General features: G+C 39.3%; 2 protein-coding genes across 3 annotated transcripts; one reads left to right on the top strand and one right to left on the bottom strand.

Annotated features, from left to right (window-relative positions):
• The first annotated feature begins 35,072 nt into the window (after positions 1-35,072).
• Positions 35,073-107,517, top strand: LOC149234008 (uncharacterized). 2 transcript variants are annotated; one of them, XM_089371710.1, is made up of 4 exons: positions 35,073-35,392; positions 35,490-35,652; positions 37,791-38,626; positions 107,099-107,517. In XM_089371710.1, the coding sequence occupies exons 2-3, from the start codon at positions 35,566-35,568 to the stop codon at positions 38,421-38,423; spliced, it is 720 nt and encodes a 239-aa protein (XP_089227836.1). In that variant the 5' UTR covers positions 35,073-35,392; positions 35,490-35,565; the 3' UTR covers positions 38,424-38,626; positions 107,099-107,517. The 2 variants fall into 2 exon arrangements, with proteins under 2 accessions (XP_089227836.1, XP_089227835.1); XM_089371709.1 differs by having other exon boundaries at positions 35,077-35,392; positions 35,565-35,652.
• Positions 42,927-46,007, bottom strand: LOC149234009 (uncharacterized). Its single transcript, XM_089461083.1, has 2 exons — positions 43,670-46,007; positions 42,927-43,559 (listed from the first exon to the last, which is right to left on the bottom strand). The coding sequence occupies exons 1-2, from the start codon at positions 45,591-45,593 to the stop codon at positions 42,964-42,966; spliced, it is 2,520 nt and encodes an 839-aa protein (XP_089317209.1). The 5' UTR covers positions 45,594-46,007; the 3' UTR covers positions 42,927-42,963.
• Positions 107,518-144,179: the final 36,662 nt, after the last annotated feature.

The raw sequence follows: 144,179 nt of genomic DNA, 5'->3' as shown, positions 1-144,179 counted from the left end.
CACTGATGGTGCCTGTCGCAGTACTTGGAATCTTTCTTCTGCAGCATGGGTTATCTACAATCCTCACGGTGAGTTGGTGGATCTTCAAGGTGTTTGTCTAGGATGTACCACAAAAATGTCGCTGAATATAGCGTTGTCATTGAATTATTCGCTGAGGTTGTTTTCCTCAATATTCGCGCATTAATTGTGAACCCAGACTCCCAGCTTGTTGTTCTTCAACTCAACGGGCATTATTCTGTCATAAATCCTCAAATTTTAAGGTTGTATTTATGTGTTCGTTTACTGGAAAGGAATTTTGATTATATTACATATCGACACATTCCTAGAAGACTAAATACATTAACTGATGCATTTGCAAATCATGTATTAGATAAACGTTTGCGGCATTTATGAAAGTAAACCATTAAAGGCATAATAAGTCATATAGCAAAACAAAAAAACATTGGTATATATACATATATATGTATGTATACCAGCGTTTCACATCACAGTGCTCAAAAAATATGTGTTCGATTACATCACAAGACATCATGTCTTTCAAAAATGGTAGAAATTAAACCTAGGAGTCTAATCTACGTGGTGCTCTCTGTAGCACATGATTGCTCGGACCACACGTCTGAGAAGTCGATGGATCCTGCCTGACACCCCTGCTGTGTGTCGTTGGTACTATCGAGGGACATCCTCGAATCTCGCATAGTTAGGGATTCCCTCCGTCAATCCCTCCAGGTCTCAAGCAATCTCATCCTCTACGTCTCCACCAGGAGGAGGAATCTCAAACTCCCGCTCGCCTCTCCGAGCAATCGGGGACAAGCCTGCAGGCCTTTCTGGCCCAACATCTGCCAGATTGAAACATAGTGATTAGAACATATATAAAAAAAAAAATGATAAAAATTACAAAATCATTAAAATCAAAATTTGTTACCTCTGTGGTCCCAGTGTTCCCCAAGGGGAAGTACTAACTCCAGATCACCTCTGAAATCTAGCCCAGCGTATGCCCAGTCCTCGACAATGACAAGCTGGCGGTCCAACCACTGGAAAAATTTAGGTCTCCAGGACATATGTTGACCCCCGCCTCCTTTGGGCATCAGCAGTGCCCATCGAGTCATCCTCGGCTCCCACAGAGTCGACCATGCTACAACTGCTTCCTATCTTTGAAAGATAGGAAGGCACTCAAGGATAAATGATACCAGGATGGACCCATACCCGAACTGTTTTACATCCCCTCAATGGCACTTTGTTAATTGTCGTTTCATGTTATCAGCCACGACCTCGGCCCAGTTGAAGACAGTGGGATCCATGCAGTCGGTGGCCAGCTGCAGTTGGGTTTTGGTGGCCTCGTGAGGGGCCTGTGAGCCAGCCGCTCTAGTAATGGTCAAGAGAAGGACATGGAGAGACAAGTCTCTGACAGTAGAAATCTTGAGCTTTCCGCCCTTGTCTGACTTCTCTGCCTCTGGACACATCCTTCCCATCATCATGTCCATAGTTTCTCCAGTGATCCGAGTCCCGGTCATGCGGGGCCTTTCCCCCCTCCGAGACAAACCTGTCAAGAAATAGATATCTGCTACCTCTATCTCCAACTCTTGCCCTCAGATGATGAACTTAGCCTCATTCGGATTCCACGCTCCAATTAGATATTGGAGTAAATCCGGTTGTGCCCTTAGACTAGGCACCATAAAGAATTTTAGCAGACCACAGTTTTGGAGCACGTCCAGACAATCTTGGTCTCCCATGGCCAATTCATCATCGTCGGTATGCTCTCGTTCTTTCCACTCAATCACCATTTTTTCTTCCTGCACATACACAACAAGGATTATAAATACTTTGTTTGCATTTCAAATCCAAAGAAATGGCTTTAATTTTGAGAATTGTAAAGAATTGGTGCTCGGCACGCCTGTTTTGCAAATAAGTGCGTCAACCAAAATCACCTGTTGGGAAAAATCAGGATCTTCGCAACTTTTTTGTGTACAGTCACAAAGACCCCGTTTTCTCCCCGTGGAAGATTTCCGGTCGTCGTGGTCCTCAGTTGGCGACTCGCAACGACCGTCGCGCATATGCTGGCCCTAAAATCTTCCTTAAGGGCAGCTCAAACCACACAAAAAAAACAAATTATTTATGAAAAAGTGCAGGAAAACGATTAGAGCTTACCTCGACCAAACGACTTTGCTAACAGGCTGCTGATCTTTCTCCACTCAACCGTTGAAATTTCAAATGCACAAGGGTAAAATTTTATCTTTAAGGTAAAATGGTGAAAAGTAATTTGTTTCTACCAAATGACTCTTTTATAAACCTTTTTTGTCAAATTAGGGTTTGTAAATTAGCATTTTTTATTATTTCGCGTATTTTTATATCAAAGATGGATCTTATGCTTGTTTTTGTGCAGCAACAGGTTTCGTGAACCCTGGTGACTACTCTGCGAGTTGTATTTTATACTTTTTCAGACTCGGTAAAAACACGAAAAAGTCCCTCTTGGAGTCATCTTTAAGCTCTTTTCTGACTCTCGAAACATGAAAAGATCATTGAGCTCTTGTCGCTTTGAACTCGTTAAAGGCTGCGAAGCATCATCTACCCAGTATATGTTTACCCCTTTTTCGGGCTGGGATAGATTATTTACGAAAAAGGTATACGTTGATCTTTCATGGTCAATAGGTTCCCTTGGATATTATTTTCTACCTTTTTAGGTTCGAGGGACAAATTTACGAAAAGGGACCTTTGGAGTTTTCTTTTCTGTATCTTTTTCAAACTCTCCAAACATGAAAAAGACCCCGAGTTTCACCTATGTCGAACTCGTTAAACCCTGACAACATTGGACTTGTCACCATGACGAGATCAAGATTCTCCTTCCTAGGGCTCGTTAAAACCCACTAGGTCGGATTCATCTGAAGGATGAACTTACATTACAAGCATATGTTATCCCCTTCAAGCTTGTGTTTCAAAAAATAAATGGGGTACTTGCTAGAAATGGTGGGGGGGATATTTGGAAACATTTTGTTGATTGTATTAGTTATTACGGCAGCTTGTCGCTCTTGGACATCGACACTCTTTCTGCTTCGTGTCGGGTTGGGATATCCTCATTTTATCATTGGCCTTTCGGGTTTTGGGTTATTCATTTTGCCACATTCCATCTGATCCCTGCTGCATCATCATGACCTTTGATCCCTTGGTACCAAAATGCTGCCAAATTCTAGAGTCATGTCGCCAATATGTCCAAGAGCTTAATCCTTCTGCAGTTTGTAGCCTTACACACCTCCCTCAGATTCTCTGTCTCATTCACCATCATCTTGTTCCTTCATCTCACGTTGATGATGTGGGAAACATTATGGCCCTCCTTCGACTGGTCACTTCTTGTCGACTTTAGATCATTATCCGGGAAGTTGACCTAGAGACTCCCTTCAGGTACCTTGGAGCTTGCATGCCTCAATGGAAAGTTCTTCACGCTCGACAACAAGCTTGCATCATTGGTCTTCAATCAGGTGATTTCATAGGTGTTCAACTCCAGATCATTTTTTCACACTTTGTGAATTGTACTAGCAGTCCCTTGAGAACCACTAACATTACTGGTGGTCTCTCTCGCACTTGTTAATGGTTCACATCATTGGCCGATAATCAAGTGATTTTCTAGTGTGCTTGACTTCAACACATCTATTCACATATTAGAAATTGTACGATGGACAGGTTTGGATTCAAGACCTTGGGCTCAGATTACACAAGTCTAGGTTGCGTGGATTGATTTATACATGACTCTTTTGATTGGATGGTTGCAACCATACCTGAGTCGTTTTTTATGGTCTTTCTGATTGGATGGCTGCATCCATACCACAGATCATTTATGTTTATCTTCTGGATGGATGTGCCCATGCCTTATGCATATGTATTTCCTTTCACTATGTACTCATGTATCAGAGATATCAATTGTACTTGCGTCTACAGGTTCTTTGCGAGGACGTTCTGTTTCGGTTATGGATTCGTAAATCATTTCACCCCTACCACTCTCTTGGCCTTCATGCTTTAGGGGGCATCTAATACATAGTAATTTTTCACCGACTCTACATTCCCTGATCCCGGATACTACCAGTCCATGTTACTGACATCTGTGTTGTGTCATGTTGCCAACTATGTGTCATTACCTTCCTTGCAATCTCAGGAAGAGTGTCTCATTTCATTATCCCTGAAGAAGACCCTTTTTACCTAAGTTTTTGGGTCGACGCGAGTCAGAAGTTATCCTCCTCGCGAAGATTGACAAGTTAACACTAGCCCTAGCGAAGTCTTCACTCTGTCCCTGTGTTGCACCCGCGACGAGCCAGATTTGGCAAGTTTTTCAACAACTCGTCGAAACTTCTAGATGAAATTGCTTCATGGGCGGTCCTAGGGCTGGTTGTTGGGTCAGTTGAGCTCACCTTTCTCCTCTGGGATAGTTGTTCCACCTTTTGTGCAACCTCCCTAAGAGATAAGCTCCTCCTTCCTTCTCTTATGGGACCTCTCCCTCCTATAAATATCTCCTCCATGAATAACATCAGCTAGCTTGGATGTAATGGAATGATAGCTAGATGTAATTTGATAGTTTCAAGTTTCTAAGAGAGGAGTAGAGGTAGAGAGTGTTATTGGAGTGTGGAAGTAGCCTCATTTGTGTTGTGATTTGAGAGATGCTTGAGTAGAGTTGGCTTGAGAGCTTTCTAGTATCAACCCTTTTGGACAGAAAAGAGAGTCATATGTTCCCTTGGGAGACGGTTCACAAGTAAATGCTTACGGAGACATACCGACAGGACCCTTCAAGGAGGCTTACGACGTCAAGGCCTGGTTGTAAGTTTACTTTGATTTATATTAATACAAATCAATAGCTTGTTTCCTATATCATGCGTTAAATTATATGTCGATAGCTTGAGGTTCCTTGACTCTTCAAGTAGATTGTTTGGTTGTTTTCTATTTGCGTTTGTGGTGTTTCTCTACATGTTGTTTTCAGGTATGAACGACTAGAAGAACAAAGAGCTAGAGCAACACGATGAGGACTTCATCGAATGTCGGATTGAAGGTAGGTCTTCATAACACCAACTTTCTAAGGAAGTTTGCTTTGATATTATCTGTGCAGTGACTAGACCCACTCTAGGGCTCGAGGGGCTGCCTCTGTCCGTAGAGGGAACTTACCTGTGTCACAACCCTATGCTAAGTTTTTAAAAATCCCGAGTGCCCTCCTAAGGGAAAAGTGTGCAATTCCATAAGAATTTTTTGTTTGAGTTGGGAATTCTTACATAGGTATAAGCAATCTTTGTACCATAACGAATCATTTTTCCAGCTAAATGTATCAGATGTACTCGGATCTTGTTGTAGCTTTTGAATGAGTGCCCACACTTCTTCATCATTCTTCCATTCCTCCCTTGCTTCGTTTATCCAATCTGGTTGGATAATAGAAATGGCACACAACAATGCTTCCACACCCTCATCCTTTCTTGAGAGTGCATCTGCCACAACATTTTGCTTCCCTTTTTTGTAGATGATTTCAAAGTCATAACCCAACATCTTTGTGACCCATTTTATTACTCTTCATAGGATAATCTTTGTTCTAAAAAGTATTTAAGACTATTATGATCCGTTTTTACCTTGAAGTGTTTTCCCATTAGGTAGGGTCGACATTTCTTAAGTGCATGTAGTATTGCCAACATTTCCTTCTCATAAATAGCTTTGTGTAAATACTTTCCCTTGATTGGACGACTTTCGAAAGCAATGGGTCTTTCATCTTGCATTAAAACAACACCAATTCCATTTCTTGAAGCATCACATTCCACAATAAAGGTTTTTGTGAAGTTCAACGTAGCTAAGACCAGTGCTTGGCACATGGCCTCTTTAAGATATTCGAAGGCCTTTGTTGCTTATGGAGTCCATGAAAATGCATCTTTCTTCAATAATGTTGTTAGAGGTGCTGCTATTCTCCCATAATTCTTAACAAACTTGTGATAATACACTGTCAACCCGAGAAATCCTCGCAGATGCTTTATGGATGTGGGGATTTTCCATTCCTTAATGGCTTTAATTTTACTAGGGTCTACCTTAACACCTTCACGAGATACAATATGACCCAAATATTCCACCTCTTGTACCCCAAAGAAACATTTAGATCTTTTTGCATATAATTGTTTCTCCTCCAATAGTTTGAGCACCCTATCAACATGTTCAACATGATCCAAGATTTGTTGTAGATTAGTATATCATCAAAAAATACTAACACAAATTTTCTAAGGAAGGGTTTGAAAATGGAATTCATCAAACCTTGAAATGTAGAAGGTGCATTGGTAAGGCCAGAAGGCATGACCAAAAATTCATAATGACCCTCATGAGTTCTAAATGTTGTTTTCGGAATGTCTTCAATCTTCATTCTAATTTGATTATATCCTGAACGAATATCCAACTTGGTGAAGTAAATTGATCCATGCAATTCATCCAATAATTCATCAATGACCGGAATGGGAAATTTATCTTTAATAGTGAGCTTGTTGAGCTCCCTATAATCCGGACACATGCGCCATGATCCATCCTTATTGTGCACCAATACTACTGGAGCAAAGAAAGAACTTTGGCTAGGTTGAATTATACCAACCTCTAGCATTTCTGCAACCATACGTTCAATTTCACTCTTTTGGGCATAGGGTATCTGTACGGCCTGATGTTTGGAGGAACACTTCTAGGAATCAAATGAATAGCATGATCATGATCACGAATAGGTGGGAGACCTTTAGGAGTCTCAAATACCTTGGAATGATTGTCCAAGACTTTTTGGAGATCTGGAGAAATAGATGATTTCGATGTGGGAACCTCTAGCGAACATAATTGTGCAACTACACCTCGTTGTTCCTTCTTTAGAATCTTTGTCATACCGTTAGAGCTAATTATCTTTCCTAATTTCCCTGCAATACCCCTTAATTCAACTTCTTTTCCTTCCGCACAAAATTTCATGAAAAGTTCTTGAAAATTAAAAGCTATTGTACCCAAGGATTGTAGCCATTGGACTCCTAGTACAACACTAGCACCATCCATTGGAATGGAAAGCATTGGGCTATTCAATACATATTCTCCCATGGATAGCTTGATATTATGGCACTTTCCAGAGCAATTTATGGTTCCTCCACTTGCAACCATCACTTGACACTCTGGTGTTGGATATAGGAAGCAATTCAATTCGTTTGCTATCTTACAATGATAAAATTATGGGTACTTCCCGAATCAATCAACACTATTACCTTTTTCTTCTTGATATGCCCTTCTATTTTGATAGTTTGAGGAGCGGTAATTCCAACCAATGCATTACAAGATATGGTCAGATTCATTTCTTCTTTATCTAGGGTTTGTTCCTGGAGTATCTACTATTCTTTTGACATTTCTTGTTCCTTTTCTTCCTCCTCTTCACAATCTATGTAGAATAATTTCTTCTCAGCACACTTATGACCTTTAGTGTATTTGTTATCACAACTGTAACAAAGCCCTTTTGCTCTTTTTTCTTCCAATTGTTGTGGTGTTAACCTTGTAGGTTGTGGAAGGTTAGGGGCAACAACACTTCCATATTTATAGTTGTGAGTGGTAGGCTTCCTGGTTGCCATAATTTTGGTTTCTATTTTTCTTGCTAACCTGAATGCCTTCTCCAATGAATCAGGTTCCCAAAGGCGAACCTCATGTTGGATATTATCCTTTAAAGTCTCTATGAACACATCAATCCTATGCTCCTCTGGAATATATTTTACCCTTATGTTCAATTTTTGGAAGTCCTCAATGTGCTCCATCATTGAACCCTTTTGTTTGAGATTTATCAATTGGCTAAAAAAGGTGTTGATTTTTGTATCCTCATAATGCTATCATTTCTTCCATAAAAATTTCCCAAGTGACAATTTGTTTACGAGAGCAAAGCCATCGATACCATACAAATAGATTTGGTTCCAAATATAAAGTTGCAATACGTACCTTTTGTGTGTTTTGCATATTATGGAGATCAAAAAATTGCTCCATCTGTAGTATCCATGTTCCAGGATCCTTGCCATCAAACTTCCTCATGTTGATTTTTGGAACATGGTGGGTCTTCAATCCAACATTAGAGTCTATGAAATCACGATTAACATTTCTTTTGTTCTCATCATGATTTTCCTTTACTACCCTTTCACCATTAGTGACCATTGCTTGTAGCAACTTATTCAAATTTATCTTCAAATTTTCCATCTTATCGTCCATGCCATTCATCTTAGCATCCATTCCATTCATCTTAGCTTTCACGCCATCCATCTTAGGTTCCATCTTAACTTGCATGCCATTCATATTAGCTTCCACGCCATTCATCTTGGCTTCATTTACCTTTAGTGAGAGTGAAATTTGTTGTACTTGGCTCTGATACCAAATGTTAGGAAAACAACTCACAAAAAGATAGAAAATATAGATCAACGCCTTAGAATTCAATCTCTTCGAGGGGGCAACCTCCTTTACATTACACAAATGAACAATTCTTGAATGATACAAATGACTAAACCTCCCTTCTATATATAGGAGTCTAAGGGGTCATAATATAATCAAGTCGACATAACAGTAATAACATATGGGCACAAAAATAACAATAGTGGGTTTCTATGCGGCATACTAATAACAATACGGGGACAATAGGGGCACAATAATAACAATAAGGGATACAATGACAATAGTAATGGGGTAATCACTAGTATTATAGGGGCCTAACACTTACAGAGACCATATTATAACAAATTCTCCATAAAAGTTACGAAACAATAGAATGGGTTGCAGAAAGCGGGCAATGAGGAGGGAGAATATAAAGAACATACTTGGTGAAATTGACCATGTGACTGGGGAAACTAGCTGCACCAGTGAAACCAACCTATGAAGCCTTCCTCGCAGACGACCACGAGTTGTCCCGGAGCATTGTACCGACACTAACACTAACTGCTAAAACTAGAGGCCAAGCATATGAGAACAAGGAATGTTAGGCTCTTAAGACTTGTGAGGAATTATCTCTTTGGCATGTCACCTTCTGATTAACCATATCATCATTTTAAGTAATGACATGTGCATTGTCCCCTGCCCTTAATTCTAGGCATGCGAGGGTTGTGGGTAAGCCGCCCTTTGATCCTTACTTCATGCGAGTTACACATGGCACAAATTCCATTGCGATTAATTTGCAAGCTCACACCCCGATCCGGGGTAATCTTATATAAATTTATATAGAGATATGATGTAACTGTAAGTAAAAAAAAAAAGAAAAATTAGCTTTTATTATGAGGAAAAAAAATGAAATGAGTAAAAAAAATATAATTTACTTTTTACTACAAGGAAAAAATGTATTTTCTTCACATGACAAGAAATAGGATTATTGATAAGTAAAATATTTCAATGTCCATCATTAAATACCATAATTTTATAGATACTTTATATAGAGAAAAATTTCTTATATTTTCACTTTAGTGAGAAAGATTGAAAGACTTCTTATTCTATTAATAGTTGTTTTCTAATTCAATGTATGAGGGATATTTGTAAAATTTTCAATGTTTAATATGGATTTGATATGTAATATTAATTTAAAAAATATTAATAATAAAAATAATTAAATGTATACATATAGGAAAAAAATATGAGGGGGCATATTTTAACATTTTAATACAAAGAACATGAATTATAAATAAAATATTTCAATGTCAACTACATATATATTAGTATACCAGTTGCCTAGATCCACCAAGCACCTAGAGGGATCAAATATATTTTCACTCAAAAAGATGTTTGCATCTCAACATATTTGATCCCTCTTGACGCTTGGTAGATTCAGAGTTAAGACAAATCTAGGGTGCAGGTTGTAAAAAATTTTTGACTTAAGTTTTAAAATTTAATAATAAATTAAATTTTATAAACAAAGATTGAATTAGTTAAATTGTATTTTTGAATAATTTATTATAATAATATTTTATATTAAAAATTGAATGAGCTACACATTTTCGTCTTTTTAAAAACTAACTAAATTATTTTACCTTTAATTATTTTATAGTTGTGAGTATTGAAATATTGTATTAATTAAATTAGATTGAATATCAATGAACTATCTAAGCAATAGAAAATTATTTATCGTAATTTTACAGTCATAGTTTCAACCATACTAAACTTTGTATTTTATAAAAATGTGTTTGCATTCTTTTTAAGTAAGTCGTTTAACATGCAATTTCATACATAAAAGTTTGATATAAATTCACCAATACATAATCTATAATAAGCATTATTTCACAAAAATAAATATCATGATGATAATCATCTAACAAACATAAACATCAACTAAGATACACATTTGAATTCACTAACATCATCTAATTATATACACTTTTAGTAGCACAAAAATCTAATAATATATCGGGGCATCATCATCATGATCACATCTAACAACACATAAAGATTGTAACCTAACATCATCGCCACACACATCCTCAAATTAATATAAATCTCATGTCAAATAACTACTATCATGTACACATCTATCTGCAAGCACATTAAACGAGCATATCTAAATGACCTAAAACTATACACATCAACACCAACATTTAAATTGAGTACATAAACATGAACAAAAAGGATGCACCATATCTATAATAAGTGCAATCAAATATATGATGCAACAAACATAGTAGTGCTTGCAGCCTAGTCTGTAGTAGACGACAATGGATAGTCAACTATTGCCTGATCAAGTACGTCTGTCGAACTCAACTGAGGTGGAGGACAGCTAAGAGGTGCCTGGTCTGTAGGAGAAGGTGGCTGGTCCGCTCTATTAGGAGAAACATATGGCACATCCTCTAGCTCTGGAATCTCGACATCATTAGGCTACTGACGAGGAGGTGTACTACCAGAAGGATCACTGACACCTTGACGACCATGATCTGATGAGGTTACACCAATAGAAGCATCATTGTCACCATCCTCATCATCATGTCATGATCATCATCCTCATCATCACCCTCATCATCATCATGACCACCCTCATCTTCTGATGGATGTACTGCTGCATGATGCCCCACAACCCTCATCATTGCCAGTTCCCTACTAGCTTTGATGACATGTCGCATAAGAGACATCAAATCCCATGGACAGGTTTTGTAAAGATCCATGAACATCAAATTCGTGTTGATATCTCAAGGCCTCACAGGCCGGACTCCCTGCCAAACCAAAACTCTGACTAATCTATCACAGTAATCCATCTGACATCACATAGCAAGCCTCCACCCCCAGACGCTTATGCCCCCTTGAGGATGTGCCTCACCCTCACCCTCTTGGGCCACACCCATCTCCTCATCTCCTCCATCTGGTAATGCCTCATCATATGAGCCTATGTCTACAAAATATATAGTACACAAAAATAATTAGACAATTTTATTAAACAAATTAATAAAACATGTTAAAGAACGTGCTAGAATAAATTTTATTCTAATTCATTAAAATAAGAAAATGAAACTAGATTAATTTAAAGAAAACACTAATATTACCTCTATCATCTAGAGGCTCATCCGCTATGAATAATATGTTGGGACACCATCTCCAATCAATCCTCGCGTACAGATACCCCAACACGACAAACACATGGTCATCAACACTGAGCAATAGCTCCAGTGCCTCATCCAAAATCCTAGACAAAAACTCCGAGATGCCCCTCTTGGGCATCATCTGCCCCCACATGCGCATCTGAGCCTCAGTGATTGACCTAGGAGGGCGACAATTAAATGTAGGTCTCATCTTTGGAAACCTCTCAAAAAATAAACAAAAAAACTCGAAAGAAAAATGGAAGGTCTCCCTCCCCTGTCTCGACAATGCACGACATCTATCTAAAGTCGTGTAAAATTGCCTCAAAAAAATGGCAGACCATCTGATGCAATGTGGCCGCTGCATCAAAGAATAACATAATACAAAAGAGGGAAACTAACGCACTGCCAATCACCACAAGAATGTGAAAGGGTGATGACTAATAATGAGAGGCACCTAGCCTCCTCCGTAGCAAAAGAATAAATTCGTAGTTGTCTACCATGGACTTGAAAATATGATGGACAGACCACGTGAGGCTTGACATATCTCAGAGTGTATGCAAGTTGGCTTTCAACTGCAACATTGTTGGGTGTGTGTTATATTCTTTCCACGACTAGCCCCACCCGTGAAGATACCCCCCTATGTGGGGTCTAGGGCAACGCCCCGGGAAATTTGTTTTTGGACCCTATATTAGGTGGGCAGACCTACCTATGGTTTTGCAAATGGTTTTGGACATGGTGATTTTCTGCCCATGGTATCTTGTAGATCCAGTCAAGGGAACTACGATTATGTTCTAATCCAGGGTTAATGGATTGGGGTTTATGAATGCTTCGACATGTATATATATGTGATGTAACATTGAAAGGAATATAATGAAAAATCAATCTGATAGTCTTAGTTTTGGGATCTAGGGGAAAATATCTATGTATTTGGTTTATGTTTCTCATCATTGTATATCTTCTATATTTTAAGAATTCGTTTGCAAGTAATTTCTGTATATGGTTAAAACCTACAAACACCATGGGGGACATCAAGGAATTGGGGAAAATCCTCCCCTTTCCTGGATAGGCCAGTGATACAGTAAATGTCCTCCTCAGTGGACCTATACCACAACTTAGGACCGGCATGGAAAGCATGTTGTTGGACATTCCATCGGCGGATCAGATGTGCCAATAAGACAAAGTGCGCTTTTAGGGATGTACCCTCATCATCTAGTTGAGGAGGCCTACATTCCTCAAGAGTGCTCGGGTCACTGCAATAATAGGGCGAGAGTAAAAATCCATCTCCCTCTATCTCGCCTATCATGGTCAAATCATATTGTATGGGTCCTCCTGCTACTCCTGCCCCCTCTGTTGATGTCTCTGCTACATGATTGACATATAAAGTACATCACCCTCATACATAAAATACATTTTTATTATTATTAAATGAAACGTGTATTTATAACTATGGAAACATAACTTTCAATCTAAAAATAAATAAATACTGGTGCACTCAAAACACAGTCATGCACTGGCTCCGTGCGCTTTCAACTATAATCGCACCAGTAATGATGCACAAATAAGTATGACACATTGTGGGTGTTTCAGAAATTCAACTTTTCAAAGCGGTGCAACATACTTGTGCACCGGTGGACACATCTAACCTGTTGGCACCAGAACGTTCCATTTAGGTTATCGAACTCACAAAGCTATAGGAATATTTTAAAATATTTATTTGTGGTGTGTTTGGTAATTATACATGCACCGGGAGTGACGCACCGACACACAATATGTCACATATTTCCCAATGCGTTTATATTTACAAAATGAACTACTACAATGATGGTGTGTTATGTTCACGCACCAAACGTGTTGCACCCTGTAAATTACAGGGCGCACCACGACCGGTGTGAGTCGAACATATCGAGCGCACCATGCGTCAATTTTTTTTTTGAAAAGACAATGACAAATTCAACCTAATTTGCAATCCTAATCTGCTAAAAACTTAAATAAGAAAGAAACATAGAGATTACCCCGACATTTGGTCATCGAGGAGGCATTGTGGACACACAATGGAGAAAAACAAATATTCGCACCGTTTGAAAAAATTGGAAACTCAAATAGTGAGCACGTAACTGAAAGGTGGTGAGCAAGAGAAGCACCGATATCAGAGCGATTGCACATGGAAAGAGTGGCACTGGTGCTTCAAATGTCTCTTGCATTGTAGATTGTAAAAATGAAAATTACGGTTGGGAGATTTTTTTTAATTTGACCCTCCTCCGATGTGTTTCACAAAGCGCACTGGGGCGGGCTATATCCAAAAGAAATGTGTGTGTGTGTTGTTTTAATAATTTAAAATTTAAAATTTAAAATAATCATGGTGCTTTATTGAGACTCACCGGGGCTTTACCTCATTGGTAACGTGCCGATGCTATTGTTTTACAATAGCACGAATTATTTTTTAGAAATTAGAAATTGTCTATTGGTATGCTTTAGAAGATGCCCCGAGGCGTTGTTATACATTTACTACATCGAGATGTCATTATCTAATAGCATTGGTACATTTTACTATATGATGGAGTCTGATGCTAGTAAATTTTCAAGCGTTGGCGCGTTTGGGTATTTAACGCATCGTGGTTTTTTATTTTTCAAAAAAAAAATTGTGGTGCCCCATGTTATATGCAGTCTCGGTGCACTTATTGATAATAAAGCACCAGTGCGCTTGAATATTTTAGATGCACAATCAAAACATCCAATAAAACATCCACCTACCCTCCTCCATTACAAATGGATTTTTGGGCTATTTTTATAGTGGCCTCCACAAAAACCTCTGCTATAAGGTCTTTTCCTTGTAGTGTTGGAAGATGAGGATGATTGTTTTTTCAAATTTTATTAGATCTCTAACAGATTCTTGTTTTCATTAGCTACCCATACCTCTACATTTCTATGTGAGTATATTGATTGCTTAATAGAAGAGGGTTTGTGACTTCCACCTTGCAATGGAACAATGGCTCCAAGATTCTCTACACTTCAAGATCTAACCCCGAGTGATTTTTCTATGGTTGTCTCTATACTTAGGATTTTTATTTATTTGTTGTTTCTTCCCTTTCTTCTTTAGGGTGCTTCTTGCCTTCCCTCTTTGAACTCTTTTATTCTTCTTCCACATCTTTATCTTCTTCTTTTAACTATTAATGCACTTTTTTATGAGATAAGATACTTGATGTGAATTGTGATTTGTCTGTGATATGACTGATTTCTTCTGGTCTATCTGAATGGAGGTTTTTGTGGGTAGAACAATTTAAACATTTGTATTTCAGATCCATCACATAAATGAGTTGATTGTCGACGCATTTTGAACCAACTAATGTGGTTCATCATCTGGACGATTAGGTAGTACTGGAGGAAAGGGAATGTTGCCATTAGCTTCAATCTGCATAGTGAATTTAATAAATCTAGAAAGGCTACAAAGGTGATGCTTAAAGACTTCAAGCTTTTCCCGACCATGAGGCCAAATGACAAAGGTATCACCGACAAATATTTTCCAAAGCTCGGGGCGGAAAGGGGCAGAAGTAAGGGCTTTATTCTTAATTTCTTCCATGAAAAGATTTGCCACAATATGGGAGAGAGGGGAGCCAATAACAACTCCACAAGTTTTCTCATAAATCTCATCTTGAAAGCTAAAGAAAGTAGATTTTAAACAAATAATGACTAATTTTTTCATATTGGTTGTGATGGATTAGGTAGACAAATGTTTAAATTCTTTTACCCCATCTAAAAGAATATCTTCATTAACTAATAAGGGAGAGATTACCCGAGCTTCAAAATGAATGAGTGATCTAGGAGGGAATGTTGAGTTGGGGGTTGTGACTAATGGTGCTCTCTCTTTCATAAAATAAATTAGATCTTATTAGGAGAGACCTTCAAACTCCTTGGTTGGTGAATTTATAATTCCATTTCTATGTTGGCCTAGGGATTGAACTAAACTTCCATCATTTTAAATTGATATCGCTGATTTGGATAACATCTTCATGATAGGAATTTGAGGAGTTGCTTACTCTGATGTATTGAAAATAGCAACAAGAAATGATAAAAATAGAATCCAGAATATTCCAATTTTAATTTGTCCTTGAATTAAATTCGAATTTAGTCTCACCAGCTGCTTGGAAATAATTAATTAATTCATTATGGATTAATTAGTCGGAAAAATTCAAGTTAGAAGTCTTTCTGCATTCATGCAAGAGTTATCCCTGGAATTAAGGAGATTATCCCTTAATTAAGGAGATAAGATTGAGTTATATTTGAGTTGTAATTAGTTAGCTTAGTTTACTGAGTTAAGTCCAGTTAAATTAGTTCCAAATTGTTTGAGGAACTAATTGTGAGTTATCAATCAGTTGATGCATGCATGCACTCAACCAGTGTACTTCAGATAACTGAATATTCCCTCGTCAGTAACTCATGCATGTCTATTCTGAGAAAGACCCAGTTAAGCTAAATGTCAAGGACAATGTACTATCAGTTGCATGTGTTTTCCTATAAAGGAAACTCATGCATGCAGAAGGAATAAGGTTCCTTGAGGATTGCGCAGTTCTGACAGTGTGTTAGAGCAGTGTGTGAGAGAAGTGTTACACTAGGTGAAGGAGATCACCCCAAAGGTAACTGCGTAAGGAAATAGGAGCTTGGAGGGTAGAGGAGAAGGCTTGTGAGAAGCCAGGTTTCCCTGTGAGCATCCAGGAGGATTGTACTGAGAGCTGGATAGTTGTGAGAGTTAAGGCTTTGTATAATTCTGATGTATTTCCACCTTGTATGATGATACAGATAGTGGGGTTTTTAGTTGAGGCTTTCCCCTGAGTATTTTATGTGTTTCATGTGCATTGATTCTTCTTCTTCTCGTTATATGTGTTCAACTTGATTCTTGCTCTATCTTTAAGCTTCCGCAAATTGATAGTATAAGTAGGTTATAGTATTTTGCTTTGGTATATTACAGTATTAGGTTAATCTACAATCAGATTTTCTATATGGTCTCAGAGCGAGATTTGTAGAGAATTTGCAGAATTTCTACATGGTATTGGAGCAAAGTTTATCAGACCTGTGAACAGTATACAGAGAAGAGAATTCGAAGTTTGAATTTCGGGGTTGCAAGTGCAAATCGAATTCTTATCATACTTCAAGGTTGGCCAATGACGTTCTATGGCTTGAGACTCGAGTATGCCTTGGAAGGAAGCTCGAATTACATAGCATGGAAAGATTGAATGGAGGTTGTATTATATGACAACGGCTTGAAGGATTTCATTGATCAAGAAATCCCAAAGCCAGGCTCAACTAATGCACAAGAGTTGGTTGAATGGAAGAAGTGTGTGGCGAGGGCGAGACAGATCATCCTTGAGGGAGTTCGAGACCATATTATCTTGAGTCTCCATGGGAAGGATACTCCATATTCAATGTGGAAGACATTGAAGGACCTCTACCAGAACAGTAGCGACCAGAGGAAATTGGCGCTCAAGGATAAGCTTCGAAGAATCAAGATGGAGAACGACGATACTATTTCCACATATCTGAACAAGCTCACCACCTGTAGAGATGAGCTTGGAAGTGTGGGAATAACTATTGCCAATGATGATATGGTGAGCCTCACTCTCCTTGGCCTTCCAAAGAGTTGGAATAACTACCAGGACTCTGTGAATGGAAGGGAGAAACTGCCGGATTAGGAATGACTGTGGTCAGATCTCATGCAGGAGGAGATCAGGAGGAGCAAACAAGATGGTTCTTCATCCAAGGATGATGATGAAGAAAATATGGCCTTAGCAAGTAAGGCAAGGAAAGGGAAGGGGAAGGCATTCCATTCCAAATTGAATTCTTCTCATGGAGGGAAGAAGGTTGACAAGTCTAAAGTGAGATGCTTTAATTGTCACGAGATGGGTCATTATGCGACTAATTGCCCATTGAAGAAGTCCAAGAAGGGATCCTCAGAAGGATCGGAAGGTGAGGCATTAGCCTCTCAGTTCGAAATGGACTTCACCCTCATTGCATGCATGGTGTCATCGATGATGGATTGTGGTTGGTATCTTGACAGTGGAGCCTCATTCCACATGACCGGCGATAAAAGTTTATTCAGTACCTTGGAGGAGAAAGACCTCAAGATGTGCATAGAGATGGGTGACGACGAAAGGTTTAGTGTTTCAGGAGTGGGCACGGTTGCTTTTCAGAGGGAGCATGGAGCTTCTATCACCTTGACCGATGTGAAGTATGTGTCTGGACTAAAGAAGAACTTGGTATCAGTCGTGATGTTGGAGGACAAAGGCTACAATGTTGTCTTTAGTAAGGGAAAGGTTTTCCTTAGACACATCACCACGAGACAGGTGAAACAGATCGGTTCACGAGTTAAGAACTTGTATGCTCTTGAGGTTCAAGATGCATGCAAAGCCTTGAGGAGCAAGGCAAATGTTAGAGACTTGGTGGTTGAGAGGGAGAGTAAATTACCTCTCAACATGCAGCCCTAGAAGAAGTCTCAGATAATTGTGGAGGAGCCACAATTGGAGATGCTGAGAGGAGACCAAGTGGAGGCATCCACTCATGCAAAGACCTCCAGTAGGGGGAAATTTCGAGCCAAGTGGGCAGAGGGATCACATGCAGCCATACCTCCAGGTGTGAGGTGGGGCAATGTGAAGTGGTAGTCTCAAGAAGGCTAAAATTGGGCAGGGTCCATTGAGAGGTTTTATCTCATGGATCATACCTTGCTACGGGAGCCCAAAGTACATAGTAGCGGGAGGAATCAGTGGGATTGATGCAGTCAGAGATCAAAGTGACAAAGGCTAGAGTAGTCAAATACTGAAGAGCGCAAATAAGGATTGACAACAGTGCAGAAAGGTAGAGTTAGCCGAAGAGCAAAGTTTTCAGTTGAGAGAGGCAATAACAGTCAGAGACTTTGATGAAAGATACATCATACTGATTCAGGTTGGATGTTTTTTTGTTTCTGAAGTTGCTAGAGCAACAACACTTGAGAGAAGTGTTGCATGCAGAACATTCCAAAGGTTCAGGATCGGGATCAGGTTGAATTCCTTTCTTGTTGAGAGGGAGTGTTGAAAATAGCAACAAGAAATGATAAAAATAGAATCCAGAATATTTGAATTTTAATTTGTTCTTGAATTAAAATTGTGAATTAAATTCGAATTTAGTCTCACCAGCAGCTTGGAAATAATTAATTAATTCATTACGGATTAATTAGTTGGAGGAATTCAAGTTAGAAGTCTTTCTGCAGTCATGCAAGAGTTATCCCTTAAATTAAGGAGATTATCCCTTAACTAAGGAGATAAGATTGAGTTGTAATTAGTTAGCTCAGTTTACTGAGTTAAGTCCAGTTAAATTAGTTCCAAACTGTTTGAGGAACTAATTGTAAGTTATCAATCAGTTGATGCATGCATGCACTCAACTAGTGTACTCCAGATAATTGAAGATTCCCTCATCAGTAACTCATGCATGTCTATTATGAGAAAGACCCAGTTGAGCTAAATGTCAAGGAAAGTGTACTATCAATTGCATGTGTTTTCCTATAAAGGAAACTCATGCATGCAGAAGGAATAAGGTTCCTTGAGGATTGCACAGTTCTGATAGTGTGTTAGAGCAGTGTGTGAGAGAAGTGTTACACTGGGTGAAGGAGATCATCCCAGAGGTAATTGCGCAAGGAAATAGGAGCTTGGAGGGCAGAGGAGAAGGTTTGTGAGAAGCCAAGTTTGCCTGTGAGCATCCAGGAGGATTGTACTGAGAGTTGGCTAGCTGTGAGAGCTAAGGCTTTGTATAATTATGATGTATTTCCACCTTGTATGATAATACAGATAGTGGGGTTTTTAGCTGAGGCTTTCCCCTGAGTATTTTCTGTGTTTCATGTGCATTGATTCTTCTTCTTCTGGTTATATGTGTTCAACTCGATTCTTGCTCTATCTTTAAATTTTCGCAAATTGATAGTAGAAGTAGGTTATAATATTTTTCCTTGGTATATTGCATTATTGGGTTAATCTACAGTCAGATTTTCTATATGGTCTTAGAGCGAGTTTTGTAGAGAATTTGCAGAATTTCTACATGATGTAGAATGGATAAGGACCCGAAGATGATTCAACTAATTTTAACAATGTTGTAGTGGTTGGTTGTTTGGAGCTCATATTTTTTTAGAACACTTGCCATTATTCTTCATTTTTGGAGTAGGGTGGGAAGGAATTATATTTTTCTTGCAATATTCCACAGAGTGCCAATATCCATGAAAAGTTTTACATTTGAAGGGAAATTTCACATAATACAAAATCCAAATATGCTTCCAATTATCAAGAGTTAAATATATTACTTCTAGAAGTCCTTTCTCTATATCTACCTCCACAAATCTTGACATAAGTGAACATGCGATCCTTGGCCTCATATTTATCAATGTAACACCGCAAATAATTCCAATGCTTTCTAGTGAGTCTTCATCCCAACAATAAAGAGGAAGATGTCGAAGGAAAACTTAGAATGAGATCGTAGAAGGAACATCAAGTTTGGGATCGAAATATGGGATACATCTACTTAGGCACATTCCTCTGGTGTTGAAGAAGCACAATCCATTCCTAAATATGAGATCCCTACCTTCTTTGGCTCCAAGCAAGAAGGCATATAAACCCCTACCACAAAAGTAGCGAGTTATTTTACGCTTAATTAAAACCTACCAATTCCTATAAGCCTAGGTAGCCATTAACTTGGGAGAGGTCCAAATTCTTACAAGCTAGTAAATTAAAGTCCATTTAGACAAAGTGAAAGCCATATGCTTAGAAGAAGAGGACATAAGAGGAACCTTGGAAATATTGTTGACCTTATGTTGACAGTGCTGGACCCACCAACATTCAGGGGATCTCCCCGATGTGAAGTCCCAATTAGACCTCACACTGTTTGGTGTAGGAGTCCCATTCGGTATAAAGGCCCAATTGCTAAATTCTTAAATATTTGCCTTGGCTCTAACTGCTAACAAGAGAGAGGGATGCAATGGTATCTTCTAAAAGTAAGAAGGTGTGCCTGATGAGTGTTCAGTTGCAACTGTGCCAAGTTTATTCTACGGCAGAGGGGGAGAAACACGACCATTTAAGTGAGAGGTAATAGTACCACCCAAGAAGAGACACACATGAACTAGAAGGGTCCATTTAACATCCATTGAAATAGTCCACATCCGATGTGATGATTGTTACAACCAAAAAATAAAGAAAGGTTTGTCTAATATCCTACGAAATAGTCCACAAGGATGGGACAACAATAACGACCATTACAACACATTTTCAATAAGATAAGTACTAAAATAACCGAAATAATTCAACTATCTTAGCACATGTGAAAGAAAACATGAAATACAAACATCCACATAATAATATTACAAACATTCATAATCCATGCATGAAGAACGTGTTGGACTTGAAGGCTTTTGTTATTAAGTAAATGTTCCAAGACACATGTTTACAATGTACATAACTAGTTCCAGTTGTGGATAATTGGAGTCACTCCTTGCTCCTCAAAGAACTAACTCATCTCCTTAATGCCTTGCGGGAGGAACCAAGGTGAAAAGTCCTTTTCTCATATAGTGAGGGAATATATAACCAAGGGTGACTCTTTGACTACCCTCATGACTGTTTGACTTCCTATGACTTTTCAACTTGTAGAAATTCCCACTGTAGATTAAACTAATTATGCAATGTACTAAAGCAAAATACTTAATCTACTTCTACAATCAAACTTGCGGAAGCTTAATCGATTTTGAGCAAGATCAAATAGAACACATATAACAGAGAATGAGAAATCAATCACACATAAACATAGAAGAATAATCTGGGGAAAGCCTCAGCTAAAAACCCCGCTATCTGTATTATCATACAAGTGGAAATATCTCCGGATTACACAAAACTTTAGCTCACAAGCTATTCAGCTCTTAGTAAAATCCCTCAATGCTGCTCATAGACTGAATAGACACAACATATGCCTTCCCTCAGTCCTCCAAGCCTCCTATTTCCTTGCGCAGTTTCTCCTGGGTCCTCTGCCTGCCACCTATGTGAATTCACCTCTCACACAAATCACCAAACTCAAAAGTAACTGCACAATCTCCAAGGAATGAATTCCTTCTACATGCAAGAGATATCCTCAATGGAATATTCCCGCAACTGATAGTACACTGTCCCATCCTCTGATCTCAACTGGGTCTCTGACTGAGTTGACATGCATGAGTTATTTATGAGAGAATATTCAGTTATCTGAAGTACAGTAGTTACATGCATGCATGCATTAACTAACTGAACTCACAATCAATTCCACAAACTGTTGGAACTAATTTAACTGAGCTAACTAATTACAACTCAAACGACAACTCATCCTGATCTCCTTAATTAAGGGATAACTTCCTTAATCAAAGGGAAAATTGTTGCATGTCTTCACATAGACTTCATGTTTGATTTTCTCCAACTAATTAACTCAAGATGAATTAATTAATTATTTTTCAAACAGCTGCTAAGATCAAATTCGAATTTTAATTCTCAATTTTAGTTCAGGGACTAACTAAAATTGGAATGTATCCCGAAATGCTATTTATAACAATGCTATTTTTAGCACTTCTATATTTAGCATTTCTTGTTGCTATTTTCAACACTCCCTCTCAACAAGAAAGGGATTATCTGTCACCTCGATCCTGTCTCTGTGGAACTCGAATTTGCATTTTGACAATGCCTTAGTCAAAATATCTGCATCCTGCTCCTCGGTCGAAACATACAGCAACAACATGATCCTCTTCACCACACAGTCTCGAAGATGATGATACCGAATATCGATGTGCTTGGACCTGTCATGAAATATTGGATTCTCAGAGAGTTTGATACAACTCTGATTATCACAATAGATCACAGTTGGATCCATCCTCTGACCAAACAATCCAACTAGAATTTTCCGCATCCAAATGGCCTCACATGCTGCCTGACTGGCAGCCATGTATTCAGCCTCTGCTGAGCTAAGTGCAACTGACCTCTATTTCTTGTTGTACCAAGAAACTGCAGCTGAACCAAGGTTGAAAATTCCTCCTGAAGTGCTCTTCCGATCTGATGGACTCCTTGCCCAATCTGCATTTGTGAGGCCCTGAAGGTTCACTCCCTTTGTCCGTATGTACCATAATCCATACTAAGATGTGCCTCTGAGGTATCTCAGCACATGCTTCGTTGCCTTCCAAAATAGCTTAGTAGGCTGAACCATAGCTTGACTCAGCTAGTTCACCACAAAGCAAAAATTTGGTCGTGTGTTCACTAAATACATCAATGAACCCACAAGCTGTTGATAAACATTAGCAGCTACTACCTCACCTGAAGTAGCATCCTCCTTCCTCCAGTTACCTGCTAGATGAGTCTGCATGGGCTTGCACTTCTCCATGTGGAATCTCCTGAGTATCTCATTGGCATACTTGCCTTGAGACACAAACACTTCCCCATCCTTTTGCCACACTTCCATGCCTGGAAAGTAGTGCATAAGACCCATGTAATTCATCTCGAACTCTCTTGCAAGGTCCTCCTTGCAAGACTTGATCAAATGATCATCACTTGTCAATATCAGATCATCAACATAAAGAACAATGATCAATGGCTTACCTTCTACCATGATGTGGTAAAGGTTCGCATCTACTTCACTCTTTGTGAAGCCCAACCCAGTGAAATAGCTTTCGATCCTGGTGTACCAAGCACGAGGTGCTTGCTTCAGCGTGTACAAAGCTCTCTTGAGTCGGCACACATGCGACTCACGATTGAAGATCCCAAATCCTTCCGGCTGCTCTATGTATACCTCTTCCTCAATCTTTCCATTGAGGAACACAGTCTTCACATCCATCTAATGGATCTTCCATCCCATCTGAACTAATAGTGCCAACATCGATATGATAGATGAGTACCTTGCTACAGGAGCAAAAGTCTCATCATAGTCTATCCCCTCGACCTGTGAGAAACCATGGGCAACAAACCTTGCCTTATGTTTCTCCACACTACCATTAGCTGCTTGCTTTACCTTGTAAAGCCATCGGGAGCTCACCACTGACTTGTCCTTCGGTCTTGGGACAACATCCCAAACACTATTCCGAACTATGGAGTCATACTCCTCCACCATAGCATCAACCCAGACTGGTTGCTGCATTGTTTCCTCAAAGGAAGAAGGTTCGGTCTCTATACATTCCCCAACTAGGGCCATGTAACTAGTGTACCGCTCGGGTGATCTCCTCTATCTGCGCTGAGAGGATGGCTGTCCCACATTCTCTCTCGCATCCATCACCAATATGTTAGCTTCCCTTGAGAGTTTCCACCCATCTCTGGAAGACTTTGCATGAGTGGATGTCTACACTCCTGGATCCTCTACATGCGGCTGCTCCACATCAGTGTGAGGCTCCTCCTCCTTAGGAACCAAAAGTTCCTCCTTTGCATGCAACTTGAGCTCCCTCTCAAGGGAAACTCGCATGGCCTTCTGCTCGTCAAACTTCAGATCTCTGCGTACCACTGTCCTCTGACTGGTAGGCAAGAACACCCGATAGTTGTGGGGTGTATTAGTGTACCCCACAAGTATCCCCAACTCAGTTGTTGGCTCTAGCTTCTTCTGGGCATCTTTGGTCACATGGCAATAAACCAATGATCCAAAGATCCTGAAGTGACTCACATCTGGTCTCTTCCCGGAGAAGGCCTCCATTGGTGTCTTCATCCCCAGTATACGATGCGGGCTTCTATTCTGCAAGTATATTGTTGTATTGCATGCCTCAGCCCACAAATGAAGTGGTAGGCCTTGGTCATGCAGCATTGCCCGAGCTGCTCCCACAATTGTTCTGTTCTTCCTTTCGGCCACCCCATTCTGTTGTGGGTTATGGGGTGCCGTCAACTCCTGTTTAATTCCTTCTGTTGCACAGAAGTCCTTAAACTATTGGGAGACATACTCTCCACCATTGTTGCTTCGCAAGGCCCTTATTTTCTTTCCAGATTCTTTCTCAACCAAGGCTTTGAACTCACAAAACCTTGAGAAGGTTTGATCCTTCTTCTGCATGAATTAGATCCAACATCTATGAGAAAAATCATCAATAAAAATAACATAGTACCTTTGTTTAGCGGTGGAGGCTGTAGAGAATGGTCCACACACATCTGTATGAACTCGCTCCAGGATTGCTCCAGCTCTACTGTCTCGATCCTGAAAGGAAGATTTTGCATACTTACCCAAGGTATAACCTTTGCATGTATCGACTTGCTCCAGTTTGCCCTTGGGAAGTCCGGTAGAAATCTGCTGCATGATCTTCAAGGTCCCATGGTGCAAGTGGCCCAATCTTCTATGCCATAGCTCGCCAACATCTTGGCTTTGCACCAACTCTACTTCGGAACTCAATGCAGCACAGTCGTCTACCTCCAACTTATAGAGATTCGTTACTCGAATCCCAATCCTCTTGATCTGTCCAATGTCGATATGCCTCAGGAATGCCTTTCCTTTACTAAAGACTACATCATAGCCTTTGTCTTCCAGCATAGTGACGGACACAAGGTTCTTCTTCAGACCAAGAAAATACTTTACATCAGTTAGGGTGAGAGGAGCTCCATGCTCACTTTGAAACAAAACTGTACCTTCACCTGAAACACGATACTTTCCATCATCACCCATCTCTATGCGCATTTGGAGGTCCTTCTCCTCCAAGGTACTGAATAGACTCTTATCGCCGGTCATGTGGAATGAGGTTCCACTGTCCAGGTACCAGAAAAAACCCACCATCAATGAAGCCATGCATGCGATGAGGGTGAAATCCAATTCGAACTGTGAGGCTAGTGCCTCACCATCAGATCCTTTCGAGGATCCCTTCTTGGATTTCTTCTGTGGACAATTCGTAGCATAATGGCCCACCTCATGACAATGAAAGCATCGCACTTTTGATTTGTCAATCTTCTTCCCACCATGAGAAGAACTCGATTTGGAATGGGAAGCCTTCCCCTTCCCTTTCCTCGCCTTACTCGATAAGGTTAGATTTTCTTCATCATCTTGCTTTGATGAAGATCCATCTTTGGTGCTTCTCCTTATCTCCTCTGCATCAGATCCGACCAAAGTAGTTCCCAATCTGGCAGTTTCTGTCTTCCATTTACCGAGTCTTGGTAGCTATGCCATCTCTTAGGAAGACCGAGGAGAGCAAGACTCGCCATATCATCATCGGGTGTCGTGATTCCTACATTTCCAAGCTCATCCCTGTAGGTGGTGAGCTTGTTCAGATATGTAGAGATCGTGTCGCCCTTTTCACACTTGATTTTTCGAAGCTTGTCTTTCAGCGCCAACTTCCTCTGATCACTACTATTCTGATATAGATACTTCAATGTTTTCCACATTGAAAACGATGTCTCCTTCCCATGGAGACTCGAGACAATGTGGTATCGAACTCCCTCTAGAAGAATCTTCCTCGCTCTAGCCACACATTTCTTCCATTCCGCCAATTCTTGGGCATTAGAAGTTGCTGGTTTGGGGACTTCTTGATCAATGAAGTCCTTCAAACCATTGCCCTCTAATACTTCTTCCATGCGATCCTTCCAGGCTATATAATTCGAGCTACCATCGCGGGCATACTCGAGTCTCAAACCGTTGAACGCCAATGGTGAAATTTGAAATGTGATAAGAATTCGATTTCTATAATCAGGAACTTCAAACTTCGAACTTCTTCCTTATTTGTATGTTGTTCTTCGCTTTGATCACCTTTGCTCCGATACCATGTAGAAATTCCCAATGTAGATTAAACTGATTATGCAATGTACTAAAGAAAAATACTTAATCTACTTCTACAATCAAACTTGCGGAAGCTTAATCGATTTTGAGCAAGATCAAATAGAACACATATAACAGAGAATGAGAAATCAATCACACATAATACAAAAGAATACTCTCGGGAAAGCCTCCGCTAAAAACCCCACTATCTGTATTATCATACAAGTGGAAATATCTCCGGATTACACAAAGCTTTAGCTCACAAGCTATCCAGCTCTCAGTACAATCCCTCAATGTTGCTCATATACTGAATAGACACAACATATGCCTTGCCTCAGTCATCCAAGCCTCCTATTTCCTTGCGCAGTTTCTCCTGGGTCCTCTGGCTGCCACCTGTGTGAATTCACCTCTCACACAACTCACCAAACTCAGAAGTAACTGCGCAATCTCCAAGGAATGAATTCCTTCTGCATGCAAGAGATATCCTCAATGGAATATTCATGCAACTGATAGTACATTGTCCCATCCTCTGATCTCAATTGGGTCTCTGACTGAACTGACATGCATGAGTTATTTATGAGAGAATATTTAGTTATCTGAAGTACAGTAGTTACATGCATGCATGCATTAACTAACTGAACTCACAATCAGTTCCACAAACTGTTGGAACTAATCTAACTGGACTTAACTCAGTTAACTAAGCTAACTAATTACAACTCAAAGTACAACTCATCATGATCTCCTTAATTAAGGGATAACTTCCTCAATCAAAGGGAAAACTGTTGCATGTCTTCACATAGACTTCATGTTTGATTTTCTCCAACTAATTAACTCAAGATGAATTAATTAATTATTTTTCAAACAACTGCTAAGATCAAATTCGAATTTTAATTCTCAATTTTAGTTCAGGGACTAACTAAAATTGGAATGTATCCCGAAATGCTATTTATAGCAATGTTATTTTTAGCATTTCTTTATTTACCATTTCTTGTTGCTATTTGCAACACAACTTACATGACTCTTTACATTCCATGTGTGTCATTTGGACTTGCACTTTACACTACATTTTGAATACAATATACATGACCCACAATAGTGATGTGGCATCTAACCACTCATGACATGACAATGCTGATGTAGATTGCTTGATGATGTGGCAATGTCAAGTCACTGTTGCTGCTAAGTACTGTATGTCTTCTTGAGGATCATTTATCTTCACCTCTGCATGGCTTGGTGATGCATAATCTTCAATGATATCCAAACTTGGATGGTGGTCGCAAAATAGCGTCCCTTCGCTTTCTCTTGATTGATCAACTTGTCAGTTCAGGTACAAGAGAGTCTTTAGGCATGCTTCCCTCTTTCTTCTCCTTCTCCATCATCTTGCCATGACATGATAGGGTACATGTTCTTGTAGTTCACTCATGACGAGGTGACATTCAATCCGAAAATCCCTAGTCTAAGATGACGCATTCTGATCCACCGACTAAGAATAGAAAAAGTGACAGGTTGGGAAGAGGGATCAGTGACTGCGCAGTGCGCAGTTTGTTATGAAACCAGCTCACAAAAAGATAGAAAAGATAGATCAACACCTTAGAATCCGGCCTCTTCGAGGGGGCAACCTCCTTTACATTACACAAATGAATGATTCTTTGATGATTCAAATGACAAAACATCCTTTCTATATATAGGAATCTAAGGAGTCACAATATAACCCAGCCGACCTAACAATAATAATATAAAGGCACAAAAATAACAATAGAGGGATTCTATGGGGCACAATAATAACAATATGGGGACAATAGGGGCACAACAATATTAATAAGGGATATAACTACAATAGTAATGGGGTAATCACTAGTATTATAGGGACCTAACATGCCCCTCTCCTTCAAAAAGTGTTGTCCTCAACGCTTGAGTAGTTCTGGATGCTTCTGTATAAAATTCTCATCCTCCCATGTGGAATCTTCAGCGGATAAGTTCTTCCACTTGATGAGATACTCCGAAATTGATCGATTTCGTAGCTGTCGAGTTCTTGTTTCTGTGACTGCTTCCGGTTCCAATATAATTTTGCTTTCCATTTTTCTTGCTAACCTGAATGCCTTCTCTAGTGAATAAGGTTCCCAAAGCGAACATCATGTTGGATATTATCCTTTAAAGTCCCTATGAACACATCAATCCTATGCTCCTCTAGAATATTTTTTACCCTTATGTTCAATTTTTGGAACTCTTCAATGTGCTCCATTATTGGACCCTTTTGTTTGAGACTTATCAATTGGCTAAAAAAAGTGTTGCTTTTTGTATCCTCATAATGTGCTGTCAATTCTTCCGTAACAATTGCCCAAGTGATAATTTGTTTACGAGAGCAAAGCCATTGATACCATACAAACTGATTTGGTTCCAAATATAAAGTTGCAATACGTACCTTTTGTGTGTTTTGCACATTATTGAGATCGAAAAATTGCTCCATCTGTAATATCCATGTTGCGGGATCCTTGCCATCAAACTTCCTCATATCGATTTTTGGAATATGGTGAGTCTTCGATGCAACATTAGAGTCTATGAAATCGTGATTAACATTTCTTTTGTTCGCATCGTGAGTTTCCTTTATTACCCTTTCACCATTTGTAAGTATTTCTTGTAGAAAATTTGTCAAATTTGTCTTCAAATCTGCCATGTCTCTCTTCAAATCTATCTTCAAATTGTCCATCTTAGCTTCCACGCCATTCATCTTAGCTTCCACGCCCTTTATCTTAGATTCCACGCCATTTATCTTAGCTTCTGTTAGCTTTTGTGAGTGTGGCATTTGTTGCACTTGGTCTTGTATTTTTGATATATCATGTAACATTTCTTCCTCTTCTTCATGAGTCATGCTAGAGCTTTCAGGTTGCTTACTAGGTGTTTGCATTTTCTTTTCTCGAGGCATCAGTTACCGATAATAATGCTCCACTATGCCCTTTGAATTCCTTCAAAATAAATTTTCAAACCAAGCTTAAGCAAAAATTTAAAAAAATCAACACACCTTTTTTCACTTTGTAGGAGCTCAATATTGCCTCTGTTGTATCTTTGTAATTTCGGATCATCCAGTTCTGAAATTGCAACCTGCAGTAGCCCTATGTGTCCTCTTTCCAATGCCACTAGTCTGATCCAAATTGGATTCTCCAAGGAAGAGTTATGCCAAATCTCCCACAGTGACCTGATTATAGACTAGTTTAGTAGAGTGAACTTGTACGACATGCCACGTGTCCCTGTTTCGACCTTTGGCTTTGAAAAATATATACAAGAAACTATAGTTCGTCCTCTTTTTGTACCTTCTTACGAAACTTCAATCCGATGCTCAGAGAGAAAGTTATGACGATTTTCCCCAGGTCACCTATTTGGAATGTAATTCAGGAGTCTGCAAAAAGACCAACTTCCTCAGATCATATCTCTGCAAATATAGCGCGAAAAGATTTGAAATTCGGACCCAAGGTTCAGTGCGATTTCTTCTCAAATGGGTTTTTTTTCACTTCTGAAACGTCGCAGAAAAAAAGTTATAGCGAAAATGCCACGATGACCTATTTGGAGCAGCGAAACCCTAGAATCCAAAGCTTTGATACCAAATGTTATGAAACCAACTCACAAAAAGATAGAAAAGATAGATCAACGCCTTAGAATTTAGCCTCTTTGAGGGGGCAACCTCCTTTACATTACACAAATGAATGATTCTTTGATGATTCAAATGACAAAACATCCTTTCTATATATAGGAGTCTAAGGAGTCACAATATAACCCAACCAACCTAACAATAATAATATAAAGGCACAAAAATAACAATAGAGGGATTCTATGGGGCACAGTAATAACAATATGGGGACAATAGGGGCACAACAATATTAATAAGGGATATAACTACAATAGTAATGGGGTAATCACTAGTATTATAGGGACCTAACACAGTTCCAACAACCAGGGGAAAAGTTTGAGCTTTGAGACTGCGTAGTACGCAACTCAGGGAGGCTTGAAGGACAAGACTGTGTAGTTTTCAGAACCAGTGGGGTTAGGTTGAGGGAATGGACACTGGGAAAGCTGACTGCATAGTTTTGGGAGTCAAGGGAGGTTGGGCTTCTACACAGTTCAAGGACTCAGGGGATGAGCTTGAGGCTTGAGGATGCGAAGTGGCAGTTTAAGCTGGGCTGGAGGACAAGACTGCGTAATTCTGGAGCTCAAGGTCGGGACGTGGGCACATAAACTGTGCACTGCAACAATCCTGGGAGATAGGAACTATGCATTTTTGTAGTGATAAGCAACAAGGTCACATCTAGAGGGTTGAGACTGTGTAGTGCGCAACTTAGGAGAGGCCCGGAGAGGCTAGGCTGTTCGGTCGGGAAGTTTTTTCCGAAAATGGCTAAGTGTGGGACCAGTGATGAACCTTGACTGTGATCACACACTTAAGACTACTTTGACGACATGACAACATAAATAATTCGAACACATGAACAAAGCATTCCCTTCGTGCGATTGCATTACGGAAAGATCCATCAAGTGCGACACTTAAGATAGAATTTGGGATGACCGTGACAACACTTGTGCGATAGTGCTAAGAACTTTCCGAATGATTGTGACAGATGTTTACATAGTTAAACATTACGCGAGTAATCGACTTGTAAACATTACACGACAGCCAAAAAGACGACAGTTAACCCAACATGCAAAAGGGAACAAAACACTATAAGAAAGGTCATGAGATAAGCTCTAATGTTTGTGACAACAATGTACAAGACCAAGGAAGGCTTTGAAATTGAGTGTAAGCCAAAATTTTGGAGGGTGTTGCAGCAACTACAACACCTTATTAATGAACCAAGAAGGTTGTGATTTCAAGACTTTCCCTAGAGCAACAACTAACACACAAAAGGAAAAAACTTCAATCTTTGGATGGGATTGTGACCCCCTGCAATGTTATAATCCATTGTTGTGGTAGCAAAACCCCTAGAATGACAACCTTAGTGGTGCCAATGGAATTTTCCTTTTAATTCCAAGGAAATTGATATGTTTATTGTGCTGAGAGGCGCTCTCAAGCCCAATATGAAAGAGATGTTGTAATGTTATATACAAATTTTAACTCAGTGAAATTACATAAAAATAAAATAAAATAAAAGAATTATAACAAACAAATGCTTATAAATGTTGTTATAGTAGTTCAAGTAAAATTGAGGTCATACAGTTAATTTACCGTTGGTGGTTTTTGGGTTCCAAGTTTTGACAACCCATGGTTTTGCCAATAATATTCTTATGCAATATAGCCTATTTAAAGGCATGGAGACTCATTTGTAATTTGTCTTTGGGCCATGAATGATCATTCAAATAAAATGGTTTCAGTGACAAGAATATATATATATATATATATATATATATGATCCCTCTCACTGCTTGATAGATCTAGAATTAAGATGAATCTAAGCTAGTTATATATATCTCTTGAGGTGGAAACCTTTCCTCAAGTCTTGCATTCAGAAAAGAGGTTTGCACCTTGAAAGGTTTGACCCCCATCAACGCTTGATAGATCGAGAGTTAAGATGAATCCATGATGGTTATTTTAGAATCCATGGTTATGGTAACAAAAAACCTAGCATGAAAACCTTACTAATGACAATGGATTTTTTCTTTCAATTTCAATGAAATTAATGTATTTATTATTTTTAATAACACCTCTTTTACTATATCTAAAACAACTATAAATTTCATAATTTTTTTTTAATATAACAATAACATTGATACGATGATGATGATGATTAAACTCTACTAAGACGAATGAGGTCTATTAGACCGGAAAAAAATAAGAGATTAATTGATACTTTTAATATTTTATTTCTAGGATCAAAGAGAAGGGAAAGAAGTGACCAATGAGATCTATGAGACGAAGAAAGTAAGATTAATTAATATTTTTTAATATTTTATTTCTATGATCAAAGAGAAGGGAAAGAAACCTGCCTAAATCACTATAGTTTTGTTGACTAAACAAGTCAAGAAAGTTAATAGTGTGACATATGTTCTGGAAATGAGAATGAAAGACAAGTCAAGAAAAAATGCTTTTCATATTTTAAAAAATATAATTTATATATGTTAAAAAATATGATTTATATATTTTAAAAAATATAGTAAGCTAAATATATTATTTTAAAACTGCTTTTTCTCCGCTAAGAGCTTGTCTTCCTCTGACTTAAGGAAACAAGTTAATGGCCCAAGACCCAGAGAAGTTAATAGCCCAAGACCTAGAGAAGTTAACGAGCCAAGACCTATCCTCATTAGCAACTAAAGACGACTATCCTCATTGCTAGTTTGATAACTAAATTATTATAAATTTTCTCACCTATAAAAAATATTATTTTAAAATTAATCCTTTAAATATAATTTTTACAAACATAAATAACATTTCAATACAAATATTACATATAATAATTATATATTAAAAATACAAAAAAAATTACATATAATAATAATTATATTTCCCTTAATATATTATGATAATAATTTTGTATGTGTAAATATAATATAACATGCCATGATAATTGTTTTTTAATAATATTATTATATATTTCCAAATAATTTTTTTAAGAAGGATATATATATGATTGTAAATATAATATAACATGACTGCGGCTCTATTCCTTTGGTCTCGGCGGCTCTCTGCGGGACTGCGGCTCCATTGAATCGGCCCTTACAACTTTAACAAAACATATTCGTTTGTGTAATTTTTTCTGCGGGACTGCGGCTCTATTCCTTTGGTCTCTGCGGCTCTCTGCGGGACTGCGGCTCTCTGCGGCTCCATTGAATCGGCCCTTACAACTTTAACAAAACTCTCGGTGTAATAGCACTCGCACTCTCGGGACGACGCAGATCTCGCAGTTTTGGATCTTTGCGGCTCTCTGTTGGTTAAAGTATTTGGGTTAAAGGATCTCTGCGGATCTCTGTTGGTTAAAAGATCTATGCGGCTCTCTGCGGGACTGCGGCTCTATTCCTTTGGTGTCTGCGACTCTCTGTGGGACTGCGGCTCCATTGAATCGGCCCTTACAACTTTAACAAAACTCTCGGTGTAATAGCACTCGCACTCTCGGGACGACGCAGATCTCGCAGATCTCGCAGTTTTCTCGCAGATCTCGCAGTTTTCTCACAGTTTTTTTCGTATCTCTTCAGATCTGCGGTTTGGCTTTCGATCTGGTGCAGATCTGCGTAAAATATGGCTCCGAGCTTCGTAAAAATAACTGGTGGCTCATCCGCCTCTGGAGGGCAATCTCCTGCCCATATCGTGAGTGAAGCCCCAGCTCCCACTATCCAAGTGGTCCAAGACTCACTCGATGAAGCTTTGAAGTTCTCCGAAAGTGCCCTAATTTGCCGGTTCAATGGTTTTTGGCCGCGGCTGATAGCACTCCACAATTGGATCTCGGAGGTATGGAAGCCTATCATTTCTGATGAAATTAATATCTACCCCTGTGCTAGAGGTTTCTTTATAGTAGATTTTGAAAATCCTGAAAGCAGACAATGTATTCTAGATTCCGGCCCTTGGTTTTGGGAAAAATCAGGCCTATTCATGAAGCCATGGAACCCATCATTCGATCCCTCTACAGCAGTGATAACCTCAGCACCAGTTTGGGTGAGATTGCCAAGCCTACCCTTGCATCTCTGGAATCTCTCCTCGCTAAAAGCCATCGGAAATGCAATTGGGAAATTTTACTGCAGGTGCCCAGAAACAGAGGAATATGCCAGAACCACTTATGCACGCATCTGTGTGGAAATGGATTTCAACGCCGGATTTCCAGCTGAAATAAACCTAACAAGTAAAGACTATGTGTGGAACCAGAAGCTTGATTATGAAAGTGTCCTCTTCAGATGTCGATCGTGGTTTGAGACGGGGCATCTAGCCAAAAATTGCCCAAAAGCCTCTGAGAAAAATTTTGCTAGAAAAAACCACCACAGATCTACATGGTGGGAAGGAGCACAAAAAGAACACTACACTGTCATCAAAGAAGAATATTCTAGAGAAAACTCTGAGTCACAAGAAATCAAGGAAGAAGGAAACAACTCTCAAAGCAAGCAAGGAGAAAGCCCGCCCCAACAAATCAACAGTTATGAGGATTTGAATACCGCAGAAAATAAATCTTCATTTAACAGCAAAGCAGATCTCCTAAACCAAACTTCTCCGACTATAGATTGCGAAGCTAAGACACCAATGTCCCAAGAACCAGAAGAGATGAAGGAGATGCAAGACAAAGGAAGTTGGAAGACCGTAGAGAAAAGAAAGAAAGCTACAACACCAATCTCGCCAAGAAAGACGAGGAGCCAGACAAGTAAAAATTAAGAAAATTGTAGGTCCGATAGACCAATTTGGTCTCAGTGGACGTTAACCACCATCATCATCATCATCATCAACATGATTGTGAAAGATTTTTCAGCCAAAATCACAAAGAATATCATTTGTTGACGCGTTTCGAACCAACTAATGTGGTTCATCGTCACAACAAATTGACATAATATAACATGTCATAATAATTGTTTTTTAATAATATTATTATATATTTCCAATAATTTTTTTAACAAAGGAATATATATATATATAAGTTGTTGATTAGTATCCATTAATATAAACTAATTCTATCACTGACTTTCATGACTATAATATCATAAATAGATATTTCATGTTAAATATTTCAGTAGGAAATACCTCAAAGCTCAATACTTTTTTTTAAGCAGAGACGGCTCTGATTTCCTCTTTCTATTCCACGTCAATAGACACGTAAAAATTATTATCGTGAGCATATTCTCGCCATATATTAATATTCCTTTTTGTGTTTTGGCATATGATAGTTTTTAAGACCAGTCGTACCAGCAGAGTCGGCTACCTACATCTTCTCTTTTACACAGGATCTACTCTAAACTAAAAAGGAAATGGAAACTGGGCTCCATGAAACCAATGCCTCACCGACAGTGTATCTGTCCTTGAAAAGACGAATATATTAAAGACCCACTGCGGAAACAAATCAGTATATAGGGTCTCTGTTAGATCTTATGTGGCCAGCATTACATTAACAGCAAATGGGCGAGAAATTGGCGTTGTGGGAGCTCGATCCCTTGTTCTCAGCAGCCGAAGATGTCCAGCACTCTGCAGACAAGTAGGTCTCTTCACATTTTCATTCTTTCCATCAGCCAAAATATCAGAATTGCTTTATTCCCGAACAATGAATTCAAATTGGATAAATGGCGTTGAAGGACTTTTCAGGCTAATCTTGAAGATGTTTCTTTCTTGGCGGCTGAGTGATGTAAATTATTGCAATTCTAATGCAGAATGGACTCAGCCTATAGAGAGTGGATCCATGGCCATGGTAACCAGATTGGGGAACTTATTACAGCCTTTGAAACCACAAAATGGCAGGTTGGTTCAATCAATTTTTTTATTTTTATTTTTTCTTTATGTTAATGAAACTGGGGACAATTATATTGATCTTCTCAAGATGATTTCGTATTGCTTCTCAAATATGATAAAATGAACGACAATTACGCCAATTTGTACAGGTTAAAGTACATTAATTGTAGCAAGATATTATTGCCATTATTATTGAGAAATTTTTTCAAGAGATATTCTCCAGAGTGTGAGGGTTGTACCAGGCTTATATGGGTTCGATGATAAAAGTAACTATTTCACCAAAAACGTCTGTCTGCTCTAGGTGTTATCCCTTTTTCAGATATGCAGCTCTTGGTCTTATCCGTTCTTTCAAACATGCCATTCAGGTAGGCAGACCTCAGCGAGATTACAACCCTGGTAGAGGGCTTAGTATTCCATCCAACACAATAATTGAAGTAAGTAGAAATCAGTTTCGGAAAGGACTTTGGAAGCTGCTGGAAGAGAGTTCTGGAGTCTGTATAATTTAGTCAATTTTAGGGCTTATTTGCACAGATGAGTTGCCTGCCTTTTAATAACAGTAACTTAGCATGCAGATTAAATTAAACCAAGGAAAGAAACTTTAAGAAACAACTGAAATGTGAAGGATGCTGACAAACAGACTTGGCTTTAACCTTAACAGAGTTTATAATGGAATTCTGCACAAAATTGACAAATTCTGAATCATGTTATTCTGGGTCTTCGTAATTATAAATATGATTCCACACCAAAAGACCAAATGGAGGTATTTAGTGAATTTTTCACTGCCATAGACTTTGGCATGTGCTCCGATGCGTAACGAGCATTTTGGGCTCAGGCACGGCTCTACAAATAATCGAAGGTGGATCTTGGTACTTGTGAATATGGGTTGTATGGAGCTTATTTTAGTTTAGTCGCCTGTGCAAAATGACCCTTTGTTGACTGGACCTGAGTAGAAGATACCAACAGAAAGTTGTGCAAAATCATTAAAATATTATGAGGATCTTATCTTAACTTTTGTACCTGCTTGAAGTGATCTTGAGAGGCTGCGTTGGACTGGCCTCTGCCAAGAGTTATGTTCTAAAACGAATGTCACATATCTATATGTAAGTGAGATCCATGCATTTTCCTCTTAAATAGTTTGATAGCTTACTTAAAGGATGTTGAAGGTGTTACTGTAATTTAATTCATAAGAAATGTTTACCGGAACCACCCGGAGCCTGGAGATATAAGTATAGGCCAAGTTGATTACGATATTAATAATAGTTTATTTTGTTTAGGGCCATGGTACTTAACTTAGATTTCAATTGACATGTTATCGATTTCTCTGCATCCCTGCACAGCAACGTGTCAAGGAAATCTACAAACATAAATATACTAAAATTGGCTATACTGGGTTTAGTGCATCTCAGCCCTAAAAATAACTCTAGATGCATAAATAAAATTGCAGGTATTTAGATCATTTTATTTAAGTAGAGGGTGCTTGTTGGATTTTGCTGCAATAAACCAGCATGTGCAACAACCTTTAATAAAAAAGTTAATTAACAAATGAATTAATCACCTTAATCATAAGTTCGATAGCGTCATTACTTATTTTATACTAGTATGGGAAGATGTCAAATAATTCGCACAATAATAGTCAACGTATGCAAGTTATCATATGTTTATGGTTGTTTGTTTATCCTTGTACTGGCCTTTGTGTCCTCTAGGCTGGCAAGGGTCATGCCATGCAGGTCCTTACTGATCATACCTTGAAAGTTGAATCTGTTCCACGGGCCTGTATACCATGAGCCCTACAGGCTGGTGGGGCTCATACGTTATGGGCTTGAATAGATTATTCTTTTGGGTCCAAAGGGTGAGCGCAGGAGATCCAAAGGTGGGGTCTTATGTAGAGACAGACAAAAAGTACAGATTGATCATGATCCTTATATATAGACATGTGTTATAGATTTTAGATTATAGATAACCAATAAATTCATATATTTTTTTTAAATGCGTGTTCTTGATTTACCATATACCATTTTATTTTATGTGACCACCAACAAATATCTCATTCACCATAGAATAGAGAACAGTGGTTACAATTTCTTTTGTTTTAGCTTTATGCGGCCAGCAGATTGCAAGATCCTGAACTGTTCATATGGGTGATGCAGTTGGAGGAGTTTGAGAGGGCATTTACAAAGGAACGTCTTAAAGATTATAGATCAGGAGGAGCTCTTGCAAGATACCGCCCCTTTATCGAGGCTATTCGTCATCATATATCTTTAGTAGAAAGTAGTTTAAGAATTTCAGGAATTGAACAAGATTCCCATGGTCTCCATGTTATTAGCATGGGTGATGTGGACAGGGACGAGTTTGCTAATTTTTTACTTGGAAATAAAGTTATGGGAAGCAATGATAAGAATGGGTACATTTACCCAAGTGAGGAATGCCAAACTGAAGGAGGAAATGTTCATTCTTATGACAAGAACGGCCAGGGGCCTTTGACTCGTGAATACAGTGTGTCATTGAACAGGGACATTCAAGAAGGTGCACAAACATCAATGGCGGATGAACTTCGTCAAAGTCCAGTTTTTGGGTCACAACTGTATGATTTCGAAGGCAAAGCAAGTATCTCTGTTTCTAGTCCAGAATTGAAAAGTCCTGTAATCGATGATAGACTGCTTTTATCTGCAAATCGCTCCTTTTCATCAAAAAATTCCAAGAGAATGGACTTTGATCGCAGGAATGGAAATATTGAAAATGGTTTACTTGATTGGGAGGATGGAGTAATGCTGATAAAGTGAAAGAGCTGGGAAAATATTCCAACAAGTATCAAAGTTGGAATTCCTGGTTTATTTCCATTGGCCAACACCTTGGAGGGAAGCTGCAACATTCAAAAAGTGGAGTGAAGAGATACAAAGATGGAGAGTCAGATTTGATTGCAAATTTTCAAAATGAAACATTTACCGGCTCTCTCCGAAATGGATCTGCTTTTGACTTCGAAAAGGTTAGGCTTTGCTTTGAATACATTTGCTCCTCAAACCCTAGCGTTCTCAATGTTGAGTGAAATCATATAAAAAAATTGAATAACCTTTGTTGGAAAATATAGATTCAGTAGTATTTTACCTGGCCTTATATTTATATTCAGTAGTTGTAAATTCCTTTGTGGATTTTGACTTTAAAATTTAAAATTTAAACTATAGCTTCTCCTTATTACATCCGCGTAACCATTGTCAATCTCTGAGACTACATGTTGAGTGGTCTATATGAACATCAAATTTCAATATTACATGATCATAATTGTAGTTTAGGAATATCTTCCATGTTCTATTGTAATGCATATAGTTGCATTAAATTTTACTTGTACTGAATGATTGATGTAGTACATCCATTGCATGAATGTCGTTCACAAGAAGGGATTGATGTGGATATAACAAGGCATTGATTTTGCTAATGCTGAATGTGCGTTCTAAGAACCATTTCAACATTTATTATTTGCTCAATGCTTAAAATTCACAGTGATTATGCCTACAGAGGAATATTGGGTTACAACTTACTACGAATTTGTCTTTTTTTACCCAATGAAAAAATTCAAGTAATTTGATTAAAGTTAACAAAATTACAACAACAGATATTGAGGGGTATTCCAGACTGCCTATTGAAGCCAATTACAAAAAGACTTAAACAGTTTTCAGCACATGCTTGCATTGTTCGAGTATATACCAGCAAGAATAGAGCTTGCTTATCCACATACAGTTTCAAAACTTTTAGTTGCTTCTAGCACTAACTTGTGTTCTTTACATAGAAACTTCCTAAATATTTCCAACTCAAGTATTCCTCATCAACATATAGACAGTCTTTCCAAGAACATCCAGAAAATTGCAGTTTCAAGGACCATTGTTCCATAAACTATGAGAAAGTGAAGAAATTAATACCAGGGTTCATGAAAATAAGAAGAATATTGTCCTTGGGTGGATTCAACGATTTCCCAAGTGCTTGCTTGCAGCTCCAGTCCTTTGGAAGCATATCTGATTCTTTGTTTTTGTCCTTGTAGACATGAGCAAAAGAAAGATGAGTGAAGGCTAGTTGCATAATTTGTATGTCAAGAAATGATGGTTGTAGTGTAAAATTTTTCAAGGTGAAATCTCCTTTCATCCATTGAATGACCAGAAGTGAGTCTCCAAAAATTTGAATCTGTATAACTCCTCATTCCTGCAAGTACCAGTTTGAGAGCCAGAAGTTCATAGAAATTGTTTGTTGTGGGGTCAATTGCAGTTTTGAAGGTGATGGTATGGCATGGGAAAGATATATAATTCCGTTTGACCCACCTCTACTAGGAGGACCTTGTGTGGTTCCATCAAAACGCAGGGGATTTCTTTGTTTATGGGTTCTACTGTACCTTGTTTGTGAGGAAGAGAAATTGAAAATTGGGGGAAAGCATAGAGGATGTTGAGACTTTGAGTGGCATATTTAAGAGGAATTGTGTCCACACCCTCAAAAAGTTTGGCATTTCTGGCCAGCCCAATTCCCAAATCATAAGTGAGAGGGAGGGCTCTGTATGTCTTTGTGTTCTTATTTTGACACCATAGTCTCAAAGCTTCTTCAGTGCTGTCCCCTCCCCAAGTAGTATGAAGACATGCTAATCCTTCTCCCTTTTCAGATTTGTTTCGACTATGGAAAAGAAATGAGGAGATGATGGAAGTTGGATTCTATATTAGCTTCACAATGATGATATCTATCGGATCCTCTGAGGCTTCATTTTTGCAGAATGTTCCAAGTTAGGGCCTTGTTGTTGAGAAGGAGCCACTAAAGATTTTAAATTTTTCAGGACATTTGAGCTCCCAAATTAGCTTCCACCACTGGATTGGTGGGCTCTCATTGCCTTTTGAAGCAAAATCTTTGTAACCCCAAGAAGGGTTAAGTGACAAAATAAGCTTGTCTTCCTCTTCACTCAGTTTGATAAAGCACCTTCTAAAGCTGCCTGTATAGGCTTTCCAACTATATGCATATTTTTCATTCCCTCTAGGCGAGCCATTGTTGTTGTCCACTAGTTGCAAACTATGTTATCACATTCAGTGAATTTCAATCTTGAAATTCAAAACTTGCGAAATCTCAAACTGAATCGCACAAATTCTGCTTAGATTAAGATTTTAAATGAATAAATTGGCCCCATTTTTCAAATTTTGACCGAAAAAATCATCGAGATTTCAAAACAACTTAAGATAAGTCTGCATGGGTTTTGTCTCCTTTCGCGTGGTTTTCATCTCTTTTCACGTGCCACAAGAGTCTTGAATTGTCTCACCACACAATTGTAACCCTACTAGGCTAGCAATGGCTACAATTTTTTTGGCCCTCTATGAGTTGACTTTGAGTCTCCGCTTGATAGTGCATTTGCCTCACGACTCTCCTCTGCATGTTGACTCTACCAGATTAGTCAACAACGCGAGTGTGTTGAGAAATCTAGGGCATGAATAGTTAAAAGTTTTCTTTTCTTGATAATTGCTTGTGATGTACTTTTACTTCTTAGCTTATAGTTTTTTCTTCGTTATGTTATTATTGTGTTCTTTTCATTAAGACAATTACCAATATGCACAATAAAGGACAAGTGACACAGTATGTAGGCATGTCAGCCAGGGCCAAAACCTCTCACCTCTTGAGAGGAAAACCCGATCAAAATTCTTCTTCTAGATCTTCAATTGATGAATACCAAGACCTTGACAAAGACCCTTGACTCTAGTATCCTCCCAAGAACCTTGTCACTGACCTTGATGCTCTGCCTCTTCCCTTTCTCGACTTTCTTTTTGATCTCGAACTGCTCTCTGCTTCTTCTAGAGAAACTTAGTGTCTATCCTTCATACTTCTTCTTCTCGGCTTACTCTAGAGAAACTCGGTCTCTATAATCTTACTGGCTTCATCTTAGAGAATCCTCGGTCTCTAGTCTTGATCTCTAGCTCGGTTACTCATAACAAGTACCCCAAAAGAATCCTTTCTTCGCTAACCCTAGAAGAAACTCTCCTTCGCTGACCGTAGAAGAAGCTCTCCTTTGCTATGCCCAGAAGAATCTCTCCTTCGCTATGCCCTAAAGAATCCTTCTTATCCCTTCTTCGCACTTCTCTTCACCAAATGCTTGTTGAGTTTCTTGCTTTCAAGTGAGGCCGAATTTGGCTATTTATACACCTCATCACATGTTCCTTAGGCCGACATGATCACAAGTAGTTAGGCCGACTTCTTCTAGCAAGTTCTTCCATCGTTGTAGGCCGACTTGAAGAGGATAAGTGACAAGGTCTTGGAGGATACTTTACATAGACAAGATTGACCTTTTACAAAGTGTGTTGATTTGGGGTAGCATTGGATGTGCTCTAGCCATGAAAATTGGTGGAGAGGTGAGGGCACATGAGATCTCCAATACCCAGAAAGGGTTTGGGCAGATTCTAAACAGTTTGGGAGATATTAAAATAATTAATATTTTTAATGGAGTCCCTAAGTCTAAGCTTGGGGAAATTAAAATATTAATGTGAATTAATATAAAACTGTGTTAGAATGGTCCAAAAGACGTGGATCAAGCCAGATCTAATCTTAGCCGTCGATTAGGGATTTAATCTTGGCCATTGATTTGTCAACGAGAAAACTATATGAGGAGGCTTGAGGGTCACTTGGAGAATACACTAGAGTGATCAGTCATTCTATTCTCTAAAGCGGGGTTTGCTAAGAGAGATAGAATCAGTGATCAGTTGCTGCGAGGGGCAGTGAGTACATGGCAGAGAGGCAGGGATAGTGCCGAGAGACCAGTACAGAAGCAGATAGAGGCAGACGCAGAGCCAAAGGGAGCCACGCAGAGGTAGCAGAGATTGCGCAGAGCCAGAAGGGCCTGCGTCATTGATGCAAAGCCTGCAAGAGTGACGTAGAGAGCTAGAGAGGCTACATAGAGCCTCAGTAGGCTGATGCAGAGGGTTTCAGGCAGTGTTTTTAAAACCGGAACCGGTGACCGAACCGGTCCACCTAGCTAACCGGTTTACCGACCGGAACCGGTCTAACCGGGACTGGTTTGGTCTAAACGAACCGGTTTTTAAAAAATACATTAAATAATTAATTTTTAATGAAACAAAACTATTTTTAAGATGTAAAACCATGATTCCAAGCCAATAGAGACAAAATATGCAAAGTTTGCTCATTTATATACCATGCAAAGGTGAATATATCAAAATGGCACCGAGTGCAATACATATCATCGACAAAATAGCAAAATACATAAGAAATGAGGCTCTAAATGGCCTATAAAGTCCAAAAACAATGTTGCAAGCTATGAGGCCATTGGCCTACTACAAGTCTACAGTGTACACATGATCAATCATCAAGATCATCACCACTACTAGACACAGGATCATCATCAGGAGCTACATAGACATCATCTGGTTCAGAGTCTGAGGATGCCTCTGCCTCATCTGCAACATCAGTATCAATGCCACCAATGACAATAGAAGTGGACCTAGTGGAAGCACGAGTTTGTCGACCTGCACGACTAGTGCCTTCCATTGGTTCCTTGCCTTTCCTTGATGCCGCTACTGATCCTGGTTCTGATGCCGCCACATAATCTGCCTCATCCTCCGCTAAAGCCATGTCGATATCAAAATCAGCCTCAAACACAGGATCTTCAGTCTCCTCCACCCATTCTGATGTTGGATCAATATCGTCCAACACAATGGGATCTAGATCAGGTGATTTGCTCATCATTTGGTTCCTCCTCAGTCGAAGGTTGTATTGCACAAAAACAAGATCATTTAACTGTTTTTGTTCCAAACGGTTTCTCTTCTTCGTGTGTATGCGCTCAAAAACAGACCAATTGCGCTCACAACCTGAAGCACTGCAAGTTTGACTGAGGACTCTAATTGCAAACCTTTGCAATTGAGGACACTGGCCACCAAATGACTCCCACCAATGTGCTGCAAAGAAAAAGACAATAATTAGTAACTTAGTTTATAATTTGAATTGTAAAGAACGTAAACAATTTTAACTTGAAATGAAAAACAAAATGGAAATTGGAATTGCTTACCTGGTTGGTCCACATCTCTTGCCATCTTTGCCAAGTTTTTGCCAAAAGTACCACTTGCTTGATTGAAAATAGTAAGCTGTCTATGTATATCCAACTGGTCTACATGGTTAGGGACCATGCGCTCCAAGCAATCAATCAATCCAGCTCTGACCTCCCCATCATGCTGATCTCCTAGCCGATTTTTATAGTGATACCTTGGGTTCAAAAAATACCCGGCTGCATGTATAGGACGATGGAGTTGATTGTTCCATCTGTTATCAATGATCTCCCATATACGGCCATATTTAGCTAACCTGTCATTGTAAGCTGCCCGTATCTGCTCCTTTGCCTGATCCATAGCTTCATAAATGTAGCCCATGGCCAATCTTTCCCCATCCACCAACCTTAGCACTTTAACAAGGGGCTCGGTAATTTTCACAAGCTCTACAGACCTTTTCCAAAAATAAGTGTCTAACACTTTCTTTTTGGTGTCTTTTCCATCTGGTCTACGAGCCCACCGAGATTCAGACCATTCATCAGAGGAAAACATTTTCTGCAAGTTTCTATGTTGACCATTGAGACATTGCAACGTGAGGAAGTGAGTTGCAAATCTCGTAATTGCAGGCCTAACAAGCTCTTTGCCTCCAGTGTGTTTCCTCATTAGGCTCAATACCCATGAGTGGTTGTAAATGTATTTTGTAATGCACTTGGCATGCTCTACAGTGTTTTTTACCCACTCCACCTTGCCTATATCCTCAAGCATGAGGTCTATGCAATGTGCAGCACATGGAGTCCAAAATATGGTATTATATTTGGCCTCAAGCATCTTTCCAGCAAGAACATAGTTTGAGGCATTATCAGTGATGACCTGCACAACATGCTGCTCCCCAACTTCCTGAATAATGTTATCCAAAAGCTCAAATAGAAGGCTTGCATCCTTTACCCTATCAGATGCATCAACTGATTTCAAAAACATGGTTCCTTGAGGGCAAGAAACAAGGAAATTAATGATAGTGCGGTTCTTTCCATCGGTCCATCCATCTGACATAATGGAACAACCTGTTTTGACCCATGACTCTCTAAACTCAGTCAAATACTCATCAATGGAAGATATCTCTTTTTGCAAAAGAGCTCCCCTCAAGTCATGCATACTAGGGCCTTTGAAGCCCTTTCCTGCAGCTATAACAGACTCCCACATAGCTTGGTAATAAGGTGAGCGAGCAGCATTAAATGGGATATCTGAATCATACCACCATCTAGCAATGTATTGGTGAGAAGTTTCTTTGCATTGTTTTTTCCAATGCTGATCCAAAGTGGGTTGAGAACTTGGCTGGGAGGAAGTGGGATTAGATTTAGAAGAAGCAATGGTGGCAGAAGATGAGAAATAACTTTGGATGTTTGGTCTCTTTGGTCCTTTTGATGGTTGGCCAACTCCAACAGAAGGATGAACATAGTGAAAGGGGTCATTGGTGGAAGGGATAGAAGTGGAGTCTTGAATCTCATAATCATCATACCCACTCTCTTTCATGGCTTCTAATAATTCCCTCTTCCTTGCAATTTCATCTTGGATGGCCTTCTCCCTAGCCTTATCCTCATAAAATTTTTCAAGCTTGGCAATGTATTCTGCCCTAATAGGACCTAACAGTGCATTTGGTGCATCACATGGCTTTACTTGGCCTCTTACCCCAGCCAAGTGTTGTTTCAACCTAAGAATACCCCCACCTCCAATAGATTTATGGCATAATTTGCATATCATTTTTCCCTCAACTACATCACAATGAGCCCATGCACTGTCCTTTCCTTTTGGAGCCATGTTTGCTTGAAATAATAACAATTTGCAAATAAATCTGCCATTTAAAAAAAAAATTGCAGCTAAGGAACATGGAAAACCAATGATAAATTTAGAAAAAAAAATGCACATGCAAGCTACAAAATTTGATAGCATAGAGCTAGAGAGTTCATAGGCTTAGCATAGATGATAGATCATTGAAGTGAGAAGTTTATAGCACAAAAAAAATAATTCATGGACAGCAGACCCAAATGAGGAATTATCAAGTGCAAATCCTTACCTGGAAATGCAAAGTAGCTCCCTTAGCCTCCTCTTGATGATGGCAACTCCACTGACAGCTACACACTATCTCCAAAATAGCTCCAACTCCAACTCCAAGATGACTACTTCAGCAAAAACTCCACACTCTCCAAGCTCACAAACAAACTCACAAACACTCACAAACACTCCAAATCAGTTGTGTGAGACAAATGAGAGTGAGAGGGGTGTCTTATAGCAAGTGTGAGGGTGTTTTTGGAGGGAAAATCCCTTTCCCTCACCCCCAAAACCCCTAAACCGCCCTCAGTTCCAAAAAACCGTGCGCTTTTTTGCTTGACCGGCGGCCTGTCCATAAACCGGCCGGTTTAGGACGGAACCGGCCGGTTAGCAATAAACCGGCCGGTTTTTACCGGTTAGGTCAATTTTCCGGGCAAATGGGGCTTCTAACCGGGTTTTTTCACCGGTTCTGACCGGTGAGCCTCCCAACCGGCCGGTTAGGCCGGTAACCGGTTGGACCGGAACGGTTTTTAAAACTATGGTTTCAGGCTGACGCAGAGGGTTTCAAGCTGATGCAGAGGCCAACAGGACTGACGTTGAGCTTCAGATTGTGCTGGAGAGGGATTTCGTGGAGCAGGTTTTCCAAATACCTGTTTTCTAAGAGAGGTATTGCTGCCAGTTTTTTTTATCTCTGTCTGGTTAGCCAGTCTGGCACCCAGGGTACTCAGAAAATAACTGCTTGATAGTAAAACCCTGAGATAGCTGCACCGGTTTTCCCGCATTGGGTTTTTCCGGGGACATCAGTCCAAAAACAATGGTGTCACTTGTGTGCTTGTTTCTATTTCCTTTAGTTGATGATCTGTGACGTGTTGAGCTTGCATTTGTATTTATTTTCAGTATTTACATGGTAAATAACTTGTTAATTAACAAAACAAGTAGTTAGGAATAAATCAGTAAAGTGCATGAAGGGTTTATAACGTGTCAGACTTAGAAATTCCAACAAAGTGTAACATGACTTCATTACATGACAATGACTCTATCATTTTATTACTAGATGACAAATAATTCCTAAAGACTCACAATGGGAGTCTTGACTCAAAAATAAAATCTCTTGCTCATGAAACCCATGAAGCAAGTAATACAATAATTTTATTTTTCTTCTTTACATCTCATTACATACAATCATAATTGCATGTCATTATGAAGATTGAACCTAGTTACACTTATCAACACTCCCTCTTAACTAGGGAGGTATTCATAATAGTACTTGTTACATTGCAAGGCCTTGATTAACAACTCTATCTCTCCACAAGATCTTGTTGAGAAATCTATGACATTCAAGGTTAACAATTTCTCCGCTTGATAATTGCTTGTGATATGTTTTTACTTCTTAACTTATGATCCTTTTGTTATCTTATTAGTGTGTTCTCTTCATCAAGACAATTACCAAAATAAATAAAGACAAGTGACACAGTATATAGGCTTCTCCAGCCAGGGCCAAAACCTCTCACCTCTTGAGAGGAAAACCCGATAAAAAATTCTTCTTCTAGATCTTCAATTGATAAGTACCAAGACCATGACACAGACCCTTGACTATAGTATCGTCCCAAAAACCTTGTCACCCACCTTGATGCTCTACCTCTTCCTTCCTTTGCCTTTCTTCTTGATCTAGAACTGCTCCTTCTCGGCTCCTTCTAGAGAAACTCGGTCTCTATCCCTTACACTGCACCTTCACAACTTCCCTAGAGAATCTCGGTCTCTAGGTCTTCTATAGAGAAACTTGGTCTCTACTTTGATCACTTAGAAGAGTCTTTCTTTTGCTGCCCCAGAAGGGATTTCACTGCCCTAACTTCACACTGCCCAGAAGAAATTTTGCTGCCCAGACTTCGCACTGCCTAGAAGAAACTTCACCATACCCAGAAGATAGTCTCCCAGAAGAAACTTCGCACTTCTCTTTGCTGCTCCTCTTCTTGTCTTTCTTCTGCCTTCTCTTCATACTTTTCTAGTTGAGATTAGATCGAATGCTTGTCCAAATTGTGTGTGTCCAAATGAGGCCGTGTAGGGCTATTTATACCCTTCTTTAATTGACCGCTAGGCCGACTTGACAACTGGAGTTTAGGCCGAATTTATCTAGCAACTTCTTCATCGTTTATAGGCTGACTTGAAGAGGTTAGGTGACAAGTTCTTGGAGGATACTTTACATAGACAATATTGACCTTTTTACGAAGTGTAACATGAGTTCATTTACATGACCATGACTCTTTTATGACTAGATGAATAAACCTTAAAGACTCTCAATGGGAGTCTTGACTCAAAACCAAAATCCCTTGCTCATGAAACGCATGAAGCAAGTCAATATAATAATTTCATTTTTCTTGTTTACATCTCATTACATAAAATCATAACATGTCATTATGAAGACCGAACCTAGTTACACTTTTCAACACTCCCTTTAAACTAGGGAGGTATTCATAATGGTACCTTTGACTTTCTCAATAACTCATTTGTATAGCATCATACCAACCAACATTGTTATATAGCAAGGCCTTGACTAACAAATCTATCTCTCCACAAGATCAGAGCACAATGTTGGCGAGACCAATGATTTATAGACATACTCATCATTGTCTCTCTAGGAACATACCCCACCCGGGTTCACTTAGGATATGCTCCATAAGGACTATTCTTTTCTTGGACTCCCCAGTCCCAAAAGAATATCAGTCCTCCACGACTACTCTTTCATGGGATGCCCTATCTCATCCCCTAAGAGCATCAGATGCCAAATGATTACACAATCCTCCATTCTGTCTTCCCAGGTGAAGAACATAACAACATGTCTATCTCTCCTTTTCAAACTAGGAGGTTTTATTCCATTAAAGGAATGTACTCATTCCTATCATAGAGGAATGTACCTAAGCTTCCATCTTAGGAATTTCCAAGTTTCTTCCAAGTAAGAAACTTCTTCTCAGGCTCCCTCTTAACCAGGGACCTATCGCAGCTCTTCATGTGGAGATCTTAAAATACTCAGCAGCATGAAGAGCTCCTTTCTTCGATGTCATGAATTTCTTCTATGATAAGGAGTCTTCATCCTTTGGGGACTTATATATATAGGGCACATATCATTCATCACTTTTGTTTATGAGTTAGTCATGTCCTCAACTCATTAGAAAGTGATCTATCAGATTTTCCACCTGGCTTTGCTTAATGTCATTATGTTTTCATGCCATTTTTTCAGAAGGACATTACATCCTTTTATATGGTAGGGAGTCATTCACAGATCTTCCCTTAGATAAGCCCAACCAAATGTTAGTTCAAACATAATCAATCATTCCAAATCTTACCTTTGTGATGATCTTTTATCATGACATCTTCTTGTAAGTATCAACATCCTACATGCAGATTGACACATCTCCCCCAAATATCCATTGTTAAGGGCTCTATCTTTTTCCGATTTCCATCAAAGTTTTTACATTCTTTTGGGAGATCTTCTAGTCAAATCTTTCTTGGATGTAGAATGCCTTCTTCCTTCATTGCATATTATCACGATCTCCTCCTATCTTTTCTCACACACTTCATTCCCAGGAGCTTCCAATCATAATTCCTGTATTGTAATGAGCTTCCTCATGATTCATATGAGAACATATTATGTTGATTTCATCTAGTGTGACTTAAGCTTTGCTGCAATTTTTTGGAGGAGGAGATCCTTTCTTCTCTTGATCATATTTCTAGGATGGAAATAGTGATCCGAGTTAACTGCAACCATATGGCATGACCAGGGTTGCAAGGGAGCCCCCCCCTCCCCCTTCACGCCCCCGCTCCCAATTCGTGCTCCAGGTGGGAGCAACTCGGGAGTTAGTTAGGGGCTCACTCTCAACAAAAAAAAACTCTCCCTGGTTTTTCGGGAGCATTTAGTCTTTTTTGCAGTAATATTCCCAATGCAATTTTTTTCAAAGAAACAAATAAGTTTTGAGTGAGGCAGCCTAATGATCAAGCCTATGGCCCTAATATTGATATGCGATTCATGGTAATGTTAAATTCTTAAAGTAACATCCTTTTACTTAAATTTTTAACATTACCATGAAATGACTTAAGATGTTTGAGAGTGGTTCCGACCTCTTTGGATTTCATATGGAGAAAGTAGAATTTTAGATTTCATTCAAAGTCCAACAGACTTATCAGTTTTTCAGGATTTCAGGATTGGGGGGATTGCAATGTTTCCATTGGATTTTGTCATCTGTTTTAAGAATCGGCCGGCTCGAAACCGACTCAGTCGAGTTGGTCCGAGTCATGCCCTCACCGGGTCGACTTGGCCTTCGAACCGGTTTAGCCGGCTGGGTTATTACCGAGCGGTAATAACCGGCTGGCTCGGCCGAGTTCGAGCCTACTCAGCCGGCTCGATGGCAGTGGCCTGAAAAAGGAAAAAACAACGTTTTTTTTTAAACTTGCTTTTTGGGGACCCCAAACCCATTTCTAATTTGCCTATAGGTTATTTGGGGTCCATTCCCCTCTTCTAAACCCTATAAAACCCACCCAATCCTTCTCATTTCCTCACAACCATCTCATTGCATTTGACTGAGAATTTAAGTGAGAGTTTGTGAGGAGTTGTGGAGTTTGTTTTTGGAACAACAATGAAGAATCTTGGGCAAGCATTGTAGCAGGAGTGTGGAGCTTCTTGGGAAACCATTTGGAGCAGTATTGAGGAGTTAGTTTGTTGGAGCAACCTTGAGGAGGCAGTTTGTGCCTAGAGGTATTTTTTTTCACTTGTAAAAATCTGTTTTTGCTTATTAATTTTTATGTTCAATTCTGGAAATTGAAAAGAGTGTTTTTTGTGAAAAAATGAACATTGAAGCAATGCTATTTTTTTGTTTTCATTTTCAGATTTTTTGCTTTCATTTCCAAGTAAAAAAATGGCACCTAGAGTGAAAGATGCTGCTTGGGCATATGTTGAAATGGTTGATAGTCAAATGCATTGCAAATTTTGCCATAGAAAAATTAAGGAAGGTCCTGGGGGCATTAATAGGCTGAAACAACACTTGGTGGGGATTAGAGGCCAAATTACTCCATGTGAATTAGATGAAATTAGGGAGATTAGGAAGGAATTGTTAGCCAACTTTGAGAAGTTTAAAGAAGAAAAGGCTAGGCAAAAAGAGTTAGAGGCTGAAATTGGGAGGAAGAGGAGTATACAAAAAATGCTGGCTACCAACCCCCATTTTGATTTTGAGGGTTCTTCTTCTATCCCTTGTACTGATGCATCCAACCCCTTCCGATATGTTCCTCCCTCTTTGGAGTCTATTCAAGAAAAGGGTAAGGGTAAAATGAAAAAGAAGGGTGATATGAATATCAAAAGTTATTTCACTGTCACACCCTCCTCTCCATCAGATGCACATGGTCCTCAAGCTAGTAGAACTTTGCAGCCCACTTTAGATGACCATTGGAAGAAAGAATTGAGGGAGATTGCTTGTGATTATGAGCCTTTAATGCTTCCCGTTTACCATATTATGAGCCTATGTTTGATGCCATACATGCTGTTGGAAAAGGCTTCAAAGGCCCTACTATGCATGAGATAAGGGGGTATCGTTTGCAGAAGGAAATTGCCTCCATTAATGAGTATTTGAAAGATTTCAAGGACTCATGGGCAAGAACAGGATGTACCATCATGTCAGATGGATGGACTGATCAAAGGAACTGTACCATCATAAACTTTCTTATCTTCTGCCCACAGGGAACCATGTTTCTAAAATCAGTTGATGCATCTGATAAGGTAAAAGATGGACAATTGTTGTTTAAGCTATTGGATGAGGTCGTTGAGGACGTGGGGGTGGCTGATGTTGTTCAAGTCATCACAGATAATGCCTCTAACTATGTTCTTGCTGGTAAACTGTTAGAGGAAAAACACAGAACCATCTTTTGGACCCCATGTGCTGCACATTGCATAGACCTCATGCTTGAGGATATTGGCAAATTAGATTGGGTCAAAAACACTGTAGATCATGCCAAAAGCATAACAAAATTTATCTACAATCATTCATGGATTTTGAGGTTGATGAGGGAACACACAGGAGGCAAGGATATTATTAGGCCTACCATCACTAGATTTGCTACTCATTTTTTGACATTGCAATCTATGCTTTCACAACATAGAAACTTGCAAAAGATATTTTCCAGTGAAGAATGGAATCAAAGCCAGTGGTCTCACAAACAGGAAGGCAAAGAATTGAAAAAGAAAGTTAATGAAGAAATATTTTGGAGAAAGGCAACAGAGATTGTGAAGCTCGCTGAGCCACTGGTTAAGGTTTTGCAGTTGGTGGATGGGGAAAGACTGGCTATGGGCTTCATTTATGAGGCTATGGGTCAAGCAAAGGAGAAAATAAAGAGGGCATACAAGGATAAAGTGGCTAAGTATGGGCCCATTTGGGCAATCATTGATGAAAGATGGAACAATCAACTCCATCGCCCTATACATGCAGCTGGGTATTTTTTGAACCCACGGTATCATTATAAAGCTAAGGCGACAGGAGCTTTGAAAGGGGAGGTTAGAGATGGATTGATTGACTGCATTGATCGCATGATCCCATTGGAGTGTGATCAGCTGGAGATACATCGACAGGTCACAACCTTCAACAATGCCTCAGGTACCTTTGGGAAGAACCTAGCAAAGATTGCAAGGGAAGCAAATGAGCTAGGTAAACAAAAATTTCAATTTTCAAATTCTTATTACATATTTTGTTAAATCGTTTATAATTTGAAAGTTGGATATAATTTGTAATTTTGTTGAATTAACTCATTACACTCCTATGTTTTTTGCAGCACAATGGTGGGAGGCTTTTGGTAGCCATTGTTCTGAATTGTAGAAGTTTGTAATTCATATTTTGAGTCAAATTTGTAGTGCTACTGGGTATGAGCGCAATTGGTTTGTCTTTGAGACGATTCACACGAAGAAGAGAAACCGTTTGGATCAAAAACGGTTAAATGATCTAGTCTATGTCCAATACAACCTTCGGCTCAGACGTAACCAATTGCTGAACAAAAGACCTGATTCAGAGCCCATTGTGTTGGAAGTCATTGATCCAACATCAGATTGGGTAGTGGAGAGTCATCCAACAGAGTTTCATTCTGATGAGGATATTGATTATGATTATGAGACAATAGCATCACTCGAACATAATGTTCAGTTGAATGCAGATCCTAATCCACTTGTACTAGCCTCAGGGCCAACAAGTGCTCCAGTTGTAGGCGCTTCCTCAGCTCAGCCACGACATAAGTGCATATCTCGTCTATTGTAGCTTGCAGCTGATGCACAGCCTAGTAGTGCTACCACTTCTTGGCTCCTCTAGCAGTAGCCAATAGCATTGGTCACAATTTACTTTTGTTATAGAGGCCATTTCTAGCCTCCTTGGTTATGTGTTTTTGTTTTGGTCTCTATATCATCATCATGTATGTATTGGACAGTGCACTGGGTGCCGTTTTGATATAATGGATATATTCAAGAGCCTACTCTGATCATATGTTGTCTTCTATCTATATTCTAATGCCGTGTGTTTGGAAACATGAATGGAAATCTTTAAAATTATGTTTTCTTATAAAAAATAAATAAATATTTAATGTATTTTTTACAACGATTGAGTAATTGAAATCGAGCTCGCCGAGACAACACTGAGTCGGAGTCGACCCTCGGCCGAGTCGGAGTTTTAAAACATTGGTATTAGGGTATGGAACTCGTATTTAATCAAGAGTACCAATACCTCTATGTACCTTGATGTTAGTGACATTGGTTGTTGAACTCCTCTATCATGAGCCTCCTAAAAATATATGTGTCACTCAAACAAAATCTTGACTTGACATGCTATGCTTTTTCTATCTTATGTTAATGCTTAGACGGTGATATTAATGACAGATCCCTATATAGATCCAAAGGTAATGGCAAAGATACCTCTGGATATTAATGCTTAGAGGGTGATATTAATGACAAAGATTTTGATTTTCCAACAAGACTAAAAAATTAGACATTTCTCATGGCGGCAAGAGGCCCAAGCATTAGCAATAGATAATAGATTTACTTGTCTTTTCTATTTTCTAGTGGTTTTTATAACTATTGACTCTTTCATATTTATTATGATATTTTTTTTAAACAATATATGACAATTTAAATTTGAAGTTTGAAGTTGGCAATTATAACTCATTAGTAATGAATTATGAATATGATGCTTTGTGAAAGTTGAAAGTTGTTTCATTTCATTTCATTTTATAACATTTCATTTCATATTAGATATTATTTGTTGTAATGGTTACACTTAGCATACAAGTACAACTTTGGTGATCAATGATGATAAATGTTATATATTGAATTTTGAAAGCTTGAAACTTTAAGATTGATGAATCATGAGACTCAATATGTTGTATGTTACTATGTTACTAACTTGTGGACGTGGTTGATGAAGATTATAACTTCTAGATGATTGTCGTTATATGGTTCAATCTATGTTTTTTCTTTTGTTACCTTATATCTAATTCATCATTCTGCATGCTTTTGTTGACATATATGCATCAATATATATATTCTGCATGCTTTTGTTGACATATATGCATCAATATATATATATATATATATATATATATATGCTCCTGGAATCGCTCCCAAACCGGGAGCCTCTGAAAATGTCACTCCCGGTCCCGGTCCCAAGTAACCTTGGACATGACCTTTTCATAATAATCTATGTGAGCATACATACCTCGTCTTCCAGACTTCTTGTAGCACCTTCATTCGAAAGGACTTTGTCCTACAGACCTGCTTTCTTGGCATGTCATCATATCATCATCCTTTGAATTCCCTGGCATGTCATCATATCATCATCCTTTGAATTCCATTCCACGAGTTGGAATTTCTTGTTGAAAATCTTTTGCTTTCTTTATACATCGGTGAATCCTTTGATGAGAAGAGAAATTCGAGGATGTTTCATATCCTCATCTGGTAGATGTTTTCTTCTATGATGATCCCAGTCGATGATGACCTCTACTTCTATAAATATTAATGAGATTTCCTAAGAGCTTCCTATTCTTTGAAATCAATAGGATTTGTATCAGACATATTTTCTACTCCTCATGTCATGAGCTCTTTAGTTCTAATGCTTCTATGCTATTTTCTAATGTGATGCATCCTATCTTATTTAAACTGCTCCAAGACCATAATTTACAAGTGGAAAGTACCTTCTTGGGAAGATCATCTCAGTTATAGTAGAGAATTTTATTTCTTCATTCTTAAGCTACTTTGACTCAGGGTCTTTCACTTCTTCAGTAACGTGTCATCCTTCTCTATTCCTCTTGTCCTTACTACGATTAGGACAATCTCTTCTATAATGTCCGAGTTCATGACATTCATAGCATCTTATCTTATCCGTGTTCTTCTTTTTCTTTGGAGGACCAAACTTTCCAAACTTTCCCTTTCTTTTTGTCATTGTAGCATATGCTCGATTCTGCTCACTTGGTTCGACATCAATCTTTGCCTTCAGTCTAGTTTCTTCGATCTTACAGAGTGACCATAGATCTTGAAACATAGTAGTCTCTTTCTTCCCATATAAGCTTGAAGTGAAGTTACCCCATTCTTCCAGTAATGCATTTAGTACCACTGTGGTCATCTCTCTATCAGACATAACTTCTCCTAGTTCTTGTAGTTGATCTCAAATTTTTGATATCCTCATGAAGTATAAGGCTACTCCATCTTCCTTCGATATCTTTAGTTTGTAGAGTTCTTGCCTTAAGGAGATTACTTCTCTTGCGGTACTTACAGAAAATAACTCTACCAGTTTGTCATATATAGCTTTTGCAGTTTCCAATTTTGATACATATGGGATTAGAGAGTCTTTTATAGATTCTATAAGAATCCTTTGGGCTCTCACTTCTCCCTTCATGTATCTAGCATGAGCTTGAGTATCTTCTTTTGGAGGTTGGGTTATTGATCCCTTAATGTGATCCATGACCTCATTCTCAATAAGATTTAGGTCAGTGCTTTTCTTCCATGCAAGGAAATTTACAGCCCCAACCAATTTATTGCTTTCCTTGCAAAAAGACATTTTGATATTATCAGATATAGTCATAGACTTACTTGTCAGATTGTTGCTTGCTTCCTCCTTTATCTCGATGTTGATAGAGGACCTTCTTCTTGAGTGATTGATGAGAGAGAGCTTGATTCACGATCCTTCGATGATGTGATGATATCTGAAATGCTTCTAGGGTTTTGGTCTCTCTTCCTGCTTTCTTCTTCGATCTAGGGGTTCTACAATGTAGTTCTTGATCTTGTTGATAACCTTTCACTTGCTTTGATGCCTTTTTTGAAAATCGATCTGTGTGTTAGCTTGCTTTGACTGCCCCTCCTTGTCTTTAGCACCTAAGCTCTGATACCATGTTGAGAAATATAGGGCATTCAAGGTTAACAATTTCTCTCCTTGATAATTGCTTGTGATATGTTTTTACTTCTTAACTTATGATCCTTTTGTTTTCTTATTAGTGTGTTCTCTTCATCAAGACAATTACCAACATAAATAAAGAAAAATGACACAGTATATGGGCTTCTCTAGTCAGGGCCAAAACTTCTCACCTCTTGATAGGAAAACCCGATAAAAAATCTTTTTCTAGATCTTCAATTGATAAGTACCAAGACCATGATACAAACCCTTGACTATAGTATCCTCCCAAAAACCTTGTCACTCACCTTGATGCTCTGCCTCTTCCTTCCTTTGCCTTTCTTCTTGATCTAGAACTGCTCCTTCTTGGCTCCTTCTAGAGAAACTCGATCTCTATCCCTTACATTGCACCTTCAGAATTTCCCTAGAGAATCTTGGTCTCTACTTTGATCACTTAGAAGAGTCTTTCTTTTGTTGCCCAGAAGGGATTTCATTGCCCTAACTTCGCAGTGCCCAGAAGAAATTTCGCTGCCCAGAAGAAACTTCGCTATACCCAGAAGATACTCTCCGAGAAGAAACTTCGTACTTCTCTTTGCTGCTCCTTTTTCATAATCCTTTTAGCCCTCTCTTCTTGTCTTTCTTCTGCCTTCTCTTCGTACTTTTCTAGTCGAGATTAGATCGAATGCTTGTCCAAATTGTGTATCTCCAAATGAGGCCGAGTAGGGCTATTTATACGCTTCTTTACTTGACCTTTAGGTTGACTTTATCTAGCAGCTTCTTCATTGTTTTAGGTTGACTTGAAGAGGTTAGGTGACAATTTTTTGGAGGATACTTTACATAGACAATATTGACCTTTTTACAAAGTGTAACATGACATCATTTACATGACAATGACTCTTTTATGACTAGATGAATAAACCCTAAGGACTCTCAATGAGAGTCGTGACTCAAAAAAAAAAATCCCTTGCTCATGAAACCCATGAAGCAAGTCAATATAATAATTTCATTTTTCTTATTTACATCTCATTACATAAAATCATAATTACATGTCATTATGAAGACCGAACCTAGTTACACTTTTCAACAAATCTGAGCTCAATGCTGGCAACACCAATGATTTATAGACACTCTCATCATTGTCTCTCTCGGAGCATACCCTACCTGGGTACTCAGGGTGTGTTCCATGAGGACTATTCTTATCTTGGACTCCCCAACCCTCAAAGAATATCGATCCTCCATGACTACTCTTCTATTGGATGCCCTATCTCATCCTCAAAGAGTATTAGATGCCAAATGATTACCCAATCCTCTCATTCTGTCTTCCTAGGTGAAGACCAAAATGATGTGTCTATCTCTCCCTCTCAATTGGGGTGGACATATCTATTCCATTAAAGGAATTTACTCATTCTTACACAAGGAAAGTACCTAAGAGGGAAAAGTACCTAAGCTCCCTCTTGGCTTAGGAATTTACCAAGTTTCTTCCAAGTAAGAAACTTTCCAGGTTCCCTCTCAAAGTAGGGACCCTTAGCAGCTCCTTAGGTGGAGATGATGGGACAACCAACTGCTTGAAGAACTCCTTTCTTCGATGCAATGAATTTCTTCTTTGTTGTGGAGTCTTCATCTTTTGGGAACTTCTTCATAGGGCATAAACCATCCATTACTTTCAGCCGTCAGTCATGTCATCGTACCTTTCATCCGAAAGTGATCATAAGTCTTCGTCTGGCACTCCTTCATGTTATGCTACTTTCATCAGGCTTTCTTTTCCGGAAGGTTCTTGCACCCTTCTACAAGGTTCTTCATGGGAGACATTCATATTTCTTTCCTTCGATAACGCTGCATAAGCCCATCCAGATACTAGTTTATAAATAATGTATACTTAAATCATAATTACCTTGTGATGGTCTTTCATCATGACATCTTCTTGTAGGCATCAACATCCTACATACATGTTGACACATCTCCTTAAAAACATGTATTATCAAGGGTCTTCATCTTTTTCCAAACTCCCATGAGAGTCTTCATATCTTTTGCTGGGAGATTTCATAGTCAAATCTTCTTTGTCCTTTGGATGTTGACTTCCTTTACCATAGATGCATAGCTTCATGATCTCTTCCTTCCTTTCTTCACATATTTCATTCCCAGGAGCGTCAGAGTTCCTCAGTTGTAATCAGAACACCTCATACTTGTTGATTTTTGGGTAGCATCGGATGTGCTTTGGGTCCAAATTTTTGTGGAGGGGCTAGAACACATGACATCTCCAAGACCCAGAAATAGTTTGGTGAAATTCCACCTGGATTGTATTTTATTAAAATAATTAATATTTTTAATGGGGTTTCTAACTCTAAACTCAGGAAAATTAAAATATTAATGGGTATTAATGAAAATATGGTGAGAAGCTTTTAAGTGACGAGGATCAAGTCTAATTTAATCTTAGTCGTTGATTAGAGATTAGATCACGACCGTTGATTTCTCAACAGGAAAAGTATAAAGGAAGGCTTGGGGTCAGTTGGAGAACACACACAGAGAGAGCAACACTTGAGCTAAATCGAAATTCTAGGGCGTGGTTTGCTGAGAATTTCGGAGTGAGCTTCTAGTGCAGAGAGGGGTAGTTCGGCAGAGGGACTTTAGTCCAAGGCCGAGAATACATAGTAGAGAGGCAGAACAACACCAGGGAGAGACAACGCAGCTTTAGAAGGGGTGACGCAGAGGCTAGAGGAGTTGACGCAGTCACTTAGACGCAACGCTTGGGTTTCTATGAGGCAGATCGGGCATCAGTTCAACAGACTGATTTCTGAGCCAAGAAGGCTCAATGGGAGGGTGACGCAGCTCCTAGAATAGGTGATGCAGTTCCAACGTAGAGCTGGGAGCAGCCATCGCTGCACAGTGTTGGGGACAACGTAGTCACTTGTGGGGTTTGTTCATCCAGTTGTTGGATTCGCCAAAATATCTGTCTCCAGATATAGGTACTTCTACCGAGTTTATTCTTTGTCGGGTGAGCCGAATTTGGCACCCTAGTTGTATTTAGAAATTTGCTTAATAATAAAACCCTCATATCTGCTGCATCGGTTTTCCCACACTGGGTTTTTCTGGGGGACGTTTAGTCCAAAAATAAGTGTGTTCTTTGTGTGGTTGTCTCATTTATTTTCCAGTACTTGGTCTGTATATTGGTGTAAACTGCAGTGTATTTGCATTAATATTTTCTGAATATTTCTGAAAATAACTTGTTAAGATGAAGAACACAAGTAGGTAATGCAAATCAGTTTACTGCAGTAGGATTTCTGGTTTGTTAGATTCAAAATTTTTCACATCATATCATAGCGATTGCAGATCAAGGAGGACTGAAGCCATCGGCAAAAGGATAGAGGTAAATCTGTGTGTGAAGACAGCTGTCCCGAGAGACAATGCAATTTTTGGCCGAGAGGGTAGAGGAGGGGTGACATAGTCACCAAGGGAGACTCACACAGAGCGTACGTTAGCGTGATTGGGTGACACTGTTGCTGCAGAGGGCAATGCAGTGGTTCTTGGGCCAGTGCAGAGACTGTTGAGTCTCGTTTTTCCTGTTGCCGTGGCTAGAGGTGCAACGCAGATTTCATTTGGAGTTGTTGGTGGGGTGCTGATTCTGTTGGTGCAGAAAAATACCCAGTGGGGCATAAGCAAAGTAGAGGGAATCAGTGCCTTAGAAGATTTCTTACTAAGAAACCTAGATCCAGTGTTGAGCAACAACAAAGAGAGATCAAAGAGGGGTGATTCGACAGTGGTTGGCAGAAGGATTTCCGTGAAGGAAATCGAAATTCAGAGGGAGCTTGTTCCTTAGAGGATTTCTAGCTCCAAAGAAGTCCAGATTCGAGTTTTGCTGGGGTAGCAGCGAAAGAGGGAGAAGAGAACTAGTTCGACATTCATTTGAGCAGAGATGGCCGTTAACGGACTGAGGGATCAAGACAGGTTGGATGGAGCATCCAACTTTGTCGTTTGGAAGGTCAGGATCCTGATAGTTTTGGATAAAAATCACATCAAGGATTATGCCTTGAGGATGGTTGCTGTTCTAGTTGATGCTGATCCTCTCAAGAAGTACGAGGAGGCTCAGGCAAAAGCAAAGTGCATGATCTTGGACGGGGTCAAGGATCATGTGATCCCACATATTGCTGAGAAAGACACAACAAGGGAAATGTGGGAGGCCTTGACCACATTGTATGAGGGAACTTCCGTTCAGCGGAAGATGTTGCTTGAGAGTCAGCTGAGATAGTTTCAGATGCAAAAGGGAGAAGAAATCGATCCCTTCCTTCTCAGGTTGCAAAGGATCTGTGACCAACTAACTTCCATAGGGGCTACACCAGATCCTAAATTTATGGTCAAGACTGCCCTGAATGCAATCACTGAAGACTGGGAAACCTTTGTCCAAAGCATCTTGGGTAGGGCTTCTCTTCCCAATTGAGAGGAGATGTGGGCAGCTCTTTGATAAGAAGAGATCAGACGGTTGACCAAGGCGGGAAGCAGCAACAAAGGGGTCAGAATCAAGGAGGAAGAGGAGGATGCGACTCTCGCATCAGCAAGACAACAAGGGCAGCAGAAATGAAAGAAGAAGGACATATCCAAAATCAAATTCTTCATATGTGGAGAAATGGGTCATTTCGTCACGCAGTGCCCTCGGAAGAAGGGCAAAGAAGAGAAGTTTGACTCAAAGGTTGCTCCAACGAATGATGACAGAGAGGACGATGATGATTGCGCCATGAGTGCTCATGCACCTCTAGAGAAGAGGTGGGGCGATATTGAGCTGTAGTCGGGAGGACTACACGAGGGCAGGATCCTTGAGGTGCCCAAACTCTTGGATCACATACGGCTACGGGAGCCCTTAATGACAGTAGCAGAATGACAGGAGTCAGTTGGTGCGAGGGATGATGGAGCAACAGTGGCAGAGCTAGAGTGCCAAAGTTTGAAGCAACGTAGTAGAGTGTTGCAGTAGTGCGGAAGGCACAGAGCAGATACAACAACAACGCAGTAGCATCAGAGGGTCAGCACAGATTAGCAACAGAGGTAGCTTCAGCGTCAAGGGGCATCCAGACTGACCAACATGTTAGCTTTTGGGTGGCTTTTCAGTTGCTTACTTCTCAGCAACTGAGTTGCAGTGCAACAATTAGCAGTGGTAGTGTTATGGGCAACATGATGCAACATATTGAGAGGGAGCTGTAGTACAGATGTAGCAGTGATAGTGGAAGTTTCATGGGCAGTGAGCAGTACAGATTGCAGCAACATAGTGGATGAAGGGCAGCAGGTTGAGCATCAGCAACGCAGAGGACCGATGCCGTGGATCAGTGTAATACTTTTGCTGGGAAGTATCACTAGAGCACATTCCTCGCTAAGAGGGAGTGTTGATTTTTGGGTAGCATCGGATGTTCTCTAGCTCCGAATTTTTGTGGAGGGGCTAGAACACATGACATCTCCAAGACCCAGAAATCGTTTGGTGAAATTCCACCCGGATTGTATTTTATTAAAATAATTAATATTTTTAATGGGGTTCCTAAGTCTAAACTTAGGAAAATTAAAATATTAATGGGTATTAATGAAAATATGGGTGAGAAGCTTCTAAGTGACGAGGATCAAGTCTAATTTAATCTTAGCCGTTGATTAGAGATTAGATCACGATCGTTGATTTCTCAATAGGAAAAGTATAAAGGAAGGCTTGGGGTCAGTTGGAGAACACACACAGAGAGAGCAACACTTGAGCTAAATCGAAATTCTAGGGCGTGGTTTGCTGAGAATTTCGGAGTGAGCTTCTAGTGCAGAGAGGGGTAGTTCGGCAGAGGGACTTCAGTCCAAGGCCGAGAATACATAGCAGAGAGGCAGAGCAGCACCAGGGAGAGACAACGCAACTTTAGAAGGGGTGACGCAGAGGCTAGAGGAGCTGACATAGTCATTTAGAGGCAATGCTTGGGTTTCTATGCGGCAGATCGGGCATCAGTTCAACAGACTGATTTTTGAGCCAGGAAGGTTCATTGGGAGGTTGACGTAGCTCCTAGAGGAGGTGACGCAGTTCCAGCGCAGAGCTGGGAGCAGCCATCGCTGCACAATACTGGGGACAGCGCAGTCACCTATGGGGTTTGTTCATCCAGTTGCTGGATTTGCCAAAATATCTATCTCCGGATAGAGGTACTTCTACCGGGTTTATTCTCTGTTGGGTGAGCTGGATTTGGTACCTTAGTTGTATTACAAAATCTGCTTAATAATAAAACCCTCATATCTGCTGCACCGATTTTCCTACACTAGGTTTTTCCGAGGACGTTTAGTCCAAAAATAAGTGTGTCCTTTGTGTGGTTGTCTCATTTATTTTCCAGTACTTGATATGTATATTGGTGTAGGCTGCAATGTATTTGCATTAATATTTTTTGAATATTTCTGAAAATAACTTGTTAAGATGAAGAACACAAGTAGGTAATGCAAATCACTTTATTGCAGCAGGATTTCTGGTTTTTTAGATTCAGAAATTTTCACAATACTTCCATATGAGGACATATTATGTTGATTTCATCTAATAAGTATGTGACTCATGCATTCTAGCATTCTTTTGAGGGAGGAGATTCTTTCTTCTTTTGATCATGTTTCCCAAGACGGAAATAGTGATTTGCAACCATATGACATGACTTTCATAATATCCGATGTAACCATACATACCTCATCTTTCCCTTGGGTCATCCAGACTTCCTGCAGCAACTTCCTATGAACGAAAGAGCTTTATCCTTTAGACCTACTTCACTGTTATGTCATCATACCATCATCCCTTGAATCCCATGAGTTGGAATTCGTGATGAAACACTTGCTTTATTTGTAGATCGGTGAATTCTTTGATAAGGATTCCATTAGAGAAACTTGACAGATGTTTCCTCATTGACTATTGTATGATGATCCTAGTCGATGATGACCTCTACTTCTTTCTATATGTATCATTTGAGATTTCAATGAGGTTTTGAAGAGCTCTTATTTTTTGTAATCAATAGAATTCATTCCAAACATTCTTTCTGCTTCTCATGTTAAGAGCTCTTACTTCTAATGCTTCTATCATGATGCTATTTTTCTAATCTAATGCATCCTATCTTATTTACAATGCTTCTTATCTACAACAGAAGAGCACCTTTTTAGTGAAGGAGATTCTCTTAGTCATAGTAGAGATCTTTCACTTCCTCCTTCTTAGGCTTCTTTGTCTCAGGCTCTTCTAGTTCTTCGGTAATATGGGTTTCTTCCTTATTCCTCTTGTTATTGTTCCTTTTAGGACAATCTCTTCTATAGTGCCCATATTCTTGACATCTATAGCACTAAACCTTAGCCATGTTCTTCCTTTTCTTTTGAGGGCCAAATTTACCAAACTTCCCTTTTCTTTTTGTCACTAATTGATCCCTTTCATCTGATCTTTTGTCACTTTCTTTCTTCAACCTGTCTTCTTCTGCCTTGCATAGAGACCATAATTTGATGAATGGGATAGCTTCCTCTTCCTTAGTAGATATGAGGTTACCTTGTTCATCATTCAATGCATTTAGAATAACAAAGATCATTTCTTTATCAGATACCATCTCTCCTAGATCTTGCAATTGAGTTTTTATTTGAGATGCTTTTGAAAGGCATGAAGATATCCCTTCATCCTTTGACACCTTCAATTTATATAGATCAGATCTAAGTGATATGATCTTTCTATCGTGCTTTTAGAGAAAATTTCTACCAGCTCATCATATATCTCTTTAGATGTCTCCAGCTTGGCTACATAGGAAATGAGAGGATTTTTGATAGATTCCTTAAGAATCTTTTGAGCCTTTAGATCCCTTTCCATGTATTCAGATAATGCTTGTTCTTTGGATGGCTTGGAGACCTCTCCATGGACATGATCAATGACCTCATTTACGCCAAGGACTATGTCTATCCTTCTTTTCCATTCAAGGAAGTTTGATATCCCAACCAACTTATGGTTCTCCTTGAAACATGAAGTCATTTTTACTAGATTAGATTATAAGAAAAAGGTACTTACTTGTGAAGATAGAATCTTCAACTTGATAATGATGATGAACTTGATGCTTCAGATGATCCTTTTAAGAAGGTTCATACTTTGATGAGGGAAGACTGCCTTCTTTAGGATGATCTTCTTCCAAATGAGATCCTTGCTTCAATAAAGAGAAGATTGCCTTTCGATCTAGCCTTCCTTAGTTTTGAAGAGCTTCCACTCCTTTGGTGATGTATGAGTGATGATCTCAGAAGTGCTTCTAGGGTTTCGATCTTTCTTTTTACTTCCTTCTTGAAGATAATTTCAAGACTCTTGATAGAGTATATTTCTTCGATCTGGGGTTTTGGTATAATGATGATCTCAGAAATGCTTCTAGGGTTTTGATCTTTCTTCTTGCTTCCTTCTTGAAGATAATTTCAAGACTCTTGCTAGAGTATATTTCTTCGATCTAGGGTTTTGGTATGATGAAGATCTTGATTTCTTGCTTGGTGTTCTTTGACTTGCTTTGATCCTTCTTTGAAGCTTGATTCTCGTGTGTCTACTTGCTTGAATGCCCCTTCTTGACTTCAACACCTTAGCTCTGATACCATGTTGAGAAATCTAGGGCATGAATAGTTAAAAGATTTCTCTGCTTGATAATTGCTTGTGATATACTTTTACTTCTTAGCTTATAATCTTTTCTTCGTTATGTTATTATTGTGTTCTTTTCATCAAGACAATTACCAATATGCACAATAAAAGACAAGTGACACAGTATGTAGGCTTGTCAGCCAGGGCCAAAACCTCTCACCTCTTGAGAGGAAAACCCGATCAAAATTCTTCTTCTAGATCTTCAATTGATGAGTACCAAGACCATGACAAAGACCCTTGACTCTAGTATCCTCCCAAGAACCTTGTCACCAACCTTGATGCTCTGCCTCTTCCCTTTCTTGACTTTCTTCTTGATCTCGAACTGCTCTCCTCGGCTTCTTCTAGATAAACTCGGTCTCTATCCTTCACCCTGCTTCTTCTCGGCTTACACTAGAGAAACTTGGTGTCTATGATCTTACTGGCTTCTTCTTAGAGAATCTCGGTCTCTAGTCTTGATCTCTATTTCGGTTACTTAGAACAAGTATCCCAAAAGAATCCTTTCTTCGCCGACTCCAGAAGAAACTCTCCTTCGCTAATCCCAAAAGACACCACTATGCCCAGAAGAATCTCTCGTTCGCTATGCCTAGAAGAATCCTTCTTATCCCTTCTTCACACGTCTCCTTTGTAGCCTTTTCTTCTCACTTCTCTTCACCGAATGCTTTTTGAGTTTCTTACTTTCAAGTGAGGTTGAGTGTGGCTATTTATACACCTCATCACATGCCCCTTAGGTCGACATGATCACAAGTAGTTAGGCCGACTTCTTCTAGCAAGTTCTTCCATTGTTATAGGTCGACTTGAAGAGGATAAATGATAAGGTTGTGGAGGATACTTTAGATAGACAAGATTGACCTTTTACAAAATGTAACATGACTTCATTACATGACAATGATTCTATCATTTTACGACTAGATGACAAATAATTCCTAAAGACTCAAAATGGGAGTCTTGACTCAAAAATAAAATCTCTTGCTCATGAAACCCATGAAGCAAGTAATGCAATAATTTTATTTTTCTTCTTTACATCTCATTTCATAAAATCATAATTACATGTCATTATGAAGACCGAACCTAGTTACACTTTTCAACTGAGTGCACTTGTGCAAATTATGACTCTTGGACTTTGTTATAGGCTATAACCTACATATATTTTTAAATTTTGTCGTATGTCGAATTTAATGCCAAATTTTATTAAAAAAATTTCATTGTTGAATTTTTGTTGAACATCAAAGCAGTCAAACTCGAATTTGAATTCGAACTGGGTGACTTAGGTTGCAAAGGGTCTTCTTGCTATATGCATTAGAGTGTGGTAGTCTCTAGAGTCTAAACCTAAGATCTTATATAAGGGGCATTGGCGGTTTGTGGGAGTCTTTGCTTCCAATCCATGGGTTCAATCCTACTTGAACTTTCTTTGGCATCATCAAAAGTTCCTTCAAGCATGCTACACCACCATGGAAATTATCCGAAGTTTGCTCAACAAATCAGCCTCCAAAACAACCCTTAAAGTCGGCCTACAAACAAGTGTGAAAATTTCTGAATCTAACACATCAAAAACCCCTGCTGCAATATCTGGTTTACCATCTCCTACTTGTTCTTTACATTAACAAGTTATTTAATAACATAAACATCGAAGTAAACACAATTGCAACCTTCATAAATATACAGATCAAAAACTGAAATAAACCGAGATAACACAAGGGACACCGTTATATTTGGACAATCGTCCCCGGAAAAACTGGTGCAGCATATATGAGGGTTTAATTATTAAGCAAATTTTTGAATACAACTAGGGTGCCAGAAATGGCTCACCCTTCAGAGAATATCCTCGACAGTAGTACCTCTATTCGGAGATAAATATTCCGGCAAATCAACAACCGGATGAACAATCCCATAGTGAATCCGCTGTTCCTTCTGCTGGACAAAGAAAGTTGCTCCAAGCACTCCTCTAGAACTACGTCACCCTTCCTTGGCTCTGCATCAGCTGATCAGCTCCTAGTCTGCCCCACAGATACTCCCAGCGTTGCCTTTGAAGCCCTCTTCGACTTTTGCGTCAGCCTCTACGGCTTCTGTGTCAGCCTCTATGGCCCTTTGCATCCTCTGCGCTGGCCTCCTTAGCCTCTGCATCAACCCTCCTAGGCTCTGCTTTGCCTCTCTGATACGTATTCTTCAACGTTGGATCGAAATCCCTTGCTGAACTGGCCCTCACAGCAACTGATCTCTAATTCGATTTCCTCAGCAAACCCAACCCTAGAAAATCGAATTCTTGATCTCTCTTGGTGTGTCTCCAACTGACCTCAAGCCTCCTCTTATACTTTTCCTGTTGACGATTCAACGATCGAGATTAAGTCCCTAATCAACGGCTAAGATTAGATCTAGCTTGATCCTCGTCTCTTAGAACTTTCTCACCCATTTATATTAATACACATTAATATTTTAATTTTCCTAAGTTTAGACTTAGGAACCCCATTAAAAATATTAATTATTTTAGTATCTCTTCATCCGGGTGGAATTTCTCCAAATGATTTTTGGGTCTTCGAGATCTCATGTGCCTTAGCCTTTCTACCAATTTTTATGGCTAGAGCACATCTGATGCTACCAAAAATCAATACTCCCTCTTAGCGAGGGATGTGCTCTAGCAATGCTTCAACATGGAAGCATCACACTGATCTTTCGCATCGGTACCTGTGCTGATGCTTGGCCTGCTACCCCACATCCATTGCACTACTGCCCATGACATTGCCACTGCCACTACTACAACTATACTGCAACTCCCTCTCAACACGCAGCATCATTCTGCCCATAGCATTGCCATTGCTAACTAATGCACTGCAACTCAGTTACCGAGAAGTAACTGACTTCACCCAAACACTGACATCCTGGTCAGTCTGGAAGCCTCGTGATGTTGAAGCTACCTCTACTATAATCCTGTGCTCCCTCTGCTGCCATTACGCTGCTGCAAACACCTCTGTGCCTCTCGCACTGCTGCAACCTCCACTGTGCTACCTTAGATTTCTGCACTCTAGCACTGCCTTGTTGCTCCATCACACCTTGCTCCACCCTACACCTGTCATCATGCTACTGTCGTTAAGGGCTCCCGTAGTCGGATGTGATCCAAGAGTTTGGGCACCTCAAGGATCTTGCCCCTTGCATGTAGTCCTCCCGATTACAACTCGATGTCTCCCCACCTCTTCTTTAGAGGTGCATGAGCACTCATGGCACAATCGTCATCAGTCGCGACATCCTTCTCCGCCTTTCCTAGAGCTGCCTTAGAGTCAGAAGCTTCTCCCTTGCCTTTCTTCTTGGGTCACTGAGATGCATAATGTCCGAGCTCCCCACAGTTGAAGCACTTGACCTTGGAGATATCTTTCTTTTTCCTCTTCTGAACCCCCTACTGTCCCGCAGATGCTGGAGCCGCATCCTCTTCCTCCTCTTTCTTGACTCGAACTCCCTTACCGCTACTCCCCGCCTTGGTTAACCTCCTGATCTCTTCCTGTCGAAGAGTTGCCCACATTTCCTCCCAACTGGGGAGAGGCACTCTACCCAAAATGCTTTGGACAAATGTCTCCCAGTCCTCGGAGACTGCATTCAGAGCAGTTCTGACCATAAACTTTGGATCCGGTGTAGACCCCACGGAAGTAAGTTGGTCACGAATTCCTTGCAACCTGAGAAGGAAGTGATCTATCTCCTCTCCTTTCTACATATGATATGACCTTAGCTGATTTTCCAATAACATCTTCCGTTGCACAGAAGAGCCTTGGTATAAGGTGGTCAGGGTCTCCCACATCTCCCTTGCTGTTGACTTCTCAGCAATATGTGGTATTACATGATCTTTGACCCTGTCTAGGATCATGCATTTCGCTTTTGCCATGGCCTCCTCTTACTTCTCAGGGTTAACTGGGACATTTACAGTTTTCAAGGCATAGTCCTTGATGCGATGTTTATCCAGGATTTCCAGGATCTTGGCCTTCCAGATGACAAAATTGGAAGCCCCGTCCAATCTGTCTTTATCCCTCAATCCATTCACTGCCATCTCTGCGCCTCTTCTAGACTCCCTCTGAGCCTCAACTTCCCTCCTGGAAATCCTTCGGCCAACTATTGAATCACTCCTCTCCAATCCTCCTTTGCCGCTACAACTCGGATCTAGATTTCTTGGCTAGAAATCTGTCGAGGCAATGCTTCCCTCTACCTTGGTTCAGTCTCCTTAGACATTGTTCTGCACTTGCAGAAACAACGTCCCACTAGCTCCTCAAATCAAAATCTGAACAACTCCCTTAGACTCGACAACTAAAGAATCTGAGCCCTTCTGGCTCTGTGCAATCACAATGAGAGCTGGATTACCTCCTCCCGGCCACAACGTCAATCCTTCCTCGCTGAGAAAGATGACTTGGCACAACGTAAGCTTGATCTAGCCTCCCTCTGCCTCTGCGCTGGCCTGGACAACTGAAGCAACTACTGCGTCTTCCCCCCTTGGCTCAGAATGTTGACACAGGCTTTGCGTGAACCTCTGTGTCACCTTCTCTGCACTGCGTCACCCTTCCTTTTGTGTCTCTGGCTCTGGAACAACGCTGTCTCTTGGGATAGCTGCTTCTCTGCTGCAAACTCTCAGATTTTGCTGATTGGTGCTTTCAGTCTCCTATGATTTGCAATCGCTTTGATACCATGTGAAAATTTCTGAATCTAACACATCAGAAACCCCTACTGCAATATTTGGTTTACTATCTCCTACTTGTTCTTTACATTAACAAGTTATTTAATAACATAAACATCAAAGTAAACACAATTGCAACCTTCACAAATATACAGATCAACAACTGAAATAAATTGAGACAACACAAGGGACACTGTTATTTTTGGACAATCATCCCCGGAAAAACCCAATGCGGGAAAACCGGTGCAGCATATATGAGGGTTTTATTATTAAGCAGATTTCTGAATACAACTAGGGTGCTAGAAATGGCTCACCCTTCAGAGAATATCCTTGGCAGTAGTACCTCTTGTAGGAATTTACAGGGTAAGTTCCTCAGAAAGAATACCAAAAGGACACCGCTCACAACCAGATCACAGATCAATACACCAGTATTTTTGACGTGGTTAAAACCCTCAAAGAGGGAAACAGTCCACGGCCTGTCCCAACGTGGGTACTACAGGCAATTTATTAATCAAAGAATGAAAATTTACATAAGCTTCTCTCATGCACGGATTACCCGAACAATGACCCTCCATGCGCTTTAAATAGAACTCATGGACCAATCGGGTGTCAAGCCACGGATCAAGTGTCGGTAATATCGAGGAGAGAATGAACCGTCGGATCACTACATATCGTGACCGTCAGATTGTAAGTTACAAAATGTACAACGGTAAAGAAACACACTTTACCTAACTCTATACCTAACTCTATACTAGACCAAGTTGAACTTAACTATTTCCTATGTGTCGGAATATCCTAACATCCCCCCTTAAGAACAACTTGGGATAGGATTGAAGGATTTACAAATATGACACAATAGGAGAAGGAAGGAGGCACTAGAGCCTATCCCCCCTTAGTGACAACTTCCTGAACTCCAAGCATATATCGAAGTTTAGTGAACTTCGCCTCTGTGAGAGCCTTTGTGAAGATGTCTGCAACCTGATCATCTGTTGAACAATATTGCACTTCAAGAACATGGTCATGAATGAGCTTTCTGATGAAGTGCATGTGTAGTTCAATGTGTTTGCTGCGCTGATGCTGGACTGGATCTTTGCATAGCTGAATGGCACTTTGATTATCACACCAAAGTGTGGTTGGATGCTGCTGCTCAAAGCCAAACTCTGATAGGATCTGACGAAGCCACAAGGCTTCCTTACTAGCTTCCACGGCACCACGATACTCTGCTTCTGCTGACGAAAGAGAAATGGCAGCCTGTTTCTTACAAGCCCATGTAATAGGTCCTGAACCAAGAGTGAAGACATAACCGGCAGTAGACTTCCGATCATCAGGGTCACCAGCCCAATCAGAATCAGTGAAACCAACTAACAGAGGAGCTGCTTTGGCACTGTAATGAATCCCAAACTGTACTGTACCTCGAACATAACGAAGTATTCTTTTAGCTGCTTTCCAATGACTTTCACGGGGGTTTTGCATAAAACGAGCAACAAGGCCAACAACAAAGGAAAGATCAGGACGAGTATGGGTTAAATACAAGAGTTTTCCTACAAGTTGACGGTATAAGGTAGCATCAACTTCAGGAGAAGTACAAGAGACTGAAAGTTTGACTCCAGACTGAAAGGGAGAAGGGGCTGGCTTACAGTCTTCCATGTGAAAATGACGAAGAATATCACAAGCATACTTGGACTGGGAAAGGAAAATACCCTCCTTGGATTGCAAGACTTGAAGACCGAGAAAATAGTGTAAGTGTCCTAAGTCTGTCATTTCAAATTTCTTTTTAAGGCTGGACTTCACATGGTTTATAAGGTTGGGATCACTACCAGTAAGAATAAGATCATCAACATAAAGAACAAGGATGATAAGAGAGTTGCCCACTTTCTTGGTGTAGACAGTATTGTCAGAATGACACCTAGAAAAGCCAGATTCTAAAAGAAAGCTATCCATTTTGGCATACCAAGCCCGAGGAGCTTGCTTGAGGCCATAAAGGGATTTCTTAAGTCGACAAACAAGGCTGGAGTCTGTTTGTATGAAGCCAATGGGTTGTTCCATATAGATTTCTTCCTGCAAGTCCCCATGCAAGAAGGCAGATTTAACATCCATCTGATGGACTTCCCATTTTAAAGAGGCAGCAAGGGAAAGAACAAGGCGGATAGAGTTCATTTTGGCAACAGGGGAGAAGGTTTCAGTGTAGTCAATGCCTTCAACCTGTGAAAAGCCCTTAGCAACGAGACGAGCTTTATGTTTATCAACTTTCCCATCTGGTCCATACTTGGTTCTGTAAACCCATTTACATCTAACAAGTTTGCGTCCCTTTGGTAGAGGAACAAGATCCCATGTATCATTTGTCATCAATGAATGATATTCTTCATTCATAGCTGCTTCCCAATGTGGATGGCCTGAAGCTTCTGCAAAAGTGTCAGGATCATGATTTACTGGAGCTTGAGCCAGTAAAGAAGAGGCTCTTTCAAACTGAGAACGTGTACGTCGCTGATCTGTAGGATCACCGGCAAGATCACCTGCTGCATCCCGAGTAGCACGGACCCATCTTGGAAGTTGAGGATCCTGAGAAGGTGGGGGAGGATTATCATCCTCGCTTTCATCATCTGAAGAAGAAATGTTTTCAAAAGTAGAAGAGATAGGAAGAGGTGGCACATCCGCCGGACTAGGCTCGCAGGCCGATTTATTTTCATCAAATTTTACATCTCTTCTAATGATAACATTTTTGGACTTAAATGGAATAAGTCTATAACCTTTTACATCTTCAGAATATCCAACAAAAGTACATTTCTCACTCTTAGGTTCTAAAGCTTTATGCTTTTCATCTGGAATATGGGCCCATGCTTCACTTCCAAACACACGAAAGTGACTTACATCTGGTTTAATGGAACTCCAAGCTTCTTCTGGAGTGATATTCTCTAGAACCTTAGTAGGAGTGCGATTGATTATATAATTTGCACAATTAATTGCTTCGGCCCAAAAACTAAGACTGAGTCCTTTAGATTGCAGCATACAATTAGCCATTTCCTTTAAGGTGCGATTTTTCCTTTCAGCTACACCATTTTGTTGTGGAGTGTATGGAACAGTATGTTGCATTTGAATTCCATTTTCGGTGCAAAAGTTGATGAATGTGTTTTTAACATATTCTCCACCATTATCAGTTCTTAGCTTAAGAATTTGATGTCCAGATTGTTTTTCAACAAAGGCTTTGAAGGCCAAAAAAGTGTTAAATACTTCGCTCTTGAGTTTTAAGAAGTATACCCAAGTGCGTCTGGAGAAATCATCAATGAAAGTTAAGAAGTACTTGCAGCCAGAGAATGAAGCAACAGGAAGAGGACCACATAAATCACTGTGCACAAGCTGTAAAGGGGCTGAGGCGTGCCAAGAGGCACGTTTGTCAAAACTGTCCCGATGATGTTTTCCGAGTACACATCCGGAACAAACACCATCTCTGCAAGATACCATAGGAAGACCTGTCACCATATTTTCTTTACATAGATGCTGAAGGGAGCGATAGTTTAAGTGACCAAATCGCTCATGCCAAAGTTTGCTCACTTCATCATTATGAGCAACAAATACTGAGGGAAGATTTGATGACCCAAAGTTGTGAAACTTATACAACCTTGTGGAATCATCAGCAAGACCAGTAGCTAGAATCTGTTTAGGATCTTTTAGATCCTTGATTACAACATCATGAGGTGAAAATTCAACAATTTTACCTTCACCTGAATGAGTTATCTGATAGACAGATAGAAGGTTGCAGGATAAGGTTGGAACACATAATACATCATTAAACTGACCATTGTCTAGATGAACAGTTCCAGTCCCTACAACATTAAGAGATCTATCATCACCAACATATATATTTTTGGTGTTACAATCATTTAAAGAAGAAAACATGGCTTGGTTTTTGGCCATGTGATAAGAGGCTCCAGAATCAATGAGCCACTCATGAGAATGAGAAGAAGAAGAAGATACATTTAATGCATAACCAGACTGAGATGATTGACAACGACATGCAGAAAGTGCCATTCCGGAAGTTGAAGTTGAAGTAGGCTCCACATGGATGTTATGTTTCTTCATTGCGGCTTCCAAGGCTTCCATCTTCTTAAAGCATTTAGATTCTAAGTGGCCATCTCGATTACAAAAGTTACAATGTCTATCAGTCTTCTTCCATTTGTTTTTATTGGTCTTATCATTTTGCTGAAATGATCTTTCATTTTGAGGCTGAGTTGGTTTAGGACCATTCTTTTGAGGATATGACTTCTTAGGATTCTTTGAATTTGGTTGCTGCTGGGCGGCTAACGCTTTCGTGGAAGAGTTTCCAAGATTAAGAAGACCAAGGTGTAAGAGTTTTTCTTGTTCTCTTATTAAGGAATCACAAAAGGAGTCAAAGGAAGGGGCCTTGTAGTCTTTTCCTTGACAAATGAAAGCTTCCCTTGTAGAATGGAAAGTGGAAACAAATACAGAGTAGGCTGGTCCCAACTTAGTAAGGATGGAATAAATAAGGTTACCATCTTCTTTCTTAACTTTAACACCTTCCAAGAGATATCTAAGGGTCTTGAATTTGGACAAGAAATCTTCAATGCAAGAAAAATTATTAGGATCCAAAGTAAGCAACTCATTTTCAAGTTGATGGGCTCTAATTTCATTTTTAATCCCAAAAACTTTAGCGAGTTTTTCTAATGCTTCATGAGGAGTCTCAAGTTCTGCAATGTGGAATCTAAGATCAGGAGAAATAGACATCCCTATCAAACCACGTGCTTGATCTTGTCTATTTTCCCATTTTGCAGCCTTGTCTTCATCTTTTGGTTTCTTCTCTTGGTCTGTGGCTATTCTGAAGAGACCTTTACTTCTAAGTAAATCTTCCATGTAGGCTACCCATTGGAAGTAGTTAGTGCTGTCAAGAATGACTTGGCATGGACTTTCCATTTTTTTAAAAAACTGAAGCTGAAGATGCTGAAAGTAAGTGTTCCAATGGATAGATCTCGAAAAAATAGGCGGTTTTAAAAAAAACGGCTCTGAAAAAGGCTTCCGGATGAAGAAGTTATGGCTTTTTGAAAAAAAAATTGTTGACGTTGCCGGCAAAGTGCGCGAATGTGCGGGAATGAAAAAATCCGCCCCCACAAAATGGAGACTTGAACCCAAGACCTCTACTCTCTTAAAATAGCTTTGAACCAATTGATCTATACAAAAAATTTGAGAGAGAGAGAGAGAGAGAGGGGGGGCCTTGGTTTGCGTGCTTGCCTTGAGAAAGCTCTTTTTCCCTACAAAACACAAAACACAAAACCCAACACGAATATGCAAAGAAAAACGAACCTTGCGGCTCGAAGTTAGCTTTAGCCAAAAAACTAGAAATTAAAAAAAAAAAATCTCAAAGTTAGCTTTAGCCGAAAAACTAAATATTTTTCTCAATGTTTCTGATTTTCCGAGATCACACTAAGGTGCAGGGAAAAGAGCATACGCATGAGAAAAATCCTTCCTTTCTGTTTCTGATTTGCCCAGATCGCACAGAGTCGCAGGGCAAAGAGCATACGCAGAAATGAAAGGTATAGATCCGGTTAAAAAAAAGGGCTAAATAAATCGAAACCGAAATAAGCAGAGAGAAAATAACAGTAAACTGCAAAAACCACTGTATACCTCCCGATCTGAAAAATGACGCAGCTAGGGCTACCGGAAACCTTTTCGCGTGAAACGAAAGGGGTTCCTCACTGGAACAGATGCTCCAAACGCAACAGAGCAGTCCTCTTGGCCCGAAAGCAGTCAGAAACAACAGATCTAGGAAACGACAACCGCATGCAGTTCTACCGGCTTCAGATTTGGATCACCAACGGACGCGGCCCTCAAATAGCTCTGATACCATGTAGGAATTTACAGGGTAAGTTCCTCAGAAAGAATACCAAAAGGACACCGCTCACAACCAGATCACAGATCAATACACCAGTATTTTTGACGTGGTTAAAACCCTTAAAGAGGGAAACAGTCCACGGCCTGTCCCAACGTGGGTACTACAGGCAATTTATTAATCAAAGAATGAAAATTTACATAAGCTTCTCTCATGCACGGATTACCCGAACAATGACCCTCCATGCGCTTTAAATAGAACTCATGGACCAATCGGGTGTCAAGCCACGGATCAAGTGTCGGTAATACCGAGGAGAGAATGAACCGTCGGATCAATACATATCGTGACCGTCGGATTGTAAGTTACAAAATGTACAACGGTAAAGAAACACACTTTACCTAACTCTATACCTAACTCTATACTAGACCAAGTTGAACTTAACTATTTCCTATGTGTCGGAATATCCTAACACCTCTATCCGGAGACAGATATTCCGACAAATTAGCCACCAGATGAACAATCCCATAGTGAATCCGGCTGTTCCTTGTGCTGGACAGTGAAAGCTGCTCCAAGCACTCCTCTAGAACTGCGTCACCCTTCCTTGGCTCTGTGTCAGCTGGTCAGCAGTCAGTGTGCCCCATGGATACTCCTAGCGCTACCTCTGAAGCCCTCTTCGACTTCTGCATCAGCCTCTACGGTCCTCTGCATCCTCTGCGCTGGCCTCCTTAGCCTCTGCGTCAACCCTCCTAGGCTCTGCGCTGCTTCTTTCGGCACGTTGCTGCCTCTCTGATATGTATTCTTTAGCCTTGGATCGAAATCCCTTGCTAAACTGCGCCTCACTGCAACTGATCTCTATCAAGATTTCCTTAGCAAACCCAGCCCTAGAAAATCAAATTCTTGATCTCTCTTGGTGTGTCTCCAACTAACCCTCAAGCTTCCTCTTATACTTTTCCTGTTGACGATTCAATGGCCGAGATTAAGTCCCTAATCAACGACTAAGATTAGATCTGGCTTGATCCTCATGTCTTAGAACTTTTTCATCCATTTCATATTAATACACATTAATATTTTAATTTTCCTAAGTTTAGACTTAGGAACCCCATTAAAAATATTAATTATTTTAATATCTCTTCATTCGGGTGGAATTTCTCCAAATGACTTCTGAGTCTTGGAGATCTCATGTGCCATAGCCTCTCCACCAATTTTTATGGCTAGAGCACATCCGATGCTACCAAAAATCAACAACAAGGTGACTAGTCAGCCTTTTAGTCAGCCTTAATGGAGGGACAATCCTCTATTTATAGAGGTTGTCCACTCCAAATACAACACAACAATTTAGCTCAGAAATCCGCAAGAGAAAGAGGACAAGAAGAACGAAGGAAACCAAGGTAAACGGTCTACTAGGGCAGAGAAGTAAAGGAGGAAGAACAACGAATATTGAGGGACTATTTTCTAGGGTATACACAGTCACACGTGCGAGGAAATGAAGGATAGTCTGTGGCTATATCAGTAGTGAGATCACAATTATATATTCTTCCTTGTTTGGGCTAATGACTTAGGCCTATTAGGCCCCATACTCAAGCAAAGAAGAGGGTCTCTCTAGCGAAGGAAAAAGGAGCTAAAAGCTTAAAGGAAACCTCCCACACGTGTGAGAAGGTAGGGTTGCAGTACCACTATATCAAGTTTGCACTATACATCAAGAAGAAGCTCGATTGGGTCAAGAGAAAGAAGGTATACTCTTGGTGAAAGATCTCACTAAGGATCAAAGATTAGAGTCTCTTCTAGAACTAGTATAAGAGAGCCTACTACCAAGGAGTAGAAGAATGAAGTGCCGGAAAATAAAGTGCCGGAAGAAGTGCTGGGGTATATGGTGCAGAAAGGAGTGAAGACTTGACTTGTGCTTGGAGGATATCTTTGTCAGGGGTCTAGGGCTTGGCATTGATCAATAGAAGCTTCAATAAGAGAAATTTACTAAATGGTTTTCCTCTCAAGAGAAGAGAGGTTTTGGCCCTGGCAGAGAGCCAATATCTTGTGTTCTTGTTTTTATGTTTTGGTAGCAGTTTGATGAAGTGCACACATATAAACTAATAATAAAAAGAAGAAGAATAAGCTAATAAGGAAAAGTAAAAATACTCTACAAATTGTTATCAAGTAATGAAGAATCACACTACACTACTTTGCCCTAGATTCTTCAACATGGTATCAAAGCGAAGGTAACACATCAAGGAAAGGGCAACTCAAGAACACTCATCAAGGAGAAGCACCTACAAAGTTGAAGCATCAAGCCTAGAAGTCTCAATCACTTCAAGGACAAGAAGGGTCTACAATCCATCATTCATCAAGGAGGTCTACATAGCAAGAAGAAGAGCCTTACATAAAGGCACCTACAAAGAAGAGCAGATTGAAGCAAGGCTACATCAAGCTCCAAGTCATCAAGCAAATCTCGTCATCAAGCAAGTCCACTTGAAGAAGGAAACTTGAAGTACATCAAGATCCTAGGAAGGCAAGCCATCAAGTCTTCAAGGAGGAAGCAAATCCATTACATCTCAAAATCTATCAAGTAAGTACATGTCCCCTTCTGAATATACATCAATGTCTTTTTGCAAGGAAAGCAATAAATTGGTAGGTACCAATAAATTTCTTGCATGAAAGAAGAGGACTGATCTACTTCTCAAGGAGAATGAACTCCTTGAACATGTCAAAGGGAATATCACTGTGCTTGCTAAGGAACAAACCCAAGCCTTAGCCAAGTAAAATAAGGATGAGACAGGAGCTCAAAGGATTCTAATAGAATCAATCAAAGACTCTCTCATTCCTTATGTCTCCAAGTTTGAGACATCAAAAGAAATTTATGATAAGCTAGTAGAGCTATTCTCGGTATCCACAATTGGAGAAGTAATATCTCTGAGGAATGAATTATACAAGATGAAGATAACGAAGGAAGGAATAGCTCCCTACTTCATGAAAATCTCTAAAATGAGAGATAAACTTCAAGAGCTTGGGGAAGTCATGTCTGACAGAGAGATGACCACTGTAGTACTCAATGCTCTACCTAAGGAGTGGGGAAACTTCACATCAAGCATATATTCCAAGAAGGAAGCATCCACTCTCAGTGAAATGTGGTCTCTATGCATAACAGAGGAAACCAGACTTAAGGCAAAGGAGGATGTAAGATCAAAGGAGCAAGCATTTGCTACCATGGCCAAAAGAAAGGGTAAATTTGGCAAATTTGGTCCATGAAGAACAAACAACAAAGACATGTCCAAAATCCAACGTTTTGGATGCCAAGAATATGGACACTACAAAAGGAATCGTCTTAAGTTTAAGAAGGACAACAACAACAAAAGAAAGAGGGAAGAAGCTCACATAACTCAAGAGGTGAAAGAAGAAGGAAAGAAGCAAAAGAAGGAAGATCCTCCAAATCTCTACTATGACTAGGTCAAACTCTTTACTTCTAGACTTCTTTCAAAGTTTTGAGTAGTATAGGAGCATGTAGGAATAAAATAATATTGCATGGCTAGAAACATCCTCTAGAATCTAGAAGCATGATATACATTGAGTTCTAGATACTCATGAAGATGTAGCATTTCATGAGAATAAAATGCATGGGAAGAAATGGCTTCTAGAATGTAGGAGCATGGCAAATATAACTCAAGATATTCATGTACAAGAAGCATACCTAGTCTAAGACCTTATCCACGATGAAAGAAAAATTGATCATGATTAAGAATCTTCGAAGACCTCCATCATCAAAAGAAATGAAACATTTGCAAGGATCTTTAAGATCCTATGACGGGATCTTCAAAAGAAGGTTCATGGATGAAAGTAGATGTTTCATTGGGAATCCCATTCATGGGAGTCAAGGAAAGGATGATATGCTGACAAGCTAAGATGAAGCAAGAAGGGCCACACCAAGGACAACCAAATGAAGCATAGATGATCAAAGGAGAATCAAGATGAGGTATGTATGCATTAAAGTTTAGTCATGTTATCATTTGTATATTATTGAGTCATGGGATAGTTCTATAACATGATCAAGCATGAAAGAATCTCTTTCACCAAGAACATGCTCGAAGGCATGTACCACAATGCAATGAAGGTCAACAAAAGAATATGCTCACATAAGGAGTATAAGATTGCTAACTAAGAAGCAAGAAGAAATGTTGACAAGTCCAGGAAGCAAGCAATGAAGGAATGCTCTCGCAAGAAGCATTAGATAGTTGACCTATCTATTTGATAAGAAGCAAATGAAGAAAGAGATCAAGCATGTGGAAGAACACCATGATCACCGAGAATCACTATTTGACAAGATACTTTGAAGATATCTCCCGAAAGAAGGCAAGACAACTCTAATAAAGGAAGAAAGGACCCTTGACACCTATGAAGGCCTTGGAGATATAAAAGGTGCAGATAACTGATTCTACTCTACAAAGATGTCGTGATGAAGAAGTCATCCAACAAATGAAAAAGCAATGTTGAAGCAATATCAGGATGAAGTCATAATGGGCTACTAGGTCAAAGCATGTAAACAAGAAAGTACAACGAAGCATCCATGAGAAGATTATTCCGAAGCAGGAACAAGATGACAAAGGAGTAGCCAAGATGACAAGAAAACTTCATGTATGACATGAAAGCCACTTTTCTTGAAGGAAGCAATGACATGACAAACTAGGGAGGAAAGTGATCGATGGATGGTGCCCTACCTAGAAGAAATTCGAACAAAGACTTCATGACATCAAGAAAGGATGGAGATCAAGCAGCTGAAGGACCTGTTAGCGCTTGAAATTTCACCTCAGGCTGAGAAAGGCAAACTCCAAGGCAACATCAAACCACTTAGCCTCGTAGCTAGCCCTACGGGGCAGGAGAGGGCTCTCTCCGGTATATCTCGGCAAAGATCTTCTAAGGGCGGAGATAACCAATAAAGAACACTGATTTTAGGCTAGTAAACTGATAAAAGGTTTGATTTGAGAGTTTTTGGGATTTTGGTGGAAAATTGGGGAAAGACAATTTTGGGTGCGGGGATTGGACACAGTTTTTGCAGGGGGTTCTTTGGGGCAAGCTAGGAGACTGTATTGATGCCTTTGAAAGATTTAGATGGGTAAGATTGACTGGTGAGGAGCTAAGGAGAGCAAGTAAACACCTTGAGTTTTCCTTAAACAGATGAAAACATTGATATTAAGCAAACTTAAAAGCAGAGCATGGCAATCATGAATTCTACTTTAACACTTCATTTGCCTAATTTGCAGAAGGAAAAGTAAGAAGATGATTCACATAACAAACTTACAAGTACAAAGAGAAACACACCATCAATACATGTAACCACAGGAATCCCAAAAAGGACTGCAAAACCCTGGTCTTTCTTCCTTTGCCAAAATTGCAGAGATACAATGAGTAATACAATAGAAGCTTTCTCCCTCAAGAGTCCAACCATGAAAATGACCAAGAAAGTACATAATATAGGCAATCTAACATCTTTCCTTGCCTCTAGGGGTCGAGCTCACTATCCTAGGAGCTGTTTCAACCAATTCTAAACTGAGCACTGAAAACTAGGCAGTCAAAACAACTTGCCTCTATAAGCTAGGAAACCAATTCATTCATTAAATTTTTGCCTATCTCATGAATGAATCTTCTAGAAGAGATAAATGAGTGTCAAAATATCATAAAATTACATCATTTACAACAAGGAGGATCAAAATCCACTCCAAAAAGTCAAATCCAGTCAAAACTGTGTTTTGCTGAGCTGTAGGTGCATTTCTGTGAAAATTGCCCAATGCGTAGCGCCCTGATTCTGAACGCGTAGCGCGCCTTTGGGCCTGCTTTTGAGGCACTTCCCGGTGTCCAAATGAGGCAAAAGTGGGCTTGTTGGAAAGGTCTGGATGTCTACTTTCCAACCCAAGTGGAATTTCTGAATTTGGTGTCCATTTGCCCCTCCAAAATTGCAATCTCCCAAGACTGCTTCCTGTGTGTCAAAAAGGTGACAAAAAGTCATTTTTTGCATATTTTTTGACCTTCTGGAGGCTCAAAACTTGGTGGAATCTCTTGGCAATCGCTGAGCAAGTGTATTTTTGCATGACAAATCCAAAAATGCTGAGTTTTCATGAAATGGAGTTGCCCATCTTAAGGGTCGCGCGCGGCGCGCTATGCGTTGGTGAAGAAAACCTGTTTTTAGCCCAAAAAATTCACAAGTGACCAAAAATGCTCAAAATTTTCTGAAATTTGTGCTGGAGTTGAGTCATTTAGCATCATGCTCCTTCAAGGAAGCCTCAGCCAAGATGTGGAGGGGATCGGGCCTTTTTCTTCGTTTTAGTGCTTTGGCCAACCGTCTTTGGAGCACCTTCATTCTCGCCTTGCATACGTGCATTCGGGCCCAATAGTGGTTCTTCATGTTCCGGAGCAGGTCCTTATCTTTGTTGGCCTTGGCCAGCAACCTCTCTAAATGAGCATTGACCCGGAGAAGCATAGCCTCTCGCTCAATGGGTACCAAATCACCGGGTCTCTTACGAGCCAAGTTGCGGTCTTCATGGATCCTCCGCAACTCATCAAGAGTGTGCTCATCTTCTAATTGCTTGTTGCGCTGCTCCAAATATGTAATCGTCCATTGTGCCATCTCTAATTTTTCTTGCAACAAGCAATTTTCAGCCTCCTTTTGCTGAATGATCTTGTGAAGCTCCGTGCTAGAAGAATGGGTGTCAAGATCAATGATGTCGATATCTGGATCACTTGACAATCCCTCCTCAATCATGGGCTGCTTGCCAACTTCTGGAGAATTTGAATTTTTACAAATTTTTACAAAAAATGAGAAAATGACTTTGCCTTCGAAAACAGGGTTTTTGAACTCAAGGTAAAAATTAGCTGTACAATATGAAATCTTCTGAAGTGGTGCTTTGCTGGACATCCCTCTGGCCTGCTGGGCATTTATTGACCTTAAAAAACATGACCTCAAAGACAAAGTGGACTAAACCCTAGACTTAGGACCTTGACTTCATAACAAGACCAATGACCTTGTAAAGAATTTTATTGACTGAAACAAGCATAATCCAGCAATGCCAAGAGGGGAATAAAAGACACAAGCTCCTCCATCAGGGTTATGGCATGCCTAATGGAATGCAATAAGATGACACTGATGAGACACCTACTAATGAAATGCAAAGAGTTTTGATCGCTGATGGAGGGCTACTAGACCGACTCTAACAGGACCCACGAAGAAGAAGCTGCGGATGAAGGAAAGAGTTCCCAGTTAAGAGGGAGCTCTGACAGGTCCCTAATCAAGAGGGAGTTTTGGATCACCCCTGATTACAAAGGAGTGACAATTGTGTTTTCCATTTCATGGGTCATGCACTAGACCAGGACTAACAACCATAAGTCTAGATGAAGGCCATGAATGGAAATGTAGACACAAGATAGACACAACATTCTTGTCTTCACTTGGGAAGAAAGAATGGGAGGATTGGGTAATCATCTGGCATCCGATACTCTTTGAGGATGTGTAGGGCATCCAAGACAAGAGTAGGCAAGAGGACCGATATTCTTTGAGGGCTGGGAACCCAAGATAAGAATAGTCCTAGAAGGTCATACTCGAAGAACACCCGGGTGGGTATGTACCTTGAGAGACAATGATGAAGGTGTCTATAAATCATTGGTCTCGCCAGCATTGTAGCTCATGGTCTCGTAAAGAGATGGAGCTGTTAGTCAAGGCCTTGCACTATGACAATGTTGATGGATATGATGCTATAACAGATGGATTGCTAATCCGGTTTCTCTTATGTGAATTCTTCAAGATTGATAATAGCCAAACACCTTGTAATGTTGTATGAATACCTCCCTAGTTAAGAGGGAGTGTTGAAGGAAGTGTAACTAGGTTCGGTCTTCATAAATGTACTTTTGATATTTGTACTTATTCAAGAAAAGAAATATTATTTTTATAATATATGTCAATGAGTTTCTTTCTCATTGAAATAGGTCTAGCACATGTCAAAGTGCTATAGGTGAGTCAAATAGTCAAAAGAAAATGTTGAAGGCCTTAAGGGCATGTTACACCATGTATAAATATATATTTAAGTCAAAGGGATAACCTCCAAGCAAAGTCAAGTCTACTCCTATATAATGGCATCATCAAAAGCTCCTTCAAGCATGCTACACCACCATGGAAACTATCTGAAGTCTGCTCAACAAATCAGCCTCCAAAACAACCCTCAAAGTCGGCCTACAAACAAGGTGACTAGTTGGCCTTCTAGTCGGCCTAAATGGAGGGACAATCCTCTATTTATAGAGGTTGTCCACTCCAAATACAACGCACCAATTTAGCTCTGAAATCCGCAAGAGAAAGAGGACAAGAAGAACGAAGGAAGCTGAGGTAAAGGGTCTACTAGGGCAGCGAAGTAAAGGAGGAAGAACAACAAAGATTGAGGGACTGTTTTCTAGGGTATACACAGTCACACGTGCGAGGAAATGAAGGATAGTCTGCGGCTATATCAACAGTGAGATCACAGTTATATATTCTTCCTTGTTTGGGCTAATGACTTAGGCCTATTAGGCCCCATACTCAAGCGAAGAAGAGGGTCTCTCTAGCGAAGGAAAAAGGAGCTAAAAGCTTAAAGGAAACCTCCCCACATGCGAGAAGTTAGGGTTGCATTACCACTATATCAAGTCTGCACTATACATCAAGAAGAAGCTCGATTGGGTCAAGAGAAATAAGGTATACTCTTGGTGAAAGATCTCACTAAGGATCAAAGATTAGAGTCTCTTCTAGAACTAGTATAAGAGAGCCTACTACCAAGGAGTAGAAGAACGAAGTGCCGGAAGAACGAGGACGAAGTGCCAGAAAATAAAGTGTCGGAAGAAGTGTTGAAAGAAGTGTCGAGGTATATGGTGCAGAAAGGAGTGAAGACTTGACTTGTGCTTGGAGGATCTCTTTGTCAGGAGTCTAGGGCTTGGCATTGATCAATAGAAGCTTCAATAAGAGAAACTCACTAAAGGTTTTTCCTCTCAAGAGAAGAGAGGTTTTGGCCCTGGCAGAGAGTTAATATCTTGTGTTCTTGTTTTTATGTTTTGGTAGTAGTTTGATGAAGTACACACATATGCACTAATAAGAAGAAGAAGAAGAATACGCTAATAAGGAAAAGTAAAAATATTCTACAAATTGTTATCAAGTAATGAAGAATCACACTACACTACTTTGCCCTAGATTCTTCAACACTTGCAACCATATGACATGACTTCCATAATATCAAATGTGAGGATACATACCTCATCCTTCCTTTGGGTCATCTAGACTTCCTGCAACAACTTCCTTTGAATGAAGTCACTTCATCCCCTTGATCTGCTTCACTGTTATGTCATCATACCATCATCCCTTGAATTCCACAAGTTTGGAATTCAACACTTGATTTCCCTCATGATCGGTGAACCTTACAATGAAGATTCCATCAGAGAATCTAGAGGATCTTGCATATCCTATCCTGCAGATGTTATCTTATTGACTAATGTATGATGAGCTTTGTCCTAGATGACTTCTTCCTTTTTCCATAAGTATCACTTGTGCTTTTCAATGAGGTTTCCAAGAGCTATATCCTACATAGTTGACTACCATAGATTTTTGTTCTAGACATCCTTCATGTTTCCTATGTCACGGGCTCTTCTAATGCTTCTACCATGATGCCATTCTCTAATATGATGCATCCTATCTTATTTACAATGCTTCCTATTTATAATTTACAACAAAAGAGTACCTTTTAGTGAAGGAGATTATCTCAGTCATAATAAAGATCTCTCACTTCCCCCTTCTTAGGCTTCTTTGGCTCATGTTCTTCCACTTCTTCGATAATATGGGCTTCTTCCTTATTCCTCTTGTTATTGTCCCTTTTAAGCTTAGGACAATCTCTTCTATAGTGCCCATATTCTTGACATCCATAACACTATACCTTAGCCATCTTCTTCTTTTTCTTTTAAGGACTTTCCAAACTTTCCTTTTCTTCTTGTCATAGCAGCGTATGCTTGATTTTGTTCATTTGATCATGTTAGGGTCCTATAATAATAGGATTCATAATTTTGAATTGACTATGGTTAGTCTTGTAATATTGTACATACTTTTGTTTTTTGCAAAATGTTTTCCATATTAAAAATTAAAAAATGTGAAAAGGGTATGTCCTAAAAAAATAATCAAAGGACAAAAAGAAAGAAAAAAAGATAAAAAAAGGTGAAAAATGTGAACCCCAAAAAAGAGATAAAAATAGATCATGAAAGTGTGCAAATTCAAATGCCACTACCTTTTTACTTTACTTTTCAAAATAAGATTGTGTGCAGCTTGTCCAAAATGCCACAATCCATGGTGGTCAAATAGTTTAATCTTGACTCTTTCATGCTTTAAATTTCATGTTGATAGATAGATAATAAAGATCTAGCCAAACTGCTTAATCTTGGCAGATCAGTAGTTAGGTAGAGAATAATAATGAGCTCATCAGTTTAATCTGAGCCATTGGAAGTTATAAGGTTAGAATTAGATAGTTTGCTTATCAAAAGAAAAGGAAATAAAGGGTCAGCAAGCTCAAATGCACCCATTGAAATGAAGAGAAAATGTTAGGGTAAATAAAGGGTAGGTAGAAGAAGTTTTGCAAAGTGCACAAGGTTGCTAAGTCAAAAGCACATTCATTATGCTTAATCCTATGTTTCATGTGCAGGAGGAATTGTGAAAAAGAAAGGATATTCACCAAAGCTTGTTTACTAATTTCCCCTCATTTCACTAGACCCCCACATACTTATTTGCTAATTTCCCCTCATTATCCCTTCATTTCTTGTAAAAAACCCTTTCCCTCCATTTTCACCTTTTATCCCTTTGTTTCACACATTTCCCTACACCTTACCCTTCAAAAATCATTCCCCCTTCCCAAAACCCCTTTTCCCTAGTGTGAAACACATTTCCATCACAAATAATACTTTCCCCCCTTATTAATTTCCTTTTCCCCTAAAAAACCCACAAAAACCCTTTATCCTAAGTTTTTTCCTAAAGTCCCGCTTTATAACTCCCCCATGTTAATATTCCCCGACACCCTTTTTAACCCACCAACCCTTGGTGCAGTTAAAAAACCCCGCCATATAACCTATGGTCCCACCTTTATTAACCATTGGCTTATATTAAAAATCCCGACATTATTCGTTAATTAATTACAATTCTTTGTAATTAAATCTCGGGCCCCGCCAACCACTTTCCCGGCTTTGTCTGTGCAACTCAACTGTGCGATATCCCTTTGATCTCCCACCCCCAGATCCAACGGCACACAACCATATCGCGCGGATTCATCGTCCGACTGTTAACAACCCGAGAGCACGCGAGATTCGCGGTTTTGGCCGGGCACTGCTCTGTTACGTGGCAGCACCAGGTTGTATTGCGTGCTTGCGAAAAATACCGCCCGCCATCCAAAAGCAGTGTGATATCGCACAAAACCACCTCCCTGCCTAAACCAAAAACTGCCCACTGTTCATTCAATAAATTCCGCGCCAAAATGTAACTGTTATCAGTTAAAAGGCCGAAAATGCCCCATTTTACTCTTTTCGCTCATTTTTGCTGTAAAACTCTGCTAAGCCAATTGTGACACCCAAAACCTCTGAGCGACCAATTTAGCCACCTATTGCCACCTAAAGATGCTACAGACACCAAATTGAAGCAACAAATACCCAGTTCAAGCCTCAGTACCCTTTGCAGCTACCAAAGAAACCCGTCTATGCACCAAATCGCCAATTTCTAGGTATTCTTGGAAAAACCAGAACGATCCTGTGAATTTGAAAAATGCACAGTAATTATTGAATGGTTAATTAATTAAATTAATTAAGAAACCTTCATAAACTGAAGAAAGATTTGTTGTCCATCCAAACCCTTTTTTACAGATTGAAATTACCCTCCCACTGTCTAGAGCTTCTAAATCTTACTCCTAAAGCCACATAAAGAGTAATTCAATTCAACACACCAAATTATGGCTTCCCAAACCTCTCTGGATGTAAGACCCCTGCAAACCCCTCACCTGGATATTGACCACCTTGCATTAGCCGATATAGACTTTCAAATCAAGGACACTGCTTCCCCTGCCTACCTACTAAAACTCCACTGCTGGAGTAAAGACAAGTTTTTGAACCAGAATGATGACATTCACCTATGGGAGTCCAATTTGCCCAAGTACTTGTTCCTAGAAGTACACCCATTCCCAGAAATCATCCACTTCTGCCAAGCTTGCTACATTCCCAGTCAAAGAGCCATAGTCACCCCTGACCAACAAGTTTTATTCACCATCATTGCAGAATCCATTAATCAAATGCTGCAAATCCAGCCAAGCCCAAATGAGACCCCACTTTCAATTGAAGGCTTACTTGACCTCTATACCAAGTTAGACCTTCCCAAGATGGCCCAGATTTTTCAAACTTTCATCATAGAGGAGTCTCATACTCCAACAGATAGTCCTCCATATGCTGCCACCATTTTTTCTGAGAGAGGCAGACAAATTATAACCATGCTCTCTTGCATTTTAGGGTACACCACAAATGAACATGTGGATGAGGTTGTCCTTGCTTTCCTTTCTATCTTTTGCCCAGGAAAGCCTCCTGCTACCATTTACAACTATGCTCAGTTTATAGCAGACAGAATCCATGAGCAGTTTATCAGACTACCAAATGAGAGAGTCTTCAAATACTCTTCAGTTTTGTTTCACATGTTCCTGTATTATCAGTTAGACAAATTTCCAGTAAACATTCAGAAGTTAGACACCAAAGGCAATCCAAGATCAGTCACCTATTGGACACCATTGATAAAAAATACTCCACTATTTTTTTCTTATAAAGACTTCATTGATTCATTTGTCCATCCAGTTATAAATACGCTAACCAGTAGCTATCAGCGCAGGATCAGTCAGGAGATTAAAAGAGTTTTACAGTTGGCAAAGAAAAGTAGAGTGGGAGATTGGTATCTATACCAGGACCACACAGGGATAAGGATATATGGATGTGTTAAAATTGGCAACTAGGGCCAAACTCCATGTGGGTCACCTCATTTGTGGCAGCTGATATTTTTCCTAGATTCCTCTTGTCGAGAGGTGTTGGATTGATCTAAAGATCATTCGATTCCGACAAGTATTTATGGAGATATGAATTTATTTGTATTTACTTGACAAATTGTCAAGGTCGGCCAGCAGTTAAATGTGTGGCACACATGCCCAGTGAATCATATAAATACAAGAGAGGTTGATTCATTTTCTCATCATCTCATCTCACTCATTCTTCTCTCTCTCTCCTTAGCTTTGGGTTATACAAGGAGCAACTCACACGTGGGAAGGAGGACGCATTAGGGCAAGGACGCTGAAAGGAGGATGCAAAAGCTATTGAAGGTCTCTTTGACCTGCGTTGACCAAGCGTTGACTCATCAAGGGTGCGGTTTTGGTGTGGCTGCCTCTCCTAGGCAGGCCGCAGATTTTGGCACAAAAATCGAGGCAATCTGTCCACAGGTTTGACCAGCGTTGACTACCCTAGTTTTGGGCAGCAGGTTGACTTCAGTCAACAATAGTTTGACTGTGTTTTTGGGGCTGTTCAAGCGCTGTTTCTTCAGGCTGTTCGAGGGCTAGTTGACCGGAAATTGACCAAGCATATTGGAGGTCAATTTCAACTCGTTTGACCAAGTTTGACTTTGCTGATCTAGGGTTTGTTGCTGCTGATATAAAATTATAGAATTCTGATTTTGTACTGTTTCTCTATGCTGAACTATAGAAGATAAAAGAAGATTTGATCAAAGGGTTTCCTCGCATTAGGGTTTGTCCCTGGCTAGCCGCCACATCTTATGTCTCTTGTCTTGGCTTGTTTTCTGTTGATCGTTTAATGTTCTATCTACACTTTACTTAATGTATATGTGATTGCTAATCTGTGGCTAATAAGAAGAAAAGAAGTAAACTGCTCTAAGCATAGAACATACCATAATTTAACATGGTATCAGAGCTGAGGTGAAGACAAAGCCCAAGCAAGAGCAATCACTGAAGAGAAGGTTGGCAAGGCTATCCTAAAAACTTCATGGGGTCCTCAACACTCTTCCCCGCCGAAGACAAGCTCTGTGAGAAGTCTGACTATCACGGATGGAAGATGTCTCTCGATCTGACTTTAGAAGATCAGGAAGTGTTGGATCATGTGAGAGGCAATGTTGTTGCGCCTCCATCAAATGCATCCGTTGTTGCTAAAAGCAAGTGGTCCAAGGGAGAAGTCAAAGCGAAGAAGATCATCCGAGACTCTATCGACAAGCGCCAGGTGGCCTATGTTTCCGAGCTAACAACCTCCAAGGAAATCTACGATAGACTGATGAGTTTATTTAAAGTTAATGATGCAAATCAAGTTTTGTTCCTTAGAAATAAGCTAAAGGAAATTAAGAAGGGCAAAGATGAGAGTATGCAAGCATATTTCTTAAGGATCACCGAGACCAAGAATGATCTCCTATCTATTGGGGAAGTAGTTCTTAACAGGGAAATGACTATCACAACTCTTGGAGGATTTCCACCTGAATGGTATATATTCAGGACTACTCTTCTCAATAATAATGTCATCCCACGATTTGAGGAATTGATGGCTAGATGTATTCAAAAAGAGACAAGGATGGAAGAGCAAGAAATGCCCGCACTTAAAGGCCATCCCTCTGCCTTTTCTTCTCATGCTAAAAGAAGAAACAATTCTGGGGCTAAATCCAAAGGAAAGGCTGGACCGAAGGGTGGAAGAAAAGGACGATGTTACAATTGCAATAAAATGGGCCACTATGCGAGGGAGTGCCTTGATAAAAGGGACTCACACCATGACGATGACCAAAATCACTCTCAAGGCAATCAAAGGAATGGCAGGTCCAATGGCAAAGGTAAAAGAAATGTCGAAAATCAAGGAAGAGGACAACCCTTCAAGAAGGCAAGAAAATCCAGGTATGAATTTAATGTTGTTAACAATAAGCAAGATGAATATTGTCTACCAGCAGCCCTCTCTACTACTGCTCCCTCGAACACATTGGGAAATTGGCTTATTGATAGTGGTGCCTCAAGGCACTTCACTGGTTTCAAAGAAGCTCTCTCTAATCTGATAGAGAAGGAGACCAACCTAGAAATTGTTCTTGTTGACAACACAAAGTATCCCATGAAAGGCGTAGGGAATGTCACTCTTCAATTGAATTAGGGTAATACAATCCATTTGCAAGAAGTCCTATATGTACTTGATCTAAAAAAGAACTTGGTGTCCGTTTCGACGATGGAAGACAAAGGCTACAAGGTAACCTTCATCGATGGCAAGGTACGTGTATGGAAAAAGAATTTTAAAGAATCTTTCACTCTTGGGTTTCGAGTCGATTCATTATATCAGGTCGGAGGAAGTCCTCTAGGTGTCATGTCTTGTGATACATCACTTTAGTCCGAACTATGGCATCAGAGTTTTGCTCACCTTCATTATAAAGCTCTACCTAACGCAAGACAAATGGTGATAGGGATGCCCGAGTTCCAAGTAGAGCAAGAAAGTGTATGTTCGGGATGTGCCGAAGGGAAGCTTAAAAGGGGACCATTCCCCTCAAGCCTAAGCAAGACCTCCGATATATTGCAGTTGGTTCACTCATACATATTTGGTATGATGCCTGTGAACTCCTTGGGAGGATATTTATATTACCTCACTTTTACAGATGACTATTCTCGCAAGACTTGGATATACTTCTTGAAAAAGAAGGATGAAGTGTTCACTTGGTTTCGTCACTTCAAAGCCTTGATCGAGAATCAAACCGAAAAGAAAATCAAGATCTTAAGGACTAATAATGGGACTGAGTATGAATCCAGTGAGTTCCATGATTTTTGCAAAGAAGCTAGCATTAAGAGGGAGACTACAACACCATATACTCCTGAGCAAAATGGTGTGGCGGAAAGGAAGAATCGTACGATTGTGGAAGCTATCTATGCTATGCTTCACGATCAAAGACTTCCGAAGTTTCTATGGGCCGAAGCTGCGAATACCGCCGTATATGTGCAAAACCGATGCCCTCATCAAGCATTGGGTTCCAAGACTCCCGAAGAGATGTTCACTGGTAAGAAACCTAATGTATCTCATTTTAGAATTTTTGGAAGTCCGATATATTTTCATGTGCCGAAGGAGAAGAGGAATAAATTGGGTGCATCTAGAAAGAAAGGAATCTTCGTGGGCTATAGCGAAAACTCTAAGGGCTATAGAATCTATGTGGCTGGTCAAAGGGAAATCGAGATTAGCCATGATGTCACCTATGACGAAGATATGGCTCTTAGCAAAGTTGACAATCTTCCTACTCAAAGGGGATTGAAGAAGCTGACACCAGGGAACCAAAAGAAAAAGAAGATGAGACGATGCCTGATGTGGAAGAACCTATGGAACCTATGGATCTTATTGATCCCCCTCCGCAAGAGCCTTCCTCTTCTAGGAAGAGGCCTTCATGGCTAAGGGGGACATTTGATGATGTTGAAGGGCATGTTGCACCCAGGGAACCTTTCGGGAAAGTAAGAAGTCGACCAGGTATCAGGGATACTTGACCATCATGAGCACGATCATCCAAAATGAGCCTTCGTCATTCGCAGAAGCTGTTAAGCATAAAGTATGGAAGGATGCTATGACCGAGGAATATGAGTCCATCATGAAAAGCGATGTCCGAGATGTGGTCCCTAGACCCCAAGACAATGCAATTCTCACTTCGAAATGGCTTTACAAGACAAAGCATGCAGTTGATGGAAGTGCGGAAAAGTATAAGGCTCGTTTTGTCGCTCATGGCTTCTCTCAGAAGGAAGGTATAGACTATGACGAGATATTTGCACCTGTTGCCTGATATACCACCATCCGCTCGATCATAGCCCTTGCTGCTTTGCAAGGATGGAACCTACATCAGATGGATGTCAAGACTGCGTTCTTGCATGGTTCGATCAAAGAGGAGGTCTATGTGGAGCAACCTGAAGGATTTGAGATTCATGATCGAGAATCTCACGTGTGCAGATTGAAGAAAGCCCTCTATGGGCTAAAGCAGGCACCCTGAGCATGGTATGAGAGGATCGATAGCTACCTGATGAAGCTGGGATTCACTAGGAGTGAAGTCGACCCTAACCTTTACTTTAAGGTTGAAGATGACAAACCTCTCATACTGGTGTTGTACGTTGACGACCTCTTTCTAACAGGTGCAGACCCTCTCATTCTCAAATGTAAGAGGGAGTTGGCTTCCGAGTTTGAGATGAAAGACCTAGGACTGATGCACTATTTCCTAGGACTGGAAGTCTGGCAAAAACCAGGGGAGATTTTCCTATCTCAGGGAAAATACGTGGTGAAAATATTGGAGAGATTCGGTATGGTGGACTGCAAGCCCGTGACTACCCCAATGGAGATTGACTTCAAGAAGTTAAGCGGTAGTGCTGCTGGACCTGTTTTACGAAATGCTACCGAGTATCATCAACTCGTTGGAGCATTGATGTTCTTGGTAAACTCTCGTCCGGATATATGCTTTGCAGTCAACACGTTGAGTCAACATATGGTTGAGCCTCACAACACACATTGGATTGGTGCCAAGAATCTGTTGAGATATCTTCATGGCACAATCATGCATGGGTTGAGATACACTGTCGGAGATGTGAGACTACTTGGATATACTGATGCTGATTGGGTAGGCAGTGTGGTGGACTGAAAGAGCACTTCTGGGTGTTGTTTCTCTTTGGGATCTGCCTCGATATCCTGGATGTGCAGGAAGCAGAAGTTGGTGGCTTTGAGCACTGTCGAGGTAGAGTACATTGCTGCGTATGGCCTCCTGTGAGGCGGTCTGGTTGCGAAAGCTCTTTAGTGAGTTGTTTGGATTTACATTGGATACCACCGTGATCCTGTGTGGAAACCAGAGCGGGATTCGTTTATCAGAGAATCCGGTATTTCATGATCGCTCCAAGCATATCAATATCAGGTACCACTATATTTGGGATATGGTGTAGCAGGGAGCAATAAGGCTCCAACATATTGGTACAGATGAACAGGTCGCCGACATTTTGACGAAGCCCTTGGGAAAGGTCAAATTCTTGACTTTTTGAGAACGACCTGGTGTCGTTCAGAGACCCTCTTATGAGGGTCGAGTATGATGTATTGAGCTCTGGGAGCTCCAAGGGGGCACGGGGTACTTCTTGGAGCGACATGCAACCACATGGAAACTCACCATCCCCTGGTGGTGCACTATGTATAGGGTGAAAGGTTCAACCTTCCCCTGTGACACCCCATGGCGACTATAGGATAGGATGATTAGTTCTCCTATGGGCCAGGATGATTAGTTCTACATGGCGACTGTGGAATAGGATGATTAGTTCTCTTGTGGGCCAGGATGATTAGTTCTCCTGTGGCGATTGTTGGACAAGATGATTCGTTCTCCTGTGGACAGGATGATTAGTTCTCCTGTCGAGGCATCCTACCCATGCAGTCTGGGACTCATGGGAAGTACCTCTCATTTGATCAATGAGTAGGGAAATGGGGTTAGGGACCATTAGTAGTACTATCGATGGACGCATCGTTGTATCTACTCTACTCCTTATGCTAGGATGACCTCCATTGATCTGGGATCAATGATACTGATCTGGGATCAGTGAGAGTGGTATGACACACTCTGAGATTGACTTCGAGTCAGTGGAGGATGGTATGATACATCCTCGATCATTTCTTCTTCTTCATAGTTCGAGCAAAGCAGAGCATAGTAGGGCCAAGCAGTGCAGGGCAATGCATTTGATGGCTGGGATATTAGCGACGGTTAGACGGATTGCAGATGGAGTTCTCCCTAGTTGAGAGGGAGTGTTAAAATTGGCAACTAGGGCCAAACTCCATGTGGGTCACCTCATTTGTGGCAGCTGATATTTTTCCTAAATTCCTCTTGTCGAGAGGTGTATGATTGATCTAAAGATCATCCGATCCCGACAAGTTTTTATGGAGATATGAATTTATTTGTATTTACTTAACAAATTGTCAAGGTCGGCCAGCGGTTAAATGTGTGGCACACATGCCCAGTGAATCATATAAATACAAGAGAGGTTGATTCATTTTCTCATCATCTCATCTCACTCATTCTTCTCTCTCTCTCCTTAGCTTTGGGTTATCCAAGGAGTAGCTCACATGTGGGAAGAAGGAGGACGCATTAGGGCAAGGAGGACATTGAAAGGAGGATGCAAAAGCTGCTGAAGTTATCTTTGACCTGCGTTGGCCAAGCGTTGACTCATCAAAGGTGCGGTTTTGGTGTGGCTGCCTCTCCTAGGCAGGTCGTAGATTTTGGCACGAAAATCGAGGCAATCCGTCCACAGGTTTGACTAGCGTTGATTGCCCTAGTTTTGGGCAGCAGGTTGAATTCAGTCAACAACAGTTTTATTGTGTTTTTGGGGCTGTTCAAGGGTTGCTTCTTCAGGCTGTTCGAGGGCTAGTTGACCGGAAATTGACCAAGCATATTGGAGGTCAATTTCAACTCGTTTGACTAAGTTTGACTTTGCTGATATAGGGTTTGCTGCTGTTGATATAAAATTACAGAATTCTGATTTTATACTATTTCTCTCTGCTGAACTATTGAAGATAAAAGAAGATTTGATCAAAGGGTTTCCCCACATTGGGGTTTCTCCCTGGCTAGTCGCCACATCTTGTGTCTCTTGTCTTGGCTTGTTTTCTGTTGATCGTTTAATGTTCTATCTACACTTTACTTAATGTATATGTGATTGCTAATCTGTGGCTAATAAGAAGAAAAGAAGTAAACTGCTCTAAGCATTGAACATACCATAATTTAACAGGATGCCAACTAGCTCCCTATAAATTGCCCAAATACCTCCCCATGAGGATATTTGCATTAGAATACTTTAGGCAAATTATAAACTCTGATGAAGTCAATTTCCTATCAGCTAGGAAGAAGACCCAGTTCAAAATGAAAAATCAATTGGGCCCCTTTATTTGTAATACTAGGGAAGCTGGACTAGAGGCAGATAAGATTTTACAGCAGATGAATTTCAAGAATAGTTTTATGTGGCAATATGACCCTCATGGAGTCATAAATAAACTAAGGCTCAAAGTCAAATTGGGTCCTTTCATACATCATCCCAGGCCAAACATTGAGAGATTTTCCAACCAGTCAAAATGGTTGGAAAACACTTTGATAGATATGGACAAAACTGTAGTAGATGTGGAGAATACATTATTAGATGTGGAAAAGCAGATTGATACTAGTTCCTTTCTGTAGGTTCCAGAACTACAGGAACAAATGACTATTACTCCCCTCCTACAGACTCCAACAAATGAAGATAGAAATGTCAAGAGAACCAGGGAAGAAGGTTCTAGTTCAGCCATGGACACTACAGATGACCAATTTGAGATCAGTTACAGGAAGAGGCCCAAGCTTAATCTTGTAACTGAACAAGAAGACACCATTGACATAGTGGAAATCATTGACACTGAAACAATGGTTGGAAGGAATAAAGGCCCAGCAGCTTCAGAAGAAACACACCAACCTTCTACCTCAAACACCCAACTTATTGAGAAACAACTCAGCATTGAAGTCTCTTCATCCAGCAAGCCTGTGGATAAAGAGAAAGATATTAAGGAATTTAAGTTGAGGAATGAGGCATTGAAGGCTAAGACTTATGCCCAGTACTTCAAACAAACACCTGCCAATCAAAATAGGTTAATGTCAGCCTATGAAATTAAGACTGGGAAGATGCAAATGGCATTGGTACAACCTACAGTCTAGCAGCCAAGACCATTAGCAGACTATAAGAAAACAGATTTTGAAGTTTTGGCCAGGGATATTCACCCCATTGACCAAATTGAGTTTCATAAACAGGCAGGTGAGATGATATATTCCACCATGACAAATAAAGTTATGATTGTGCACAAACTTCAAAGTTCATTGGATAATATCACTGCACAGTACAAGCTGGAAAAGGCCTCCTCACAGGCCAAGGACAACATAATCAAGTCACTGGAAGACTTGGTGATTGAGCTTGGGTATAATCCCAATGATGTCAAAGCTGCAAAGAAATTAATAAAGAAAAAGAATGAGGATATTGCTGCTTTAAAGAAACAATTGAAGCTGCCTCATTCAGAGCATCCACAGACCAAGGAGGTCCTTGAAAGTCAAACTCAGCAGGAGGAGATGATGGACCTCATTCTTCAATTGAATGATCAATTGAAAGAAATGGAGAAGGAGTTGGATAACTTAATACAACTGAAACAGGCTAGCCTTGAGACAGTCACTGCCACTGCCATTCCAACAGTCACTACATTAGTACCATCCACCTTGGCAGCTTCATTGGCCCCCACAGCACCACTGGATACAACACTTCCAGCTGCAACAACATCTACATCAACAACAGGTTCCACAACAGCAACAGCTTAGCCAAGTGACGAGGCTAGCAAATTGGTCAAAGCAATGGAGGACATGTCCATTCAGACCTTTGAGATAAATAGACTCAAAGAACAGTTAAGGAGTCTAGAGGATGAGAAAAAACTGGCTCAGATTATGCACAAAGATGAAATTCAGAAGTCAACCAAGATGAATGAGAGGATAAGGAACTTAGAGAAAGAGCTAACATTGAAGGAGCCACTTGGCCAAGCTAAAGAACAGCTATGGGCCAATATCATTGACTCTGTCAATGATATTTGGCCATCTATACAAGTCATCTTTGAACAAAATGATTTAGTCAAAGAGGCTATAGAAGCAATTCAAAGAGTTAAGGCTGAACTTGGAGACATGCTAGAAGAAGCCACTAGATTAATCCACTTCCTTAACTCTAAAAACAAATATGAATTGCAGGAGCTAGACATAGCTGACAGGACTGGCACCATACTAGAGGTGAAAAAGGTGCTCACCAAGAGGAATTTGATGATGAACCTTGAGGACAAATGCCAAACCATGTAGCTGGCTATAGACAGGTTCATGGTAAAGTTTGATGTTTTAAGGCAGAAAGGTCTGCCAAATCCCTTGGTGATAAATGATAAATTGATGCCACAGGAAGACTACAATAGGAGAATCAGAGAGGTGGCAAGAGATCAAGCCAATAATTCCTCTATGAAGGGGATGCCTATAGGAAAGGTTCTGTATCAGACATTTGAGAACCTATTTTACCTCCAGCATGAGGTAAAACACCTTTTTGTGAACAAACCCACCTTTGCCAAGTACACAGAAGCAGATGAAATCTACAGGAAAATGGTAAATATCAAATTACCAGATGCAGACACATGGGAAAAGTTAAATGACTTACTGTAAAAATGCACAGTAAAAGTGAAAACAACACAGTGAAAGAAAAGTGACAGATCAGCTAGATGAAAGAGTATCAGGTGAAAGTGTATCAGTTGGAAGGGAAAAGTAAAAAGAGCAGCCAACGTAGAAGACCAACATCAAAGGAGAATAAACAACAAAAGATCAAAGCATAAAGACAACACAGCCAAATAAACAGGGACAACTTACATCAGTTGAATATCTGTCTCTATCTTCTTGCATGAAGATATTTCTTTTTCCTAGATTAATTCCCAAGACAGTTTGGGATATTTTGTAAACTATTTTTGTATAAATACTTCATAATTCGAAGTATAAAGGGTGGATTGCTAGACATTTCTATAGTTGTATTGATCTGTAACTTGAGGGTTCATTATACCAAAATTTTCAAGTCAGCAGAGTAGACTGAGTAATAAAGAGATTGCATTACATGATTCATGTGTTGAGCTACTTCAGTGAAGTATTTTCTTTTGTCAAATTGTTATTTTCTTATGTATTTCACAAACTTGCATGTTATCTAAATTGAATGAATTCACTGGAAATTTATTTCAGAATTTGTTTAAGTACACTCTGTCTTGAACAGTTAATCATTTTAATCTTTTTCTTTTGATATCCGGATCTGAGAATCCTTAATTGCTCTCCCATCCCGATTGACCTCTTTCACTTCCTTCATTATCCGGTTTAAGGAACCCTTAATTGCTCCTTGGATCCGATTGAAAACCACTTCACCATCTAGCCTTAAGATCTAAATTTACTCAGCTACCTTGCCCTGTAAACACTATCTTTAGAACTTAATCCAGTCCTGTTTGCTTGATATTTGACCCCATAGCCCAATGGTAAAGGACATCCCTCTATCCATCTAAGTGATCCCACCACCAAATTAAAATCAAAACCCAAGTACAACCATAACTAGCCTAAAATCAATTAACTAAACAAAGTTAAATCATAAAGAGAGAGCCCTCTCTGAGCATTAGGAAGACTAGATCTTAATCTCCAAAGTAGGTTTGTGGTTACCTCTATCATTTCTTTCACAACAACTCTAGAGAAATTTTGGAGTGATAACATATTGGCAACCACACCGGGGAACTTCGATCCTCAGTGTCATAAAACTTTAAGGAAATTTTAAATCTTACCTTTTGCACCTTAAGGTCATTTTAGAGTTGTTAAGAAGTTTCATAAAACAATTAAAAAACTTAAAATTCTGGCTTCCAGGAGAACACACTATACCAGGGCAAATCCAGATCCAAACCCTGCTACAATAGTTGATGACCCTGACAAAATTTTAAGGAAATAAAAAAAGGTAGCAACTCAAGGAAGTAGTAGCCAGTTAGTTAGTTAAAGAAAATTCACTCCCCAAGAAATTATCAAGTTTAGAGGATATTCAGTTTGATCTATCAGTTGAGCTTTCATTGTTTAGAACCAAATCAGAAAATTCAATTCATGAAACTGTAATAGACCCTAATTTTATTCAATTCATTGAGTCAAAAAAGGTGCCTATACATCCTGATTTAGATCAACTTGTTTTGGATACTTTTGATAAACTAGAAACTTTAACCTCAACCTAGATAAGCCATATAGACGATGCCTATCTTCAACAATCAATTGAATTCGCTGCCCTCACTGCTGCTGCCTTTGAACTATCTACAAAGTCTTCAGAAACTGTAAATACAACTTCATTTACTACTACTTCACATATAATATCCACTACAGTTCATTCCCCTAAACCATTCATACCTCAGCTTCCTCTCCAACCAAAATCTCAAGTTCATCTAGTTCATCTACAGCCATTTCAAGTCCTTTTTCAAGTACCACTACTTTGCCCCATAGTCAAACCAAAATCTCAACCATCGTAGACAGATATGCACCTTTGGTTTTACCAGCTCAACTACATGCCATGCCCCAAGATTACCAAAGCAAAATCTTTTTATTTGATGCTACTGGTCAGTATACCACCCAACAACATGTGAATAAAATGCCTAACTATTTTGAATTACATGAGATTGATGAGTCTGATGTCCAAATGAGGTTATTTGCCCAAACATTGACAAGGGATGTTAAAAAATGGTTCAAAGGTTTACATGCTAATCATATTGCAGATTTAACTGCATTTTGTAGATTGTTCATTGATAGATGAGAAAGAAAGAAAAACCCTCTGCAAATATTATTTGAATATGACAACATTAGAAGAGCTCCTAATGAGTCTATTCAAGACTATTGTACTAGGTTCAACAGTATCTACAATGCAATCCTTGCTAATATTAAACCTCCACCAGACCTAGCATTAATCAAATTTCCTGATGGTTTTGACACTGATATGTCTTACCAATTGAGGGAAAGAAACCCTAAAACATTAGAACAGATGCAAAGTAATGTTGTTAGTGTAGAAGCAAATTTATTAGCTAAGAAAGCTAGGATGAGAAATGAGAAAAGAGTTGTCATTAAAGAGGAAACCTCCACTTCAGATGGTAAAATAGATAGTCTAGCCAAAAGTGTAGAAAGGATAATGGATAGATTAGAAAACATGGAAAGAAAAACTCAGTGGGAAAATCAACAGCCACCCCCAATAAGAAACCCCAACTTTAGGAAGAATCCTAACACTGGAAAAAATGCTATACCAGATCAGCAGATTAGACCTCCTTTCCAGGAGAACTATGTTGAGGGTTCACAAAACCATGAAGAAGAGGAGGATACCTAGATAAATCTATTAGGAATTAAAAATGAAGATGTTGTTTTTCTTACTCAGGAAGAACAGGAAATGTACATGTTACAACAATTGAAATTAGAATCTGGGGAGTCCTTTGACTACAAACAAGGCTATGAATCTGTGATTTATGAAGTCCACAAATAGTATAGCCTTAGAAGCAAAAAGAATAATGAAATCCCCACTAAGAAATCAATCCAAATCCAAACTAAAAAGATAATAGAAGCTCCTGTCACCAAATTTCTACAAATTCTCCCTAGAGGAACTCAAGAGACTTCCACCCCAAAAATTGTAGGTATAACTTCAACTCAAACTCAAACTGAAACTGTTACTCAAGCCATTCCAGTTAAGAGAATTTCAAAACAAAACTGCTGGTACACAAACTAAATTGCCAAATACTGAAAAAGAAGATAAAACTACACAAACCACAACTGCTAAGGAAGATCTAATACAAACAGGCAAAACTCAATTGCCATTTAACATTAAGACTAAGATAGCCAAATTGAAAATATCAGTTCCTTTGACAGGGCTGGTAAAAAATGAATCATACAGAACACAAATCACTGAAACACTAAACATAGGTGATGGAGAAGATGCTGTAAACCTTAATGATGATCATTCTGAGTTATTTTTTGGTCCAGAAGTAAATGACAAACATCAACAAGGGGGTATCCCTCCATTCTACATTAGCTTAAATGTTCATGATAAGATTTTACATAATGCTATGTTAGATTCAGGGGCATCCCACAACCTAATGCCTAAAGCAATCATGGAGAGATTAAACTAAGATATCACCATACCCTACAAGGACCTTTTTTCCTTTGATTCTAGCCAAGTCAAATCGAAGCGAACAAAGTTCCTTCTACAGATTAATTACTCCAAAAGACTTGGAATATCAAATTATTCATTAAGGATATAAATATTATATTAAATAAAATGAATAAGAATGAGAATGATAATGATTTTCAAATGAGAATGAGAGGCTTGCTTATATATCAAGTAAGTGTCTCTTCATGAAGAGTCATGTCTCATTTAGACATGCCCTCTTCAACCTAATTACTAATTAACTAATAGTTATTTATGCTTATTATCATTTACATTATTTTACATTATTTATATATATATTTTATTCGTTACATTGCCTTCTTCCTCAAAAAGCTTTGTCCTCAAAGTTTGTTGATGAAAAAAGGCTTGATCTCTTTTTCGGCTTCGAACGTCTCTATCTCAGAATAGTCATCCTCATCGATACAAGTTGATATGATCTTCTTAGTGACAAACAAAACTGTCGCACTGAGAAGGGATCAAACCATCGGAGATTAATCTTCTGTATAGTATTCTGATCACTGGAATTTTGTAACGACTTGTTATCATAGGACTAGATTGATGTTATGTCTTTATTCTCTGGAACATCAGTTTGTTGTCTTTGGTTTGAATGGTCCTGATATGTAGCTTGGTTGATTTGTCTACTCTCGTGATTCAGATGCCGATATAGAGTTTTTATATTTTCTTCTGGTGAGGATGTTATTGAATTGGTTATGGAACATTCACTTGAGATGTCCATTGTCTGAACTGCAACATCTAAGTGTGTCATTGCTTCAACTAACTTGTCTTCTTGAGTTGTCATATTAACTGGATCGGTATTCGTTCCCTTATTTTCAACTTGAACTGTTGTGGCTGGAGATTTCGATACTTCTTCTTGAGTGACTTGTTCCAACTTATCTTTTAATGCTTTCTTATCCTTCTTAAGTTTCTTAGTTTGATTGAGCAGACTTTGATTATGGTTTCTCAGACATAAAATTTTTTCGGTTTTTGATTTATCAAACATTTTTTCAGTGTTTTGAATTTTAAGTTTTTCATCTTTTAGATCTCTGATTTGTTCTAATAATTTTTTATTAAAGTTCTTTAAACGTAAATTTTCCTCTTCTTGTTTTGATAAATGTTGCTTGAGTTCTTTCTTTGAGACTTTAGTTTTCTTCACTTGTGCCAGTAATTTTTCGACGTGGTCCTTGAGACGAGAAATTTCTTCGTCCTTTTCCATTATTTCTTTGTAATGTATACCCACGAGATTTTTATGTTCACATTCTAACACTTCTTTACTTTGTTGAATTTTGGCTATTTTGTCATTCTCTTGATCTTTTAGCTGCACTTTCTCGGTACACTGGATAACATCATTCTGTGGAAGTGATGATGGATGTAGAGAATGGAAGTAGGAATCCATTCTCTTTTTCTTCTCACCCTGTCGCTCAATTATTAAAATTAATTGTTCTATATCTCTTGTGATTCATTGTTTTTGTTCCTTACTCAGGGATTCCATATTTTTTCTTTTTCTTCACTTTTTTTAACTTTGTATGGATTTTTTTTTTTTGGTTATAACTTATTTTATCTCCCTTTATATATATATATATATATATATTCCCAATATTCTTCTTTAATGTGGATTGTTAAAAACTTGAATACCCTTTTATTAAAAAAAATACTCCTTTATATTGTTGCCCTCTATAGATGTATGTATTTCTTTATATTAAGACCCCTTTTCAAAATAACTTTATTATCTTAAATAATAATAGTTTCATTTTTTTTTCATTATAATAATAAATTGGTCCCTTTTTTATATACCTAACTACTCCCTTGATAACTTTTTAATGTCACCCCACTTAATAAATATAAAGGTCACGTCTTTTCATATGACATGGTCACGATGTTAAAATACCATGGGCTATTACCATGGGTTGTTTTTAAAACCTCTGTTAAAATGTTCTCCACGTAAAAAGTAAAACGTAAATCCTTTTGTTTTTTGTTTTTTTTGTTTTTTTTTGTTTTTCACATTTTAAAATACCATGGGCAATTACCATGGGTTGTTTTTTTAAAACCACGGGCTTCTCCACGTAAAAAGTTTTAAATAGATTTGGTATGAGATTTTGTATCCGTTTTGTTTTTTGTTTTACTCTTTTTTCTCCTTCTTTTTTTAATTTTTTTAATTAATTTGTTTTGATATATATATATATATATAGTTAATTTTTTTATTTTTTTTTTGGTTTGGCCAAAGGCTTAGAAAAACGGAGAAAAGGAGAAACTCCCAAATTCTGAGCAAAATGCTTCAATTGTACGGCAACAAGGTTGACGAATTTCGATAGCCAAGGACCTGGATAGGAGAACGAGCTCTGTGCACCGGTTAAGCAACCTAGAGGACCGAACTGCTCTGATACCAAATGAAGCGAACAAAGTTCCTTCTACAGATTAATTACTCCAAAAGACTTGGAATATCAAATTATCCATTAAGGATATAAATATTATATTAAATAAAATGAATAAGAATGAGAATGATAATGATTTTCAAATGAGAATGAGAGGCTTGCTTATATATCAGGCAAGTGTCTCTTCATGAAGAGTCATGTCTCATTTAGACATGCCTCGTCAACCTAATTACTAATTAACTAATAATTATTTATGCTTATTATCATTTACATTATTTTACATTATTTATATATATTTTATTCGTTACACAAATGCCTTGGCCTGATTAAAGATTTGTGTGTAAACAGGCTTGAAACTTTAAGATTGATGAATCATGAGACTCTATATGTTGCATGTTACTAACTTGTTGATGTGGTTGATGAAGATTATAACTTCTAGATGATTGATGTTATATGGTTCGATGCATGTTTTTATGTTTTTTATACCTAATTCATCATTCTACATGCTTTTGTTGACATATATGCATCAAAATATATAAAAATATATATTATATAAAGATTTGCCCCGATTCACTCCCAAACTGGGAGCTTTTGAAAATGTCGCTCCCCGCTCCCGCTTCCGCTCCCACTCCCACTTCCAAGTAAGCTTGATCCAGACACATTACAATTCTCTCTTATACCATCCTTTTGTATGCAACTCGCGCCTGGATCTCACAGGTGCTGTTCTAAGTGTATATTTCATGGTATATTCAGGGCAGAAGTAATATGCAGGCCAACTGTAGCTATCTGCCATTCCATGATGGGAGATTTCTTTTACATCCATCTGCCAAAACAAAATGCCATTCCTCTGCATTTTCCATTGTCATCATTTGTACTTGCAGCACAGGCAGTAAAATGTTGGGGCGTACTTAGTATGGTAAACCTCTGCATCAAGGGTTCTGTATCCTCCACTGCCTTCTCAAGTAATGGAAATTGACTCAACCCTTCTTCTATTATTGGTACAGGCATGCCACTGTTTGATGGAGGAGGCTGGTCTACAACAGACTTCTTGTTTATTTACGCAAGAATTGCTTGGACTTACACTGCAATCACTGCTTGCACTACCTGCCTTGTAATAGTTCAATTTCCATAACAGAGGGTAATTTAAAGACTCCCATCTTAGTACCCTGAACATGGAAAACATGACATCCATGGAACCTTATGAACCCATCACATTACCCAGCAAACTGATCGGTAACAAATGTCATGAGCGTTGTCTCTAAGCTTCTGTTTGATCCTGCAGGGAGCTATCTTCTTCATACTTTTCTTGTTGCAAGTGCCTTTGTAATGAACCTGGTTTAGATAATTAGTATTACTATTAGAATTATGATTAGTTAGCTACCCTAAAGGTCACGTCCATTTACTATGACCCACTGCATTTGGGCTATATAAGCCGAAGCCATTGATTCATTGCAATCATCAATATTTTATTCTCATTCGATATGAATATATATTTCTATCTATATGATTATGCAATTGTGCTTTGTATGCAAGATGGATTGTGAATTATTTGGTTCATAGCAATTGGTATTAGAGTGGGGTGCATTTCCCCATGGACAGGTGCCCAAGTTCATTATATTGCCATAGACTATAAATAAAAAGAAAAAAGGAAAAAAGAAAAGAAAAGAAAGGGCATCCGCCAAACCATATGCTACTGTTACAAACTTAGAAAAGGAAAAATAAATAATTAAACTTTAAAGTCTGCTGCACATTATAAAGATTCTGTTGCATCTTCCCTGCATATGTCTCAGCAGATAATTGATGCGTAAATAGTAGGCCAATGGCTTGCCTATCTCCCCAACATGGATCATCAATGTGGAATGAAAGTGTAATGTCTCTGCTATTCTCTGTCAAGCTGAGTTCAAGCTTCTCAATCTCTGTTCAGATTAGGTTTCATTGCTTGCTTGGTTGCTTTTGGTGCCAAGGCCAATGCTCAGCATGACCAATTCTGCCCCTACAGTTTGGTTGTACCGATTAACAACACACTACACAATATAAATGAGCATGCCCAGCATCCCTTCAACCATATCTCTGCAATTCAACAGAGATTCAACTCAATACAGTTATATATATATATACATTTGAGGATGGCTGCAGGTGAAACACTACATGATCATCATAGAGTGCAGTGTTGTGGCCTTGACTTATAATCTGGACAGGTCCAAATCCAATTCCAATGCCAGTCAACTTCTGCATGCCAACTATTAACATATTCACACCCAGCACTCTATTCCCAACAATTTGCTCACTCATCATGTTGCCAGGTAATAAAAAAGATCCACAATGCGACAGAGACATGATAGCCATTTAATATTTAATGTGTAATTTTAGAATCTCATACAGAAATAGCTGTAAGTGCAATCACTGTGCTTTGATTCTTGAATTGAGGGCGTGAGATAGTTTTGTGCTGTACGAGGAGTCTACACAGAGCCTAAAAATCTGTGGGCTGTAGCATATAATTTCACAAAGCACCGGCATTTGATCTTCAGATGATATGCTGGCTGTAGCATATGCTTACGCAAAGCACCAGCATACAAGCAACTCACAATTGGAGTGCTCAATTTCCCATGCAGCAATCAAGGCAATTGAGAGATTGGGCTGTGGGTATTGACATGGGATATACCAGTGATGGTGTCTGCTGTAGCTTGTCAGTTGGACAATTGCAATTGATTATCACTGACATATACAAAGCACATCTTTCAAACCAGAGAATTCAGCGATTAGTAAGGGTGCTGTAATTGTAAACTGGCACCTCGATTTGAGGAAATTTGAGCTGTGGCAAATCATACACTTTGTGGTGTGTAACATACAATTCAATGCTTAGGCATATGCTTGACCCAACATACAATTAATTAATTGAATCCAGCAATGATTCAACACCAGAACTCAAATAGTATACATAGAATACAGCCACACACCAATTCAACACCATAAGACAAGTTACAACATAGTTACCCTGGAGAAAACCTGAAGCAAAAACTCCAGAATTGAATGCCGTTAACCAGTCTTAATTTCTCAGTGATTGCAGGCTTACAATGGATTTTTAGCTCTCTAGAGCTTTACGGATTCCAAACTCCGATTTTGTTTTAAAAGAACCCCTTTTTCTAACCCTGTGAAGGACTTTATAGGAAGAATGCCTTGCTGGGTGCAACTGGAAGTCTAGTTATCCCCAACTCTTCAGCTCCATTAACTTCAGTGCTCCTCTTCCCCTGTGTCATTTTGTTGGCAGTGTTCTGTGCAAGATTCTTTGTCATTTATTTGCCTTTCTATTTTCTTAAAGTTCTTTTTAAGTCTTTTTGCAATGCATCTCTTTAAAGGTGAGCAATAGTGGATTGGACAAATGTGAGGCCCTTTACGCTGTCAAGCACATTGTTTGGCCTTGTCATCAGCCTTGTAGGGTTAAAATGTTCAAGTGCAGTAAAATATATTAATGCTTTTGCCTGTTGCATGATAGACATTACAAATGTTTATTTTACATGGTTCATCCAGAATATTGAAGTTGTTCTGACATTCATTCCAATTCTTCCTTCTCTAGATGATCACTGTTGTGGAAATTCTCTTTTAAGTAAACCTATGCTATGTGGGATGTGACTGAAGTTTGTTCCATTTAGACTGGGGGGTTCATACTGGTTTTGTGGTTTTCTACACTACCTTGAGTACTTTAGAACTATAACATAACTAGTAATATCATAAGTCAATTCTCTTTTAAATGCTCACAGGGCGAAAGCAGCAAACCATCCACAAGCGAGAGGAGATGGAATGGTATTTCATTTATAGTGGAGAAGGTGAAGCAATCAACTATTCTGAGAAGAAAATCTGAGCAAAAATTGTTGCACAGTCGTCCAGTGCATTTTATTCATGCTCCACCCAAATATTTTCTGGCACTATTAGTCATTATTGCAATTGGTGTGTACTTCTGGTTCCTCTCCAAATCAATGGTGATTGTTACAGGAGTTGTGCGAGGTAATTGATGCCAAATTCGGTATTCTGCTGTAATTTATGTTTTCCATCCACCATTCAATTTATTTTTCAGTCGCTTCTATCAGCTGGGGTGATGATAGTAGATTATGCTTCAGAGTACTAATGCAATTACTAGATTATTGATTGTGAAGCATGCAAATCTATTTTGCATGGACAAGGGTGCAACATCTGATCCCATTTCAAATGACAAGAAAGTAATTTCCGTATACATGGACATTGCGCTTTAATGGTATTGGAAAGGAAGCATTTTTGGCCATGAATGCAAGCGAAATGGAACATGTCAAAAGGGTCACACCTTTTCAATATGCCAGGGGTGGATATTTATCCATTCCAAGTGGCGATGCTCAATTTCTTGATTAACGTGAAGTATTCACGTTCAACAAAATAGCATTATAATTTCGCAGATTGGTTGATTAAATTCCTTAAGTTGAGATTTGGCTGCATATCAAATTTGTTCAACTTATGTGGCATATTGTCTTCTCATTTTGGAAATGGAAAATATACTAATCTACCTACAAATGGGTGCACTTTGTTTCCTAACAGTGACTCAGGCCCCACCTGTTCTATCTTTTCATGATCAATGAAGTTAAATGATAATTTGATTGATAGAAAGAGTAATTGGAAAATTGTCTGTATATATATATATATATATATCTTGTCAGTTCGCATATATATTTTTATTGATGGCATTTGCATGCATATTTCTTATTTATAGAAACTAAAAGTTCCCAATATATGGAAAATAGTATTGGATGTTGAATTCCTTTGGTGGTCTTATAAGCAGTTTCTTCTCGTTTCAATGTTTGTCGTAGTGCACATGCATTTTCTTTGGTAGATGTTCTTTTAAAATCTTTGCTATATTTCCTATGTAGTCAGATTTGGGTAGTTTCAAAATCATTGTTCAGCAGTAAGCAGGTTATGTAATTCTTTCTGCTGATGGTAAAGGTTTTACTAAATGTCATCTGGTTATGGATTCATCATACTATCAGACTCAAGTGCCTACTTTGGAGCATGCAAAGAAGAAAATTATTTGAAAATGGTAGGATGTAGTTTATCAAAGAACGTTTTATCGCTTTGAGCAATTTTCAATCTTAGATATTTTATTGAATGGAAGAAAAATCTAAAGCCATGGAAAATTGTAACCTCCTTCCAAAGGTTTTCATAAAGCCATGTGTGTTTAATCTTGGGAAGTGCTGTCTAGCTTTGGTTAATCCAAGACTTGACCACAACGTTTGAATGGGAGATGACATTTATTTAACACATGCTTCCTTGATATTGAAGTGTCTCACTTGGATGACAAGTCGCTCTCCACAAACAAGTTCTGGGCTGAAAAATAGGCTGAATATTGCTATTTTTTTCCATGTAACAAAGCATCCCAACCTCAAGCCTATAGGCAAGGATAATATATACTTCAGGGCTCAAGGCTGGCTGTTCAACAACAAGGCTTGAAACCTATACAACAATATACTCGATATGAGCTTAACATGCTACTTGTGGGAATTGAACCTAAATGGGAAGGATATCAATTTTTCCTCCTAACCACTTGAGATAAATCCAATTGACAACTTAAGCCAAAATTTTCCTAAGCTATTCAGAGTAATCAACAAAAGATGATGTTTCACTCTAAATTTAAAGGCAAAATTGGGGCCTCTTTTTTGTTGTTTCGATTGTTGATTTTATATGGAGGGAGAACATAGATTTAGTTTGCAAAGAGGGGAAAATGGTGGATATATATATATATATATAATTGTGTAGAATTGAATGGAAAACCTTGGAGAAACCATATATATATATATATATATGGTTTCTCCAAGGTTTTCCATTCAATTCTACACAATTTATTATGGCGATGATTTTGCTTAATTTTTGCTCAAGATTGTTTCATGTGCCTTCAGGTTGATCGGTTCCACCCAGGACCCAACAAACTTGATTTGCATGCATGGGTTGCTTTTCCCGAAATAGAAAAAATCAACATGCAAAAAGCATCCCTAGATTTTAGGGATCTATTTTTAGCAGCTGGAGGTTACATGCAAAGATCGTTTTAGAAACTTTCCTCCAAGTGTCTCTTTTTCCTAGATTTGTGGCATGCGCGTCATAAGCCTCAAACTTATTTATTCAATGCTTCAGAGGTCATTTTTCATATTGATCTTAGAGCTCTGACATCCCACGACACATCCAGGAGTCTTCGGCACGTCCAACTCAGCTATTTTTGAGTAACTTCGCTTTACTTGTCTTTTGCAGCATTTCTGTAACTTTTTGTGTTTTGGCTTGTGTGAGTGTTGGCTTCTTTATTTATGAGAACGCTTGTTATCGTTTGCATGCATGTTAGCCTGTACAAGCACAATTTTAATTTTCATTTGCATCTCACTATTGTTGCATGCATTACACTGTTTTGCACGGACGATCACCGATTCAGCGGCTTGTTTCACACACATGCATGTTTTCCCGTTTTTTGAATCTTGCATTCATTGTTTGCATGCATGATCATTCACTCCTGCTTACACTCAGTTTCGCCATGCATTCAGATCTTCATATGTTTTCAGTCGCCCGTCGGCGAGTCTGGGCAACCTTGGCCCGGACTCTGCCTTGCCCGGACAACATTGCACATTTTTGAGAGGGAAGGCTCTACCTTCCCCTCAGAAAATGTGCAAATTTCGCCAGACAGTGTCCTCTAGACTTGCTTTGCACAATTCTGAGAGGCAATTTCTACTGGCCTAGAAAATTGCGCAATGCAGTCCCTGGCCCTGCATGACTTGCCAACGGAAATTGTGCATTGCACAATCTCAACACCTAGCAGGTCAGTCTGGTTTGCGCATTGCACAATTCCAGTAGTCAACTAACCTCCCAACAGTTCGGACTGCCTTTTGCGCAGTTCGGCAGTCAGTGCCCCGGCCTCCCAGTGAAAATTGCACAATCCTTGCCATCAATCTCCTGGGTATGTTGCATGGCAGTCCTCAAGTTTTTTTTGTTTTTAACTGACAGATTTATTGCCATGCATGTCGACATGTCTCCAGGTATAGCAGGTGTTCGTCCGTCTATCATTGGTTCAGGTTCAATGGCCTCTAAGAGAGCAGGGTCAAAGGAAACCTATGGAAGCGCAACTGGAGAAGCAGTTAAGCAAGTGTCTATGAGCTTGCCGATTTACGAAGACACCAAGCTGATCGTAGACAAAGACATCAAACTGAAATGGCAGGATATCAATGATGCATTCTCAGACACATTTGAGGAAGAACTTGAAGACCGCAAAGTCTATGTGAACATTCACAAGTTCGGCTTGTACCGGATTGCATGCAGGTGTCCTGCGTTTCCATGCGCGAACATGATAATTGGATCATCTCGCACACTGATTGCGGGACGATGGTGTTAAGCAGTGTCAACAAGACAGATATTGCTACCTTCAGGGCACAAGACTATTAGCAGATGTGCCACTTGCCGAAGCCAGTGATCACCATGGAGACACCCTTCAGCATACCTAGCAACAATGCAAACTCCAGGGATATCTTGAAGAACTGGATGAAGGAGCTAGCTAAGTTCAGATTGACACCCAACCAGACTTGCAAGACGAAGATACTGCGGAAGGCATATCAGTACTTGGTCACCTTTGCATGCCGCTTGTATGACCAAGAGAGCACGGAGACCTTCCCGCTGAGTTGGGTGATCGCGTTGGACCAACTGGCCAGTGAAGGCAAAGCATGCAATTGTTCTGACATGTTGGCTCATAGGCTGAAGGAACAGGGAACAGGAGCTCAGCAGCCGCACAAAGGTCAGCAAGTAGAAATCTACATGTTCGCATACATCCTGAATGCAATCTGTGCCTATCAACAGTTCCTGGGCTTGAAATGGGCATGGACATTAGCGAAAACCTCTATAAACACTTATTGCAGACTGTTTTCCAAATGCAGCTTTCACGGAGTTATCACATAGTTGTCAGACCATTTTGTCACCCTGGTGTACAAGATTATATTTGAGCAGGATCAACCTTGCATGTCGAAGGTAGTAATGGAGGCATTGATCGACATAGAAGATTGGTATGCCTCACCTTTCGGCACCTGCATACAAATGTATTGTGCGGAGAAGCCTTTGAATGTTTTACCGAAGTTTTCCATGGAAAAGCTCGTCATACAAGAAGTATCATACTACATCTCGGCAAGACTGTTCGCTAAACTGCATCGGAAGAAGAAGTCACTCTAGTCCACTCTTTCGTTGTGGATTGGTTTGTACGAGATACAAAATCTCAAGCATGTGGATGTCGAGAAATAAGAGTTCAAAATATTTACTTTCGGCACCAGAAGCTTCAATCGATACGACCTACATTGCTTTGTGAAGGATCATTGCGCGATAGTGAAATTTCCTTGGATCCATGGGGCGTGTCATTACGCTGAGGAAGACCTATGGAGATACTGTCACAGCTTCTCCAGGCCCAATGAACCGGTCGGCATCGCTGTGGAATGGTTAGCAAAGCAACGCGAAGTAGCATCTAGGAGAGCACCATCAACAACAACAACAGACGGTAACATACCTGCACGTGACAAAGGCAAGAGAAAGATTGTTGACAGCACAAAGGCAGAACAAAGCTGGAAGTTCAGAGAAGACCCACTTGTGGAGAAAGCAACTTTGGATATAGAGGCGAAGAGGCGACAACACAACAAGAGGAATGCGCAAAGGTAGAGAGATAAACAAATGATGGATGAAACAGTGAAGGAGTTGCAAGATTTGAAGGAGCAACTCCGGAAAGAACAAGAGTTGCGTAGACAGGAGAAGGAAGTGCAACAAGGACAAACACAGAAGGGGGCACAATATGCACAAATTGATTAAACTATGCCCATACAGGTAGTAGACTCATCCGAGCAGCTGGCACCAAGAAGACAGGTTAAGCAGTCGTAAGAGCAGGACTTCGCTCAAGAGATTGAACGAGTACTTGAGCAGATGGATACGGAGATGGAACAACCATAGTTAGAAAAAGACATTGACCTCATGCCTTACCACCAAGAAGTCGATCCACCGGTTTCATCGAATCCGGAAGCAGAATAAGTCTTGAGCAACCAAGGAGATATTGAGATCCTTGGAGACAATCTGGAAGAAGAGATGCACAACATATTGACGCAGGCAGGGCCTGCAAACCCCAGAATCTTTACCTACATTGTATATAAACACATGCGCCTCAAACAATTACCCAATTCAACTTCAATACACGGCAATTTTTCCCCACTGCAATCTCAACTAATATGCAGAAACTTATCTTTCATTTCTTGGCAAACTCAAAAAACTTAAATTCGCGGAAGCTATCTTTAATAAATGGTTCAAAACCCACAACCCAACCATCTCCTTTTTCAAAAGTTTCAATAGCATTAAAAACCCCTTATACAAGTCTTATAAAGACTTTTAACAACCGTCAGTTTCATTATTTTATTTTAAAACCCCCAAGGCTTCTCATTTAATCATGTGCTCAATTCAACAATCTTCATGCCATTTCCAAACTCAATACAATCTGAACTTCTAACTTGATGCAAAAGTAAAATCAAACACTACTCAATCCAATAATTCCATTCACAGATGGCTGGATTTTAATTCGAATAAAAGAATGTGCTTCAGCAAATTCACACCACTGCCCAATTGATTTCATGCATTCTGATATGACATCTCATACTGTCACCATCATTTCAAATAACATTGAAACTCACCTTACATATTCAACAATCGACACACTATTCAATGCATTCTACCCATCACTTCACATATGGGTTTTAATACCGGATTTCAAATAAACTTTCCATGAAACAAATGCGCCCATATATTAAATCTCGATCTGGCAATTACAAAACTCCAATTCATTTCATTTAACTTCGTTCACACATTTATTCAAACAGTTTTCTGCTATGGCAACTATAAACTCAGATTTAAGCCACAACATACCTTTCCAGAATTCAACAGCGCTCTCCCTTCAACCCAATTTCCACAGCGTTTCTTCTGAATTCGGTTTTAAACATCTATGTGTCGACTGTCCCGTTTTTTCTTAGTCCAGAACTTGGCGCTGTAACTAGAATTCAATTGCTGTAATCGATCTTCCTCTTCCAGCAAATACGCCTTCAATTTAACTCCAGGCTGTAACTGCAGATATGCCACACCAAACGTTCTTCCTCTGCGCAGATTCGACGCAGAAACCAATATCTGTTACATACACATAGATTTCCAAAACACATGAAATTGCTTACCTCATCTACCGGGTTGTCTCCCACTGATTTTGATGCTGTCTATCGTTCACTACGCTGCCAATTTGCACCAAATTGAATTTTTACAATGCTTTCTTTGTTGGATACAGAGATTCCACGCGTAAATTGCTTCTTCAGCGGCATCCATCCTCTTCGATTTGCCATTAAAAATTCTTCAGACAAATTCTTTCACTGCTGCAATTCGTGTCTTTGCCAGAATTCAATTCTTCAATGCTTATGATTTTATCAAACAATATCAGGTATTAATTCACTGTATAATGTTCACAAACAGAAATCGACCCAACGAATCTTGTCTCCCAGTTGTGAATTCGATTACACAGAAATCAATTTATCAACTTCAACAATGCTGTCATTTAGTTTAATTGTGATTGCCCATTCATGCAATTCAACCAATTTCAAATGCCTTTCCTCAGCATGTGCAGACAAAATCGATATGAATTGATACTCAATTAGAGCTTACAAATATCGCTCATCATCCAAGACAACAAAACATACTTCAATTACAAAATTCCTCTCATAGACACACACAACAAATTGTTGCTAATGTTTGAAGAACATACATATAATTATTCTCTTATAAACCAGCAAATTAAATACCAGCGATTTCACCATTTCAACACAGAAATTGAATCATACCCGAATTGACCAAATTAAGGTGCATAACTCAAAACCAACACTTTCATTAAAGTGAATTTACTTACAACAACATTTTCTCTGTGGCCTGATTTACAATTTATTGGCCCTTACAACCTGCCTGAAGGCTTACAGCCTTGGTTGTTCAAGCGTGCTCTCAATCACACTCACTCTTTCCAACTATCTCAATGTCTATTTTTCTCACAAAACCCACTCCTATTTATACACAAATAATGCATTTAATTCACTCAAAATATCTCTCCACCTAATCCTCCACTAATCCCATACATAATCCCAAATTTTGCTCCTAAACTATTTCTCTCATATCCTTTTATTTATTAAAAGAATATTTACATAATCCTCTCTTCTCATAATTATCTCCTATTTTATTAAAAATAACAAATTAATTAATAAAATATTACAATTTGTCACACCCCCTTTTCTAACATATTTACAAATAAAAAAATGCCCTTGATGCTCCTGCATCACATATCATTCGACGAGTCACAACATAGAGTTGTACAATCACGTAGAGTGTCTACTCCGAAAGTCCACACATCTCTTGTGCAGTTTGAGGAATGAGTGATCATATCTGACGTGCGTAAGCATCTAATAGCATTGGTCGATGCTACTAGAGCGTATGTCGAAGCCACTAGCTCGAGCGTTCGCTTCTTTATATGAGAGAACAAGCGAATGGCTAAGGAGTTGCAGATGGCCAAGCGTTGAGGAGAAATGGTTACAGCATCCCGCCATAGCGGAGTTGAAGGAGGCGATACTGGATGAAGTATCATCCCTTGAGACAATCATGCAGACGTTGTATTCTAGATTTGGTACCGTGTATAAGGCAGTTGTCCATCAATGGTTGGCAGCATCACTATGATATGAGAGCACGTATCTTGACAAACTTGCATATTTTTGTCGGCTGCATGCAAACATGGATAATGAGATACAAGGGAGCCTCATTACACTTGCCCAATATGATGAAGCCCATGGCGGACTAGTTGAAGGCACGCATCCGGAGTCAGATCCGGAACTATGAGGAACTCCCGCAACTCATCTCTAGTTTGCAGGCTTCCCATGTACGAGTGTTCAGAAGCATGGATGTTGTTGTGTGTGCACATGCGATCCTATCTATTAGGACACTCACCGAGGCAAAGACAAAAGGTCAAGTCCGACAGGAGCTGGACTCTGACAAGTTGATGCGCATAGCCACCAACGCAGACTTGGTGATCAGTGCAGAAATTGTGCATCAGTATGTTGTTGGTCCGACCACACTCAATACAATGATGCACATGTTATCAGATGAGTTGGACAGAGGAGCCAAATCAGTGTACCCGGATGTGACAGAGCCAAGAGTTCGTTTCCAGAAAGATGTCACCACAGAGTACAAAAACACCATCGCGAACTACCAAGCTTGGCATCACTTCACCATCGTCAACCATCATGAGGATGTTGAAGAGTTGGTCTTCCCACAATTGTCCGAGTCATAGTGATGTCTTGCATGGCTTGCTCAAACCTATTTTGTCTCACATGGGTACATGTGCAGATTGTATGTAACATCTTGTAAAGTGGAAGTTCAAGTGTCAATAGTTGAATGTAACAGTCATAGAGTAGTTGAAGAGTCATGAAGATAGGTGAACAGTCACAAAGGGGAATGTCAAGGTTCACCCCACCCTTTGCTATTTATAGTACCTCATAACTCATTGTAAAGGCTTTTGGTAGCCAAGCTTCCGATAGGAGTATCTTAGAGAAAACTTGGAGAGTATTGTAACGAGCCTTGGCTTCTCCATAGTGCAGAGCTAGTACATCTTTTTGAAGGAGCAGGTGGCAATGAGTGTAATGTTCCGTTATCGGGACTAGTGGTTGGTCATGGTTGTATTGTATGATTGGAACTTTCACTTCTTAATATAACAGAGCCAACATGTTTCATGCATATGTTGTTATTGTATTTCAGTTAACTTGTTTACTCTAACGATATATGTATCTGTTTTCTTACACATGTATGTATAGACTCTTTTTGTATATGTATGTATGAATCTTACTGAGATGTGTTGTTGGTTTAACCATCACTTTGGATTGTTGGTTCACCTTCCTTCCAACTTGTGATGCATCTTTTCTCATGTGTTCCCTTCCAAGCTGTGTGTTTACACAGGTTTCCAAGGGGCGCACTCATTCCACCTTCCGTGTGTTAGAACCATTCATGCACCTTCCTTGACTTGCTGCACATGTCACACCCTTACTACCAACAGGGACATCTAACTTACCTCCGCGCGCAACCGCGGTCAAGGCGATACTGTACGACCCACTATTGGGACTCCTACACCAAAAAATTTGTGGTCTAGTTGGGACTCCTACACCAAAAGGTTTGTGGTCTAGTTGGGACTTCTTACCGAGGAGATCCCCTGATATGTTGGCAGGTCCAACACCATCAACAAAGGGGTAAAAAGTATTGGTTAATGATTTTTTCTCCGCTGCTATGATTGAATTTCATTTAAAATGATTTGACCTTATGATATGAACTCCATTTCTAATCATTAACTAAATCTTTGTGATTATTCACTCGCCAACTATACTATCCCATCTGCATGACAAGTTTTCTTACCATGTACCGTCAGTAGTTTTGTTTTTGTTAGTTCAGAGTCAGTCACACTTGGCATTGAAACCGTTTTTCTCATAGGGATTCAAGATCGAATCCTAGGAAGACCACACAACGCGATGGGGAAAGGAGGCAAAGAAAATTGATCTGAGCCCAAAGCACCATATTTGCTGAAATCCAACAATTGTTTCAGCAAGACGGTTGGAGTGAGTTTTTCATCGTTGTACTGACTACCACGATGCAGTGGCTGGGTCTTTTGCTTAGGGGTTTGATGGAAATCATGTGGAAGTTGGAGGCCTGTCCTTTCCAGTTACAAAATAGTCAATTGTCGAGGCCACAAACTTACTAGTAGATGGAGACAATATTTTCCACAGTCATGTGTTGGGAGTGATCGATGTCCCTTTCTTTTTCAAAGAAGAATTCAAGGGTCAAAACTGGAGGGTCGGAGTTCGAAAGGAGTGGTTACAGGACAAATCGAATGTCCCTTTACGCCTCCGTCAGCTATTGTTCACTTGTGAAGGAAGGTTTAATCGGGTAAACCTATACCACTTCTATTTCCTTGCACATATTGTTGGTCAAATCATAATTAATCCATGTTTTTATTTACTAGAAAGCATTAAACATATGGAAGCTAGGTTCAGGTCCCACATAGATCCCTCCTCCCATTTCATATACCAAAAAGCCCTGATAAAACTATTAATCGAAAACCAACTAGCCAGGGCAGAAAGTACTTGGAGCCATTTCCTTTTTTGGGGAGGTTTTCAACCTCAACCCCTTAAAATACGAAGAGGTAGACCAAAGACTGCCAAAAAGGAGAAGAAAACTAAAGGACAAGCCCTTATTGAGCCACCTCCCAGCCAAGAAAACATAGAAATTCCATCTACATCCTCTAGCCCTAAAATTCCCAAAGTCTACTAGAGGAAAAGTGTCAGGCTCCATAAACCAGACCCTGTATCCCCTATAAACCTACCTGTTGATATCGACTCTTCCCAGGTTGTGACTCCACCTTTTGAACCCTCCCCTACAGACACAACTAAAACAGAGGTTCCTAAAGGCAAAGAAGCAGAGATTGAGACCCAAGAGGTGGAGAAATTGTTTGAATTTTTCAAGGGTGGCAAGGAACCCCATACAAGGCCAACAAAAAAATTAAGAAATCAAACTCATAAATAACCCAGAGTTGGCTAAAGAAGTGATTGATGTTGACAATATTCCATTGAAGGACCTCATCATCAACCGAAAGGATACAAGCTCTAAGAAGAGTAGAGACAAAGAAATTGTAAAGAGGGGTCCTATGGAGACGAGGCAAAGCAAAAAACAAAGACTAGAGAAGGTGGATGTACTTCTTAGGGCAGCTAGTACCCTCAGATAAGAGGCTTGGGGGAGTAAACTTGAAATTTTTCCTATCTATTTCACAAAATTGGGGTTTTCATTTTATCGTTGATAATCGGCCTTATCGTTTTTGCATACAGGGGAACAATTGGAAATCTAACATTCCCATCGTTAGCATTTTTGGTGAAACTGACAAATCCATTGTCAGCGATTTTGGGATGAAATTGTTTGCCCGCTAATATAAAACGATCCAGGGATGAAAGTCGACATTCAATTTGTCAGCGATTTTGGAGGAAACGGGGAGCACCAACATCTCCGTTGTTAGCGAAACTCATACAAGCAGAAATGTTAACCTTCCTACTGTCAGCGATTTTGAAATAGGCGGAAAAGAAATGTTGATAGTCAGTTTGTCAACGGAAGCTACAAATCATAAAACCAATGAAGTTGACAGCAACAATATCAATGTTTTTTCACCAGGAGGTCCGAATGAAAGAAAAGATTAACAGAAAAGCAGTTTTGGTGGAAACTTGGACCTGTTTAGCATAGGGCCCTGTTTTTCCAGCTAGGATGTTGTGCTACCAATTACGGACCTATTTCTATTTCCAAGGAAGAAAGTTTGAGAGATATTTCACTTGACCTATATATCAACATATTTCCAAGTAGTTATTTTTTTGAAAAAACTGAATGTATTTAAGTTTTCATTTACATGCATGAACTTGAAGATATTTAGATATCTTATATTATTGTAATTAGTCTGGAGACTATTATTTTGCAATCAGTTGATGTAAGTTCTATAAAACAGTTTATGAAGAATGAAGAAGGGTTGGAATTTATTGAAAAACATTTGCATTCTAGTATATTTGAGCAGTCTTGAATATATTATAGTTTTTTATGAGCATTTTATAGGAAAATCATGTGTTGCAGTTCCCTATTAGTTTCCTCTTTGTTATAAACACTTTCTTTCATGTCTGAAAATGTTACTATCTAAGATTGGGATTCATTTATGCTCCTTTCTTTTATTTAGCAACGATTAGTATTTGTTACCTCAATCACTTATACACTCTGTCTCATTTGAGTTATTTTCTTCTAATTTCTCAAACATAAAAAGGATGTTGCTATCATGCTTTTTATAGCTTGATCATTGGATATGTAGATTTACATGTCTAGAACTGAACTCCATACCCAATGGTTTGTTTTGTAAACAACCCAACCAATTTTATCCTATAAACTAAATCTAGCCACTGAACTCAATTGTGAAACCTACTACTATAGTGACCATAGAGTAGTTGAGTTTTACGGAGAGATACCTCTCCGGGTTGAAGGGCCATCTTTCAACCTAAAAGAGGTTTGAGGTTACCTTAGGGTTTTTCCCATAGCCAGGGTTTTCCCTAAGTGATAACATTTTGGCGTCATTGTTGGGGAAACGAAAATCATATTTTTCCCCAAATGATTTGATTGTTGAAGATCAGATCTTTGAGGGAAAAGAAAGATTTGTATATTAGTTTGCCTACAAGATGTTTGCTCTAGTGACTCCACATTATGATCTGAAGGGTTCTTATTGACAAAGTTCTGGCTCTTACAGGCATTTATACTCGGAGGAACCCTGATCCAAATCCACCTCAGATCTTATCAAGCCCGGAAAAGTTGTTCAGGAAAAAGGCTCCTAAGGAAACATGTACGATCAATTTAGAAAGATTTTTTTCTCTACCTACAAATCTTGAAACCTTTGAAGACTTGGTGTTAGGTATTAAGTTTGAAAGTAATTTACTTAGATCTAATTTTGAAAGTAGTCTATCAAATATTTCTATTGATCCAACAGATCTTAAGACTTTCACTCCTGGGCCCTCTATCCTGGAAGTAGAGCTTTTACCCCGAGATTTTCAGATTTCATCTCATTTTCAAAAACTAGAACATAAAGTTCAGGAAATTCAAGCAGTGGTTGCTAAATCTCCAAATTTCACTTATTTTATCCTGACCATGTTTACCCCAACTGCACAGTTGTCCTTTGGAGGTTTTCAAAATCCTATTCCATCAACTGTTATTCCAACAATCTCAGTGCCTGTGACTTCTGTTGTCCTTACTCTTGTTGTTAGTATAATTTCATGTCTCAACCCTATGGTTGCCTGATATGCACCTTTGAATCTTGGAGGGCCAATCCATGATCTCCCACATTATTATACAACTCAACAACATCTAGTCAAACTTAACGATAGTATAGATCTAGAATAAGTTGACCATGAGGACGTCAAATTGAGACTTTTTGCACAAAGTCTATCAAGTGAGGTAAAGAAATCATCCAGATTTTTACTTGCAGCTAGTATCAATACCTTCTAGCAATTTGAACAGTTGTTTCTTGCTATATGGGAAGTGAAGAAAATCTCCTTGCAAATTTTAGCTGAGTATGATGCCCTTAAAAGGAACACAAGGGAATTTGTTCAAGAATTCATGGTTAGGTTTAACAAGATTTATAATTCTATTCCAGCTGAGATCAAACCTCCTAGTTTAGCTTTATTACACTATCCTGATTGTTTTGATGCCGAGTTGGCTTATCAGCTCCGTGAAAGGAATCCTGCTACTTTAGAGCAAATGCAGAGTAATGTGATTGGAGTGGAGGCCAATTTATTGGCAAAGAAGGCAAAAATGAAGGTTGAAAGGAGAGTAGGTTTCAAAGAAGATTCATCTTCATCTCCTGACTTAAAATTCAATGTGATGCTGAAAAATATGGAGAAGTTGGTGGATAAATTAACTCCTCCCCGAAATGAAAATCAACCTCAAGTCAGAAATCCAAATTTTAGGAGACCCTGGGCTGCTCAAAATCGTCCTAGAGAGCAGAAAGGTCCTGAAGAACAACAACCTGTTGTTCGACCTCCTTTTCTAGAATATTTTGTTGATGAGGATACTATTGATGAAGAAGATTGTCAAATTGGGTGTTTCGATGATAAAGAAACCCAAGTATTTTCCACCAAAGAAGAACATGACATTTCTGTTGGATGCTCAGGAGAAAAAGACAATGTTCATCTTTGTGATTCAGTTGTTTATCAGCAGGGGTATAATAATGCGGTGGCATATTTTCAAAGGCAGTACAACCTCAGAAACCAGAATGTCCCTATCAAAGCTCTGCCACAAAAGACAACAGTTGAACAACAAGATGAACTTAGAAAAGATACATTAAAGAAACCAGAGGAGCCAAAGAAGGACAATCTAAAAAAAGTAGAAGCAAGAAAAGGAGACCAAAGATGCAGAAAAATCACAGTCAACCTTTAATATAGAGTCTGAAATCAGTAAGTTGAAAGTATCCATTCCTTTTGCTGAACTTTTGAGAAATGAGCAATATAGGAAAATAATTTCTACTATGATTAAAAATTCAGAAATTGATCAAGTCAACATAAATTCACAAGATTCTTTAAACCTAGATGATGATGCTCCTGAATTTGTTTTTGGTCCACACGTCACTAGTTTAAACGATGATGTACCCCCATTTTATGTAAGTCTGAATATACATGATATGATCCTTCACAACACCATGTTAGACTTCAGAGCTTCACATAACCTCATGCCTAAGTCAGTCAAGGAATATCTAGGACTTCAAATTACCAAACCCTACAAAGATTTGTTCTCTTTTGATTCCAGAAAAGTAAAATCCCCAAGGATGATAATGGATTTAGTTGTCACCTTAGTCTAGCTTCCTGCTAAGAGTGTATTGATGGATATAGTAGTAGCAGACATTCCAACCAGATTTGGCATGTTGTCATCCCGATCTTGGGCAGCAAGATTGGTAGGAACTTTACAGATGGTCATGTCCTATGCCTCTATCTCGTTGTTTGGTGAAATGAAAAGATTGTACTGAGAGTTTCAAATGGCCTATATGGTGAGCCGCAGATACCACCCGAATAATCATCCTATCTATGCAATAGAGACGAAACTAGGATCACAAATTTTCTTCAATGATTGATGTTTTGAGGGAGAAACATCAATAGGAATTGAAACTAATATTCAGCAAGAACAAGTTCAAAAATTTTGAGATGAAGTTTGGAAATTACATTTTTATGGCTCCACTTATGAGAAGGGTTCTGGAGGAGGAGTATGGATTTTTCCACCAGATTTTACAAGCCAATTACATTCATTTAAACTACATTTTGATAGTACAAATAACGTCGTAGAATATGAAGCTTCCATTATTGGGCTAAATCTGTTAGGAGATCAAAAGGCGAAGAAAATTCACATTTTTGGTGACTTAGAGCTGATTGTGAACCAATTCAAAGGTACCTATCAAACTAAGCATCCGAGAATGAGAGCATATAGGAATGAGGTTTGGGATATATTTTTTAACTTATTTTCTGAACATGAGATCTCACTAGTATCAAGAGAGGAGAATGGAATTGCAGACTCTTTAGCAACAACTACTAGTGCATCAAAATTCCAATCTATCCAAATGAAAAGTATGAGATTAGTGTTAGAAATAGGCCTTCAATTTTGGATAATACAAACCATTGGAAAGTGTTTGAAGATTATCAACAAATCAAAATATTTCTTGAAATAATAGATGAATTTCTCAATGCTCCAATAGAAAAGCATGAATATGAAACTACAGATAAGAATTCTGAGACAATAGTCTTTTTGAATGTTGCCGCTGGACAAAAAATTATTCAGTTAAGTAATAATATAATTCCTAGAGGCATGGTTCCTTTAGAAAGATTGTTCGATTCTAATGATGTGGCAGTTAAGCCAAGGATTCTTCCAAGCGATGGTGAGATGGAGGATTACAATTTGGGGACTGAAAATGATCCAAAGATAGTCAAAGTTTCTAACACTTTGAAAAAGGAGCAGAAACCAAAATATGCAGAATTATTGAAATAGTTTGTTGATATATTCGCTTGGAGGTACACATATTTGAATATTTATGATCAGACCATCATCTAGCATACTAGATCACTTAAGAAAGATGAGAATCCATTTAAACAAAATTTAATAAGGATCAATTTGAAACCATTGCCACTGATTGAGAAAGAAGTAAAATGATTGTTAGCTGCAAAAATCATCATTCCACTTAGATTTTCCAATTGGGTATCAAACTTGGTGCCAGTGAAGAAGAAAAGTGGGGAAATCCGCCTGTGTGTGGATTTCAGAAATTTAAATAAAGTCTCACTGAAGGATAATTATCCTTTACTGAAAGTGGATCACATTCTACAGAAGGTTGTTGGTGCAGAAAGGATTTCCATGTTGGATGGGGTTTTAGAATACAATCTCATCCTGGTTGACCCAAACGATCAGGAGAAGATTGCCTTCACCACGCCATGGGGTACGTTCAAGTATTCTAAGGTGCCTTTCAAACTCATGAATGTCAAAGCTACTTTTCAGCATGCAATGGACATAACTTTCACTAACGAAAGAGATAAGTTTGTGTAATTTATCTACATTATTGTTTTCTCAAAATCTGAATCTACCCACTTGAAACATCTGAGGACAGTCGCTAGCAAGTGCAGGAAATTTGGAGTTTCTTTAAATCCAAAAACGTCCCATTTCGCCATGAAGGAAGGCAAGTTTTTGGGACACATAGTATCAAAGGATGGCATCAAGATAGACCCCAACAAAGTGACAACAATCCAAAAGATTGAGCAACCAAGAAACAAGAAGGAAGTGCAATATTTTTTAGGTAAAGTAATTTTTGTACAACGTTTTGTTCCAAATTTTGCAGAAACTTTAAAAGTAATAACAAGTATTCTTAAGGAAGGGAGCGAGATTAAGTGGACTGAGCAAGCAAAGAATTATTTTAATGATATCAAGAGAGATTAGGCCAAGAACCTTTACTCATTAGTCCAGATTTTTCAAAGGATTTCATGATTTTCTCTTTCGCCTCCAAACACACCATCTCTGGTGTGTTGCTTCAGAAGAATGAGGCAAGTCAAGAACAACCCAACTCATTTTTCAGCCGGGCATTGAGGGATGTCGAACTGAAGTACAACATTATATACAAATAAGCATATGTGTTAATCAAAGCACTAAAAGATTTTAGAGTTTTTATTTTGCATTCTCATGTGATTGCGTATGTGTCAGATGTTGGAATAAATAGTATTTTAGTACATCAAGACAGTGATGGCAGAAGAGGGACGTGGATTGCTAAAATTTTGGAGTTTGACTTGGAAATAAAGCCTACCAAGTTAATTAAAGGACGTGGTCTGGCTAGACTAATAACTTAAACAAATCTTGATGTTGGTATAAATTCTATTTTTGAATTATCAGATTTACTAGGTGAAGAATCAGTTGTTAAAGCTTAATATTATTTCAAACAATGTCCATGGTATGTTGATGTTGTTTACATTCTGCATATTTTTACGAGTACCACCAGTAATAGATAAGACACGGGCTAGATTTTTGAGATTGAAATATGCTAAGTATTGTATTTTAAATGGTTATTTGTATTGGAAGGATACTTAGGGTGTTGGAAATACTGGGGGGGTGAATCAATATTTCTTTTTCCGACTATTGGTTTACCAGTTAAAAAATTTATATTTAGAACACAAGATGAATCAACAATAATAAATACTTTTATTAATATAATCTTTGCAGTAAAATAGATACAATATATAATTGGTTGCAATCAGTTTCCAAGCTCCAACTCGGACTTTGGTGAGGCTCCAACCTCCAGAGCACCAACTCTATTTCGCCAAGACACCAATCTTGAACTTAGGAGCACCAACTCCCAAGGACTTCAATCCTTCCATTTCCTGAGACACCAGTCCCACAGTCTCTAATCCCTCTTACTTCTGAGGCATCAACCCCAAGGACTCCTATCCTTCTCACTTCTGAGGCACCCACCCCAAGGACTCCAATCCTTCTCACTTCTGAGGCACCAACCCTAAGGACTCCAATCCTTCTCACTTCTGAGGCACCAACCCCAAGGGTTCCAATCCAATATTGTCAAGGCATGTTTGATAGTAATCTTCTGCTCTCAGAACTCTTCTCTGTTGAGTTTTGTCTGTTTACAGCTTCACTGTAGTCTCCAAGCTACAATATCAATGAAAACTAGTCTTCTTATGAATGAGTCTTTACAACTCTGCACACTGCCCACACATAGTCTCCCATAGCCTTCATGCTCTCTGATAATGTCTTCACACAACTCTAGTCAGTCTACTGTTAGTTGCACTAAGCTCTGCATAAAGAACAACTTCTTGTTCAAGCTTATGTTCTCTGCTGGCTACTTCTCCCCTTCGACTGTTCGCTGTCCTATTGGCCCTTCGACCCTCTTTCTGTTTTGCTAGATCCTCTCGCTGCCTCTGTCTCCTCCAGCTTATTTTCCACAGTGTTCAACAGCCTTCAACAGCATTCACTAGCGTTCAACCACTCCACTGTTCTCTGTTTTTCCTGTTTTTATTCATACCTGATCCTCTGATTATCGGTTTCCTCTTTCTCACTGGCTCTTTGGCTTCCTCCTCGCCTGCTTCAGCTTCCTCACCACTGGCTTGTCTGTCGCTGTAGCTTCCTCTGTCTCATCGTGCTCAAAGGATACGTTAATTCATAAGAGAGTGCCAAATAATCCACGGAGAACACATCTTCCCGGTTAAAACTGTAACAACGCTCCTTTCGACAATGATAGTAGGCATACACAAAGCTTTACGGTGTAACCGACATGCCACGTCCTATCGCAATCGCAACCGGCGTAGTTCAGCGTCCTAAACTATTGGGACCATTCCTTAATGTATTTTTGCCGCAAAAGCCCAGCGCAATACATTTTTGAGTTACATAAGAAATATATGAAAAATAGGAAAAAAACACTAGAGGTGGACTTCAAATTTATTTTACCCGCATCTATTCCTGTATCGGGTCCGCTGCTTAAATCGCAATCAGCGATTCGCGACTTCTGGAGGTCCTTTATATGTCGGGCCCATGACACCGCCGATGGCCGACGGCCGATCCACTTGTGGATGTGATATTGCATTGAACCATGTTGCAATTAGACCATCGGGTCCGTGACTTACATCGCAATCAGCGCTCGGGAGAGTGAAATTCCTTTGTGTATTGTTGCGATGGGCGGATGCGATATAGCATTCAACCATAACACAATGCCGCAGCGGGTTCGCACATATCATAGTTATATGATATCCATATAAATATCGCAGTCGGGAGTTTGGGGTTGACAACCCTTTATACATCGCGATTATCGCGGATGCGATATAACAATAGGTTGCGATATAATATACTGCTCCGCCTCCGATAGTGTATTTGGAATATATATATATATATATATATATATATATATATATATATATATGCTTTGGCCGCCGTTTGCGCCTCCGATAGTGTTAAACACATATAAGCATGGTTTTTGCTGTCGATGGTGTATTTGCATATATAACCAAGTCTTCTGCCTCCGTTTGCGTTAAATGCATATTTATATGGTTTTTGGTCGCCGATAATGTTAAAGCACACATATATGGTTTTTTGGTCACCGATAGTTCCCGATAGTGCATTTTTTGACATTCTTGCTCCGATAGCTCCGGATAGTGTATTCCTTTAGCATTTATGGCCCCTGAAATGTTATGTGCTCCCGATAGTGTTTAAATGCATGCATATATATATATATATATATTGTTTTGTGCCTACGGTAGCGTAAAAGCACACACATATATAATATATGCTCCTCTGCCTGTGTTTGCATGCATATACCTCTTTTGTGGCCTGATAGCTCTCGATAACATAAATGCACTCATTGCTCCTCTAATGGCTCTGTCTACTTCCTTATAGCTTTGCTTGTTCCTCTATTGCTCCGATGGCTGTCTGCGTCCTTTGTTTGCTCTGTTTGCTCCTGTACTTTGGCATGTATGTATGGTATATATATGTATGGCTTCTCTTGTTGGTTCTTCCTGGGCATACCTCCTTGTATATATGAATGCTTGTTTTGCAATATATATATATATATATATATGTCTCCTCCTGCAGCTCCTCTTTGTCCAATGTGGCTCCTCTGGCTTGGCAGTGTCTTTCAAATACCTCCTTGCATATATGAATGCCTCTCTTGCTCTGATATCCTGTAATATGATTTGATATGCCTCCTTCGGTAACTCCTCTTGCGTATGGCTTGGCTATCCTGATGGCCTTGCTCCTGTCTCTTCATGGATCCGCTCGGCTTCCCCTTGGCTTCATGTCATCCTCTAGTATCCAGAATATTGCCATATTGACATTAATTACAACCTATATCAACAATCTTCCCCTTTGTTATTGATGGCAATATTCTTCTTCTCTCCCCCTTTGACATCAATGGCAAATGAGTGCTCTGGGACTCCCCCTATCAAACTGCTTCTGTTCTTCATGAATGGTAGACCTTCATGGGTCTATGACTCCCCCTGTCATGGTGCTCTTCTTCTTTTTATTCAAGATAAAAGGATTGATGCTTTATCATCAATTAGCACATTATTCCCTCTTCATGTCTCAGAACTGCTTTATCATGGCTTCAACAATGCTTAAGGATGCTCTACTTCAATGCTTACAATCAGATTTCAAATAGCTATACACCAAGTGTCCAAGTCCAGGCTTTTATGCTTCAATTCATATTGTTGTCTCCACAGGCAGAATTGAGAGACCTTCATAGTCCGAATCTAGAGAAAAATGCCACTGAGATTGTCTTTCTTGCCATCTTTCTTCAGATCTGAGTTTCTTTGTGTGTCTGTGCTTCTCTTTAAATCATTGCCATCCAATGTTCAACATCATTTCATTTGGGTGAAATGGTGAGAGGTTGTGCCTTACTATTGCTATATTTTCTCAGTGAGGTTGTGCCTTTTGCCATGTTATTTCCCTAGCAGATTCAAATATCCAGTCTATGCCTATCTTTTAGATCCAATTATTGATTTGCATCTTCATGCAATGCTTCAGTTTTGTTATATGCTGCCAGCTTCTCTTATTTCAATCTTCATTCTAGATGTATCTGTCTGTTTGAAGATTGCCTCTATTAGTGTTCAAAATTTATTTGTTTTCTCATTAAATCCCTGAGTTAAGACATAAACTTCTGTGATAACAGCACCATAGTTGTTTGCCCTATTTTCTCTAGCATTAGATGACTTTCTCTGTTGCTTCAAATACTGCTTAGTGATTAAGTGGAAAGCATCTTTAACAACAGTCCAAAGAATGGTTACAGGATCATATTCTTCAATGGAGTACCCTTGAGAAATGATCTTTATCAAAGAATGACTGTTAATATAGTTCAACAAGGATTTCATAAGGACCCTTTCACTAATAGCTTCAACAATAATGATCAAGAATTACAGGCTCCCCCTAACTGTATGCATCATCTCCTTTTGGCAGAGTCTTCTCATAAAATGCTTAGATTGTCAAAATTCAGGCCAATGACATATGCTGTTGGCTGGAGAGCTCAAGGGACTTTCGGATTGTATTTCCTTCCTTCTCCATACTTGTGTAACTTTCTTCTTTTTCATGGTTCTAGCTTGTGTAAGAGCCCAAGTTAAGTTACAATCACGTGCCATATGACCAATGTTGTGACACTTGAAGCATTCTACATTGTTCATGAATAAGAATTCATGATTTCTTCCTGCAAAATTGTTTCTTGGAGATTGTTGGGGACTATAATATCTATCTCTATGAGATGATTGGGGACCATAACATCTATCTTTATGATATGCTTTACAGTCTTTTGCCATGTGACCAAAGTTTGTACAAGAATAACAATAACCAAAAAATGAACTTTGGTACCTGGGAGATGGAGGTTTCCTTGATGTACTTCTGAAACCTTTCTGCCTTGAGATCCTTTGATGATAACCATTGCCTTTTGCCTCTTTGACACCATCTATATTTCTTCTTGGAGCAGGATTTCTTCTATTGTAGCCTTGATATTTCTCCTTGCCTTCGTTGGAACTGGGAGCATCACCATTTCTTTCTGGCTTCTTCACCTCTTTTTTGTTTAAAGCATTTTCATTCTTGTTTGAGGATTCACCTGCATACCCGAGACCTAATTTATCAAAAGGAAATCTGTGATAGCTGAGCATGTCATCCAAGGCCTGAGAGCTCTTCAAGATTTTTTTCATCCCTTCAACCTTTTTTCTGAGGAAGACAATCTCTTCTTCCAATCTTTCACATTCATTATTCTTCTTTGCAAGTTGTTCCTCAATTTCATCTGCTTCTATTTTAAGTGAGATGATATCTGACTTCATTTTGAAGATTTCTTCATTCTTTGCTTGACTGCTCTCCATTTCTTCCTTGATCCTTGTAGCTTTACATGTTTCAGCATGTCCTTCTATGACTTCCAATGCTTCCTTTGTCTTCTCAGCTCCTTGTACTTGTTTCCTGGCTTCTTGTAGTTGAGATTTGAGAGAGGAGACCTCTACCTTGTATTGACCAATCTCTTCTTCAAGTTTGTTCAAGCTCTTGTGCCTTTGTTCACCAGCTAGTGCTATCTTCTTAAGTTCCTTATTTTCCTTTTTCAGATTGTTAATCTCTTCCATGGCAGCCATAAGTTGAGCGAGGAGATCTTCTACAAAGTCTTTTTCATTCTCTTCATCTTCTAGATCTGTTTTAGCCTTGATGGCATCATTTTCATGTTTAGCTTCTATGATGGGATCTGGATTTCCTTCTAGATTTCCATCATGTTCTTCACTATCGGTCATGGTCAATGCTCCTTTTGAGTGAAGATCATGAAGTTTGTCCCATATGCCCTTTGTTGATGAATCTTTTCCTAGATTTTTCTTTACAGAATCAGGTAGCCCATTCAAGATTTCCTTTACTGCTTTTGTATTGTAGTCCATGGATTCTCTATCCATCTTGCTATCATCAATCACTGATTTCCAGATTTCAATGCCTTGAGTCTGTAAGAAATTCCTCATTCTTGCTTCCCATATATTGAAGTTCCCATTGAGCCTTGGAGCCTCCTCAAATTGATTGTCTTCTATTTTGGTAGTAGAGGGAGACACATCCTGAGGAGGATTGGAGACTTTCTTTCTTGACTTCGCCATTTGTGTTCTAAAGGTCGACTTTCACGCTGTTAAGCTTTGAATGAAGGTACCTGGCTCTGATACCAATTGTTAGAAACACTGGGGGGGGGGTGAATCAGTATTTGTTTTTTCGATTATTGCTTTACCAGTTAAACAATTTATATTCAGAACACAAGATGAATCAACAATAATAAATGCTTTTATTAATATAATCTTTGCAGTAAAATAGATAAAATATATAAGTGGTTGCAATCAGTTGCCAAGCTCCAACTCGGACTTTGGTGAGGCTCCAACCTTCAAAGCACCAACTCTATTTTGCCAAGACACCAATCTTGGACTTAGGAGCACCAACTCCCAAGGACTTCAATCCTTCCATTTCCTGAGACACTAGTCCCACAGACTCCAATCCCTCTTACTTCTGAGGCATCAACCCCAAGGACTCTATCCTTCTCACTTTTGAGGCACCCGCCCCAAGGACTCCAATCCTTTTCACTTCTGAGACACGAGCCCCAAGGACTCCAATCCTTCTCACTTCTGAGGCACCAACCCCAAGGGTTCCAACCCAATCTTGTTAAGGCATGTTTGATACTAATCTTCTACTCTCAGAAATCTTCTCTGTTGAGTTCTGTCTGTTTACAACTTCACTGTAGTCTCCATGCTATAGTATCAATGACAACCAGTCTTCTTATGAATGAGTCTTTACAACTCTGCACACTACCCACACATAGTCTCCAATAGCCTTCATGCTCTCTGATAATGTCTTCACACAACTCTAGTCAGTCTACTGTTAGCTGCACTAAGCTTTGCATAAAGAACAACTTCCTGTTCAAGCTTATGTTCTCTGCTGGCTACTTCTCCCCTTTGACTGTCTGCTGTCCTGTTGGCCCTTCAGCCCTCTTTTTGTTCTACTGGATCCTCTCGCTGCCTCTGTCTCCTCCAAGTTATTTTCCACAGCGTTCAACAACCTTCAACGACATTCACTAGCGTTCAACCACTCTACTGTTCTCTGTTTTTCCTGTTTTTATTCATACCTGATCCTCTGATTATCAGTTTCCTCTTTCTCGCTGGCTCTTTGGCTTCCTCCTCACCTGCTTCAGCTTCCTCATCGCTGGCTTTTCTGTCACTGTAGCTTCCTCTATCTCATCGTGCTCACAGGATATGTTAATTCATAAGAGAGTGCCAAATAATCCACGGAGAACACATCTTCCCGGTTAAAACTGTAACAATGCTCCTTTCGACAATGATAGCAGGCATACACAGAGCTTTACGGTGTAACGGACATGCCACGTCCTATCGCAATCGCAACCGGCGTAGTTCAGCCTCCTGAACTATCGGGACCATTCCTTAATGTATTTTTGCCTCAAAAGCCCAGCGCAATACATTTTTGAGTTACACAGGAAATATATGAAAAACAGGCGAAAAATGCTAAAGGCAGACTTCAAATTTATTTTACCCGCATCTATTCCTGTATCGAGTCCATTGCTTAAATTACAATCGGCGATTCGTGACTTCCGGAGGTCCTTTATATGTCGGGCCCATGACACCGCCGATGGTCAACGACCGATCCACTTGCAGATGCGATATTGCATTGAACCATGTTGCAATCGGACCATCGGGTCTGTGACTTACATCGCAATCGGCGCTCAGTAGAGTGAAATTCCTTTGTGTATTGTTGCAATGGGCAAATGCGATATAGCATTCAACCATAACACAATGCCGCAGCGGGTCCGCACATATCATAGTTATATGATATCCATATAAATATTGCAGTCGAGAGTTTGGGGTTGACAACCCTTTATACATTGCGATTACCGCGGATGCGATATAACAATAAGTTGCGATATAATATACTGCTCTGCCTCCGATAGTGTATTTGGAATATATATATATATATATATATATATATATATGCTTTGGCCTCTGTTTGCGTCTCCGGTAGTGTTAAACGCATATAAGCATGGTTTTTGCTGTCGATGGTGTATTTGCATATATAACCAATTCTTTCGCCTCCGTTTGCATTAAATGCATATTTATATGGTTTTTGGCCGCCAATAATATTAAAGCACACATATATGGTTTTTTGGCCGCCAATAGCTCCCGATAGCGCATTCCTTTAGCATATATGGCCCCTGAATGTTATGTGCTCCCGATAGTGTTTAAATGCATGCATATATATATATATATATATATATATATATATATATATATATATATATATATATATATATATATATATATATATTGTTCTGTGCCTCCGATGGCGTAAAAGCACACATATATATATAATATGCTCCTCCGCCTGTGTTTGCATGCATATACCTCTTTTGTGGCCCGATAGCTCCCGATGATATAAATGCACCCATTGCTCCTCTAATGGCTATGTTTGCTTCCTTATAGCTCTACTTGTTCCTCTGTTGCTCTGATGGCTGTTTGCGTCCTTTGTTTGCTCTGTTTGATCCTATACTTTGGCATATATGTATGGTATATATATGTATGGCTCCTCCTATTAGTTCTTAGTGGGCATACCTCCTTGCATATATGAATGTCTCTCTTGCTCTGATATCCTATAATATGCTTTGATATGCCTCTTTTGGTAACTCCTCTTGCGTATGGCTTGGATATCTTGATGGCCTTGCTCCTGTGTCTTCATGGATCCGCTCGGCTTTCCCTTGGCTTCATGTCATCCTCTAGTATCCAGAATATTGCCATATTGACATCAATAACAAACTAGGTCAACATAGGGTATTTTATGGAACTACCTACTAGAAGACAAAGCCAAGAAAATGTGTAAAGACTTTCATGAAGGACCATGTAGGGGAAATCATTACTGGAGAGCCACAACATATAAAATCTTGAGAGTTTGATTTTACTGGCCTACTTTATCTTCTGATGTTAGAAAATATATAGCAACTTGTCACAAATGTCAGTGGTTTGAGGGTAAATCAAAATTAATGTCTTTTCCTTTGAAACCTATCTCTGTGGAGGCACCTTTCCAGCAGTGGGGCCTTGACTTTATAGGTGAAATTCATCCGGCACCGTCAGCACAACATAGATGGATCTTGACAGGGAAAAATTACTTCACAAAGTGGATGAGGCACTTCCGAGCAAGCAAGCTACTGATATTGTGGTTATTCAATTCTTAGAAAGTATTCTTTCTAGGTCTGGTTGGCCAAAGAGAATTATTATTGATAATGCACAATACTTTAAGTGTAAGAGATTATTGGTAGTCTACGAATGGCTAAGCTTGATATGGTGTTCTTGATATGGTGAACTCTTATGGTTTTGTCAGAATTATTAAAAAGTTGTTAGAAGACAACAAAAAGGCTTGGCATACAAAACTCAAGTTTTCCTTATAGGCAGATAGAGTTAGTACTAAGAGGTCAATCAACACTTCTCCTTTCCAGTTAGTATATGGTGTTGGCACATTGTTTCCTATTCCAATTGGAATGTTTGTTATGAAATATTTTCAAGAATTGGGAGAAGAACCAAATCAGCTACAAAGAAGGATAAATCAACTAATTGAAGTGCAAGAAACCAAAGAGAGAGTGTATGAAAAATATCAAGAAGTACAAGATCATATTAAGAAAGTTTTTGACAGAAAAACTAAAGAGGATGACTTTAAATGCCAAGACTTGGTTTTAAAATGGGATGCATGTATTGAGGATAAGGGTAAACATGAGAAGTTTGAGAACATTTGGAAAGGGCCATACCGAATTGCAACTTTCCATGGTAAGAACAGTTTCATCTTAGAAGGTCCGCAAGGAGAATTACTGCCTGGAGGTCCAATCAATGGGCATTTCTTGAAGCATTATATCTCCTAAACAAAGAATGATTTTCAAGTTTCATTGTACATATCCATATATTTTTGAAAAATATCTTGCATGTGATCTAAAATGATCATAAGTTAAAACTAATGTAGAATTGATTAGCCATTATTGAATTGATTGATAATTGAAAATGCAGAAATCGAGGAAATTGCTTGAGAAGAAAGACTTTACGACAATTGATTAAACATAAGTAATATGCATAACAGAAGTGAAAATAGTAAAAACACAATGATACCAGACAACAAAGTTGATTACGGAGTTCGTCCCTGATGGACTACGTCTCTGGGTCCGCTTTCAAGATGGGTGACCGCTTTATTAGGATTGAAACAATAGAGGTCAATTACATAGAGATTTGACTAGACTGAATGTGCACGCAGGCACTTCTGATCACTGTAAAAAGGAAGCTCTCTGAACCAGCTTTCCAATGCCTATCACGGTTCCCAATTCCGACTCTGAATGCTCCTGTTACACTGAAAACAAAACTGCCTATGACCTCCAAAATCTACATACAAAAACCAAAATCACTCTCTCCCCCTTCAATGAGAAAAAACTGTCTTTTAACACCCACCAGGTGCACTTGAACTTCCTTCAATGAGTTTAGGAATGCATTTGGCTAATTTAGGGTTCTTGGGCCTCGGTCCATTCACCTCTTGACTTCTTAGGATAGGTTATCATGGCCCTCACATTAGTTTGTTTAATAAACTTGTAACAAAACCCATTTTTAACTTTATAATAAAGTCATAGCCGTTGGCGGCTTACTGACCGGGCGGAGGAGGCTGACGGTTATGTGTGACTAGCCGCGGCAGGCTGCCACCTAGTGGTTAACCTCCGACAGTTTCGCTATCAATGCTCCGGTGGTTCCGGTCAGTGAGTTCATATGCTAACAACTGTCTGATAGTGCCGGTAGCGGCTGGTAGTGACCCTGCGGTTTCGAAGCCCTGGCGGCTTACTTGCCTCTGTTCACATTGCCACCGGTATATCCGTTGTGGTTTGATGCTGCGGTGAGCCCTAACCTCCATCTGTTGACTCCGCTCATGTGAACACTGTAATTGTCGCGTTTAGGACCCCGCACGTTCAAACTATCAGCGTATGACTGTTTTGGTAGTTTTGTAATGTTTTTATTGTATTTACTATAGGCCGAGAGGCATAACTTAGGGTTATATGTCATAGTTTTGTATTGTGGTGAGGTTTGATAGGTTTAGACTTAGGTTTGTATTGTTTTAATACATTAGAATGTAATGTAATATGTCCAATGGTGTTTAGGACTTAGGTAATGGGTTTAGCATTAGGTTTGACACCATAGCTTAGTATTAGAACTTTAGCATAGGTTTTAATGCAATGAGTTAGGTTTAGGTGTTTTAGGTTTGCATTAGGTTTTTAAACATGTCTTCACCATAGCTTTAGTGCTAGGTCTTAGGTTAGGCTTAAGGCCATTACAAAAGGTCTTTCCACCTAGCTTAGGTTTAGTTCCACTTATTACAAACATCTTTGTCACAATATGACATTTAGTCATTAACACCATGACAACAACCAAACCTTACTCGACGACAAACCCATATCGACACCAAATCCTGCGAGGCAGATGACAAACACATGTCGACAACCAAATCCTGGTGGAACTGACGACAACCACATGTCGACAGCCAAGTACAACACCACATCAACTGAACACCATGAAAAACCATAAACATCACCTGGATAACCTGAACCATAATCAACTTTGTCGAAACTGAATGACACCAGACTGAATTGCTGACAACGACACTGAACACTGACGATGAACCTGTGCAACTGATCTGACGAGATCCTCCTGGATCAGCAAGTGTGGATGAATATTCTAAGGGACTTGAAGCTCGAAGCGAAGGCCCATAGGTTCTGTTGATATTCATCAAAAAATAAAAAAAATTAGAGACAGATATATTTTTTCAAGTTCAGAGTCTATAAAAGATAATCCCTTAAAAGATGAAGTCCTTATTTTTTAGTCATTAAAAGTTTCATTTTGAGCTAGTGTTTATAATGGATGAGGAAATTGGTCTATGGGTGTTCTTGTTGCCATCATTGATCAACAACATCCCCGTGGAGCCAGTTGTTATCACAATAAACTTCATTTTTTTTTCAAAAATGGTGACAATTTCAGTGTCAGCATTTTAGTTGTAATAAACAGGGAAATTACTGATAGTGGGGCTATCAACGTTTTAGTGATCTGATATGGTATCGCAGATAATGGGCTTATCAAAAGTTTCAGTTTGACTAACAAGCCAACTGCCAATGCCAAAACAAAATTTTAAATTTAAAAAATGACAACTATATTGACCATGTCGGCGTTAGAGATATCATTGAAATGTGTCTTTTTATGTTTTGAAGGGGTGAAAAGTACCGATGAATGAACTTTTCTCTGCTGTTATGAGTGAATGTCATTTAAATGATTTTACCGTATGATATGAACTCCATTCGTAATCATAAACTAAAGCTCCATGATTATTCACTCGCCAATTGTAATATCCCATCTGCATGTCAGTTTGTTTTACCATGTAGCGTTAGTAGTTTTGTTTTTGTTAGTTCAGAGTTAGTCACACTTGGCATTGAAACCATTTTTCTCATAGGGATTTAGGATCGAATCCCGGGAAGACCACATAATGCGATGGGGAAAGGAGGCAAAGTGAATCGGTCTAAGCCCAAAGCACCAGATTTGTTTGACATATACCCTGAAATGCAACAATTGTTTCAGCAAGCCAGTGGGAGTGATTTTTTCACCAATGTACCAACTACCACGATGCATTGGCTCGGTCTATTTCTCAGGGGTTTGATGGAAATCGCGTGGAAGTTGGGGGCATGTCCTATTTAGTTATAGAACAGTAAATTTTTGAGGCCACAACCTTACCAGCAGGTGGAGAGAATATTTTCCACAGTCATGTCTTGGCAGGGATCGATGTCCCTTTCTTTTGAAAAGAAGAATTCAAGGGTGAAAATTGGAGGACCGGAGTTCGAAAGGAGTGGTTATAGGATAAATGGCATGTCCATTTACGCCTCTACCAACAATATTTCACCTGCGAAGGAAGGTTTAATTGGGTAAACCTCTACCACTTCTATTTCCTTGCACATCTTGTTGGTCAAATCAGAATTAATCCATATTTTTATTTACTAGAAAGCATTAAACATATGGAAGCTAGGTTCAGGGCCCGCACAAATCCCTCCTCCCATTTCATATACCACAAAGCCCTGATAAAACTATTAATCAAAAACCAACTCGCTGGGGCAGAAAGGACTTGGAGCCATTTCCTTTTTTAAGGAGGTTTTCAACCTCAACCCCTTAAAAGATGAAGGGGCAGACCAAATACTACCAAAAATGAGAAGAAAAATAAAGGACAAGCCCCTATTGAGCCACCTCCCAGCCAAGAAAACATCTAAATTCCATCTACATCCTCTGACCCTAAAATTCCCAAAGTCTACTAGAGGAAAAGTGTTAGGATCCATAAACCCAACCATGTATCCCCTATAAACCTACCTGCTGATATCGACTCTTCTTAGGTTGTGACTCCACCTTTTGAACCCTCCCTTATAGACACAACTAAAATAGAGGTTCCTAAAGGCAAAGAAGCAAAGATTGAGTCCCAAGAGGAGGAGACATTGTTTGAAGTTTTCAAGGGTGGAAAGAGACCCCATACAATGCCAACAAACAAATTAAGATAAAAAATCAAACTCAGAAATAACCCAAAGTTGGTCAAAGAAGTGATTTATGTTGACAATATGCCACTAAAGGACCTCATCATCAACAGGAAGAAGGTTATGGGCTCTAAGAAGAGCAGAGACAAAGAAACTATGAAGAGGGCTTCTATGGAGACAAGGCAAAGCAAAAAACAAATATTGGAGAAGGTGGATGTACTTCTCAGGGAAGCTAGTAACCTTAGTGAAGAGGCTTGGGGGATTAAACTTGAAATTTGCCTATCTATTTCATGAAACAAGGTTTTTCATTTTACCATCGACACTCGGCCTTATATATTTTGCATTCAACGGAACAGTCGAAATGCTAACATTCCCATCATCAACATTTTTGGTGAAACTGACGGAGCCACTGCCAACTATTTTGGGATGAAATTGTGTGTCTGCTGATAGAAAACGATATAGGGACGAAAGCCTACAATTAGTCTGTCAGCAATTTGGAGCAAAAAGGGAGCGTTGACATCTCTGTTGTCAGTGAAATTCAGATAGGCGAAAATGTTGACCTTCTTATTGTCAGCGATTTTGAAACAGGGGAAAAATAAATGTTGATAGTCAGTCTGTCAGCGAAAGCTACAAATCAGAAAACCAGTGAAGCTAATAGAAATAGTATCAACCAATTTTCACCAGGATGTCTGAATGAAAGAAAGGATGAACATAAACCATTTTTTGTGGAAACTTGGACCTGTTTAGCAGGGGGACTTGTTTTTCGAGCTAGGATGTTGTGTTATTAGTTAGGGACATGTTTATATTTCCAAGGAAGAAAGTTTGAGAGATTTTTTTTTTTTGATATCTAGCTGAATTAGAAAAGGCAGTGGTATCGTACTCTCATTACACGGGGTCGAATCCCACTGGTTGCCACTATAACGGCTAGGGGGAACCGCCCAGCTTGCAAGGAACGACCCCTCAGGGTAAGACGAGACTTGAACCCGTGACCTGCACAGCGGCACGAACGACTTAGCAAACCATTCGTTGACCACGAGACCAAACCCATGCGAGCAAGTTTGAGAGATATTTCACTTGACCTATATATCAACATATTTTCCAGTAGCTATTTTTAGAAAAAAAAAATTGAATGTGTTTAAGTTTTCATTTACATACATTAACTTGAAGATATTTAGATATTTTAGATTATTGTAATTAAACTGGAGACTACTATTTTGCAATCAGTTGATGTAAGTTCTATAATTTTTTTTATGAAGAATGAAGAAGGATTGGAATTTATTGAAAAACATTTGCATTCTGGTATATTTGAGTAGTCATGAATATATTACAGTTTTTTATGAGCATTTTATAGGAAAATCATGTGTTATAGTTCCCTTTCAGTTTCCTCTCTGTTATAAAGACTTTCTTTCATGTATGAAAATGTTAGTATCTAAGATTGGTATTCATTGATTCAACCTAAAATAGGTTTGAGTTTACCTTAGGGCTTTTCACATACCTAGGGTTTTCCCTAAGTGATAACTCTTGGATCAAAGTATTCAAATATTTTATCACCTTTCTGTCTAAAGTCATTGTAGAATTCCCTGTTAGATGCTCTATCATGATGATTTTTTTTCTCATTTCAAATTCCAGCTTATATTATCTAATTCACTAAATAAATGTTTTCTACCTTGCTTCTGATCTTTGTTAGTTTACACCAACCTTGAAAGTCATAATAATAGATTAATGTTTAACTCCATTCCCAAAGGTTTTTTTCTCTTTCCTTCCAACCAAATCTGTTAGTTTTGCACTAGTACATTAGATCTAGACATTGTACTAAATTGATAGCCAGTAATCGTAGCGACATTGAGTGAATGAGTTATAAAAGAGAGCCCTCTCTAGGTTGGAAGGGCTATCTTTTGATCCCTAATATTGGTTCAATGTTACCTTGGGATTTTCCTTTACATAATCAGGTAAAATTATGATAGATAACAACTCTAGCGCACTCCTTAACACGAGTGATTGCGCCCTCTTGTTCCTTATGCATGCACCCTTTTTGTTTGCATGGTGAGGGAACTCCTAGAAAATAGAGGCCCTCTCCACTTCATGTAACTAACTCACTCATCAATCGAAAAGTGGCGATCATGCATGAAATTTCTCTAGATGTAGATTTTCTTTATAAGCAAGCCCAACTCATCTTTCATTCTCACAATCATTGTTCATTCTAGCTTGAGCATATTAGGTCATCACAAGGATTTTTCTTCAATCTTGATCATAAGCATGTGGATTTTCAATAAGTTTTGCACAATGTCATTCTTGATTGTTTTAATGTTTTTAATGGCCCTTTTGTTTTCCTTAGTGGCATTTCAGTTTATTTTCACATACGGAGTGGCGTTTTCATCCATACTTCCCCTTACAAGTGTTGTCTTGCTATCACAAGTGGCGTTTCTTGTGACTCTTCACATTATATAACCTTTCACCTTTCAGTCATGATTATCACAAAGATTATAAACATTTTTCTTCCTTCTCTTTCATTGTTACTATGTTCTGAGCTTGTTGCTAGCCTTTACTTAGTTGTTTTTGAGCCCATCTTTGAGAAAAGTGCACTTCTGGAAAACAAGGACCCTTTGTCCATCAAAATTGTACCTAACAAAATAAATATCCTTTAGAGAACACTTTTGAGAAACAAACACCCTCTGTGTTTGAAAACTATGCCTAGCAAGAAAGCAACCCCTCTTAAGAGTGCATAGTGCGCTGTCAAGCAACAATTAGGCATCACTTCCCACTATCCTTGCACATTGTGCCCTCAATGGCTCTTCCAGAGTGCACAACACATTTTCAAGCAAAAATGTGCCCCCTTCTTGTATCTTGTAACTACGCCCTACATCCAAGCATTCTATCTCTCTTTCCATGAGCGCATAACACATCCTTAAGCCTCAATCAGGTCTTATCTATCCACTTTTTTCCCAACATGCACCCTTTTCTTTGTCATAATGCAGTGCTCACTTCCAGTGGCTAGTTAAGTCACCTTGTATCACCTTTGATATGCTTCTGCTCCTAGCTTGCATGGTTTTTCCCTTAATCATTGTATTTGAATAGTTTGCATGTGATAGCTAGGGAATTTATTGAAAATATTTTTTGTTCACCATGAGTGAATTTCCACTTGAAGGTGTTATAAATACAACATACACCACTCTTCCAACAATGCTTCTTACCACCCGTTGAGCCATCTCAAAAGAAACCTCAGAAGCTAGTACTAAGGAGGCAATGGAAATTATCAAGACAATAGTTCCTATTCTCTCAGACACATAGTGCTTCATAGATAAATATTTGAAAGTCTCATGGAAGGAAATTAAATATGCTTTCATGCAAAAGCAATTCCCAAAAGACTTGGAATAAATGGATGTTTATATAAATATCAAAAGGTCCAGAATACATAAAGTCACATGCAGATTCCCAGTGATGCCTTATGTAGAAGCCACTGAATGGATCTTGTTTCACTTGGTTAATACAAATTTGGTCCTTCCTAGTGAAATTGAGAATGAGATTTCCACTTACCATCCACTTGATATACGTTCTTATTACAAGATGGTAAGGCCTAAGTAGTATGCCAACACTCAGTTTTATGTAACTTGGGCAAATATCAATACCAAGGAAGTTATCAAATCCTGGTGCTAAGAGCTTGCAAGCTTCCGCCAGAGACCGATTGCAGTTTATCAGAACAAATCATTGAGAAATGTTACCAATATCTCTTTGCGATGTTTTGTAGATTATATGGACGAAAAACATTTAGAATTATTTGAGAAGAATTGTATTTTCTTACTCAATATGGTTGTCTCAAAAGCCGAAGTTTTCAACTAGGTAGACATCCTCTTTCACGAATTGCAACTTCACATAAATAAGGCCAAAATATACCTATAAGATAAGCAAGCACCAAAGTTTTAGATGTCTTCTTATCTGTTGGATAGTATTTATTCCCATTATGAGTTCATCAAGATGATTTGGAACTAGACCCCACAAGAGAAGTTACATGTATACTTCCATCGCAGATTGTTATCAGAAGCCAATTTCTGTGGAGTTTATACACAACTGGATAAGCACTAATTCTTTGTAAGGTTGTACACAATGATCTTTGAGACGAATCTCCTTGCATGATAGATAAGATGAAGGAGGTACTTTATGAGATTGCATATTGGTTTGCTTCACCATAGGGCACATACATCAGATGTTTTGGGTGTCAAAAATCCCATCACCTTATATCAAGGTATGTGACCAATAAGCTGGTATTGCAGGAGGTAGCCTATCAGTTGAACAATGGACTGTTTGCGCATATCCTTGGCCCACTCTTCCTTTATAGATTGGACTTTTTAAGCGAAAGAGCCTTAAGGCGTCTAGGCTTGAAATTGAAGAACTTAGGAACCTTCATTTTGGAACATTGAGATTTCACAGATATGATCCTCGAAAGGTGTGCATGAAGCACTATGATAAGATATAGTACAGTTGGTCATATGTACCAATGATCACTTTAGATGATGAAAAGGTTAAGAATTGGTACAATGCAGTGAGAAAGAATCGACCAGGAGATGAGGAAGGTCCCTCACAGGTTCCACATGTACCTAATGTTCAGATGGAGGAGATGCAACAAAAATTAACTACTCAAGTGGACACTATAGCACCTAGGAAGAAGTTCAAACATGAGCTAGTGGCAAAGAGTAGTATAAAGTTCAAGGTTTATCCTATGAGAAAAGGTGTAGAAATAGAGGAAACAAAGGGAGGAAGAGAAAAGAAAGTTGGAAGTAGAAATCTATAAGAAGAGTGCAAAAGGGAGAAGGAGTGTTTACAAAAATCAAAATAAGCAAGATGACTTTCTAAAGTAGAAAGTTGGGGAGGAAAGGAGAAGAAAAATAGAATAGGAACTAGAGAAGCAGTCATAGGAACAATAAATGAAGAACATACATGAGGAATAAGTCACACATATAATGGAGGAAGAACATATGGTCTATGAATTGTAAGAAAAGTTGGCAGAGGATTCCATTGAGCCAATTGTAGATGAACCTGACATGTAGCCACAGGCTCCTCTCAGTAGTGGCCATGTCCCATTTAGTGAAATGGGAATTGCTCCTCCACTAGAGGACAGGGTCATGGATGTATCCAACCTTACCTTAAACAACATGAAGAAGAGGATTGTACAAGAAAGGTGATGGTACTTTCTCAATGTTCCTACCCATCTAGTCTTCGTATCCACAAAGAAGGTGATAACATCAAACACCATGAGAAATCCCAGAGAAATCATGGCAGCAAACGCTACATTCACAAAAACCACACAAGATAACACAAAATATTTTATGAGTGAGATTGTGTGATTGCAAAAAGAGCTAAATGTTGCAAAGCAATAGGTATATCACCTTGCATAAGAGAATCAACGGTCATCTTCCACTAGTATCAACACAAAAGAGCTACAGGTAGCCATATCTTTATATTTGAAACCAATGGAAGATACCATGAGGCAGTTGTACAATGAGATGATTCTCTTACATGTGGTGGTGACTCCCCTAGTCCAAATTAAAAATAAATATCAAGAGATCCTAAAGCTTCTCAAGGTGACAAGAAGAACTATAGATTTGATGCAGGATTAGGGTGTCAAGTATCTTGATGTTCTTGAAAAGTTGGTAAAAAATGATAGGATAGTTTCCAAGGTGGATAAAGCACAATTAATACTTCATATTTAGAACTACACCCACCTTAGTTAACAATTAACCAACATTATAGTTGGTTATGCTTGACTACATAGTGGTTTAGATTCCCTGGCACAAAAACACAAAGTACCTTCTATGGGTTCACTTGGAGAGATAGGAGGTAAGTATGTTATCATGCAAGAGATAAAAGAATTCATCGAGAAAATCAAGCAATCAACAGATCAATAAGGCTTGGAGATCACTAGTAATACTATTCTACAGTGTACAATTGAGCCAAATAAAATTCGCATGAATTTTTCATGGTTGTGGAATTGCATACAATTGAGCTCCAAATCTATATTATCATATGCTTTAGAGGTGAAGATGTGATATGTTGCAAAGCTGCTAGTCAGAGTCAAAGTTATCGCAATAGCGTTTAGAGCTTAGCACTCTGTTGTGGCCACCAACAACCCCCCTCCTTATTTAGTATTAGCAATAACACTAGGTAAGTGGAGACCCTTCGTAAAAAATTCAAAAAATTCAACTAAGACTTATGTATTATACTCCTTAAGAAAACATCGCATCGCACGAAGAAGATAGGACATTTCCTTGTGAGTAAAATGATAAACTGCGAGAGTGCGACGCGAAATCTATCGCATCGCATGCATTAATAAACGCTCATATTTGAAAACCTTAAAAAATCACCGATGGAAATATCGCATAAAGAACGCATAACCATATAACGATTGTAACAAAGCTGCGATCTTGCGATAACGCGATACTGCGATCTGCGACCTTGCGATCGCACGAAATAGCAATCTGTGATTCTGCAATAAACGTGATCGGGCAACCATGCGATAACACATCTTAATGAAAATGCGATAACGCGATACTGCGATGATGCGATGCGAGTCGCAAAAATTGTCCATCGCAAATTTTCCCCGGCTCAACATT

The sequence above is a fragment of the Pinus tabuliformis genome, chromosome 8, assembly GCF_031772625.1.
Source record: "Pinus tabuliformis cultivar Carrire ecotype Pingquan chromosome 8, CPIR1, whole genome shotgun sequence".
NCBI classification, from domain to species: domain Eukaryota; kingdom Viridiplantae; phylum Streptophyta; class Pinopsida; order Pinales; family Pinaceae; genus Pinus; species Pinus tabuliformis.
The sequence above is the reverse complement of the archived record's forward strand: the minus strand, read 5'-3'. Positions and strand labels throughout refer to the sequence as shown.

Coding starts and splice junctions, on each gene's coding strand:
- LOC149234008 (XM_089371709.1), top strand. CDS start 35,316: ATGGGCGAGAAATTGGCGTTGTGGGAGCTCGATCCCTTGTTCTCAGCA. Junction 35,393..35,564: donor GTCCAGCACTCTGCAGACAA/GTAGGTCTCTTC, acceptor ATTCTAATGCAG/AATGGACTCAGCCTATAGAG. Junction 35,653..37,790: donor TTGAAACCACAAAATGGCAG/GTTGGTTCAATC, acceptor TGGGTGATGCAG/TTGGAGGAGTTTGAGAGGGC.
- LOC149234009 (XM_089461083.1), bottom strand. CDS start 45,593: ATGCTATCAAATTTTGTAGCTTGCATGTGCATTTTTTTTTCTAAATTT. Junction 43,560..43,669: donor AAGAGATGTGGACCAACCAG/GTAAGCAATTCC, acceptor TTTTCTTTGCAG/CACATTGGTGGGAGTCATTT.